The following is a 144,179-nucleotide window of genomic DNA, read 5'->3' on the forward strand; positions in this document are numbered from 1 at the left end:
GAAGAAAATTTATTGCAGGGATAGAAATGAGCATGGTGGAATAGACTTATAGTAAAGCATTAACCTTCTAACAAACTAGAATGCCAAAAATCCTATGGAAAAGACAAATCTATGTTTCCTTGTGGCAAAAAAAGGGTCTTGGCCTCAGTTCATAGTCCCAGACGGAGGAAAGGAGGCCAAGGCTCTGTTGAATTCCTTTTTGTATCTTTTTCCTATCACTGCTCAAGTTTATACAACAAACTGAAATGGAAACAACCTTTTAAATTACCAAAAGCAACCTATTCTTAACTAAGAAATAAATCTATCTAACAACAACTAATTCATAAACTGAAACAAAGCATATAAATACAAAACAAGAGGAGCTTGGCTGCTTGGATTGGGCCCTAACCCAAGAGCTTTAGCCCTCTGTGGTAACTCAATGCTAGCTCGAACAAGATCTCATCTTCATTATCAAAATAATAATAACATTACATGAAACTCTCAACAAACGTAACCTCAAAGTTGAGCGGAGCCAAGCCTCCCTACTTATACAATTGAAGCTCCCAATAGGTTCCTTGAAATTATGGAGGCTTGGATCCCAAAAATTGAGATAAACAGGAGTTATCCTCCACTTTCTTAGTTGCCTCTTCGGTGCATTGATGTGGTTGCTTGTGCTCCGATCTTCCTGAAGGAGAATTTGAAGTAGGGAGTCATAAATGAGGGGGGCAACTTCCTATAAATCCTATTCGTTGTCTTCTTCGAATATTTGCTTCCAAATGTCCATTAAATATTGGAATTTATCTCCAAAATTGACAAAAAATCTACATTAAGCACACATTAGACTCCATGGCATAATGACCAACCCAAATCACTCTATTAGCATAAATATAATAAAAAACATGCAATAAACTAATGAGAATGGTGGATTAAGCTAAGTTAGGAGGCAAAATGAGCTCATATAATTACCCATTTATGGGGCTCATCAAATATTTTCTTGGAGAGCACAATAACATCATCAAAATAAAGAAAAATTCTCTAACCTATTAGGCTTTGAAATGAAATGTCAATTACTATTTTGAAAGTCACACCTATGTTTATAAGTTGAAATGGCATTCTTTTGAAAGTGAATGTTCCCTATTTGCTCTAGAATGTAGTTTTGAATCTGTCTGGTTCCACTACTAGCACTTGATTGTAACCTAAGAACCCATATAGTAGTGAAAGAATGTCAGATCCATATACTATCTGGAGTATGTGCTCCATGGATGGCATTGGATAGTTATCCTTATTAGAAGCCTGATTAAGATTGTGAAAATCTACACATAATCTTAACTGTCGTTACTTCTTTCTGACTGGGACTATATTGGAAACCCACATGGAATGTAAATTTAAATATGATCTGAGTTTTCAATATATTTCTCAATTACTTCTATATAATGGGTTCTATTGTTAGATGAACTTTCCATAGTTTTTGTTGGAATAGTTTCAACCCTTCTTTTATAGAGATGATGTGTTAGTTAATACGAGTGTCATAAGTCCTTAAATTGTTGTATGTCTATGCAAACAAATCACAATACCTTTTGAATAAGTGGATCAACACCCATCGTTCTTGTGGAGAACAACAAGTACCGAGGTTCACATACTTCAGATCTTCTGGAGTTCCCCAATTGAATTGTTCATATGATAACTATGAACTGTGAGTCTTTATGTTGCTTGGGCTTCTGAATCGGTTCTGCAGGTCATATAATTTCTCCAAGGACATCACACCCTTGGGCGTAATTTTTCCCTTCATTACATTGCATCGATCCTTAAAAGCTCAATCATTCTCATCCTCATCTATGGAAGCATATGTCAATACGTCAGCATTAGCCTTAAAATGCAATATATTTTTGTCGTCATTGAAGACATGTAAGTTAGTGACATTGTCTGGCACATATGATTTATATATAATTTCAATAGAAAAATCACTTTTCAATGGAAACATCCTATAGAATTCATTTTCTAATGCATTTCTTTCAAGATTTATAACTCTAGGAACAAAAATGATATTGAAAGCTTTAAAATAATTGATTAAACACCATACCCCTTGTTGGTAGTTTTGAGGATGCAGTGAAACACAATGTATAGTATCTTGTACCTAACAAGTACCCACTTTTGAATGACCAATTACCTTGAGAGTTTCTACCTTCAGGTCAATACCTTTCTTTATTCTGATTATGAGTGCTTTGTATTCAACAGTGTTATTGGTGCACACAAACTCCAGGCGATATGAAAGGATATGATCCTACTTGTAGGGATATATAAGAACAAAACCTATTGTAGAACAATCTTGCATCTTTGAACTATAAAAATATAATGTCCAAGCATTATAAGCTACTATGATGCTTCTTATACTACTATTACTACTATTACAGTTATTTTTTTTCCACAGGAAAAAAGCGGTAACCTTTTATTTAAAAAATGAAAAGTTACACAAAGCATATGAATTGAAGCATTTCCAGAAGTTTCCCATTGGGCTCGTGTGCTTTCGCACACAATGCAATGTAGCGAGGCTACCATGCATTTAGAAAGAATGAGATAAAGGAAAAAAGAAAAGAGGAAAGGACAGAAAAATTGGTTCCCGAGGATGAGTAGAGGACTCACACCTCATGTTTTTCTCCCCTTCTTCTTTTCGACCTTATGCCACTCTCCTTGGGTGGGCTCGATCGAAGCTAGGACTAACTGTATTTCTACTTTCTGTGGAGCTGTATCCTTGTCTGAGTCTGAAGTGTCTGAGGGGTGATGCCATTTGATCCCTCCCATACTCAGATCCTCGCTTGTCTTCTCTGCCTGATTTGGATGGAGTTGCGAAACCTTGCTGGATGATATGTTTTCCTTTTGAGTATCCTTTCCTTGGGTATGCTCAGTATTCTCTGTGGGGGTTTCTTCCTCCTCTACTTCTGATTCATCGTCCTCTGAGTCAGGAGGGAGGAATTGCCACCCCTTCCTCTGCTTCCCTTTCTACTTCTTTTTACTATTTGCTTTCTCGGCTTCTCGGGATGTACTTTGCAAGTGTCCTGTCAGCCTACAGTTCCTGCATCTGAAAGCAGTGTCTTCATAGTCTAGTCCTTGCAGCCAGTTTTGTTGCTTGTATACCAGCCTTATGCTTTCTGGCAATCCTTTACTTAGATCTACTTCCACACAAATGCGTGCAAAAGTGTAGATGCTCTCATCAGTCCTTTCCAGATCTGTTTTGATGTATTTCCCTATGATGTTCGCAAGTCCTTCCAAAACTCGTTCACTCCAGAAGTGAAGAGGAAGGTTATATAGGCAGACCCAGACCGACATTTTGGAAACAATCATTTTGTTTGGATCAAAATCTGGAAACCATGGGGTCATAAAAAGACCAATTGTTCCCCAAAACCAAGGCCCTGTACTAATCATTGTATCTCTGACTTCCGTGGATGCGAATTTAACAATGAAAAACCCCTTGGAGAATAGATTTATATCACATTCCATGGTCCAATTGGTGAAGATCCAGTGAAATAGATCCATTGGCTTTGGCCAAAAACTGTTAAATCGGTAGATTAGGGCCTGTTTTTCATATGACTTGACAAAATCTTCAAGTCCTGTAGAATCTAAGTTCAGGCCTAGGGTTTTCCCTAGATGATCTACTATGTATGGCCTAGGTGTATATCCCCCTTGATCTGGAGGGGACTGTGTATCTCTGTTACCCTGTAAGATGTTTTTATAAGTGGAGCCTCCCTTGGGCTGATGCTGAGCTGCTGTCTTTTTCCCCTTGTCTCCTCTTGAGGAGTTTGGACCCTGGGGCAGATCACCTCCTCTCAACCTAAGGTTTAAAGCAATGGTTGTTGCTGGGCTAATTTCGTAGTTTCTCAGGGTTCTGCTGCCCTGAAGGGAGCACCCACCACTGACGAAATGTTGGATCTGAACAGGGTATCCCATCAATGCCCATATTTGTTGTTTCAACTGCATAATGGTGCTTTCTCCATGTACCCACACTAGACTGGTTTTCCCCACATGGGGTTTTATAAAAATCTGAAAACAAGTTGATGTTACATGTTGCCTGGAACCTGGCTGTGGTCCTGATCCGCCTAACTCGGTATCCCGCATATATCCCTTCTGCTATCGATCTGCCTTAGAGATCAGGTCCGTGTTCTCTGGCTGTGAGCGAGCTTCTGGATCTGACCATAAATAGGGTCGTTCTTCCATTAGTAGGTCTAGATCTATGAGCCCGAGGCTTGATCTATGCTCATTGCCATGAATCTGTGGGTATATTTCCCGATCGGGGCTCAATGGCAGATGTTTGAGCCTATGGATGTCAAGAACAACAACAAAATAATACATATATGCACTTTGATATGCAAAAAACTGGATTATTTCTTCATACCTGTGGCACGATCGATGATTTTTCATCATGGAGGCTCCGTGTTTGCTAGAGATAGAGTCTTCACAGAGCATGATCTCAGAGGCATTTACAGTTGACTTCTCTGCCTAATGTAGCACCGTATTCAACAGATCTAGCGAATAGCATAGATCATTTCTTCTTGTAAGCCCTGTCTTCTGCAGAAAACAAAAAAACCCTGCTCTTGGCACACCGAAAGCAGTTGATGCAGTTCGTGCACGTTCCAGCTTCTTGCATGCGGAGTCTCTGGTGGTTTGATCGACGCAGTTCAGACTAAGAGCCATTGTGCCAGAGCTACCTTTATTTACAAGATCTTGAGTTAAAATCTACTACTATTACAGTTATTATGCACATCTATATTACATGTTTCACTTTCACCAAGTAGATAAAAATGAAGGCGTTCTAGCTATGTATCAGGTGGAATGGGTGATGGTTGTTCGTGATAACACCGGACGTCAGTTTCAGAAAAACAATTCCCAAAAATCAAATAAACAAAAACAAGAGGCTCGTTGTGGCCCTCAAGTTGTGTCATGGGGTGTTTCATGTATGGCTCACTGTTCACTCAAATATGATTATTCCTTCCCTTATATGGAAGCCACAAATTTGACTAGTCTTTTGCAAAATATCCTTGTAATTTTCTAGACCAAACTCTGCTAAGTAGTACACCATAGGCTTTTGTATGTCCACAATTACAATATTTATAACTCGGTCATATTTTGATAATCTGACAAGCACATTCTTAAGCTAATTCATAGCTTGGAAAAGGGACCTATCCAGATGAATGATCTATGCATCATTTTTCTCCCATTTTTCATTTATTTTATTTGCTATGGATATGCCCATGGCATTCACAGATGCACCAAAATTGACTAAATAATTATGGACATTTTAATTAAATATTTCAAACATTAATAAAAATGGTGGGCAAAGAGTGATAGCTTCTAATGTTAAAGAATTTACTATAGATTCAAGAGGAAAATAAGAGTTACCTGACACCTTTTAAGAGGAGGAATCTTTATCACCTGTTGAAGGTTATGAAAAATCTTGAACAATAAGTTCACTCTCGTCTATGATCATTGCAAGCTCATAGATGGAAATTTTGTCTTGCATCTTCTTCATATCTTCCACAATGTTATAATCAATTGTTCCAACTATAGCAGGAAATGTTGAAGTGTCTGGACAAGTGGCTTTATTCAATTCTTTCAAAGTGCTAGACTTACTCTTGTTACTCGAGGAAGTTCTCTTGGACTTAGCTTCCCCTCTAGGCTTACTTTGTGCATTCTATGTAGGGTTGATAGGTGGTGAGCTTCTTCTCAACAATTTCTCCTTAAATTTGTGTCTAGTAAATTCATTTTCATATATGGGCCCTTTACAACTTAAACTCTATCAACCATTTTTCTTCTGAGGAGGGGGATCATTCTGTGTTGGTTCATCAACATCCTTCTTATTAGCATTGTAGATATATTGATATGCATTCACTCGATGTCAAATACTTTTTCATTCTTTAGCCACCATAACTTCTTCTATTTCCTTAGTTTGTTTTGTCTACTTGTCTGCCAACAGAGTATCCATGATGTGCATATAAAAGGAATTAGTGTTGTTTTTCCATTGAGGGCATGCATTTTCTGAGTGATATTCCTGATGGAAAAAAAATAATGGTGCATGCCCATGCCTTTTATTTTCATCAAAACATTTAAACTTCATGAAGAATTTCTTTGTTGATTGTTATTTTTAATATTTCTCCTTTGAAAAGGGAAGGACTTGGGTGGTTTTCTTCTAGTGGAAGTCTCATTTAACCTTTTATTTACATCTAAAATCTCAATGGTCAGCGTCTTCACCATCTTGGTCAAGCTTCCAATGTCTCATGAATAATTCTCTTTGGCCTTACTAGAAGAAGGTTGTGACTTCCTGCTAGTTTCTCTGGAACATTTGGATTATTCATCATTCATAATGATCCCAATTACATGCAAGTTCTTATTAATGGCGATCACTTCTACAAACTTTAGTGCCAATTTTGTTGTTGTAGCTTCCTTTATGAAATGGGAAATAATGTTGGGCAAGGCAATTGTGTACTAATTGATGGTAATTGAATCACGTGGTTGAGTGTCTAGGGGGAATCTGGAATCTATCTTATGAGAGAAATCGTTGATAAATAATAACTACAACCATATGAGACAATACAAGGATACACATCAAGAGAAGAAAACACATGAGACATAAATATTTAACATGGAAATTATTTCAAGAAAAGCCACCAAATCTTGTTGTTTCTTTTTTATGTAGAATAAGATCACCTTCTCTATTACATTGATATGTTTCCGAGCCACCACTCATAAGAAGAACCAACTCCCTTTGATTGTTTTCTATCAAGCACTAGCAACAAGCACCCACTCCCTCGTTTTTCAGATACCTGATCAACTTACCACAAGAACCATGTGAAGCACCAATTTCATGGATTTTTTGTAGGAACCAAATTACAGGAGGCACCAATCCCGAAGATTTCTTGATACATGCACTAGAAATGGAAGCACGAATATCATATATGTAGGCTCCATCCCACACTCAAAATATAACCTTCTTCTCACTATAAATGGTAGCCATTGTGCCTCATATCATCTACGTTCTTCTCTACCCTTGGCCCACGCAACCCACTATCCTCTTCTCACTTTGCAGTAGATCATTGTCAACTCAGAGAACATGCAACACTCTATTTTCTATGCTTGACCCTCTTCTCTCAATACATATAGTCTGCACTCTGACCCTTTTGTTCCACAGGTTCTTCTCTACCTCTTCTATTCATAGGCTCTTCTCAGCCACTCACAAAACAAAACAGGCACTCAAGGTCACTATCCACTACTTAGGTACTCTTAACATGTTCTATGCAAGAAAGGATCACTCAATCTTTCCTCAATAGTGCCTTCACGCACACAGAGCTCTCGACACAGCTCACTGGAAACTAGACTTCTTTTCCCCCAGTTGCTCAACTACAATCTTGGATTTTTTCCCACCATTCATGCTACTAAAGTGTACCTATGGATGGAACTCCTTAATTTTGTTGAGTCTAATATTTGAATTATGCTACTTCACTAAAGCAAAGAATGGGCACCAGAGTGTCCCCATGGTAAGAATTAAATCTTAGTCATCTAGCACATGTCAATGAGGCATCCAATCTTATTCATGGATCATAGAGCTTGAAAGGTACTTGGACATGGCATGTCCATTCTTCTTTTATTCCATTGTAGCTTGTAAGAAATATCAGGTATGGCATGTATTAGCTCATTGATAGACTCCATTTAAATTATCCTGCAAAATTACGGTCCATGCTCCCTTGAACCAAAAATATTTGTCTTAGCTTCCTACCTGCGATAGTCACCATTGACTCCATTGACTAACCTTACTATTAACATTTAGTCTTTAGTTGTCAGCTCCTTCATCTATCATACACATATGTGATATTATATCGAAGCACCTACATATCATAACTTTTATTAAATAGATGTTATGAAATCCTAAGATTCCTATCTTGTCCTTTAGCCCCTTCTTCTTAGCCTCCTATTGATTTCCCACCATAGGACCAGCGTTGTGACCAACAACTTCATACACCTCCGCATTGCAGTTTCAGAGCTTTAAAATATCATAAATGTTTATTAATGTGAGTTACAAAATCGCGAGTTACTGATTGGCCTTTAGCTCCCATTTCTTAGCCCCTTCTGTGTTTCACCGTATGGGGATGTGTTTTAATTGGAAACATAACAATCAGGTGCTAACACCTTAAAGGTCCCACTGGAGGTCTATCTCCTTGTGTATTTTCTCTCCATCCCGGGTTCTTTTGGCTTCCATAATCAAGCGCCATTCAACATCGGAAGCTCCCTAGTAATGGGACCTTCTAAAAAATAAATTATAGAGGAGTTACGGAATCCCCATGTCTAATATTCTGATCTTGGAGATGACATCATGCTCTTTTCATCATATCCACATGGTGTCTCTTTAGCAGTGACATGTGTCACCTAGAATTTCCCCATTAGGCCACCCCATAATTTTGAAGCTTTGTACCATGTGTCCTTCATACTGCCATGTCATGTTGACATCATCTGCCACCATCAACTATTGAGGGCCAATCACCTGTTGCCATATGTCCTATCAAAGGAGAGAGAAAGGATCCCTAGTTCTTTGGTTTTGTGAACGAATTCCTTTATAATTCTTATTCCTTGCAACCCTTAGTTCTTTCAAGGAATTAAATTAACAAGAAGTTACAAGGTTTCGACCTCCAATGTTCCAACCTCCTGAAGTTATGAAATTTTGAGAATCAGCCCCCTATCATCATAACTTTCACAGAAAGAAATTATGGCAGGGTTACAAAATCCCTAACTTGTGATGTTTTGAGGTTCTAAACCTCCGAGGGTCTGATGTTATACTTACTCCAATACTCAGCCCTGCTCTGATATTTTGAGGCTTTGACCTCCAAAATTTAGCCTTCCGATATTTCATCCTTCCGAGATTTGGCCCTTTCGACCTCTCGAAATTCAACCTCCTCTTAAGGACTTCAGGGTCCTCTGTTCGGTTGTCAATAACTTTTGATCTTAAGACCCATTCATGGACTTTCATAGGCCATTGGAAAGATATTTTCTAGAACTAACCAGCTATGGTAACTCTAAGAGTATCCGAGCTTATCTCTTTAGGTAGAATCTCCTCCAAATTCTGGGTTTGCTAACCATCATAGCCATCATTTTATGACTTCTACAATAAACTTGTTTCTATGGTAATTCTATATAGAGAACTGCAACAACCATGGGACTCCCCCACAACCATATTCATCATTTTACATCTTCTCCAATTAGCATTATACTATGGTGATTCTCTACTAGATACTACAAAAACCATGCAACTCCCTCTGAGCTTGAAACATCAAGTACGCTAACGCTAGCAACTTCTGTCGTCACAACTAGCCTAGTGGACATCAATATTGTCTTACCTAACATCATGCTAGCACATACATACATGTTGATGTGGTTCACATCAATGCCAACACACTTCCTAATTGTGAGGAAATGCCAGCTTCCCAACTTGATCTCTCATCATGACTATTAACATCAATGCCAACGCACTTACTGTAGCTCGCCAGATAGACAATGTCAACTGTCCAACAATCTCCCCCTCTGGAATTGATGGAAATGCCTCTTTTGTTATCCAAATTGATGTCCAATCCTCATACTTCTTCAAATCTCCTCGAATGAGCCACAAATGGAATTCTCTCCTTTGCATGGTCCATCACAATTTCATCAATTAGCTTCTCACCCCTTTTAACATCAATGGGAAGGGGCTTATAGGATGCTTCTTCTTCCCCATTTAATCACTGATTATCAATGGCCGAGGGTTTAGATGTTGATGTGCATTCTGGTCAACAAAATTTCCTTCAAGGGCTAATACTTGCTATGCTATAAATTGGACATATTTGATATTCTCCCCCAGAACATATGCTTCCTCTACTTTGAATGCCTCCATTTTTTGACAGCTAATGGTTTTTGACTGAATACTCTCTTTGCCAATGTATATTTTGTACCAATTAAAAAGAAATTGATACGGATTAAAATTTCTCATGGTATTTCTACTACTACAAATATCAATCATTAGTGATTCATTGACCTTTCTCTTCACTAGTGTTGCTACTTCATCCTCTATGGTTACTTCTCTTAATCATCTTAAACAGTTCTCCCATTGAGATCATTCTTCTACAATAGGGATTGTTGATTAAATAATAAAAATTTCACTAAGAAATTGATACAAATTGGATATTATACAAGGCAACATATTATAGCTCTTTCTCAAAATGAAATGTACACTTACACAAAAAGGCTGGTCCATATGAATCCAGACCATCAATTGACATAGTGATAGCAACTGAAGACTAAGGGACATTGATGTTTATACCTATTGTGCTTCATGAATGCAACATTTCTAGGCAAAATTCACAACATAAATGGAATAAGGTTATTTCACCAAATATGCAAACCTTCCATTCTCTATGCAATCTTTCTTCTACTACTATCAAAGTAGCTCCCCCTGAGCCAATGCTCTCTGATCTCCTACCTCTTCTTCCTCGTTTCTGCATGACGATTGATCCTATGGACCTGAGTTAACTATGGGGCTCTTGTCATTCCACACTTCTGCTGCAACTCATCTTCTTATTCCCAAAACATAAGATGTTGTTATGTACTCCCCCTGAAACCCTGCTCTCTTCACCCCTTTCTTCATTTGTAATGTTGATATGTTAAAAATAAACAAATTTATCACGATAATCAGCAAGGGGACTCGACCACACCTCGAAAGTTGAAATGCGCCTCTCTGGCTATTCTTTATTATTTCCAGCATCTGACTTATTCGATTTCCCTTGTGGTCACTCTCTTCCTATAGCGAAGTGAAGAAAAGGATCTACTCCTACAGAGTAGATTGTCATCTTTCTTCATCCAAGCCTTTTTTATTGAGCCTTGATAGAGGTATTACGTTCCAAATTATTATTTTCCCATGTTTGGGCTTCCTCTTGGTTGAAAATGGGTAGAGTAATCTTCTCCTTCACCTCCTATTTCATCACCCAAAACTTTTTGCTTCCTTTCTTCCTTACATAGGGGTCTGCTACAAGAGTAGGAGGATCATTCTTTGTGGTTATCTTTAGATTTCTTCATCATCTTTTCATCTTGATATTTTGACACTGTGCACTGAAAGAAAATATTTATTCTTCCACTCCACTCTTTCTTCTTGTCTTCACATCCCAAGCTGCTACATTTTCATGCATATACTGAGAAGCATGCTTTTTCTCCCCATATCTGCAACTTACTCTCTTCCGCCCAAGATTGCCACAAGTCTAACATTAATTATTTCTTAAAAATGGGGTAAAGAAGTTGCCATATATTCCAACAATTTTGTCAAATCCTTTACTATTGTCAACATAACTACTCTTAGCAAATTTTTTCATTCTTGGGTCATTTATACCTAACATATCATGTTTTATTGCATGCCATCTATAGTTTATGGATTTATATCCAAAATTATTGCAAGAAAAACAATACCCATAAACAAGATTTTTATGAACTAAGTTACCTATTCTTTGAAGGATTTATCCTTGAGGGGGAAGGACTTCCATTGGTTTTTTATGTGCCTTCCATGGTAGTTTTCATTACTGCCTTGCACTCTTTCTTTATGCTACCTAACTATCTTTTGTAGTCAACCTCATTGTTGGTGTTATCCAACAACGTATTTTCCCTTGTTTTTGTTGGAACCTCCAACTTCCCTTATTTTGATAGCTTTCCCTTCAGCATTTTCCTTATTGGAGCTTGTTTCTTCATTGAAACACAAACCAACCTTGATGAGAGGGGATATTTACTTAGCAAGCATTTAATCTAAGGCCTTCTTGCTCTACTCAAGTTTCTGATATTGAGACACTTCTTTATTTTTATTTTTTATATCATGTCTCAATGACACTACTTTAGCTTGTAGTCTCTCACTATAATATTCTCTATCATTTAGCTTATTGGTCAATATGCCATTCAACCTTCTAGCCTCTTCTTATTAAGAATTAAGATAAACTATTATTTTGATCAAATTCTCATTCTCAAGGTCATACTCATGCAAATGCTACTTTTGCTTGAGATTTTCTTCTGATAGCTCCTTGATATCTTTTAGAGCACATATCAACATCTTTCCCAAATATATCCTTTCATCTAGATCATTTTCTTTGCTATTAGAGGTATTCGATGAGCCATCACAAAGGTCTAAATCCATCGTTTTGTCCATGGAATCTTTCGCTGGTCTAAGGAGTATTCCATCTTCATAACTTCAAGTGATACCCCTATTCACTTTATGTGATATACTCTCTTCTCCTTAAGAAGATCCCTCATTTTCTATTTCTACTTAACTGGGTATATCTTCGTTACTACTACTAGATGCATGGCTATCTCTATCCTTAATTGATTCACATCATTATCTAGATAATGAATGACCTATTTCTTTACATTAAAAAGAAAGGAATATCTTAAGTTCTAAGAAACATCGCCTCTCATAAAAGTCTTCTTCTTCACCATCCTCGGATTGAAGATCAATAGTTTTCTCATAGTAATAGATATCTTCAATATTTCGAGCATCTTTCCTTTTAGATGCCTTATCCTTTTTCTTTATTTTCTCCTTATCACCATCACCCTTCACATATTCAAGCCCACTTCTTGAGAAGTAATGTTCTTTGACCTCCTCTTGAGCTATCTACCTTTCTCCTCCATATAGACATTGCAATTTGTCCAACATTTCCTTTCCTGGATCACAACACCTTACTTTATCATCATATTTCTTATACAACCCTTTCATGATTATTTACTCGGCTTCTATATTGAACTCATTCCCCTTTCCATACATAACATATAACCAAATTTCTTCATTGATTGCCATCAAGTAGGCTTCCATTTTGATCTTCCAAAGCTCGTAGTCTGATCCAATTAAAAATGGAAGTCCTTCTACTGTTAGCCAAATTTGATTAGCCATTATTTTCCTCTGACCTACTTATAGCAGTTAAGTTATTCCCAAAGGAATCTTGGCTCTAATACTAATTGTTGGAAACAATGTTAATATTGAGAGGGAGGGTGAATCAGTATTAAGGCCAGTTTTCACTTCTATGCCAATTTATCTTTAATCATTCAAATTTGGCATCCATTATATGAGCGAAATCATTGGTAAATAATAATTGTATCCATAGCAACCAATAAAATCATACATGTCATGAGCAGAGAACACATGAGACACACATGTTTAATGTTGAAACGCTTTTGGGAAAAAAACACTAAGCTTGTTGTTGTTATTGATGTAAAATAACAGATCCTACTCAATTTAATCAATTGGTTTGTGATCCACCACTCATAGGAAGCACCAACTCCCTTTTATTGTTTTCTAGCACCCACTAGTGGTTAGCACCAACTCCCTCCCTTTGTAGCCACCTAATAAACTTACAAACATCACCATCTGAAGAACTAACTTCATAGATTTCTTGCAAGCACCAACTTGCAACATCTTGGATTTATCTAAGAACCAACTTGTAGGAGGCATCTACCACCAAGCTTTCTTCGAACACCCACTAGATATGGAAGCACCAAATTCTTGTATGTAGGCTCCAACCCACACTCAAAACATACCCTTCTTCTCATTATAATTGGAAACAACTTTTCCTGATATACCCTTTATTCTTCTCTAGCCATGGCCCATGCAACACACTGTCCTCTACTCACTCTACAACATCTCATTGTTAACTCACAACCCATGTAACACTTTGTCTTATGTTCTCGACCCTCTACTCTCAACACATATAGTCAACACTTGGACCATTTTATTCCATAGTCTCTTCTCAACCTCTTTTTTTGGTAGGCTCTTCTCAGTTATTCATGCAACAACATAGACTCTCTGGGTCTCTTTCCACTGTATGGGAACTATCATCCTCTTTTATACAACAAAGGCTTACTCAACCTTTCCTCAACAACACACTTAAACCCACAACACTCTCCACACATCTAACTAGAAAGTATGCAAATTTCCCCAAGTTTCTCAACTGCAATCTTGGGTTTTGTTCCTCTCTTGCACTAGTAATGATTCTCTCTCTCTTGAGCACTATCCTGACATTCACGCTGCCTAGATTTACCTATACATGGAACTCCTTCCTACTATTACATTTGATACCTGAATTCTTTTCTTGCATTAAACCAAAGAATGGTAATGAGAGTGTCTCCATGGTGAGAATTAAATATTAGTCAACCTATACACTCCAACAAGGCTCTCCAAGATTATTCATGGCTAACATAGCTTGACAGGTACTTCAGCATGGATTCTTTGTTCTTCATTTACTACCTTGTAGCATGCATGCAAGATCAGGGATGGCATGTCTCATTTCATTGATATACACAATTTAAATTATCCTGCACAATCATGGTCATTTCTCCCTTAACGCAATAATATTTGTCTCTATCTCCTGCCTATCAAAGTTTCCATTGACTCCATCAACCCACCTTACTATGAAAACTTAATCTTTATTTGTCAACTCAATCCTTTTCCACACACCTATGTGTTGTTATATCAGATCCCCTACATATCGTAACTTTTATTAAATTGATATTACGAAATTACGAGATTTTGATCTTGAGCTTTAGTCTCTTGTAGTTAGCCTCCTATTGATTTTACACCATGGGACAAGGAGCTTTGACTAGAAACTTCCAACTCCTCTGTATTGTAGTTTCGGAGCGAGCACCTAATTGGCCTTTAGCACCTTTTTCTTAGCCCATTCCACTTTTCACCATAGGACCAGGTGCTATGATAGATGACATAGAACTTAAGTGCTAAGGCACTCAAGGTGCTGCAAGAAACCTATATCCTTGTGTATTTTCACTCTGCCCCTGAATGGTATTCCACAACCAAGCACCATTCAACATCGAAAGGTCCCTAGCATTGAGAATTTATTCAAAAATAATTATAGAGGAGTTACAAAATACCAACCTCTGATATTTGGACCTCCAAGATGAATTCATGCTCTCATCATAATCTCCACATGGTGTTTCCTTAATGGTGACACATGTCACCTAGATTATCCCCATTAGGCCACCCAATGGTGTTGAATTTTGTTGACATGTATCCTCCATACTACCACGTCATGCTGACATCATCTTCCATCGTCAACTCCCAAGGCCCAATCACCTATTTCCATCTGTCCTGTCAAAGGAGAGAGAAAGGTTACTTGGCTCTTTGGTTTTGCAAATGAATTCCTTTATAATTCTTATTCCTTGCAACCCTCAGATATGTGGCCCTACCTCAATATTATGAGGGTTTGACCTTTCATATTATGCATTTCAATATTTTGGCCTTCTGAGATTCATCCCTTCTGAGTATCTAATCTAATATCTTGAGGAAATGTCCTCCAAAGTATTGGACTCAAAACCATCATAGCCATTATTTTATGGCTTCTCCAATAAGACTTGTACTATGATGATTCTCTATAGAGAACTACAACAACTACGGGACCCCCCCATAACCATAGTCATCATTTTATAGCTTCACCAATAAGCCTACTACTATGGCAATTCTTTATCAGAGATTGGAACAACCATGGGAATCCCCCTCAACTTGACATGACAAGCACATCAATGTTAATATCTAATACCTTCACAACTAGCGTAGTAGACATCAATGTTGTCTTTCCTAACATCATGCTAGCACATAGATCCATGTTGATCTGGTTGACATCAATGCCAACACAGTTGATAACTGTCTGGAAATGCCCACTGCCCAACTTGATCTCTCATCATGATTATTGAAGTCCATGCCAACACACTTCTACTAGCCAAACAAACAATGCCAACTATCCAAGAGTCTTCTTTTCAAGATCGTACTTTGAGAGAAACTTTTCTTGATGTGTTGGCATCTTATGGAAATTGTGTGAAAGAGAAAGAGGCCATTGGGTCATCCAATCCAAATATTGGTCTGCCATGTTCTTGTCTCTGCATTCTTCCACATGATAATCTAATGAATATTCACGACCTAATTTGTCAATGAGGTCGTTATAAATAATAATTGTATCCTCCTCATACCCCTCATTAAGAGGTGGAATATGTTGTTCATGTTATGTATCATGTGCAGATTCTTCAAACTCTTCAAGGGTGGCAAATACTAAAGCTTCCATTGTAGAAAATAATACACTAGTACTCGTTATTTCTTTCTTCTTCAAAAAGTGTGGAAGATTGTAAGCTCTAGGGATTAATCTAATGGCCTTTCCATATTGAACGATCATGCATTGAATTGCTAAGATTTTCTCATAGGTGACCTCACAAGTTGATTCTAGATATGACTCAGAAGATCCTCCTCCTTCAGGAATAGGAGTCAAAGTGTTTCTCAAAATATTTCTACCTTGTCGAGAAGAGGAATGATTTGGGTGTGTGGAGTTATTAGTCATAAAAAATTGGTCACCCTCCTTCTAGTGTCGTAATGTTGATGATGTTGGATACCATCAGCTTACAAGGTATCTCCCTGATATAAATTCCCCACTAGACCTCACATATTTTGGTGTAGGAGTGCCATTTGAAATACAACCTGACAATATTTTTACTTAAACCTGTGCCTGGGCTTTAGATGTCAGCATGGGAGAGAAGCATAAGTGTCCTTTTGAAATAGAAATCTTGTACGCCTTGCAAATGTTCGGTTTTCAATGTATCAAGGTTCTTATAATGCAAAGGGAATATTAAGTGAGATTTTAAGAGAAAAGTAATAGTACTATCCTAATGGAGACACACACAAATAAGTAAGACATGTTTAACATCAAGTGAAATAGTTCACAAGGATGTGATGATCATTATAGCATAACACATTCCCAAAAAGGAGCACTGAAGTAACTAAAATAGTTCAATTAATCTAGTACTTTTGGAAGAAAATATGAACCATAAACATTTAAAGAATAATCTTAGAAACATTCACAATACATGTGTTAAAATGTGTTTCCCTAGAAGGCTTCAACATTAAGCAAAAGTCCCAAGATACGTAAATGCAATGAACACCACTAGCTCCATGAATCTTTAGTTCATACATGACTCTTTGACTTCCACTTATTTTTCTTTACAATGATTACAAAAATACATCATGATTTCCACATCATCACGTGATGAAACTTGACATGTCACTATCTTTGACGACTAAGAATAATATTGACTGATGACATGGACATTCTCTAGCGGTGACATAGATTCTAGTTTTATTTTCGTTCTTCGAGCAACTTCGATAATTGATGTCATTACCCTCTAAATGGTATTTAATTTAATGGAGTCTCTAGTGTTTCTTTTATCATCAAGATTCAATTTTATTCTTCGTTCTTTGTGAGCTTCCTTTATTTTGTATCCTTCCAAATATTCCTCATGGGTGCTTGCCATAGTGCTTCTGGGATACCTATGTTTGAAATCACTTATGTCAAGTAACTATCAACCAGAAAATATCCTATTCTACCATGATTCATGCATATTTTCTATTTAAACAATTCCGCTGTGCTCAAGAGGAACAAAATGGGTTCAAGGGCACATGGGCGCACATTGAAAGGTTAAGGGGCTAAAGAGGAGAGGCTTGGAAGCTTAGACATTTGCTCATGCACTCAAAGGAATAAGACACTCAAGACAGGGTGCATGGCACAAGTTTGAAGGATAAAGGGTGGATCTTTGGGCCTCCCAAGTGTGCTATGAAATCAAGGGGTTGATGGAGGGTGCATGGTGCACTCTTGAAGTCTAAAGGAGGAAGGATTCAGGCTTTCGAGGTGCGCTCATGGACCAAGGAAAAATTTAAGTATGGAAGTTTATCTTAAAGTTTAGAAACTCTGGTGAATCTTACTAGTCCCTAATATGAAAACTGTAAAATGTTTGACAAATATTTGTATAAAAACATTTATATTTATAATTATTTATATTTGTCCGTATACAATTTTGGCAATTTTTAAGGTAAGAAAATGTTTTAATACAAATTTTGGATGAATCATTTTAGAAACAAATGGAAATTGGCAATTTTATTTTTAGAAAAATCATGGAAAATTAGCCCACCTACGAATATTAACCCCTAAAAATTTCCTTGTCATGCGCTCAAGAGACCTAGGAGGACACAAGGCTCAATCTTGAAGGCTAAAGGCTATGGATTCATTCCTTGAGAGTGTTTTCATGTCATGAAGGAGTCAAAGAGGGCACATGGCACATCAGGGAAGGTTGAAGGGTGAAGCTTAAGGCCTTTAGACTGCACCAATATGCTCAAGTAGGGTGTGCTTATTTGAGTCAAAGGAGTGAGCTCAAGGAAGCCTTGGTCTTTTGAAGGGCACGGTTCAGAGTAAGGAAAGGGAAAGAAGGTTGAGGAGTGTCACTAGTGCCCTTGGAGGGAACATCGTGCAGTTCAAAACAATGAAGGATTCCTTGTCAAAGCTTTAGAGTCAGATCATGCACTCTTAGACTTAATGAGTTCACTTCAAACCAAAAATTTGTCCAAGTATCAGATATGGGGCGCGAGGTGAATAAGATGAGTTTAGACATAGAACCAACTATGATGTACACTGAATCATCAAGAAAATTGATAAAACTTGAACAGTGGTATATATTCATTGAAATGCCACTTTGTAGACATCCCCAAAGTATAACAAGTGATGTGTGTGCGATTGCAACCCAAAAGTGTCGTTTTACAATAACAAAGATGTTAAGACCACAAATTGCACTAAAAGATGTTTTAATCAATGTGACAACACTTGAAACAATCCAAAGACACTTGAGACACGTAATAGAATATGAAACAACACTTGATAATCAAAACGACTCTAGATACAACAATGATTGTAAGATCCAAAATTTAGTTGCGAAATTTTTTTGGACGGTGTCATAGCAATGAAAACATGACCTAATAGGGCCATTGAAGAATACAAAGAGGATTTGTTCTACTACATATAGATTTGCATTACCCACATTGATGAATGCTCATGATGAATTCCATCTTTCCTTTCTCAAAAATTATATTTCTAGTATTGATTAGGTGATTGATTGACATATTATTTAAGTGGAACTTGAATGATATTTCTAGGTACAAGAGTACAGATTTTGGATAGGATGATCAAGATCTTCCAGGATCAAGAAGTTGACATGGTAAAGGTATGATGGACCCTGCTCAATAGGAGATGAGGCTAATTGGGAGCAATAAGATGTCATGGGGGGGGGGGGGGGGGGGGGGAGTACCCTCAACTTTTTAAATGGTGATTTGTATATATATATATATATATATATATATATATATATATATATATAGATATATATATAATTCACTGAGGATGTTGCATAAAATAGGAGCTGGAGGAAAGTAATACCCCTTCTCGTTTATGATGTAAATATATATACTTGCATATTGTTGAATTTCCATGACCCTGTTGTCTAGGATAGAGTCTTAAATCTTTGACGCGACCAAACCATGAATCACAATGAAACTAGTTTGCACAATGGAATATAAACAACATTAAATCTAGTAGTGCACAAAATATAGACAATTTTTTATAATTTTCTACAATAACCCAACTTCATTATATTAATCCAACTAAATAATATAATATACTTTGACCATCTGGCTGATGTAGCATGCACTAATAGCTCCTCTCAGTCGTACCCTATACCATCCTAGTCCTTCGGCTCTCGATATACAATTCATGCCTTTATCAATTCTCTAAGTCCATATAGCCACTGAATCTCGGCTATCCAATCTGCTCGCTAGTTGATCATTCATCCATCAATGCATGAACACATCGAGAATATGATTGAGTTACTCACAACTCCATCTATGAACCACTCCCAACTTCCCATTATTGCTCCTCAACTACTTAGGTACTTCAACCCACTATGGTAATCCTTTGTTGCTCTAATGAAGACCAAAATAAGGCATAGAGGGCTGCCACCAATCACTGCAAGATGTCCATCACCCAAAATGAACATGGGCTAGGAGGACTGCCCATCATCTACTATAGAAGTCCTTCTCCACACACAAGTCTATGACTGCTCAGATACCCCTCTGGCTTATCAAACCTTGAGCTCAAATTATTCCACTCAAGAAACCACCTAAGTCCATCAAGACAATCAACACCAGGCTCCAACTTGGTCACTGCCATGTTTTCCTCCAACAGACCATAAATGCCAAATCCACATCCAAATGTGGTCCGCTCTAACACTACCCTCCGATACACAATAAGTTACCAATATTGTAGTAGCATATGCTCCTAGTTAGGGAACCCAACACCTATGGAGACCCTTCCACATGGCCGCTAACAAAATCCTCAAATATGCCTTTCAAAGGACACCATCAACCTACAAATCACATCAACTCAAGAGGACTAACATAGCTTTGTTTGGTAACCTCATGCTTCTCCACTTAACACATGTACTACCATTGATGAATTTCTCCTTGTGATGTCCACAACTATGCTAATCTAGGACTGTCATCCACCTAACTTCCAACTATTACCAAGGAGTCATCTGCAACCTCAACCTCTTATTGCATCCTTGCCTTGGGATCTATACATTCATAGGACTACTTAGGGAACACCATACAACCCTTAACCCTTGCTCCAAACCTATGTGTCATCCTCTAACTAGGTTGTAACCTTTTTTTTCCTCCTAAGCTGTCAAAACATTGTATTAGGACAGAAGGCTCCTCCTCAACGCACACTAGAGCCACCTTCTCATAACAACAAGATGAATCTCCCCCAAACTCAAGGAGAATTCATTTGTTTAGGTTTTCACTTGCCTTCAGTTGTTGTGGCTTAGTGAGGAAAGCCTCACAATCCTTCATGACCCTACAAATAGCCTCCTCACATTGTTGTACCTATAACACTCTCCTCCAACCCATACATAGATATTTAACACACTAAAATAACACAGAAAATCCTCCTCACAACCTTTGATTTGCTGTGACCTGGTCTAGGTAAGGAGATATACATATGGTACCCACAAACATCCCTTATTTTACCTACCTAGATGTTTTAGGGTTGTAGCCTATTCCACAAATCGAAACCGCACCAAATGCGTAGATACTCTCCCAAGCTCAGTAGCCCTTTACTCCATTATCTAACCTTAGACTCGCTCTCCAAATCACAGAGATAAAACATGAAGTTGAATGCACTCATTATGCCTCAAATTTCATCACACTTGACCTATATTTAGATGCATCAAGTGGCTCCAACGATTTTGTATTTGGACACAACTTTAACCTTGAGTCGACTTGCCTAATTAGACAAATTGACCCATCGTATCTTCAAAAATTCATATCTCAACATAAAAAACTCAGAATTGGATGATTCTCTATGCGTTGGATTCATCTTATCATTTAATATCATCCTTATCCATCACATGTCACAATATCATCATGATTTTGGCCTAAACATTGATGGGTATAAAACCCCAAGCTTGGTTTCTAGCCCACAAGGGCACTTGTGGAACTCATTCCTCCAAGCCCTTTATCCTAAATGCTTGGAGTACCTCCAAGCTACAAAAATTAACACTCAATTTCAGTGAGGGAGGTACTTCCAAGCCTAAGAAATAACGATCATCAATTATTGACACTAGCCCATCTCATGTCCATCACTGCAACATACACTGTAGAATGAACCCTGCAATATTGGTAGCCCCTTTGCTCAATACATCTGAACCTGAAGATTCCAAACCTCCATAAGGCTACTCCCTTTAATGCTAGACTCCCTCCAAGCCTACGTGATCTCCACTGGCTCAGTCCTGCAAGTACTCATCCTCTGAGATCAAATACTACTCATGCAAATCCATCCAATATCATATATGCAACATCACGATCTAATAAGAGTCTAGTATGCCAATATCCATTCCATCACATGAAGTCATCTCGATCAACCTCATATTTTCCAAGCTAGAGAAACCTTGGAGTTGTCCCAAACATCCAAGACAAGTCAAAGGAATTCCATGATCAATAGATTTCCCTACAAAAAACTGTTATTCATGAGGCTCACCACCAATCCACTAGAACTCCCAACCAATCCTGCTTCCAAGCCAGTCAAGATCACATCTCCACGTCTTGAGCTGAACCCTCTTCTCCCTGATCTAGACAACCATTACGCCCTCTGATTTTTTTCACGTGCACACTATGATTCATTGTCCCTCAAAGTAGCTCAAATATCCCCTAATACCATGTTTAATATCCATGACCCTAGTGTCTAGGATAGAGTCTTAAATATTTGACACTACCAAACCAAGAATCACAACGAAACTACTTTGCATAGTGGAATATAAACAACAGTGAATCTACTAGTGCAAAAAATATGGATAACTTTTTACAATTTTGTAGAGTAACCCAAATTTGTTATATTAATCCAACTAAATAATATAATAATATAGGGCTCCCGCACTAGGGATAATGACCTTCATACATCCATGTGTACAAGAATAAAAACTCGCGCTTGGTGTTAGTCCATCGACAAGCACTCTACCCTCCAAAAGATACTCTCACCATCTGGTTAATGTAACATGCACTCATAGCTCCTCTTGGTCGTACCTTATACTTGCCCGGTCCTTCAGCTCTCGATCTGCAGTTCTTCCCTTTATTAATTCTCCAAGACCATTTGGATACTAAATCTCAACTATCCAATCTGCTTGCTAGTTGATCATTCTTCCATCAACACGTCAACACATCAAGACTCATGTTGAGTTGTTCACAACTCCATTTGTGAACAAGTGACAACTACCCAATGTTGCTCCTCACCTACTCAGGGACTTTAGCCCACTATGGTCTTCCTGCATTGCTCCAATGAAGACCAACATAGGGTGTTAGGCCTAAGAATTATCCTTAAAATACATCCACTTTCACTCCATTAAACGTCCACTTTCTCTCCATTCACACATTTTCTCACCTCTATTCCACCACCATGTCATCACATTAGCTTCACTTTCATCATTATATGGGTTACCCTTGTGTTTTCCAAAACATTATTAATTCTTAGTATTTTTAAGTGAATTTGCGGTTAAACTTTAGAAAATAATCTCCTTATACTTATACCTAACAATTGGAATGAGAAATTTGACATGTGTAGGTACAAAGGAAGCTTCCAAGGCATCCTTATGTGGCACTCTATCTTCAAATTCGAATTTGAGGAGATCATGGACCTCATGAAGGATAGGGTTATGTGTCACCATTGGTTGAGAAATATGTGGATCTAAGGAGGGAATAGTGGATCATCATTATGAGTTTGTTATCTCATCATGTTCTATAAATAGGAGTGTTATCTCCTTCATTTGTAATCTTAATTTTTAGAATTTAGAAACTTAGTCCATTTGTAATGGAGATTTATAACCTTTTGGAATGTAGAAGTTGGAGCTTGTAATTGCAATTTGCAATTGATTATAAATAAAGTGGATTGGAATTTCTTCTACATTTGACTTCTTTCTAAGTGTTCTTATGGAGCTATGGAGGGCCCCCATTGCCTCACTTGCACACTTGTTTTTGTATAGTAAGATTTCATTTATGTTTTTAATTTCATTTGTTTAAAGATCTTGATGCTAGAAATATAAATGAATAGTCTCTTATAACAAAGCTTGAATATTTATTTTAATCAATTTGATTTATGTTTAAATGCCTTCATTTATTAGTTTATTGATTAATATGTTAGAAATATTAATGAACAATCTCCCATAAGGCATATTTAATATTTCTTACACTTGTCACAATGTCTTTTAATTTTTATATTTCATTTTGTTAAATGACTAAATAGATGTTGGAGATCCCAATGAAAAACCTTCCGTAAGGGAGCTTTGGAATTTCTTCACCTAACTTAGTTTAGTTTGTCTATAACTCCACCTACGGTGGATGTTCCTCAAATTTTACTTACTCGGATTGATAGTAAATGAAACTCTAATTTGCATCCGCATTTTGGACCCAACATAGGGCATGAAGGGTTTCCACCTATCACTATAAGATGTCCATCTCCCACAATGAACATCGGCTAGGATGTCCTTCTCCACACACAAGTGTATGGATTCTCAACTACCCCTATAGCTGATCATACCTTGAATTCAACTTCTTCCACTCTAGCAACCACCTAAGTCGATGAAGATGGTGCACACTCAGCTCCAACTTGGGCACTACCACGTTGTCCTCCATAGATGCCCAATCCACATCCACACTTGGTCCACTCCGAGTTAGAGTATCCAACACCTATGGAGACCCTTCCACATGGCCGCTAACAGACTCCTCAAATTTACCTTTCCAGTGACACCATCCACTTGCAAGTCACATCTACTCAAGAGGACAAACCTACCTCTATTTTGCAACATATTGCTTCTCCTCTTAACACATGTACTAATATTTATGAACTTCTCCTCAAGATGTCCACAATTGTCCTAATCTAGGACTACCATCCACCTAACATCCAACTATCACCAAGGAGACATTTGCAACCTCAAACTCCTGTTGCGTCCTTCCCTTCAGATCCATGCATTCATAGGATTGGTTACATCACAGAACACAGTCCTTAACCCTTGCTCTAAACCTATGTTTCCTCCTCCAGCTAGGTTGTCCCCTTTGTCGTCCTTCTAAGCCTTCAAAACATTGTATTAGGGCATAAGGCTCCTCCTCAACGCACCCTACAACCACCTGCTCACAAAAACAAGATGAATATGCTCCAACCTCAAGGAGAATATCTTTGTTTAGGCTACTGCCTCCCTTCAATAGTTGTGTTTCAGTGAGGATACCCTCACAATGCTTGACAACGCTACAAATAACCTACTCACAATGTTATACCTATATCACTCTCGTGTGGACCATACAGAGACATATAACACACCAAAATAACACAAAAAATCCTCCTCCCTACCTCTGATTTAATGTTGCCCGATCTAGCCAAGGAGATATAAATACATTGCCCATAAACAACCCTTATGTCACCTTCTTCATTTCTTCATGACTGCAGCCTATTCTACAATTAAAAACCGCAGCAAATGTGGAGATACTCTCCCAAAATCAACAACCCTTTACTCCTTTCTCTAGCCTCAAACTCGGACTCCAAATCACAAAGATAAACCAAGAAGGTCATTGCACTTAGGATGTCTCAAATGTCCTCACATTTAAACTATATTTATGTGCATCAAGTGTCTCCAAGGAATTTGTCTTTGGGCACCACTTTGACCCCAAGCCGACTAGCCTAATTAGACAAATTAACCCATCATTACTTCAGAAATTCGTATCTCAACAACGACAAATCATAATTAAACGATTATCAATGTGTTGGATTTGTCTCGTCATATACTATCATCCTCATCCATCACATGTCAAAGTGTCATCACTGATTTGGCCCAAGCATCGATGGGTTCAAAACCCCAAGCTTGTGTTTGAAGCCACTAAGGCCGGTGGAACTCATTCCTTCAAACCCTAGATCCTCAAGGCTTAGAGTACCTCCCAAGCTATGAAAATCAAGAGATAATAGGTTGGTGAGTTTAGTGTATATAATTATTAGGTTGATGAGCAAGATTCATTTTTGTAGACCTATGTACGTGTGTATATGCATATATGGATTTTGGAGCTATCTTTTGAGGGACATATATGTTGTTTTGGGAAAGTTGCTCGAGGGTCAATATTTTAAATGTTTTACATATTTATATATTAAAATTATAATGGATGGATGGAGCTCCCAATCCATGGAAAAGAGTATGGGGATAGTGTAACTCCATGGCGATAGGAAATGGGTATTTGTTTCAGTGTTGGGGAAAAGGGATAATGAGGTCGAAATGGCTTCATGGAGTGCCACATGGTAGAGAAAGGCCATACATATTTAAAATGTGTATATTTTCCTAAGGGAGATAGAGGGAGTGATTATGGATTTGACACTTTATTGTATCCCATTTTAGTCTAATCAACTATGGTGAAAATGGTTAGCGAGCCTTGTGCTTGGAGTTCTAGGCTAGTTGGAAGGTATTTCAATTTATGGTTGGAAAGGTGCTGAGAAGGTAGTGAGATGTCTTGCAAGCCCATGATTAGAGAGTCTCTAACTGGATGTAACACAACCCTAAAGGTGTGCCCCATTGAGAGATTAGCAAGGCATAGACAAGGGGTGTGCCACTAGTGCATGCTCTCGAGAGTGGGAGCATGTGGTTGGGGTAGTGTTTGTTGGATAGGTACGTTGTTTGATAGTATGTGTTTCTTATTTGGTTTATACACCATTGACTATGGAGTTGTAGCCTTATGGGTGAATGGTGGTTGAGATTGATGAACCCTAAGGTGTATAGTTGGGTGGAATGTGGAGAGCCTACAACCAATTTCTTATTTCATTCTAGATAATTTTTCATGTTTATCATGTGATTTTATATTCAATTAATCAATGTGTGTTGGAAACCTAATTTTCTAGATTATATGCATTGCTATGACTAATAATGCATCAATTGTTAATAGTATTCCATTGTGAAATGAGGTTTTATGGTGTATAATGGTTTGTAGATGTGAATGTTGTATTTATGAATTTTGAACATACATCATCCCCATATACTTCCATCCATCCATATGAATGTTTGGTTGTGCTAGCATTTCCCAATTGGAGATTGGGGACATAACACCCTTTTTGCAGTTCAATCTCAAACCCTAATAGTTTCTTTGTCCTACTTCTATTCTAACAATTTTAATTTGTTATCAAGCTTTGGATCTAACTCCATTTTAATTTCTACTCTCTAGTTTCTAATAGATCTATATGAACATAAAGAGTGTCTAGGGTGAGCTTGTTGAGCAAACCCTGCTAGCTTGAGGTTTTGGTATATAGTATGAAGTGCCAATAGTTGAAATATAATAGGAATTTGCATTTACATTAAAATTGAAATTTAGTAGAAAATATGGACCACATATAATAATTCTTTTTGATATTAAAATTGAAATTAAATAAAAACTAACATGAATATAAGTATAAACTAAAATTGACATGGATATTGAAACCATTGTGTTAAAAATTGACATGTATATTGAAATCAACACATTGATTTCATTGTAAATTTTTTATCATTAAACATTATTACTTTATTTGTATTCAACTTATTCCAAGTGTCAATTTTAAAGTATAATTCTTAATAATATGAAGTGTGTTCTCAACAAACTAAAAAAACTTAAAAGATTGAAAATGATTAGATTCATCAAAAATTGAGTAAATGTGTTGAGTAAATGTGTGTGTGTGTGTATGTCTATATATATATATATATATAATGTGTGGCAATGTAAACTATTCCTGAAAGTTTATACTTTAAAACCTCTTAAGAGTTTGTATTTCAACCATATAATAGATATGAGTTAATATAAATTAAATAATGAACTTGATACTTATACTTCATGTTTTGCAAAAAAAAAAATTATATAAACAAAATTGATAAATATGGTAAATGAAAGAAAAATATAAAATAAATCCTTCATATACATTAAAATATCAAAATTTAAAAGAAATAGATATCACTTAGTCATCAAAATGTTCAAAATCTAAAAGCCTCAAATCCAATAGAAAAACCATAACTAAGTGCTAAGTATAACATTGAATTTGAAAACATTTAGCTTCATCTAATATCTTTCATCCATACCCATTAGAAAACATTATTAATTCATTCAAGTGCATCTATTCCCATTGAAATACACTGTTTATTCATTCAATTGCATACATTTCTACAATACTCTTATTCAATGACCTACTGCAAGTTCATATATAAAATGACTCCAGTAACTGAAATAAGCATATAAATATATAAAATAACTCCAGTAACTGAAATAAGCATATAAATATGTCAACTATCTATTATCTGAAATCTTAGAGATATGTCAATCCTCAATTCTTTCCTAAAAATTTCAGTTAATTATTACTGTTATCAAATACATTTTTTTAACATGCGTGTGTAACAAATGACCCTATAGAAAGTGTAATGAAATGACACATTTCTTCAACAGTAGTTCTGTATAATATTCTCTCGTTCTTGATAGAAAGGAATCTATTACTATGCTATTTCCAATGAATTAAGATGAGCAACAACCAACTAGCGGATGTTCCAACTAGTTGGGAGAGAGATTGCAGTTTAAATCACAAGCGACATCAACATTGCCAAAACTCCAAACGGGATGTTCCAACCTACGGTATTTCATATCTGAACTGCAAGGATACATTCCATATATCTAAGAGATCCTATTAAAATTCGATAAAATTCATATATAGTAAAAGTGTGTTATTGGCCTGAGGATACCTTCCCTATTCCTTTTCCATAATTTTGCACAAGCAAGATATTATCACAGAGAATCTGCTACATCTTTATTGCTTTGTTTCCCTCTCCATGTACTTCACAATATTGTTCTCAAACTCTCGGCCTTCAGCCGCGGATAGCATCAGCCAACAAAGTAAAACACACGTCGTTGTTCCAGTAACAGAACACATTTCAATTCCTAGTAAAAATCAATAATCAGGTCTGTACCTCAGCTGCAACATTAGGAGTTAGAGGCCCAACTGAACCAACATTGTTGTCAAGCGTACTCGCGCTCAAAACCAGCAAAACCAGCAAAACAGTCTAGCATTGATGCTTTGTCCGTTTGCATATATAACAGCAATCTTTCCATCATTTAAAGAACAATCATTTACCAAAATATAAAGAACAAACATTTACCAAAATCAAAAGAACTTTAATCCACCCTTAACCTTGGATTCTTATCAATCACCAACATTCCATGTATTGAGTGATAGTAAATGCATATAAGCATTTCACACTTAGAAAAATATTAACAAATTTGTCTTCATCTCTCGCCATGAGTGGGTTGCCATTTGATCCCCAAGACTATGTGATCCGATAGCATTATGGGGAATCCTTATCTCCTTCAGTTTATATATATTATTTTATTTGAAGTGTTATGAATTTTTTTTCTCAAATGGACTAGAAACACGTGTGAATAAGGGCAAAACTTATCAACTTATAGAAGATAATTTGAGGAGATTGGTGGATGCCACCCATTTTATTTGAAACTTTACTATACTGAGATTAAAAACATAATTACAATTATTTGCATAGTCAAAATAATTGAATACAATATAATTTCGGGATTTTTTTTGTCAATCACCCAGCATTTCTAATCAAACTTGATTCGCAATTCATATAAGCTCATTCACCATGGGTGTTTTCATGCCAAACATCCGGTCGAAGGTGAATTATGAAAAAGCTATGGCCGAAATTATGAAAAGCACTAAGAATCACCGTGTTCATCCACAAATACATTTCGAGATCATCACGGTATGCTCTTAAAATTACGGATAAATCAGGGTATCCCAGGACTATGTGATCCATAGCATTATGGCTAATCATTATCTCCTTCAATTTATACATATTATTTTCTTTGAAGTGTTATGAACTCTCTTTATTTATCTCTTTTCAATTTATATATATATTATTTTCGTTATTAATTTATATATATTATTTTCTTTCATTCTCTGTGAAAACACTAAAGGTTGAGCCTAGTAGTAGAAGCCACAGTGCTCATCTACAAATAGGGTAGGAATTACATTGGGAACTATAAAATGCATTTAACACAACCTACAACACACATTTCCAGATCATCACGGTATGCTCTTACAATTACGGATAAATCAGGGTATCTCAGGACTATGTGATCCATAGCATTATGGCTAATCATTATCTCCTTCAATTTATACATATTATTTTCTTTGAAGTGTTATGAACTCTCTTTATTTATCTCTTTTCAATTTATATATATATTATTTTCGTTATTAATTTATATATATTATTTTCTTCCATTCTTTGTGAAAACACTAAAGGTTGAGCCTAGTAGTAGAAGCCACAGTGCTCATGTACAAATAGGGTAGGAATTACATTGGGAACTATAAAATGCATTTAACACAACCTACAAATATTAACAAATCTAGAACGGTTAAAGGACTGTCTTCATCTCTTACCATGAGTGGGTTGCCATTTGAGCAGCAGGAATATGTGATCCCATAGCATTATGGCGAAATCATTATGTCCTTCAATTTATATATATTATTTCCTTTGAAGTGTTATGAATTTTCTTTATCTCTTTTCAATTTATATATATATATATATATATTATTTTGGTTATTAATTTATGTATATTATTTTCTTTTTCTTTTTTTGTGAAAACACTAAAAGTTGAGCTTAGTAGTAGAAGCCACTATGTTCATCCACAAATAAGGTAGGAATTACATTTAGAGACCATCTATCAATCATGGCAGGGTATTACCATCACTGATAAATCAAAGTATGCTCTTACCATGGCGGATTTAAATTTAGGAATATTTAGGAATACCTCTTTTACTTACCTTATTAGCATTTGGAACAAGCTCATGAGTAGCTTTCAAGTTTTGTCCAATTCTATCTCTCTGTTTCTTGACCTCAACTAGCCCTCCCAGGTATCTTTGGAGTTCCATTAAAAGCTTTTCCACGAGTTGACCTGTCAAGATCACCCATGTCTTTCAAATGATTTCCTTACACAGCTTTTGTATCACAAGCTACCCAAGAGTGTTCTCTATTGCTGATAGCCACTAACACAAGATATGACTTAGCCCAACCACAGTGGCCCACAATTCCACTGGCCTCGGCTTTACGTGTTAGATTTTTCGGGTGGTCGCATGCGGTGAGTCAACCTGGGGTTGGCAACTATGAGCAATTAATGCCGCATTCAATTCCTCCATTGGTTCTTTGGCCAAAACTCTTTGGCTTCGAGAAGAGTTTGTTCTATTAGTCTCTTAAGTTGCTCCCAGAGTTTGTTGTGTGGTTTTTACTTTGGGGAGTATGGAAATCCCTAGTTCTTCTCAGGGTATTATTGTGGGTGAGTACAAGTCTCCCATTCCTCGTTATGAGGTTGTTAGTGGTTTTCTAGAGTGGCTCGAAACCGTTCTCGTTCTAGTGGTGTGCTCACCTGGCTCCTTTTCACAAGGTAAGATTTCTTCATCTCATTCTGCTGTTCTGCTCTAGTCTCGTCTCGTTGTAGAACGTGGTGTCTCTCTATTTTCGTATGGTTGCCTCTGCTTTAGTTTGACTTCCGTCGTCCTTAGATTGAGGCAACAAATTAGTAGGTTCTAGTGGCTCTCAAACACGTTTTGACTCCTTCCGTGATTCAATTCCGCCTTCTCATGGTATTGATGCTAACCAAAAACGCTCCTTTTGTCTCAGCTTTGTCGATTCGGTCACCGGTCTGCTCAGGTGATATATGAAACCCCCTGTTTTTGCGGTTGCTTCGGTTTGAGTTTTTTGCTGTGTCACTGTATTAACAATGCTCTGTTGTGTGTACAGGTCAATGGCTCGAACTAGGTACGCGGGTTCCTCCAGGAGTCGGTCTGCCAATGGTAGTGAACCTCTGTCACTAGGCTCTCCCACTTCAATCCGTCAATGCACTCTTAGATCTTTCACTTTTCTGTAGATTTTGTTTTGTCGTCTTTGCTTGTCGTATATAGTCATTGTCCCTGAGATGAGGATTCTGCGTGGTTGTAATTTCCTATTCTAGTTAGTGGTTCGTTTGACTGATTATTTGGGTTTCTATTCCCAAACCCTAGGCCATGGTTTGTCCACTCTTGACGCGGCACTTGTTTTCTATGTATCGGTCAATAGCAATGAGAACATGGTTTTGTGATATTTGTTTCATTTATAAAAATTATGAGGACTCGTTCAAAATTACCTTAGGTGTGGTTTGCTTCTCGAGCACTCTGTTGCGAGCTTTGTTTGCTCTCGGTCCTTTTGTTCTAACTCCCTATTTGGACTGTGCTTCAACTCGTTGGTCCTTCGCTTTGTGGTTGTACATTTAAATGAGTTTGTTGTAGTTAGTTTATTCGACGAGAACAAAAAAACAATACGACCTTACCGTGGTGTTTCACTGTTTTTCAACACTGTTCATTACAATTCGATAAATAAAAAGAAAATATAATATTATAGTAGATAGGTAATGAGTACAAATGGATAGTTTTTTGGAAATAAGATCTGTCTCTCTTTCTTTATTTCTCTGTTATGAAATTGCAAGAACCTTTATCTTGTCTTACATTGCTGCTTTTATATCTTTTTGTTACCGTTAACATGAAACTGCAGCAGTTTGTTAGTTGAACAGAAACAATTTGTTGGGTAGCTACAGTTTCGGTTGTCATTACAAGATCTGCTTTTAGATAATTTTGTCTTTCCTTTCGTAAATTGACAAATCAATTCCTAAAGTAATGTTTATTACTATTGAACCATAACAACCCTAATCGACATTTAACTTTGACATTTTTAACTTTGACCTCATAACAACTAAGAGTAAAATAAACTAAAATCCTATCTCATGACCTCATAAACTAATTAAAAAAGACAATCGAGACAATCAACAACTTTCTAACCTGGCAGAGACTTCACTTGGTCAATCGGGCAAAAAGAAATCATGGGCTCGATCCATGAGATTCTCGACTGAAATACTTGTGTGTTCGATTTGCTTGGCATCAAGCCACGAGCTGTCCTCAATAGGACGGTTCTTCCACTTGACAAGGTACTGTACATACTCCTTTCGCCGAGTTCGTTTAACCACGTGAGTGTTGAGAATGCTTTCGATCTCAGGAGGTTGAACGTAAGGCATCTGTCTCTTCCAAGCTTCTCCTTTCTCCTCTGTACTCCGTGTAGGTCACATGGTTCCATCTTCCTCCTTTTACTCCAGGTCAGCTGTGTAAGGGAACATGTCTGCTACATTAAAAATAGGTGAAATGCATATTCCGGGTGGCAACTGGATCTCGTAGGTATTCACTGAAAACTTCTGAAGGACTTTGCAAGGCCCTATCCTTTTATACTTCAATTTATTATGCATACCTTTAGGGAAGCATTCTTTGCATAAATGCACCAGGACTTCGTCCCCCACATCAAACTCTACTTCCCTTCTCTTCAAATCTGCTTGTTGTTTGTACTTAAGCTACTGTCCTATAATTTAATTTTCACATGTTCATGCAAATCTCTCATCGCCTTAGCGAAATCTTCTCTGCCTGTGCTACGCCCTTCCTGCACTCCAAGGTCCCACAGTTCATGCACTACGCGAGGATGCATGCCATACAGGATCTGAAATGGACTGAAACTTGTGTTGCGGTTAGGTGAGTCATTGTAAGAAAACTCTGCCTGTGCTAGCGCTCGATCCCACATCTGTGAATTCTGCCCGACCAAGCTTTATAACAGGTTTCCCAGACTCCTGTTTACAACCTTTGTTTTCCCGTCAGTTTGCGGGTGATATGCAAAATTATAGCTTAGCTGTGTGTCCATTTTTTTCCATAAGGTACGCCAAAAGTGTCCCATGAAATTCACATCCCTGTCCGAAAGGACATATTTAGGAAATCCATGTAACCTCACAATCTCATTGAAAAACAAGTGGGCCACATAGGTGGCATCACTGTTTTTTCTACAAGGGATAAAATGCGCCATTTTTTGAGAATCTGTCCACCACTACCATTACCGTGTCGTATCCTCGTTGTGTCTTGCGTAGACCTAAGACGAAGTCCAAATTTACTGAGTCCCATGGTCTACCTGGAACAGTTAACGTTGTATATAGTCATGTGTTTTGACTGTGACCCTTCGCTAACTGGCACACTTTGCATCTGGCCACAAACCGTTGTACATCTCTCCGCATCTTTGGCCAAAAGTAAAAATGACTAAGCTGCTCGAGGGTCTTATCCATGCCAAAATGTCTGGCCAAACCTCCACTATGCTTCTCTCAAATAATGTTCTCCCTCATCGAGCAGTCAGGTATGCACAACTGTCCTCCCTTAAACAACAACTTTTCTTGTAGATTGTAGTCCAACCAAGGACTATTATCTCTCATGAAAGGGTTCTCGCACACCTCATAGGCTTCCTCAAAATTTGTATCCATCTCGTATAAGTCCTGTAAGTGCTCAAAATCCAGCACCTACACAGTGCTTTCCTGTAGAAGTAGAGCTTTCCTACTCAGTGCATCCACTACCTTATTTGCTTGCCCGCTAATATGCTTCAATGTGAAATTCAAACTCTGCAAATACTCCACCCTTTTGGCGTGTTTGTGATTTAGCTTGTGCTGTTGCATTACATACTGTAGTGCAGAATTATCTGAAAACAACACAAATTCATTTCCCAATAGGTAATGCCTCCAGTGTTTTAATGCTTGTATAACAGCATAGAACTCCTTATCATACGATGAGTATTTCTGTCTACTCTCGTTCAACTTCTCATTGAATAACGCTATAAGCTTATCCTCCTGACTCAGTACAGCTCTGTTGTGCTCTACAACAACCCCCCCATTCCATACAATTTTTGTTTTTCAAAACTATAATATGAAATGGGTCCCTTTTCATTTAATTTGGTATCAACTTATCATTATTCAAAAGGTGTGAAATGAAATAAAACATTATAAAACCTTTTTGATAAATCACTTAATCGGTCTTATAATAAAGGATGAGTAATCTTTTATTATTGCGATAAAGCGATCACAAGATCGCATATCGCAATGACAAAGGATGCATGACCTAAAAGACCCATTGATTTTTCCCGATGCGATAATGCACAAATGTCTATCGGATATCGGGAAGGCAAGCGATCACAACAAAAGGCCCCTCTTTGCTCCGATGCGATATCGCTATCGGCGATCGAGGATGTACAATGTATGCATCTAAAGCCCTCGTTTAAAACTCCTGATGCGAATTGGCGATATCGCTATCGGCGATCGGGGATTCCGAAAGGACCCCAATATAACAACTTAAGATTTCCCCCAATCACTGATTGTGATAAAGCTAAGCACATATTTCATAAAATATTGATAAGGCTGGGATATATTATGGTTACTTAGTATTAAAGGCCTTTCTCTTCCCGATAGTGATTCACTTACGCTCAACCGCCAAAACATCAAAGCCACGCTTAAATGAATCATTCGGCCAATAAACGATATGATGAGCATTAAAGGATTGACAAGTTTAAACGACCATTTAATGAAACAGTAAGCTAAACTCTCTTAAGAGATTGTATCCGCGACCACCTTAAGTTAAATCCTCCATTATTCATTGATTAATATATCTCATTCATCTTTGGTTTGCGTTACCAATTCTCTGCATTACGTTCATTTTCTCTCCTACGCAGAGCTCTTCCGAAGCAGCAAATTCAAGCCAAATGGGGAAGAAATCTAAGAAAACTGCAAGAGCTTCGGCTTCGACAGTTATAGGTCAACACATTGCCGCTCGAGGATCAAGCAAAAAGGGATTGATATCCAACACCACATGTCTAGGACTCGGTAAAACTACTTGGCTGAGCATCTACAATCTGATTGAGGCCGAAGAGCCTGAAGTAACAACAGTGCAAGCCACAGCAGACACGACTCAGAAATCTGATGCTACTCTCAAGGATTTAGCTGACTCTTACCTTCATCGGATAGCAGCCCCAGAACAAATTCTCCCATATACAAATGTTGTGAGATGGGCAACTGAAGAAATCACAATTACAAATACAACATTTTTCACCATGGACATGAGAGTGTTCATCTCGTTTCAACGTGATGATTTGAGGAAAATGTACCATTTTCCTGGACCGGAGAAGAATTACAACAAATCATTCCTAGAAAAATTCAGAAATGAAAATGACATTGAATCAGAACCCATACGGGATTGGAGGCAAAACCAAACAAAACACAAGCATGAGCCTTCTGGTAAGTACTCTGTCGATTCCTTGTGTTCTCCTTATTGTTATGCCAGAGTAATGATGTGTAGATTGTGGGGGTTACATGATTCCGCAAACTTCACTATAGAGATGGTGCCTTTGATGGAGGCAGCATGCAATAGTGAAATAATGGATTGGGGAAATATACTGTCTCATAAGTTAGCAACCGCAATTCTTGAATTTAGAAACAAATCCTGCATTATTGAAAGGTTCATTCCCCATTTTACTATAGTGCCTACATCTTGGACACCCTGTGTTTTAATTCCGAATTTCCTATGCTTGGGTGGAGATGGACTCCAAAAGACCCCATGCCCATTCATATATACCACCAGAAGTTATGGAAAGCCCACTATAAACACCATTTATATCGAGTTTGCAATGGTTTTATGTTACCCATTCACTATGCCATTTTTGACAAACTTGCTCCTAATATTTCCTCACAAGCGGAGATTGACTTGACAGGCGTAGGGAGATGGTTCGAAGAAGAAAAATTCACCTATGTAAGAGTTTTCAGTAGCCAGGCCAAGCCTCATGTGCTCCCTTTGTATATACCCGACAAACTGTTAGCTTGAGAGGTAGCATATCAGATTACATCCGAAGGAGTTACACGGACTCTAAGGAATAAAAAGAAGCAGGTTTTGTCTTCTTTTCCTCTAAGATGTGGTGTCTACACTCTGCATGACTTTAAACATGCAGATAACAAAGTAGATAAGATTAAGGCACTGAATCTCGCTACTCTTCCTAATAGGTGATTTGATCCAAACAAAGTCGCCTACAATGCACTTGAACATGCAAAACTAACTAAATTTGACCATAAAGATGATGATTTTGATGACCTGTTCTCCTCAGCCAAGTCGCTATTCTAGGTTAAATCACTAGCCAGAATGAAATATAATGATGACGGGTTAGTTGAATTTAACAGACTTAGAGAACAGAGGTTGCAAACTCTACCTCTAGATCTGTTAGCAATGACCCCGATGACACAATCAAGCGAGCCTGAGCAGTGACTCACTAATGAACCTCTTGCTACATCAAAATTTGTTGGAGAAATCGAAACAAAAGATCAGGAGGAAGTACAGAGGAAAGAGCAGGAGCAGAGTAGCACGGACGTGAATGTAGATGCCTAGATTGACCCGAAATTGCTCCTGGAATCGTAGCAATTCGACTCAATCATAAGTAATCTTGAGAGCTCAAAGGAAGCCGATACATCAGAAGCACCTGACACACAACATACAACATCTAAATAGGTTCCAAGTGGAACCAGCGGCCTACCCCTTTCTATAGGAATAGAGATAATTCGCAAGGATCCTTCGGATCAAATCGTTTTGTAAGTGGAGGAGATACCTCCATTGGATATCTTTTACAGCCCAAAGCACAGGGCTGTAGTAAAACGATAGCGGAAAAGGAGAAGGACTGATCAACCTTCCCTATTCCCTGAACAAACAGTGACAGCCAATGTGGTATGGAAAGAGGAATTTGATCCTTCTGATGACCTTACTAAATTGTCCCAATATGCTCGAGCCTATTCGGCGGCAACCATGGACAAGGCATCAGAAGTGACTAATCTGTTAAGAGAAAAGGACCAAGCAATCGCCTTGCTACAAGTATAGTTATCGGAGGCACAACAGAAGCCAGAGCAACTTGAACAGCAGTTGTATACACAACAACAAATAAACAATCAATTGAATAAACAATTGCAGGAAGAGAAACAAAGAATTGATTCAAGTGCCATTCAAAAGCAGAAGGAGCTGTCGGAAGCGCTGGAAAAATTAAAAGCAATGCATGAACAGATGGGGAAATCTAAAGATGAGAAAATTGCTCAATTATCAGCCCAAATAGAAAAGTCCAAGAATCTTCCACAGACTACTGAGTTCAGAGTTGAAGCATTACAGGTTAACAAAGCATTGGTAACAAAGTTAAGGCTTTTATGTCAACAAATCGCTCAAGCAGAACCCTTATGTGATATAACAACATCAATAATTGATAAATCGGCTGATGCTAGAACAAAATTGGAGCAGGCCGATGAGACATTGACCAATTTTCTTTAGTGGCAAGACACTGATGAGGGGCAGGCAGCTAATTTGCCAAAAATCTTAGAATCCCATAAAGAGATCCTATTTATGGAATGGCAGTCCCAGTTAATGAAGGCAGAGAGAGCAGTTTCCAGATGCAAGTTAACCACAAGTAATTTGGTTGAATTGATTAATGATACTCTCTACTTATCTAACATGATCTCTCAATGTACCCAAGGTAAATTTTTATCGGCTAAAAAATTGGACCACTCATGTTATCAAAAGATGGAGAAAAATTGGAGATTGATCGCGGGTATTAACAGTTTGACTTGGGACACCTATTGGTTGTTCCCAGTCAAACCATACAGCGAGAGAGCCGCCCTCAAATGCCTGACAGATGCAATCGGGTGTATCATTCCGGATATACAAGATGCCACCTATGCTGCCCAACTCAATTCTCGTCTCAACCGACCTCCAGAAGTGGAACCAATGCTTTCAATATGCCAACTCAGGACGAAAGGAAAATAGCCTAAGTGATGAATCATGCTGCCGACTCCCAGATTGCTATGAGGAAGATGCTCCAAATCAAGTTGTACCAATTAAGTAGGATTTTAATTTCATAGTTAGTTAGTTTTAATCAAGTATTTATAGACCCTTTCAATGCAATGGAAAGGGTCGTAAGTTTTTGTATATGACTTAAACCTGGAGTTGCACTACTGTACTTCAGGCATATTTTTTGATAAAGACTCGGCCAATTATTCCAATTTTGATAACGAAGCTTTTATGTGGATGTGCACTACTTCCTTTATTTAAAAGTATTTCTGCGTCGAAAGAAGGAATTCAAATAGCGATTGATGTTGGGAATGATTTGCAGCTCATATGGTACTACTATCTATGTCTGAGTTCATTCTGTTTATGTGAATTGTTGTTTGATCGCTCTTGCTATTATCGAATATATGCGTGTGTTTTTAACAAAATTATTTACAATTTCCACTATTGGATGTTTACATCATGCTTTTCTTTTATCACACATGTATCGGTAATATAAAAGGATAAGTGTAACAATGTTTTGTTAATCACTTTGTTCAATTACTTGAACAAAGCAATGATTAAGTAAATGAATGTCTATGTTTATTCTGTACAGTCATCTATATGCCTATCAATGAACAGAGATCATCAAGTGTTGCACTTAAAAGAATAGGAGCCTCCCAGGATAGAATAGTCATTTATGTTTTTGCTGTTAGATTAAGTCATCCATTCATTATCATTTATTAGAAACCAATCACTCATGCATCCTCTTTTATTCGTTATTGGGAAACTGATCCCATTATATCCAGTCAAAGCCACCATCCCAAACAGAAAAGGGGTTGTATTAAGGTCTGGACCAGGTGGTTATCCCCCAATGTTGATACAACGATTTTCGGGGCATCAACATTTTTGGCACTAGAAGGAGGGCTATCTATGAATGGTGAGAAAATTCAAATCTGCATACCATTCTGAGAGTAAATCTCCCTCCACATCACCTCATACTTCCCAATTGCATGCTGGTTCTCCAGTATCCAAGCAAGAAGAAGACCAATCAACTACCATTGCTCAAATCCATAACACTCCAGAACAATTAAGTCCCGAGTCCCCTGAAGTTCAGTTACTCATCCACAAACTTCAAGGCTTCTCATATCACCACAGAAATCTGAAGTATCTCAAAGCAGTGAGACTTCACAATTCAATCTACCTCATCCTCTCACTAGACTTCAGAGCAGAAAGCTCGGTATTGAACCCACTGAGCTGCCCTTACCTAAGAGGAAAAGGGAAAAAAAGCACACTGAAGGATTTGACAGTGAGGCACTTTCATCCACATCCTCCATCTCATCTTCCCCTGTGCAAAGTCAACCATCCACTCCCTGATTACGCATTGTTGTTCATCAGGGATTAGGAGCTTCAACATCCCAACCTGCTCAATCCTCAATATCAAGTCCGTCCCAAACATCTGCAATTTCATCAGCCATCTCATCCCCTACGGGTGTTTCAATGGAAAACCCATGGAATATACCTCATGCCGTCAATATGCCTGCACCATTACATGCATTACCTGATGCTCCTGAAAAATGGCTACCCAAGTTTAACCCAGATGATGGTATACAAGCTGAGGAACATATTAATAATTTCATGTTATCAGTTAATTTGAAAGGAGTGACGGAGGAAGATGTTGTCGTTAGGATTTTCCCTTACACTTTGCAAGGATCAGCAGGATCCTGGTATTTTTCCTTGCCTTCTGGATCCATTACCAGTTGGACCACTTGCCAAGAGCAGTTTCTCACTAAGTATGGTGATGATAGATCTTTAGCCACATTAATAAATGATCTCTCCAATCTTAGGATAGAGCATAGGGAGCCGATTAAAGAATTCAATGCGCGATTCAATAAACTCTTGAATAAAATCCCAACGGCCTCCAAACCAAGTGAGCAAATCAGAAGCGAGTGGTATATAACTGCCCTACCTGCCAATATAGCTATTTTCGTAGAGAGGGCCGGAAAACCAACTTTAGTTGAAAACATGAAAGAAGTACTTGCTGTGGAGAAACATATTAATGCTCTAGAGAAGAAAGCTGCTCTTGAAGATAGAAAATCCAAAAAAGTTTCTTTTAAAGATGATTCAAAGAAGGAAACCCCTAAAGATCCCTATGATATGGAAGGTCTGCAAAAAGTCCTTAAGACTTTGTCAAATGAAATGGTTGAAATCAAAAAACAAGTAGCAGAAACCTCAACTAAAAGGCCCTTTAGAAATTTCAAGAAAACCAAATCAAAACCACCAAATGTTATATCTAATGCAGATTCAGATCCTGAAGAAGAAGAAGAAGAGGAAACAATTTCACCAACTGATGAAGAAGAGGAAGTTGTTGAATGCCATGGAATGTGGGATTTCACATTGCCTAACTCTGATACAAAAAATGAACAAGAAGCCTTTCCTTTCACCACTAGGAGTAAAGGTGCCCCTGAACCCGTCCATGCAACTTCAAAGAAAAGAAGTGCAGGTGCTACTACTACAAAGGAAAAGGTATCCACAAAGAAGCCAGCTGCAACAGTTCCACAGAACCAAACTTCAACCTCAAATATACCTTCAACATCTAAAACATTGGTAGTATCCGATTCAATGGATTACAACATGGTTGATGATATGAAGAAAGCTAAGGCAAACATTACTATGTTTGAACTTAGTAAACTAAAACATTAGCAGAAATTGCTTCTCAAAGAATTGAATGTTGTTCCTTCTTCACCTCTTCCCAGTGCTAAAGCTGTACATGGTTCAGGACAACCACCTTCTAGCAGGATTGAAGCTACTGATACGATTCTGATTGGAGACAGATCCAATTCCCATACTCCTCCTTTCCTCTTAACCTATGAGATTTATAATCGAAATCTGCACAATTGTTTGATTGACTCAGGGGCATCCTGAAATATAATTCCAGCTTCAGTTTGTTCCAAACTGAACATTAAGCCCCAAAAATTTGCAATTCACATTGTGCAGTTAGATAGAACCAAGGTACAGGTTGTAGGAGAAATTAACTCTGTAACTATCAGGTTATCGGCCGATCCATGAGTAGTTCAAAGAATTGATATCTTAATTGACGATATACCTGAATTTTATGGTTTAATCTTGAGTAGGGATTGGTGTGAGAAGCTCCATGGATATATCTCTACCGATTGGTCCCATATGTGGCTACCCTACAAGGGAAAGCCAAATCAAATAAAAATCAATCGGGAAAAACACATGACCCACACTGTTACAGAACTCGAGCAGGAAAATCAACCAATAGCATTTAATAACAATATCTTGGGGAATTATTCATCTGAATCATTCTTTGGCAACTTCACAGCCCAACCATATTCTTTCTCAATAAACAATTTTACATCTCAGATCGAAAATTATTCACAAATAGACAAGTCAAGATGTTTTAATGATACTGAGAAAGCTGTAAATAAAATTGTTGATAATTCTTTATTTTGGTCACTATATTTTGATGGCTCTAAGTCTAGCGAAGGCTCGGGGGCAAGATGTATCTTGGTTAGCCCTCATAGAGAAAAAACAATGATGTCTTGTAGGTTGGAGTTTGAATGCACAAACAATACAGCTGAGTATGAAGCCTTAGTCGAAGGACTATACAAAGTGATTGGCCTTAAGGTTCAATCTTTGAAAGTGTTTGGCGATTCAGAAATTATTATTAAACAAGTGAGAAATATGATTCATTGTCTTTCAAACCACCTAAAACATTATCAGTCGCTGGTACAAGAACTCACCTCTCAATTTTCAGCATTCAATATTTCTTCTATCCCTAGGTCTCAAAATTCAGCAGCCGACTTGCTAGCCAATGTTGCTTCCAAACTCCTACCTTTCGAAGATTATAGCCCAAATAGATTTTTAGTAGAGTTACTTTTTAGACCATCAATTCTTGACAATGTCACTAATTGGAGAGTATTTAATCACGATGAAGACATTTTACAATTTTTGACTTCCGAAAAGTCCTACGATGATTAGATCATAGAGGAAAGCGAGCATGATCTTCAGATGAGAGAAAAGCATGAGGAAAACTCAATATCGAAGCCTGTGGTGAAGCTTGAGGATCTTTATGATATTAAAGATAGGTTTAAACCTGTGACCAATACTAAGCTCCAAAGTTCCACCTTAAGGTTTGAATTGATAAATCTTGGCACTGAGCAAAATCCTCAAAACATTAATCTAGGATTAGGACTTTCTGTGGAAGAAAAAACAACATTCATTAGACTGTTAAGGAAAAATAAACATGTCTTCGCTTGGAAATATGATGATTTAAAGACATATGATACATCTATCATCCAACATACCATTCCAATGCTTGCCGAACAAAAACCAGTTCAACAAAAGCTCAGGAAAATACATCCGAACTTAGAGAGTCAAATAAAATCAGAACTCAATAAACTCTTGAAAGCTAAGATTATTTTTCCCGTTCGGCACTCAAACTGGGTCTCCAATATGGTGCCTGTTAGGAAGAAAAATGGCGATATTAGGATTTGTATAGATTTCAGAAATCTGAATAAGGCAAGCCTAAAAGATAATTTCCCATTACCTACTATGGAGCAGATACTCCATTCAGTAGCAGGCTCTGAGTTGATGTCCTTTTTAGATGGTTTTTCAGGATATAACCAAGTTTTGGTCCATCCTGATGACAGACTCAAAACTACATTCAGAACAAAATGGGGAACTTATGCTTATCAGAAAATGCCTTTCGGACTTATTAATGCAGGAGCCACGTTCCAAAGAGAAATGGATATAGCTTTCAAAGGACTGATCAACAAAACAATAGTTGTCTACTTAGATGATATTACTGTATTTTCTAAGAAGAGGTCCAATCATTTGCATGATTTAATCCAAATCTTTGAACACTACAAAAGGTACGGTATTTCACTCAATCCCAAAAAATCCTTCTTCACTCTTAATCAAGGAAAGCTCTTGGGCTTTATTGTTTCTAAATATGGCATTTATATTGATTCGGATAGGATTAAAGAAATCTTTGAAATCCCTTTTCCTCATAATAAAAAAATCCATGCAGTCATTTTTTGGCCAAATCAATTTTGTCAAAAGATTTGTTCCAGATTTTTCTCACATCATTTTACCACTACAAACTATGATTAAGAAAAATTTAGTGTTTAGATGGGGATCAACAGAAAAGGAAGCATTTGATTCAATCAAACAATCAATAATCAATGCCCCCGCTTTAAACACCTAATTTTTCTAATCATTTCACATTGTATACTATCGCATCTGATTCATCTTATGCAATAGTACTCACTTAGATTAATGATCACAACTTGGAAGCACTAATTTCATTTTATAGTTCAAACCTACAGCGTGTTGAACTGAATTACTCCGAAGTAGAAAAACAAGCCTTTGCTGTGTATAAAGTTGTCAAACATTACAGACCCTTCCTTTTAAAAGCCCATACAAAAGTTATAGTTCCTTTTCCTGCAGTAAGGCAACTATTAATCCAAAGGGAATTAGGTGAAAAAAGGGAAAATTGGGTTACAACACTTCAGAATATTACATGGAAATAAAGCCAACAAAGATTGTTAGAGGCCAAGGTTTTTGTAGGTTATTGGCAGGAGCATCCAACATTCGACAACCAGGTGATACAGAACATATCGAAGAAATCAACCAGATAAGTATTAATGATTCTGAATCACAATATGCAGACTCGATCTTTTATTTGAAAAATGGATATGCACCTCCTAACCTGTCTTATAAAAACAAAAGGACCATTAGATTAAAAGCAAGAAACTTCACAATTATTGATGATGTACTTTTTAGGCAAAATTATGATTCAATTTTATTAAGATGCCTAGAAAAACCTAAAGCACAAAAGGTTTTGCAGGAATTACATGATGGACCAGCAGGAGGACATTTTGGAGCTGATACAACAGCCCACAAAATCATTCATGCTGGATACTATTGGCCCACCCTGTTTAGAGATGCTCATGAATATGTAAGGAAATGCCGAAGTTGTCAAACTTCTAGTCGAAGACAAAGAAAGCCAGCTTTCCCTTTGCAACCAGTCAACATTGAACAACCATTTGAGCAATGGGGAATGGAAATCATTGGAGAAGTCACTCCACATTCTTCCAAACAGCATAAGTATATCCTTACTGCCACTGATTATTTTACTAAGTGGGTTGAAGAGATTCCTTTAAAGACAACAAATTCTGAGGCAATTATGGAATTCATAGATCAATTCATCATTACCAGGTTTGGTCTCCCAAATGCTCTTGTTTTTGATAATGCATCTTATTTCTCTGGGAATGCTATGTTTGATTTCGCTATTAAAAGAGGATTTAAATTGAAATATTCTGCTAATTACTATCCCCAAGGTAATGGTTTAGCAGAATCCACCAATAAAAATCTAGTTAAGATTATTAAGCGAAGTATCGAACAAAATCATAAAAACTAGCACAAATCTTTAATATTCGCACTATGGGTTGATAGGATAACACAGAAAGCTTCCATAGGTTCTTCTCCATTCAATCTTGTATATGGGAAATAAGCAGTGCTACAAACAAATCTTGTCCTTCCCTCTCTAGCCCTAGTTCAGTTTATTGAAGAAAGCCCTTCTTCTTCTATTCAACTTAGACATGATCAAATCTTAAAATTAGAAGAGGAAAGAGAAAGGGCAAAAATTACTCATGCAAAACATCAGCAAATTGTCAAGTCATCCTTTGATCTAACTTCATCCAATTCAAAACAGTTGCAAGTTGGTGATCTAGTTCTGAAATGGGACAAAGCCCATGAGGATAAAGGGAAACACACCAAGTTTCAGAAAATGCGGCTTGGACCATTTCAGATCTGTGAGAAGATAGGCCATTCAACATTCATAATACAAGATTTATCAGGTAAGAGAGATTCTCTTCCTGCTAATGGCCTCATCTTAAAGAAATTCTTCAATTGAGGAGGTAACCCCTTCTCCCTTTTTTAGTTTATTGGAATTTGTAGTTTGTAGGACCATTAGGAAATAAAGTTGTAAGGTATCTTCCATTGACCTTTGTTGTATTGAAAAGTCGCTCATAGAAGCCTTAAACAAAAGGGACAATTTCTAGGAAACTAGGTATAATTGCATTCTGAAACCACATTTCAATTTTTGTGAACTCTTCTCAAGGTTTAGAAGTATTGTAAATCATTTTATGTTTTCAAATTGGTCACAAAAAGGGTTATCAATATCAAAACAAAAACTAATCCAACTTCAGCATCTTCAACTCTTACCCTGTCATCCATTCTCTCTTAAGGAGAAAATTGTCCATCCCATTCATCAAAGTTTGTGATTACTCCGAGTGTAATTCTAAAATATTTGATATAAAAGATAAGGGGTCTTATTACAAGCCTGCTTACCATGATCATCAGGAAATAGTTTAACCGACATTACCAACACTGCATACCAAAATAGGGTAATGGCTTAGAATCATAAGACAAGGGGTCTCATCATGAGCCAGCTTGTTTGGTTAGATTACTACCAGTGAATGGCATTGTCAAAAAGCTGGCCACCAAACCAGGACAATGGATTTTTATCTTACAAAATAACAGAAAAGTAAAAAGAGATACAAAATATGAAAACATGTTTTGAATTCATTCTTTTGATCATACTCTGAAATGGATGGGATAATGGACAATAATATGGTTAAAAGGTATCCCTGTCGAAACTATGAACGTTTGCTGGAAACAGAGGCTCTACCTATGACAAAGGAGTCAATTAAAAAGCTGATTTGGAAAGGTTTTCTATTTTATCATTATCAACCAATAGAGGCCAATTTAAAACTTATAATGTATCTAATTTTAACGAGAGAAGAAATTAGCAAAGATAGTTTTTATTTTATTTGGAATGCATATATACCTAGTTATATTAGAATTTTCCTCTTTGATGAGATTCCTATTTAAAGAAAGTGTAAGTATTTCAAGTACTTCTTAGAGATAATTGTTTCTCCCAGCGAATCGCCAATTGTTGTGCTCTCCAACAACCCCCCCATTTCATACAATTTTTATTTTTCAAAACTATAATATGAAATGGGTCCCTTTTCATTTAATTTGGTATCAACTTATCATTATTCAAAAGGTCTGAAACGAAATAAAACATTATAAAACCTTTTTGATAAATCACTTAATCGGTCTTATAATAAAGGATGAGTAATCTTTTATTATTGCGATAAAGCGATCACAAGATCGCATATCGCAATGACAAAGGATGCATGACTTAAAAGACACATTGATTTTCCCCGATGCGACGATGCACAAATAGCTATCGGATATCGGGAAGGCAAGCAATCATAACAAAAGGCCCCTCTTCGCTCCGATGCGATATCGCTATCGACGATCGGGGATGTACCATGCATGCACCTAAAGCCCTCATTTAAAAATCCCGATGCAAATTGGCGATATCGCTATCGGCGATCAGGGATTCCGAAAGGACACCAATATAACAACTAAAGCTTTCCCCTGATCCTCGATTGCGATAAAGCTAAGCGCATATTTCAAAAAAGATTGATAAGGCCAGGATATATTATGGTTATTTAGTATTAAAGGCCTTTCTCTTCCCGATAGCGATTTACTTATGCTCAACCGCCAAAAGATCAAAGCCATGCTTAAATGAATCATTCGGCCAATAAACGATATGATGAGCATTTAAAGGATTGACAGGTTTAAAGGGCCATTGAATGAAACAGTAAGGCTAAAATCTCTTCAGAGATTGTATCCGCGGCCACCTTAAGTTAAATCCTCCATTATTCATTGATTAATATATCTCATTCATATTTGGTTTGCGCTACCAATTCTCCGCATTACATTCATTTTCTCTCTTGTGCAGAGCTCTTCCGAAACAGCAAATTCAAGCCAAATGGGGAAGAAATCTAAGAAAACTGCAACAACTTCCACTTCAGAAGTTACAGGTCAACACATTGCCGATCCAGGAGCAAGCAAAAAGGGACTGATATCTAACACCACATGTCTAGGACTTGGCAAAACTACTTGGCTGAGCATCTACAATCTGATTGAGGCCGAAGAGCTTGAGGTAACAACAGTGCAAGCCACAACAAACACGACTCGGAAGCATGATTCTACTCTAAAGGATTTAGCCGACTCTTACCTTCATCGGATAGTAGCCCGAGAATAAATTCTCCCATATACAGATGTGGTGAGATTGGCAATTGAAGAAATACCAATTACAAACAGAACATTTTGCACCATGGACGGGAGAGTGTTCGGCTCGTTTCAACCTGATGATTTGAGGTAAATGTACCATTTGCTTGTATCGGAGGAGAAGTACAACAAAGCATTCTTGGAGAAATTCAGAAATGAAAACAACATTGAATCAGAACCCATATGGGATTGGAGGCAAAACCCAACGAAACACAAGCATGAACCTTCGGGTAAGTACTATGTCGATTCCTTGTGTTCTCCTTATTGTTATGCCAGAGTAATGATGTGTAGATTGTGCGGGTTACATGATTCCACAAACCTCACTATAGAGATGGTGCCTTTGATGGAGGCAGCATGCAATAGTGAAATAATGGATTGGGGAAATATACTATCTGATAAGTTAGCAACCGCAGTTCTTGAATTTAGAAACAAATCCCACATTACTGAAAGGTTCATTCCCCCATTTTACTATAGTGCATACATCTTGGACACCTTGTGTTTTAGTTCCGAATTTCCTGTGCTTGGGTGGAGATGGACTCCACAAGACCCCATGCCCATTCATATATACCACCACAAGTTATGGAAAGCCCGCTATAAACACCATTTATATCAAGTTTACAATGGTTTTATGTTACCCATTCACTATGCCATTTTTGACAAACCTGCTCCTAAGATTTCCTCACAAGCGGAGATTGACTTGACAGGTGTAGGGAGATGGTTCAGAGAAGAAAAATTCACCTATGTAAGAGCTTTCGGCAGCCAGGCCAAGCCTCATGTCCTCCCTTTGTATATACCCGACAAACTGTTAGCCCGAGAGGTAGCATATCAGATTACATCCGAAGGAGTTACACAAACTCTAAGGAATAAAAAGAAGTAGGTTTGGCCTTCTTTTCCTCTAAGATGTGGTGTCTACACTCTGCATGACTTTAAACATGCAGAGAAAGAAGCAGATAAGATTAAGGCACTGAATCTTGCTACTCTTCCTAATAGGCGATTTGATCCAAACAAAGTCGCCTACAATGCACTTGAATAGGCAAAACTAACTAAATTTGACCATAAAGATGATGATTTTGATGACCTATTCTCCTCAGCTGAGTTGCTATTCTAGGTTAAATCACTAGCCATAATGAAATATAATGATGACGGGTTAGTTGAATTTAACAGACTTAGAGAACAGAGGCTGCAAACTCTGCCTCTAGATCTGTTAGCAATGACCCCGATGACACAATCAAGCGAGCCTGAGCAGCGACTCGCTAATGAACCTCCTGCTACATTAGAAATTGCTGGAGAAATCCAAACAAAAGATCAGGAGGAAGTACAGAGGAAAGAGCAAGAGGAGAGCATCACGAACGTGAATGTAGATGCCCAGATTGACCCTAAATTGCTCCAGGAATGGCAGCAATTGACTCAATCATAAGCAATCTTCAGAGATCAAAGGAAGCTGATATATCAAAAGCTGCTGACACACAGGATACAACATCTAAAGAGGTTCCAAGTGGAACCAGCGACCTACCCCTTTCTACAGGAATAGAGATAATTCGCAAGGATCCTTCGGATCAGATCGTTTTGCAAGTGGAGGAGATACCTCCATTGGATGTCTTTTACAACCCAAAGCACAGGGTTGTAGTAAAATGACAACGGAAAAGGAGAAGGACTCATCAACCTTCCCTATTCCGTGAACAAACAGTGACAACCAATGTGGTCTGGAAAGAGGAATTTGATGCTTCTGATGACCTTACTAAATTGTCCCAATATGCTGGAGCCTATTCGGCGGCCACCATGGACAAGGCATCAGAAGTGACTAATTTGTTAAGAGAAAAGGACCAAGCAATCGCCTCGCTACAAGTACAGTTATCGGAGGCACAAAAGAAGGTAGAGAAACTTGAACCACAGTTGTCTACACAGCAACAAATAAACAATCAATTGAATAAACAATTGTAGGAAGAGAAACAAAGAATTGATTCAAGTGCCATTCAAAAGCAGAAGGAGCTGTCAGATGTGCTGGAAAAATTAAAAGCAATGCATGAACACATGGGGAAATCTAAAGATGAGCAAATTGCTCAATTTTCAGCCCAAATAGAAAAGTCCAAGAATCTTCCACAGCTTGCTGAGTTTAGAGCCGAAGCATTACTGGTTAACAAAGCATTGGTAACACAGATAAGGCTCTTATGTCAACAAATCGCTAAAGAAAATCCCTTATGTGACATAACAGCATCAATAATTGATAAATCGGTTGATGCTAGAACAGACTTGGAGCAAGCCGATGAGACATTGACAAATTTTCTTGAGTGGCAAGACACTGATGAGGGGCAGGCAGCTAATTTGCCAAAAAACTTAGAATCCCATAAAGAGATCCTATTTATGGAATGGAAATCCCAGTTAATGAAGGCAGAGAGAGCAGTTTCCAAATGCAAGTTAACCACAAGAAATTTGGTTGAATTGATTAATGATACTCTCTACTTATCTAACATGATCTCTCAATGTACCCGAGGTAAATTGCTAATGGCTAAAAAATTGGACCAGTCATGTTATCAAAAGCTGGAGAAAAATGGGAGATTGATCGCGGGTATTAACAGTTTGACTTGGGACACCTATTGGTTGTTCCTAGTCAAACCATACAGCGAGAGAGCCGCGCTCAAATGCCTAACAGATGCAATCGGGTGTATCATTCCTGATATACAAGATGCCACCTATGCTGCCCAACTCAATTCTTGTCTCAATCGACCTCCAGAAGTGGAACCAATGCTTGCAATATGCCAACTCAGGATGAAAGGAAAACAACCTAAGTGATGAATCATGCTGCCGACTGCCAGATTGCTATGAGGAAGATACTCCAAATCAAGTTGTACCAATTAAGTAGGATTTTAATTTCATAGTTAGTTAGTTTTAATCAAGTATTTATAGACCCTTTCAATGCATTGGAAAGGGTCTTAAGTTTTTGTATATGACTTAAACCTGGAGTTGCACTACTGTACTTTAGGGATATTTTTTTATAAAGACTGGGCTAATTATTCCAATTTTGATAACGAAGCTTTTATGTGGATGTGCACTACTGCCTTTATTTAAAAGTATTTCTGCGTCGGAAGAAGGAATTCAAATAGCGATTGATTTTGGGAATGATTTGCAGCTCATATGGTACTATTATCTATGTCTGAGTTCATTCTATTTATGTGAATTGTTGTTTGATCGCTCTTGCTATTATCGAATATATGCGTGTGTTTTTAACAACATTCTTTACAATTTCCACTATTGGATGCTTACATCATGCTTTTCTTTTATCATACATGTATCAGTAATATAAAAGGATAAGTGTAACAATGTTTTGTTAATCACTTTGTTCAACTACTTGAACAAAGCAATCATTAAGTAAATGAATGTCTATTTTTATTGTGTAGAGTCATCTATATTCCTATCAATGAACAGAGATCATCAAGTGTTGCACTTAAAAGAATAGAAGCCTCCAAGAATAGCATAGTCATTTATGTTTTTGCTGTTAGATTATGTCATCCATTCATTATCATTTATTAGAAACCAATCACTCATCCATCCCCTTTTATTCATTATTGGGAAACTAGTCCCATTATATCCAGTCGGAGCCACCATCCCAAACAGAAAAGGAGTTGTATTGAGGTCCAGACCGGGTGGTTATCCCCCAATGTTGACACAACGATTTTCGGGGCATCAACAAGCTCCAATTGCTGTCCTACTGGCATCAAAGCGAACCTAAAATAACTTCTTGAAATATGGTAATCTTAGGATCAGCCTCTGAGTAATCTTTCTCTTTAAAAACTGTAAACTTCTCTCTGCTGCCTTTGTCCATCTAAAAGGTTGGCTGGCATTTTTGATGGTGGCTAGCATGGATGCACAAATTTCGTTGAAATTCTTTATGAATTTCCTGTAAAAAGTTGCTAATCCGTGAAAGCTACATACCTCAAATAAATTTTTCAGAGATGGCCAATTCACTATTGCTGCCAGCTTCTCCTAATACATCTTCAATTCATTCTAATATTACAAACCCCAAATAAATCAATTCCTTCTGCAGAAAAGTACATTTCTTCAAGTTTATTAGCAGTTTATTCTGTTGTAATTTCTCTAGCACATTATGCACATGTTGAAGGTGTTATTCCCTTGTCCTGCTGAAAATAAGTATGTTTTCGAGGTATACAATCCCAAACTTCCCAATGTACTCCTTCAACATCTCATTCATTAACCTCTTGAATGTACTGGGCGCATTTCTTAGCCCAAATGTCATGACCAGCCATTCGTATAGCCCCTCATTCATCTTAAAGGTTGTCTTCCATTCATCCCCCTCTCATATCTGAATCTGATGGTACCCGCTTTTCATGTCTATCTTAGAGAAATAAGCTACCCCGCTTAAGCAATCCATCATATCATACATTCGCGGCAGTGGAAACCAATACTGGATGGTGATTTTATTGATGGCCCTTGAGTTGGCGCACATCCATCATTCTCCTCCCTTCTTGGGAGCGAGGACCGTTGGAATAGAATAATGGCTTAACCTCTCCCTTATCAATCCTTTGTCCAACAATTCCTGCACCTGCTTCCTAATTTCTTCATTGTCCTTGGGGCTCACTCGGTATGCCGCTTTTTTTAGCAAACCGGCTTAGGGTATGAAGTCAATATGATGACTTATGCTCTGTTTGGGGGATAACTTTTCCGGCATGTCATCTACAACTATGTCCATAAACTCCTCCAACATTTTCTAGATGTCTGTAGGTAAATATGATACCTTTGTATGCAACAATACTATCCTTTCTTTCTTTACAACTACATAACCTATCTCACTATCCTCAACCTGTTTTGAAAATTGTTTGCCGCTGACCAAAAATGGTCTTGGTTCACTAGTCTCTACTGTCCCTTCTTCCTTGATGGGTATAAGCATATGCTTGATTCCATCCTTCACAAACTTATAACAGTTCATCAATCCATCGTGGACCACTTTCCTATCGTACTGCCAAGGCCTGCCAAGTAGTATGTGACATACATCCATTGGCATGATGTCACAAACAACTTTGTCCTTATATCTGCCTATTTTAAACCCGACCTCACTCTACTCATCCACTAGCAATTGATGACCTTTTGCAGCCTTGAAACTCTATAAGGGTTGGGATGCTTCGAGCATTTCAACTCCAATTTTTCCACCATCTCTATGGACACTAAATTATCAGTACTACCGCTGTCAATAATTAACTTACAACACTCACCTCGTGACTTAAAAATTGTCCTAAACAAAGCTTTCTACTGCGTTTGTTTGGTGACCTCCTTGACTGGTTTTAACAACACCTTATGTAGCACCAGAGCTTCCCCTGTCTCTGAAGCATTCTTTGCTTATTGGGGAGGTGTTGTTGCTTCCTCTGGTTGTTCCACATACGCACCCCACTGTCGAGCTCGATTTGCTTCTGGACATTCAAACGATCGGTGCCCCCACTTATGACACTTATAACACTGATAACCAGCCCCTCTACCTCAGCCATTTCCCCTCCCTCACTGGGATGACCTACCACCTCTCGCACTGTCACCTCTGTCTGTTGTTCCGGAAGCTTTAGAATTGCTGCCTTCCTTGTTGCTGTTAGCAGTTCAGCCCCTGCCATTGGACTGGCCTTTCCCTCTACTAGCTCCTTGTCCTCTCCGGCCATTTTTCCTTCTGGTAGTTTTATCCTCAGCCTTCGTCACACTCTGATACGCTTCCTCAGTGTTGTTCGGAGACAAGATACTGATTTCATCCAAAATATCTAGCCTTAGCGCATTAACATACCTAACCGTTCTTTCTATTGTATCCTTTGTATATCCGGATCGCAAATTCACTCGATAGAACTCCTCCGTGTACTCCCTCACAATCAATCCTTTCTGTTTCGGATTCTGCACCTGCCTGTGCAATAAAATCTGATAGTCCCTCGGCAGAAATCTGCCCTTTAACTTGGCCACCATCCTTGCCCAAGCTTTAATCGGTGCCTTGTTCAATCTCTTCCTCTCGTTTTGGACACTATCCCACCAGTGGGCTACGTGTCCTTTCAAATTCATCGCAGGGAATTTAACTCTGCGGTCTTTTCTCACTTCCTCGCACTCAAAGTACTTATCCATCTCACTAATCCAATCCAATAAAACCTCGATAGACAGGCTGCCATCATACGTCGGGAGTTCTAGCTTGGGTTTACTACTTGCCACTAAAACATATCTCAACAATCTCACTTCTGCAGGTTCACCTTCTGGTCCATCTGCTACTACTTCAACTTCCTCTTCACTGTCATCACCTATTTCTGTATCTCTTCGTCTACGTGCCTCTACTGCCTCCAAACAGGCAGTGATAATTCTGATCTCCTCTCTCAATCCTTCCTCTGCCAATCTTTGAGCACCTCTGCCACCACCTCACCTTCCTCTCCCCATTCCTCCTACTAACATAAACAACTACTCTGATACCACTCTAACACAGCCCAGCCACACTAGCCCACAAATCCATGTGTCCTCGGCTTTACAACAATTGTCAAACTTTACAACTTGTTAGATTTTTCCGGTGGTCGCATGCAAAGAGGGTCAATGAACATCGGGTTGGCAACTATGAGAAATTAATGCCACATTCAATTCTTACCTACACACCTCAGGCCTAGTTCCTCTGTTGGTTCCTTGGCCAAAACACTTTGGCTTCCTAGTCATTCGAGATTGTTCTGTTCACCTGTGAAGTTGCTGCGAGAGTTTTTCGTGTGGTTTTTTCTTTGGTGAGTATGGAAATCCCTGGGTCTTCTCTGGGTATGACTATGGGTGAGTACTGGTCTCCCAATCCTATTTATGAGGTTGTCAGTGGTTTTCTCCAGTGGCTCGAAACCGTTCTGGTTCTAGTGGTGTGCTTGGACAACTCCTTTTCACATGGTAAGATTTCTTAGTCTTGTTCTACTGTTTTGCTTTGGTCTGGTTGTAGAACATGGTGTCTCGTCTGTTAATTGCTCCTTGCTATTGTTCTAATGCCTCTTCTTTCGTATGTTCGCCTCTACTACTATTATTGGTATCTCTGGTCACTGTTCTGTGCACAAAATGGTTTAACTTCCATCGTCGTTGGATTTAGGCAACAAATTAGTAGGTTATCGTGGCTTTGAAACACGTTTTGACTCCATCCCTGATTCAATTCGGCCTTATCATGGTATTGATGCTAACCAGAAATGCTCCTTCTATCTCAGCTTTGTCGATTTGTTCATGGCTCCGCTCCTCAAACTCTGGGTCCGGCTTGCTCAGGTAATATATGAAACCCTCCTGTTTCTGTGGTTTCTTCGGTTTTGGTTCATTGTTGTGTAACTGTATTAACGGTGCTCTGTTCTGTGTATAGGTCAATGGCTCAACCTGGGTACACGGGTTCCTCTGAGAGTTGGTCTTCCAATGGTAGCGAACCTCTGCACTTCACTCTGTCAATGCACTGTTACATCTTTGGGTTTTCTGTAGATTTTGTTTTGCAATCTTTGCTTGTCGTATATAGTCGTTGTCCGTTGCGGAGATGAGGCTTCTGCCTGGTTGTGATTTCCTATTATGGTTAGTCATTCATTTGACTGATTATTTGGGTTTCTGTTCCCAAACCCTAGGCTAGGGTTTGTCCACTCTCGATGCGAAACTTGTTTTTGTTTATCAGTGAATGTAATGTATCTATGTATTTGCCAATAGCAATTAGAACATGGTTTTGTGATATCTGTTTGATTTATAAAAATTATGAGGACTCGTTCAAAATTACCTTAACTGTCGTTTGCTTATTCGACACTCCGTTGCCAGTTCTATTTGCTCTCGATCCTTTTCTGTAACACCCTATTCAAACTGTGTTTCAACTCATTGGTCCTTCGCTCTACGGTTGTACATTTAAATGAGTTTGTTGTAGTTTGTTTATTCGACAAGAACATAATAACAATATGACCTTACCTTGGTCTTTCACTGTTTATCAACATTGTTCATTACGATTCGATAAATAAAAAGAAAATATAATATTATAGTAGATAGGCAATGAATACAAATGGATAGTTTTTTGGAAATAAGATCTATCTCTCCTTCTTTATTTCTCTGTTATGAAATTGTAGAACCTTTCTCTTGTCTTACATTGCTTCTTTTATATCTTTTGGTTACAGTTAATTTGAAACTACAATTGTTTGTGCCTTGAACAAAAATAATTGGTTGGGTAACTACATTTTCGGTTGTCATTACAAGATCTGCTTTTAGATAATTTTATCTTTTCTTTCCTAAATTGACAGATCAATTCCTAAAGTGATGTTTATCACTGTTGAACCTTAGCAACCCTAACAGACATTTAACTTTGACATTTTTAACTTTGACCTCATAACAACTAAGAGTAAAATAAAGTAAAATCCTATCTCTTGACCTCATAAACTAATTAAAAAAAAAACAATCCAGACACGCAACAACCTTCCAACCTCGCAGAGACTTCCCCCAGTCATGGTGAGCTAGATGCTCGTGCATCAATATAACTTTCAAGGAAAATGTTTGTTAAGACAAAGTCAATTTGTTTTTCTGTTGAGAATATTCAACTACTTATACTAAATAGTAAACAGAAAAGTAGGTTTTAAACAAAACAATTTTTGTATTCTAAATGAAAATAAAAACGGTTATTATTCTTATCTATATAAAATATAGATGGACCTAATATTTAATTTTAAATAATAAAATAAAGATTAACCTTATTAACTAAAAAATATATATTTAAAAAATATATAACTAGTAGGCTTAGTTTCATTTATGGTTATAAAAGGGATATAATTAGTCTATTTAGTTTTATTTATTGCTATAAGAGTGGTGTGCACACGTGAAAGATTAGAAAGTAAAGTATTGTTTTATATATATATATATATATATATATATATAAAATTTATTTTTTAATATTATTTTTAAGATAGACAGTACATTGTTATGAGTTTTTTTATTTACTCACTAAGTTTTTAACCAAATAGGTATACAATCTATAATTTTGTGTTTATTGTTTATCCGGTTTGTATAATATCATGGGCAACTACCATAACTTATCAATACCATTTGCCAAAAAACCATAATTTATTTCAAAATCAAAATATTTATTTAATTTTATTTCATAATATTTTTATACTTACCTAGTTCTTGACCAAAGAGGTACACAATCTATAACTTTGTGTTTATTGTGCGTGCTAAGAAAATGAGGGTTAATATACCTCTCGGTGGGTGGATTATCCAATCAGGACTATTTGGCATTATGGTAGGAGGGAAAATTAGTAACACGGAGGCCAGGGGATCAAATCCCAACCTCACTAAAAATACACGTTGTTTGATTTTATTTTTATTACCAAAAAGGTCATGGTAGCATTCAAGTGGAGCATAGTTTGTGGGTGTCGGTTGTATTATGTTTTGGGTACGATTTGTTCATGTATTAATGGGGTGTGAGGCTTGGTTTTAACATGGGACCATCGCATGGGCAGGGCCGGCCCTCCCACTAGCTGTGGGTTCAACTCCCACCGGCCTCTTCCTTAATGCGATGTCATATATGTTTATTTGGCTATGGGCTCGGTCCACCGTAGGTGGCCTGCCCACCCCCTTAACAACTGTTTAACATATATGGAGGGTTGGTTGGGGTCCGATGGGGTCATAGTCATCGTCCCATGCATCTATATAATGTTTGGGTATGGAGGTTGGAGGTTCTAGCAGGGTCATGTTTGCGAGCCCTATAGTTTTAATAAAAATTTTGATATGTGGTTTCAGATTCTTGTGGAGGTGGCGGGGGTCATGGCCTGCCACCTATATAATATGTTATTTTTATTTTTATTTAATAATATAAATTTTTCGAATTTGTGTGATATAGGGGATATTAGACAAATTAACGATCCAACAAATTCTTCTACTTTCGAGAGCTAGGTTTCATGCCTCGAGGTCGGTCAAATTGTAGGACACTTAAACCTTGCCCACAACCCAACTTTGACCAAAACTTTGACTAGCTTGTTTTCCCTCACACGATCTCAGATTGATGAACCTTTCACACTGTTGCGATGAGGATGACAAGATCTACGCTTTGGTCTTCGTTCGAAAGCATTCCGATCACTTTGATTTTTGAGCTTCCATAAGCCCTCTTTGTCCTGTGTGTCCCTGGAGCCACTTGGATCAATCCTTCCCACTTACGAGCTTTTGGTCCTCCAAAGGCATGAAAAATAAACTACATCTTCTTTGTACCTTATCTGCATCATAGGCGCCTTGAAAAAGTTATCGCTTCCATCTCCTTCTCCTTTGTTCTTCGGAGCCTTAAGCGATGAGCCCACATATGCAATCTTTGCAACCTATAGTACATTTTTTTCTTAAATTACATGCCTAAATTTCATGACCAACTAATGTCCCAAGAATCCCATACTTTCCATGAGTTTATAACACATACTCAGTGGTCAAGTTTAGATCGAAATGGAGACAATACCCCAGCTACGAAAACAAGGCCAACATATGATTTTTGCTTCAACAAGTGATGGAAAACACATCATCACTGCAACACATGATTTATATAAATAAGGCCAAACACTATTGTTTCCTTGACAAGTGATGGAAACACAACATCACTTTCATAGTTTATCATGCAACTCAAAATAAGACCAGACATAATTGTTGCTTAACAAGTGATGGAAAACACATCATCACTTTTAGATTTTAAACTACAACAAATGATTACAAAACCACGACCATGACAAGCTAACATGTCTAGAAACCATTTTTCACTTATCTCTATGAATGGGTCATTCCCCTGTGGTGGTTTTTCTTCTCAAACAATTGTTTCACCTGGTTCATGCACCAACACTTTGTCCTTAAGGCGCTGCTCTGGATGGAGCCTCCAACATGTGGCCCTTTGATGGCCACCTTTGTTGTAATGACTACAATAAATTTTCTTCCCCGAAATCTGCTTAACATGTTTCTTTACATGTTGTTGAGAAGGTCTTTCATGCCTTCTCCTTTTGGGTGTTGCTATTCTTTTCCAATGCTTAGAAAATTTATGGTTATGTAATCCACAAAAGATACATGTTTTTCGATGCCATGTTTTATGTTCATCATTAACAACATGATTATAATTGAAATGAACATTCAAATGTCAAGAGTTTTTATACCTTTCCTTGTTGTCTTTGGTGTAAGTATGGTGATGAGATGCCTCAGTCCTTGCAATGGGCACTTCCATATGATGATGGGGATGTGTTCCCATCGTTATCTTTCCTCAACAATGTCTTAGAATAATCTGACACCTTCGGGCATTCTCCCTCGATGTATCTCAAGCCTGCAAATTGAGGTCTCTACACAACCTCTAATGGTTGAGTTATTCCTTGGTTGCTAATACCAAGTACTTTTTCCTCCTCATGCCTTGTCCTGGTAAGGAGCCTCATGTTTTTCCCTGTAATTGGGATCTCCAAATCTCCAATAGAAATCATACTATGTGAAGATGAAATTGAAAGGAAATCAACATCTTTTACCTCCTCTGTCGATTTGGGAAGAACTGATGAGGGCCTCTCATCATCTGTTGTCGGTGGTTCACTGGTTGTCTCGGTGCATTCCCCAACTTCCTTTCTGACATACCCAATTCCTGTTTGATACTGTAATTCTTCTACTTTTATGGGATTGACAATTCCTTGGTCATTAACGCCCAAGACTTTTACTTCATACCGCATTTTCTTCAATATTTTGGAGCCAATTCCTATCGTATGATTTCAAAAAACAACGAAATCATCATCACGACGCATACATGAATTCGAAGAACTACTATTTACTTCACATGGGTCACGCTGCAGCTTTTCTAAGGCCTTGTCCTTAGCTTGCACCTATCTTAGCAAACATTGTTTTTCCTCTTTCTCTTCATGTAAAAGCATCTTCATTTCAACGTTCCCCGTTTGAAGATTGTGGTTGTTGTGCTTCAGTTCCTCTAGGGCCTCTTCCATGGCTTACAATTGAAGTTGTAATCGCTCCTTTTCCTCTATCTCTTTAAGTAGAGTTTCATACATTATTTCCACCATTTGGGAAATTTTGAGCATGGTTTCGTACATCAATTTTTCATCCTCTATCACTGCACATTCCATTGTTCGTGCTTGCAATTCACATCTATGCAAAGAGCACTCTGATACCCAACTTTATCCAAGTTGACTCAACTCCCATATTTAACCAGGATCTTTTCCTTTCATCATGTGATTATAATTGCATTTAAAATAGCATATTTGAACATATCTTCATGTTGTAAAGAAGAAGGAACAGGACAATCATCAGCAACATAAAATAACAAGACATTGATAATGAAGTTTGTCGAGGATGGACTACGTGTCTAAGCTGCAATGTCAAGATGTTGTAGGCCACTACATTAAGTGTTGTCAATAGTCATGATGGACGTAAAAGGTGATTCCGCTATCATACAAGGAAAGTTCCCTAATGTGGGAGTGGCTCCAAGAGATGTTCTGCTATAGGAACTCTCAGTCAAAAAACGACTCCTATCAGTATGACCTAAAACTCATGCGTGATGATAATGAGCATCCTGCCAACATGGCATAAAATGGATCTCAATGCAAACATACATGGCAACACATGAGTGTCCCATCAACATAACAACAAAGGGATCTCAAACAATACATGAAGAATCATGAGAAAAGTAAGAAACAAGATCCCATATGAAACATCAAACTCAGATCTATGCAACACAATACATCTCATAGCAAAATGAAGTACATGAACACACTGAATATACCTAACATCCTGGGGCCATCTCAAGAAAAGGATGTCAAACTTCTCAATTTGGTTGTACCATCAATCTCGCAGCATCAAATCTCATGGAAATGACTGCTCGCACACGAATTCTCACACCTGCACTCCACTTAGAAAAGTGGTTGAAAAATTAATTGAGAAAACGGAAAATCTAAATACACCATCACATTTGTGGAGTCAAATAGGGTAAAATTGACTGTCAAATTTCTGAATTCTGAGAAAGTGAAAATCTGGGGCTTAAGGAATATTTTAGATTCCCCCTAGATTCCTTGAAGATTCCCTCCTTCGGGTCCTCTAAAATTATGATGCTCAGATCAGAAAATTGACTACACCATCAAGTTCGTGTCACTAAGAGGTGTAAGATCGACATAAAATTTGTCCAATTTGGACATTGCAAAAATTCCACCCTTCTGAGTATTTCACCCAATCATGGTTCTACCTGCCTCTTCTCAAGGCTCATGGTTCCACATGCAATAAATTAATTAAAAAGTATTGTCTCAAATTCCGTGGGCACTCCTGGCTCCTCCATCCTTGGGCACATTAAGAAAATGAGGGTTAATATACCTCTTGGTGGGTCGATTATCCAATGAGGACCATTTGGCATTGTGGTAGGAGGGAAAATTAGTAACACGGAGGTTGGGGGATCAAATCCTGACCTCACTAAAGGTGCATGTCGTTTGATTTTCTTTTTGCTACCAAAATGTGTGTCGCAGTATTGAGGTGGAGCGGAGTTTCTGGGAAACATTTGTAGTATGTTTTAGGTATGGTTTGTTGGTGCATTAATGGGGTGTGAGGATTGGTTTTAACATGGGGCTGCCGCGTGGGCAGGGCCGACCCTTCCACCGGCCGTGGGTTCAACTCCCATCAGCCTCATCCTTAATGTGAAGTCATATATGTTTGTTGAGTTTTGGTCCAGGTCCACCAAAGGTGGCCCACCTAGCCCCTTAATAATTGTTTAACGTATATGGAGGGTTGGTTAGGGTCCAGCAGGATCATAGCCGCGAGCCCATGCATTTATATAATGTTTGGGTATGGAGGTTGGAGGGTTCGGCGAGGTCATGGATGATTGCCCTATTTTTTTCATAAAAAATTTGATATGTGGCTTCTGATTCGATTCAAGGTGGCACGGCTCATGGCTCGCCACCGGTATAATATTTTTTTTATTAAATAATAGACATTTTTTGAATTTGTGTAATATAGGGGATATTAGACACATTAACAATCCAACAAATTCACCCGCTTTTGGGAGCTAGGATTCATGCCTCACGTCGGTCAAATTGAAAGACACTTAAACCTAGCCCACATCCCAACTTTGACCAAAACTTTGACTCGCTCATTCTCCCTCATACGAGCTCGGATTGACGAACCGTTCACACCATTGTGATGATGATGACAACATCTACGCTTTTGTCTTGGTTTGAAATCATTATAATCACTTTGATTTTCGAGCTTCTTTAAGCCCTCTTTGTCCTATGTGTGTCCCTAGAGCCACTTGGATCACTTTTTGGCATGGAAGTCCAAAAAATGACTAAGTGTGGCTCCCTTTATTCACTCCGTTCTTGTACTGCAAATGGAAACTTTCTTGCGTCATAAAATAGAAACATATACACAAGAATAGAGGGATATTTGAACATTACTTTAGTTTTAATCTTAAGGAATTGTTCATGAATTCTGTCATGAAGGAATTGGCTAAAATTGAAAATTACTAAGGGATTTTCTTCATTGGAGAAAATGGATAGAGAACTTAAAATGGGTTCATCTACCCATTCATCTGAATAATACCCCAGTAAACATGAGAGTAAGGAAATGATTTGATTAACTTTGTAAGGAAAAGTGGAGGAGCGATATGGTGGATTATTTTTTGGGAGGTGGATATCTTCATGTGGGAAGATTTCGAAACTCTTGGATCTCTCGGAAAAGGTCAACTTCTAATATAATTCTTTCAGGGATTCCACTGAGAAAGGAATAGTGGAATCATTTTGAGGGATCTGCAACATTTGGTTAATTGGCTCAGGGGTAATTCTGAATAGAATTTCACCATTATGGGCCACATCGGCTCTATAGTTTGGCAAGTAACAAGCTTGGCATTTGAGGACAAATTTGGGGAAGTGATGGGTTTGGGGAAACATGTAGAGGCGTACATTGGATTACGAGAGGACAATTTCATTGCTCTGGTTGAGCAATATGTCTTTGAGCTAGTTGTGTAATTCGAATAAATCAAATTCACACTTTGGCTCTTAGATTTTATAGTCTTTGTCAGCGAGGGGGAAGTGATCAAGGTAAACTGATGAGGGAATCATTGGATTTTCATTATTAGCATTGGTTTTGCTCTTGGGAGCCATGTTGGGAATTTTGAAGCAATTTGGAAAAGGCTGAAGAGTTGTGCAATTTACCCGGGAAAAGTCTTATAATGGAGGTTCATGATGATGGTGAAGGTGCTATTACTGCACCCTAGTTTTATGCTCAATGTTGATACAATTTAACTGTATTAGTTGAGATTGAGAACATAGATGTGGACATCGTGGGATCAAATTCAGCAAAGGGTGTAAGTGTAATGGATAACAAGATTTTTATGGCTAAGTAATCATTCGTTGAAGGTGCAAGACCATTAGGAGGTTCAATGGTAACTTGAAGGAAGATCAAATGCATAATGGGTAAGGGAAAATGTTAGAGAGGTGTTATGTAGGGATTAGTGGTATAGGTGCAAAAAACCGTTGGTTGGAAGGAGAGGGTTAGGTAGTTTTCATAGGGGTGGAGGGTAGTATATGGTATTAAGAGGGGGGAGGTGCGAAAGAATGAGAGGGTGACCAATAAGTTGGGGTCACGGTGAGTGAAACCACCTTTTCGGATCCCCCATCGTAAAGGACACATAGATTAGATTGGGCGCACCATTTGTCCTCTAGATGACATAACATATTTTCATTTTTGACTTTTGTTTATAGGCATGAAAAGTTGAGGACAAATCCTATAACTATTTAAAGCATGAATAATAAAGTTTTAATGTTTTTCATCCTAATTTTTGAAAGAAATGCCTATCTTCTACAAACCAAGGGTACATCTAAATGTGCGGACCCTTCTTATTTTCCTTTGAAGGAGAGATTTGTCCTAATCTAATTTCTAACCTTCAAACGTAAATTATTAATCCAACTTAAACAATTGGATCAATTTCTTCACCTATCTACCTAATTTTAACCAAGTTTAAAAAAAATTAGTTAAATTATTCTCTAGCCTAACAATAAAAATTCAAATGTGTTTGACCATGATTATATTGTATGATTCAAACAAATATGTGTGATTGTGGAATTTAAAACAAGATGCACACAATTCCTAATTTATTTTTCAAAACAAAACTATTTTTCTCCTAGTGGCATTTGAATTTGCATAACTTTCACTCTTTTTCTTTTCACGGGGTTCTTTTCATCTTTTTTTTTTAATTCTTTTATTCTATTTTTATCTTTTTATCTTTATATACCCTCTTTCCATTTTTTTATTTCTTTTTGGAAAACATTTGCAACGTGCAATATTATTCACAATTTGATATACTGAAAGAAAATATTCAATCATCATTTCATCCTATCAATCATAGGACCCTAACACAAATATTTAGGAATGACCATCCACTATTAGCTCAATTCGAACTATCGCATTAAGAAAAGGACTATAGGAGGTTGGAAATCTTACTATGGGCTTCAAAAATATTGTAAGATGATTGATCTTTGGGTTTGGAGTAAAAGAAGTTCCCCTTGGAGACTCTCGTCACCCCTATTATTTTATATGGATGTGAGGTGTGGGGTTACAATATATCTAGAGAGTCATGGAGAAATACTGAAATGATCCAAAAGAAATTCATAACCTACAACCTCAAGGTTAAAGGTAATACTATATACACTATTCTCTTAATTGAGGGTAGCCTTTCCCGTATTGAATGCATGACTATTTTTAGGTATTTGATGTATAAGAAGGAGTTGTACAACATGGAAGCGAGGAGACTCCCAAAAATTTCTTATAAATCTAGTCAAAACTAACCTTGACTCAATCAAGGGTGGCATAAGGATCCGAAGTCCTAGATCCATCATTGGGAGATAAAGGATGATATCATCTTGGGGAATAAGGATAATATTAAAAACATCATTACTTCCAAATTCAAGGATAAGTTGTGGAGTGATAAGGAGTTAGGGGAGAAAAGAAAGTTAAGATACTATAAGGAGGTTATCAACCCCACAATTGCTAACCATAATTACATTTCTGTCTTAATGAGTGCTAAGAAAAGAATGGATATTTCAAGAATTAGAACTAATTTTCATGATCTTCGGAGTAAAACGAGACGTTGTTCTATTCCCAAGATACCTTGGCACGCGAGAATATGCCTTCTTTGAAAAACTAAGAGAGTTAAATATGAAAAATACTTTCTTTTGGATTGTATGACCCTTACTCACATCCACTCTCATTTGAAAATCATTTTCCCCATGACCAACCTCCTCAACTTTTTCAGTCAACAAAACTACGATGACCTAAAAACGCTTCTTTCCCTCATTTTTTATCACATAAATACAATTTTAAACAACCCCAATTAACTGCTTCTTTCTTAAGATCTCATAGACCATATCAACCTTAGTGGACGTTAATCATCGTCGTCATACAAAACTTAGATGTAAATTAAGCATACATTAATATAATTTAAAGTACCGTAATATAAAAATTTAAGATAACAAGGTCTTCATAATATTTTGCGACAACTTTCCCCCGATCACGGTGGTTAAAATGATGAGACGGGAAGGCAATATAGGGACGCGGGGGGGGGGGCAATTATGACCCACCTTATAGTAGGAGCTCACGGCAGGTGGATGACAAGGTAGGTGGACTGGGCATCATCCTAAAAGGTAGACTAAGGAATAAACTCAAACACGGAGGTGGTGGAGCTCACGGTGGAACGGTGATGGGACAAGGACCAGGACGCACAAGGGATGGCAGAGGAGGAGTGGGCTCTTATGGTGAATACAGGCAGCAGAGAAAGGAGGTACAGCAGATCAGAAGTGGGTGGCAGGTAAGACGGAATAGATACGGGTGGAGACATAAGGGGAAGCATGCAAGGAGTGATCTCGAGGTGAACGGAGGAAGGAAAGGAAAGGTGGTAGTCGGAGTGGGTGAAATTACTCAAGATCGACCTCTCGAGCCGGGGAAAACTCAGTGCAGGAAAATTGAGGACAACATGAGGACTGCAACAGGGAAACAGGGGAGGCAGACCTGAATGAGCACAAGGCTCCAAGGCAGAACAAGGGAAAGAAGAGGAACAGACCTACGCAAACACAGAGGAAACACTTGACCCGGAATGGGATAGGCAACATCAGGTAAGGAGCAGCAATAGAGGGGAAGGGAGAATTCAGGAGAACACACGCTAGACAGCGGAGGATATAGGCGAAAGGAAAGACAAAGACCGAGAAGAGGAAGACGACATGCGTGCATGAGCCAAGGAAGTAGGTCACGGCAGCAGAGCAAGGGAATACAATGCAGGAAGAGCACGACGAGGAAGGGGCCACAAGGGGAGAAGGGGACGATGGCAAGGAGGTCGACACGATCACGGACGAATGAGGACAGCACCAACCAAACGCGGAAGGAAAACGATAAGCCATCTAGTGCAGTATGCAGAGAGGGCATACTCCAAAGACACGAATGCAGACATCAGGAGAATAATTCAACACCTGGAAGAGGAAGCGACCGAGGAGCAGTCTGAGTCTGAGATGGAGGATTGGGAGTACGTGTTACCAGACCCTAGAAACACCAGAGGTCGCATGTCTCTGTATAAACAGGCCTTACATGTGTATTGGGTCATGAAACAACTTCTAGCTAAGGCTATGGAGCAGGTAGCCATGGAGATGGCCGAACTAGCCCAAGGTATTCCTAATCTAAAGAAGGAGATAAACAAATTGCACATAACCATCATGACGCAAGATGGCAAGCTCGACGAGATACAACAGTAGTTGAAGAAGCTCAGTGAGGAGGTTAAAAAGGAGGAACATCAAGAGAGCGCAATGGAAGAATGACTTTGTCAAGATATGTCTATCTCTTCTTTAGTTAGGAACTAGAAAAGATCGCCACCCTTTGTCTAATTCTCATAATGCACCTAGTAAATAGTGGTAGTTTTTTTTAATGGATAGTTTATATAGCATGGACAAGCACACTAGCTAAATTTTGTTTTTGGATGGATATTAAAAACTATAGATGGCCAAGAGACCATGTTTCCCTACGGGGGGGTTGAGGCCACAGTATGTATGGAATGGTTTTAACCCGTTATAATAGAAATGGTTCCACCTTAGCTTACAAAAAAAAAAATTGCTACAACTTTTATCTACAACTCAATTGAGTTTATGTATTTCAAAATTTACTTTCAATTTAATTTTATGATTTTTTTTTAAATTAAAAATAAAATAAAAAAAATTGATCTCTCATATAATAGACCAAAAATAAACAGAAGGTTATAGATTGTGTACCCATTACGATGAGGAACTTAGTGAGCATAAAAATGTTATGAAATAAAATAAAATTAAAATATTTTGAATTTGAAATGACTTTTAGTTTTTGGGAAAATGGTATTGATAAGCCATGGTACTTGCCTATGGTATTTTAAGAAATGTGATTAACAATAAACACAATGTTATAGATTGTTTACCTATTTGGTGAGGAACATAATGAGTATAAAATTGTTATGAAATAAAATTAAAATAAAATATTTTGATTTTGAAATGAGTTCTAGTGTTTTTGAGAAAGGGTATTGATAAGCCATGGTATTGGGTCATGGTATTGTAACAAACTCTATTTACGAGTTAACAATATCCGTGATAAAATGGGTATAATCTAAATATTAAGTGTTAATCTTAAAAATGTTGTAAAATAAAATCAAAGTAAAACATTTATAAAATATTTTGGTTTTCATATAAGTTATGGTTTTTTGGCATGTGGTATTGATAACCATGGTATTGTCCATGTATTGTAACAAATTGCAAATTATGATGACACTTGGGGAATAAGATTTTTATTTTTTTAATTTTTTTAATATAAGTTTTATATTTTACAATTCAATTTAAAACAACATAAACACAATTCAATTTAAGACCACATAAAAATGATTTTTATTTATTTATTTCAAAATATTTTGTTCAATGTTTATTTTTTTCCAAAACATTAATAAACTTAATTTAGTTGAAAATTGGAAAACTAATTAAAAGTGAAAACTTTTTGAAAAAAAATAATAATATAGTAATATACATTTAATAAATTTAGCATTTGATAAATTGAAATTTAAGATATATATAAAATTAAAGTATAACTTTAAATTAAGACACCATTAGAGATTTTCTAATGCTTAACTTATTTTTTCAATAAAAAAAATAAATTAATTTAAAATTAATTTGTAAGTGAAATAAAATTTTAGGCATTAGTTTTAAACATGTAACTGATTACTAAGATAACTTTAAACCCATGTTTCACTTTAATGGATCTCATAGGAAAATATGATAATGGAGTGTATGAATGGTAGAGCACCAATATCATATATTTTGTTATACTTTTAAAAAAATATTTATAATTTTTTGAAAAACTATTAAAATAATTGTTAATTATGTAATTGAATTTATTTTATGGTTTTTTTTTCAAAATTTCAAAAAAATAAATTATATAATTTTAAATAAAAAAAATTATAATAGAAATATTTTTTTATTTAACAAAAAAAACTCATAAACCAGTTTAGTTTCTATCTTCCTAGTGTAATGTCAAAAAGTAAATTATATATATATATACACACACTCCTTTTGCTTCCTTCCCTTCAGATCCATGCATTCATAGGATTGGTTACATCACACAACACAGTCCTCAACAGTTGCTCTAAACCTATGTTTCCTCCTCCAGCTAGGTTGTCCCCTTTGTAACAGTTGCTCTAAACCTATGTTTCCTCCTCGAGCTAGGTTGTCCCCTTTGTGGTCCTTCTAAGCCTTCAAAACATTGTATTAGGGCATAAGGCTCCTCCTCAATGCACCCTACAACCACCTGCTCACAAAAACAAGATGAATATGCTCCAAACTCAATAGAATATCTTTGTTTAGGCTGCTGCCTCCCTTGAATAGTTGTGTTTCAGTGAGGATACCCTCACAATGCTTGACAACCGTACAAATAACCTACTCACAACATTATACCTATATCACTCTCGTGTGGACCATACAGAGACATATAACACACCAAAATAACACAAAAAATCCTCCTCCCTACCTCTGATTTAATGTTGCCTGATCTAGCCAAGGAGATATAAATACGTGGCCCATAAACAACCCTTATGTCACCTTCTTGGTTTCTTCATGACTGCGGCCTATTCTACAATTAAAAACTGCAGCAAATGTGCAGATACTCTCCCAAAACGCAACAACCCTTTACTCCTTTATCTATCCTCAAACTCTCACTCCAAATCACAAAGATAAACCAAGAAGCTCATTGCACTTAGGATGTCTCAAATGTCCTTACATTTGACCTATATTTAAGTGCATCAAGTGTCTCCAAGGAATTTGTCTTTGGGCACCACTTTGACCTCAAGGAATTTGTCTTTGGGCACCACTTTGACCTCAAGCGGACTAGCCTAATTAGACAAATTAACCCATCATTACTTCAGAAATTCGTATCTCAACAACGACAAATCATAATTAAAAGATTATCAATGTGTTGGATTTGTCTCCTCATATACTATCATCCTCATCCATCAACTAAACATGGATGGGTTCAAAACCCCAAGCTTGTGTTTGAAGCTAGTAAGGCAGGTGGAACTCATTCCTTCAAACCCTAGATCCTCAAGGCTTGGAGTACCTCCCAAGCTATGAAAATCAAGAGATAATAGGTTGGTGAGTTGGGTGTATATAATTATTAGGTTGATGAGCAAGATTCATTTTTGTAGACCTATTTATGTGTGTATATGCATATATGGATTTTGGAGCTATCTTTTGAGGGACATATATGTTGTTTATATTAAAATTATAATGGATGGATGCAGCTCCCAATCCATGGAAAAGAGTACAGGGATAGTGTAACTCCATGGCCATAGGAAATGGGTATTTGTTTGGGGAAAAGGGATCATCTGGTGGAAATGGATTCATGGAGTGCCACATGGCAGAGAAAGGCCATACATATTTAAGATGTGTATATTTTCCTAAGGGAGATAGAGGGGGTCATTATGGATTCAAAACTTTATTGTATCCCATTTTAGCCTAATCAACTATGGTGCAAAGGGTTATCCAGCCTTGTGCTTGGAGTTCTAGGCTAGTTGGGAGGTATTTCAATTTATGGTTGGAAAGGTGCTCAGAAAGTAGTGAGATGTCTTGCAAGCCCATAATTAGAGTGTCTCTAACTGGATGTAACACAACCCTAAAGGTGGGTCCCATTGAGAGATTAGCAGGGCATAGACAAGGGGCATGCCACTAGTGCATGCTTTGGAGAGTGGGAGCATGTGGTTGGGGTAGTGTTTATTGGATAGGTACGTTGTTTGATAGTATGTGTTTCTTATTTGGTTTCTACACCATTGACTGTGGAGTTGTGGAGTTGTAGCATTAAGGGTGAATGGTGGTTGAGATTGATGAACCCTAAGGTCTAAAGTTGGGTGGAATGTGGAGAGCCTACAACCAATTTCTTATTTCATTCTAGATAATTTTTCATGTTAATCATGTGATTTTATATTCAATCAATTAAAGTGTGTTGGAAACCTAATTTTCTAGATTATATGCATTGCTATCACTAATAATGCATCAATTGTTAATAGTATTCCATTGTGAAATTAGGTTTTATGGTGTATAATGGTTTGTAGATGTGAATGTTGTATTTATGAATTTTGAACATACATCATCCCCATATAGTGTGATCCAATTCTCCTTTATTCAATTACACTTTGACATTATGAGTGGTTTGGCTGTGCTAGCATTTCCCAATCTGAGATTGGGGACATAACACCCTTTTTGCAGTTCAATCTCAAACCCTAATAGCTTCTTTGTCCTACTTCTATTATAATAATTTTAATTTGTTATCAAGCTTTGGATCTAACTCCATTTTAATTTCTACCCTCTAGTTTCTAATAGATCTATATCAACATAAAGAGTGTCCAGGGTGAGCTTGTTGAGCAAACCCTTGCTAGCTTGAGGTTTTAGTATATAGTATGAAGTGCCCATAGTTGAAATATAATAGTAATTTTCATTGACATTAAAATTTAAATTAAGTAGAAAATATGGACCACATATAGTAATTCTTGTTGATATTAAAATTGAAATTAAATAAAAAGTAAAATGAATATAAGTATAAACTAAAATTGACATGGATATTGAAACCATTGTGGTAAAAATTGACATGTATATTGAAATCAACACATTGATTTCATTGTAAATTTTTTATCGTTAAACGTTATTACTTTATTTGTATTCAACTTATTCCTAGTGTCAATTTTAAAGTATAATTCTTAATAATATGAACTATGTTCTCAACAAACTAAAAAAACTTAAAATATTGAAAATGATTAGATTCATCTCAAACATACACATGTACATAATATTGATCACCTACCAAATGGTGTCACTAGAAAAATTGAGTAAATGTGTGTGTGTCTATATATATATATATATATATATATATATATATATAATGTGTGGCAATGCAAACTATTCCTGAAAGTTTATACTTTAAAATAGTTCTACACTTTCAAAAATTCAACTTCTCTTAAGAGTTTGTATTTCAACCATATAATAGAGATGAGTTAATATAAATTAAATAATGAACTTGATACTTATACTTCATGTTTTGCAAAAAAGAAATTTATATAAACAAAATTGATAAATATGGTAAGTGAAAGAAAAATATAAAATAAATCCTTCATATACATTGAAATATCAAAATTTAAAAGAAATAGATATCAGTTAGTCATCAAAATGTAATCTAAAAACCTCAAATCCAATAGAAAAACCATAACTAAGTGGTAAGTATAACATTGAATTTGAAAACATTTAGCTTCATCCAATATCTTTCATCCATACCCCATTAAAAAACACTATTAATTCATTCAAGTGCATCTATTCCCGTTGAAAAACATTGTTTATTCATTCAACTGCTTCCATTTCTGCAATACTCTTATTCAATGACCTAGTACACGTTCATATATAAAATGACTCCAGTAACTGAAATAAGCATATAAATATGTCAACTCTAAATCCTTTCCTAAAGATTTCAGTTGATTATTACTGTTATCAAATACATTTTTTTAACATGCTGTAACAAATGGCCCTATAGAAAGTGTAATCAAATGTCACATTTCTTCAACAGTAGTTCTCTATAATATTCTCTCGTTCTTGATGGAAAGGAATCTATTACTATACTATTTCCAATGAATTAAGATGAGCAACAACCAAGTTGATGTTCCAACTAGTTGGGAGAGAGATTGCAGTTTAAATCACAAGTGACATCAACATTGCCAAAACTCCAAACGGGATGTTCCAACCTACGGTATTTCATATCTGAACTGCCAGGATACATTCCATATATCTAAGAGATCCTATTAAAATTCGATAAAATTCATATATAGTAAAAGTGTGTTATTGGCCTGAGGATACCTTCCCTATTCCTTTTCCATAATTTTGCACAAGCAAGATATTATCATAGAGAATCTGCTTCATCTGACTTATCGGTGGGAACTAATTATTTTCCTTTCTTTATTGCTTTGTTTCCCTTTAAAGGTAAATCGCTGCCAGATCTAGCAGATCCCATTCCAAGAACACCTGAACGACTAGTGATAGTTTCTGCGTTTCGACCTTCATTAGATATAGAATCTGAAGCCCCAGATGATCCGAGCCCTGGGTTTCGACCTTCATTAGATATGGAATCAAAGAGAACCCTTTGCTGTGCAACTGTAATCAAACAGAGCCCTACTTTGTAAGTACTCCTTAGCTCCATTCATATCCCTCTCCATGTACTTCACAATATTGTTCTCAAACTCTCGGCCTTCAGCCGCTGATAGCATCAGCCAACAAAGTAAAACACACGTCATTGTTCCAGTAACAGAACACATTTCTGTTCCTAGTAAAAATCAATAATCAGGTCTGTACCTCAGCTGCAACATTACTGAACCAACATTACTGTCAAGCATACTCGCGCTCAAAACCAGCAGAACAGCTGAGCTTTGAGAACAAGAACTGAGCTTATCATGGGCTGCAGAAATTCAATGTTGCAAGAGATTTGGGAACAACCTTTATTTGCATCTGCAGAAGTTTGACATAATGAATTATTTCATCTATCATTGATGCTTTGTCAGTCTGCATATATAACAGCAATCTTTCCATCATTTAAAATAACAATCATTTACCAAAATATAAAGAACAAACATTTACCAAAATCAAAAGAACTTTAAACCACCCAGTACCTTGGATTCTTATCAATCACCAACATTCCATGTATTGACCCAGTACCTTGGATTCTTATCAATCACCAACATTCCATGTATTGAATGATAGTAAATGCATATAAGCATTTCACAGACAAATATTAACAAATTTGTCTTCATCTCTGGCAATGAGTGGGTTTCCATTTGATCCCCAAGACTATGTGATCCCATAGCATTATGGGGAATCCTTATCTCCTTCAATTTATATATATTATTTTACTTGCAGTGTTATGAATTTTTTTCCTCAACTGAGGAAATCAGGATTGGAATAGTTTGCAGAAATACATAGTTTTGGTCTGAATTGGACTAGAAACACGTGTGAATAAGTGCAGAACTTATCAACTTATAGATGATAATTTGAGGAGATTGGTGGATGCCATCCATTTTATTTGAAACTTTATTATACTGAGATTAAAAACATAATTACAATTATTTGCATAGTCAAAATAACTGAATACAATATAATTTTGGGATTTTTGATGTCAATCACCTAGCATTTCTAATCAAATTTGATTCTCAATTCATATAACCTCATTCACCATGGGTGTTTTCATGCCAAACATCCTGTCGAAGGTGAATTATGAAAAATCTATGGCCGAAATTATGAAACATGCCGTCACAGTGTTCATCCACAAATACATTTCGAGATCATCACTGTATGCTCTGGATAAATCAGGGTATCCCCAGGACTATGTGATCCATAACATTATGGCGAATTATTATCTCCTTGAATTTATACATATTATTTTCTTTGAAGTGTTATGAACTTTCTTTATTTATCTCTTTTCAATTTATATATATATATTATTTTCATTATTAATTTATATATATTATTTTCTTTCTTTCTTTGTGAAAACAGTAAAGGTTGACCCTAGTAGCAAAAGCCACAGTGTTCATCCACAAATATGGTAGGAACTACATTAGGAACTATAAAATGCATTTAACACAAGGGACAAATATTAACAAATATAGAAAGGTTAAAGGACTGTCTTCATCTCTGGCCATGAGTGGGTTACCATTTGATCCCCAGGACTATATGATCCCATAGCATTATGGTGAATCATTATGTCCTTCAATTTATATATATTATTTTCTTTGAAGTGTTATGAACTTTCTTTATTTCTTTTCAATTTAGATATATATTGTTTTCGTTATTAATTTATATATATTATTTTCCTTCTTTCTTTGTGAAAACAATAAAGGTTGAGCCTAGTAGTAGAAGCCACTATCTTCATCCACAAATAAGGTATGAATTACACTTGGAGACCATCTATCAATCATGGCAGGGTATTACTGATAAACCAAGGTATGCTCTTACCATCAGGGATTAGCTATTTTATTACTCCTATAAATTTAGGAATATTTAGGAATATCTCTTTTACTTACCTTATTAGCATTTGGAACAAGCTCATTGGTAGCTTTCAAGTTTTGTCCAATTCTGTCTCTCTGTTTCTTGACCTCCACCAGCCCTCCCAAGTATCTTTAGAGTTCCATTAAAATATTTTCCACCATTTGACCTGTCAACATCACCCATGTCTTGCAAATGATTTCCTTAGAGAGCTTTTGTATCACAAGCTACCCAAGACACTTCTCTATTGCTGGTAGCCACTAACACAATATATGACGTGCCCACAACTCCACATGGCCTCGGCTTTACAACACTTGCCTGACTTTACAATGTGTTAGATTTTTCGGGTGGTCGCATGCAAAGGTGGTTAGGTTGGCAACTATGAGCAATTAATGTCGCATTCAATTCTTACCTACACACCTCTAGTTCCTCTATTGGTTCTTTGGCCAAAACACTTTGGCTTCCCGATCATTCCACATTGTTCTATTCGCCTTGCTGCCAGAGTTTGTTGTGTGGTTTTTGCTTTGGCAAGTATGGAAATCCCTCGTTCTTCTCCGGGTATTATTGTGGGTGAGTACTAGTCTCCCAATCCTTGTTATGAGGTTGTGAGTGGTCTTCTCGAGTGGCTCAAAACCGTTGCTCTGTAAGTGTATTAACAATGCTCTTTTGTGTGTACACGTCAATGGCTTGAACTCAGTACTAGGGTACTGGGGTTCCTCGAGGAGTCCGTCTTCCAATGGTAGCTAAACTCTATAGGGAGGCTCTGGGACTTCAATTCGTCAATGCACATTTTTCGCTTTTCTGTAGATTTTGTTTTGCCATCTCTTCTTGTGGTATATAGTCATTCTCACTTGCGGAGATGAGGCTTTTGCCTGGTTGTAATTTTCTATTCTGGTTAGTAGTTCGTTTGACTGATTATTTGGGTTTATGTTCCCAAACCCTAGGCTAGGGTTTGTCCACTCTCCATGGGGCACTTGTTTTTGTTGATCACTGAATGTAATGTATCTATGTAGCAATGAGAACATGGTTTTATGATATCTGTTTGATTTATAAAAATTATGAGGACTGTTTCGAAATTACCTTAACTATGGTTTGCTTCTCCAACACTCTATTGAGAGTTCTATTTGCTCTTGGTCCTTTTTCTAGACTGTCATTCAACTCGTTGTTCCTTGCTCTGTGGCTATACATTTAGATGAGTTTGTTGTAGTTTGTTTATTCGACGAGAACAAAAAAACAATACGACCTTACTGTGGTCTTTCATTGTTTTTCAACACTCTTCATTACAATTCCATAAATAAAAAGGAAATATAATATTACAGTAGATAGGCAATGACTACAGATGGACAATTTTTTGGAAATAAGATCTCTCTCTCTTTCTTTATTTCTCCGTTATGAAATTGTAGAACCTTTTTCTTGTCTTACGTTGCTGCTTTTATATCTTTTGGTTACTGTTAACTTGAACCACAACTCTTTGTCAATTGAACATAAACAATTTGTTGCGTAGCTTTTATATCTTTTGGTTACAGTTAACTTGAAACGCAACTCTTTGTCAATTGAACATAAACAATTTGTTGCGTAGCTACAGTTTCGGTTGTCATTACAAGATCTCCTTTTAGATAATTTTTTCTTTTCTTTCCTAAATTGACAAATAAATTCCTAAACTCATGTTTATTACTGTTGGACCATAACAGCCCTAATCGACATTTAACTTTGGCATTTTTAACTTTTACCTCATAACAACTAAGAGTAAAATAAACTAAAATCCTATCTCATGACCTCATAAACTAATTAAAAAAGACAATCGAGACACTCAACGACCTTCCAACCTAGCAGAGACTTCACCCGGTCATGGTGAGCTAGATGCTCATATATCAGGCTCCTCGGGCAAAAAGAAATCATGGCCTCGATCCATGAGCTTCTCAAGTGAAGTACTTATCTCTTCAATTTGCCTCGCATCAAGCCACGAGCTGTCCTCAATAGGACGGTTCTTCCACTTGACCAAGTATTGTACATACTCCTTCTGCTGAGTTTATTTAACCACCAGAGTGTTGAGAATGCTTTCGATCTCGGGAGGTTGAACGTAAGGCATCTATCTCTTCCAGGCTTCTCCTTCCTCTTGGGTCCTCCGTGTACGTCACGTGGTTCTATCTTCCTCCTTTTCCTCTAGGTCAGTTGTGTAAGGGAACATGTCTGCTACGTTAAAAATAGGTGAAATGCCTATTTCGAGTGGCAACTCGATCTCGTATGTATTCGCTGAAAACTTCCGAAGGAATTTGCAAGGCCCTATCTTTTTATACTTCAATTTATTACGCGTACCTTTAGGGAAGCATTCTTTGTGTAAATGCACGAGAACTTCGTCCCCCACATCAAACTGTACTTCCCTTCTCTTTAAATCTGCTTGTTGTTTGTACTTTAAGCTGCTGTCATGTAATTTAATTTTCACCTGTTCATGCAAATCTCTCATCGCGTTAGCGAAATCTCTCCGTCTATGCTACGCCCTTCCGGAAGTCGAAGGTCCCGCAGTTCATGCACTCTGCGAGGATGCATGCCGTACAGGATCTGAAATGGACTGAAACTTGTGCTGCGGTTAGGTGAGTCGTTGTAAGTGAACTCTGCCTGTTCTAGCGCTCGATCCCACATCTGCGAATTTTGCCCGACCAAGCTTCATAACAGGTTTCCTAGACTCTTGTTTACAACCTCTATTTTCCCGTCATTTTGCGGGTGATATGCAAAAATATAGCTTAGTTGTGTGTCCATTTTTTTCCATAAGGTATGCCAAAAGTGTCCAGTGAACTTCACATCCCTGTCCGGAAGGATAGATTTAGGAAATCCATGTAACCTCACAATCTCATTGAAAAACAAGTGGGCCACGTGGGTGGCATCACTGGTTTTTCGGCAAGTAATAAAATGCGTCATTTTTTGAGAAGCTGTCCACCACTACCATTACCGAGTCGTATCCTCGCTGTGTCTTGGGTATACCTAAGACGAAGTCCAAATTTACTGAGTCCCATGGTCTGCCTGGAACAGGTAACGGTGTATACAGTCCTGTGTTTTGAGTGTGACCCTTCACTAACTAGCACACTTTGCATCTGGCCACAAACCGTTGTACATCTCTTCAAATCCCTCGCCAAAAGTAAAAATGACTAAGCTCCTCGAGGGTCTTATCCATGCCAAAATGTTTGGCCAAACCTCCACTATTCTTCTCTCGAATAATGTTCTCCCTCATCGAGTAGTCAGGTATGCACAATTGTGCTCCCTTAAACAACACCTTTTCCTGTAGATTTTAGTCCAACCAAGGACTCTTATCTCTCACTAAAGAGTTCTCACACGCCTCATATGCTTCCTCAAAATCTGTATCCATCTGGTATAAGTCCTGTAAGTGCTCAAAACACAGCACCTGCATAGTGCTTTCCTACAGAAGTAGAGCTTTCCTACTGAGTGCATCCACTACCTTATTTTCTTGCCCACTAATATGCTTCAATGGAAAATTGAAACTCTACAAATACTCCACCCATTTGGCGTGTTTGTGGTTTAGCTTGTTCTACTGCATTACATACTGTAGTGAAGAATTATCTGAAAACAACACAAATTCATTTCCCAATAGGTAATGCCTAGAGTGTTTTAATGCCTCTATAACAGTATAGAACTCCTTATCATACGATGAGTATTTCTGTCTACTCTCGTTCAGCTTCTCGCTGAACAACGCTACAGGCTTATCCTCCTCACTGAGTACATCTCCAATTGTTGTCCTGCTGGGATCACAGCGAACCTGAAATAACTTCTTGAAATCTGGTAATCTCAAGATCAGCCTCTCAGTAATGTTTCTCTTTACCAACTGGAAACTTCTCTCTGTTTCCTCTGTCCATCGAAAAGGTTGGCTGGCCTTTTTGATGCTGGCTAGCATGGATGCACAAATTTCGCTAAAATTCTTTATGAATTTCCTGTAAAAAGTTGTTAATCCGTGAAAGCTATGTAGCTCAAATAAATTTTTCGGAGATGGCCAATTCACTATCACTGCCACCTTCTCTGAATCCATCTTTAGTTCATTCTCTGCTATTACAAACCGCAAATAAATCAATTCCTTCTGTAGAAAAGTACATCTCTTTAAGTTTATTAGCAGTTTATTTTGCTATAATTTCTCTAGCACCTTACGCACATGTTGAAGGTGTTATTCCCTTGTCCTGCTGAAAATAAGTATGTTGTCCAGGTATACAATCACAAACTTCCCAATGTACTCCTTCAGCATCTCATTCATTAACCTCATGAATGTACTGGGTGCATTGCTCAGCCCAAATGGCATGACCAGCCATTCGTATAGCCCCTCATTCGTCCTAAAGGTTGTCTTCCATTCATCCCCATCTCGTATCTGAATCTAATGGTACCCGCTTTTCAAGTCTATATTAGAGAAATAAGTTGCCCCACTTAAGAAATCCATCATATCATCCATTCACGGCAGTGGAAACCAGTACTGGATGGTGATTTTATTGATGGCCCTTCAGTTGGTGCACATCTGTCATTATCCTCCCTTCTTGGGAGCGAGGACCGTTGGAATAGCACAAGGGCTTGAGCTCTCCCTTATCAATCCATTGTCCAACAATTCTTGCACCTACTTCCTAATTTCTTCATTGTCCTTGGGACTCACTCATCATGCCGCTTTTTTTGGAAAACTGGCTCCAGGTATGAAGTCAATATGATGACTTATGCTCTGTTTGGGGGGTAACTTGTGTGGCAATTCATCTACAACTATGTCCGTAAAATCCTCCAACATTTGCTAGATCTCTGTAGGTAAATCTGATACCTCTGTATGCAACAATACTATCCTTGCTTTCTTTACAACTACATAACCTATCTCACTCTCCTCAACATGTTTTAAAAGCTGTTTGCTACTGACCAAAAATGTTCTTGGTTCACTAGTCTCTACTATCCCTTCTTCCTTGATGGGTACAAGCATATGCTTGATTCCATCCTTCACAAATTTATAGCAGTTCATCAATCCATCGTGGATGAATTTCCTATCGTACTGCCAAGGAGTATGTGACATACATCCATTGGCATGATGTCACAAACAACTTTGTCCTTATATATGCCTATCTGAAATTTGACCTCACTCTGCTCATCCACCAGCAACTGATGACCTTTTTGCAGCCATGAAACTCTATAAGTGTTGGGATGCTTCCAGCGTTTCAACTCCAATTTTTCCACCATCTCTGTGGACACTAAATTATCAATACTACCGCTATCAATAATTAACTTACAACACTTACCTCGTGACTTACAAATTTTCCTAAACAAAGCTTTACGCTGCGTCTGTTTGGTGACCTCGTTGACTGGTTTTAACAACACCTTGTGTAGCAGCAGAGCTGGCCCTATCTCTAGAGCATTCTCTGCTTCTTGGGCAGGTGTTTCTGCTTCCTCTGGTTCTGCCACATATGCACCCCACTGTCGAGCTCGATCTACTTCTAGACATTCAAACGATCGGTGCCCCCACTTATGACACCTATAACACTGATAACCAACCCCTCTACCTTGGCCATTTCCCCTACCTTGTTGGGATGACCTACTGCCTCTCACACTGTCACCTCTGTCTATTATTCTGGAAGCTTTAGAACTGCTACCTTCCTTGTTGCTGTTAGAAGTTTGGCCCATGCCATAGGACTGGCCTTTCCCTTTGCTAGCTCCTTGTCCTCTCCGGGCATTCTGCCTTCTGGTACTTTTCTCCTTAGCTTTCATCGCAATCTGATACGCTTCCTCAGTGTTGTTTGGAGACAAGATATTCGTTTCTTCCAAAATATCTAGCCTTAGCCCATTAACATACCCGACTGTTCTTTCTACTGTATCCTCTGTATATCCGGCTCACAAATTCACTTGAAAGAACTCCTCCATGTACTCCCTCACCGTCAATCCTTTCTATTTCATATTCTACACCTGCGTGTGCAATATAATCTGATAGTCCCTCAGCAGAAATCTGCCCTTTAACTTGGCCACCATCCTTGCCCAAGTTTTAATCGGTGCCTTGTTCAATCTCTTCCTCTCGTTCTGGACACTATCCCACCATAGGGCTACGTGTCCTTTCAATTTCATCGCAACGAATTTAACTCTGCGGTCCTCACTCACTTCCTCGCACTCAAATTACTTATCCATCTTACTAATCCAATCTAATAAAACTTCGATAGACACGCTGCCATCATACATCGGGAGTTCTGGCTTAGGTTTACTACTTGCCACTAAAACAGATCTCAATAACCTCACTTCTGCAGGTTCACCTTTTGGTCCATCTGCTGCTACTTCAACTTCCTCTTCACTGTCGCCACCTATTTCTGGATCTCTTCATCTACCTACCTCTACTGCCTCCAAACGGGCAACAAGAATTCCAATCTCCTCTCTCAATCCTTCCTCTGCCAATATTTGAGCACCTCTACCACCACCTCACCTTCCTCTCTCCATTCCTCCTACTAACATAAACAACTACTCTCATACCACTCTGACGGAGCCCAGCCACACTGGCCCACAACTCCATGTGTCCTCGGCTTTACAACAGTTGCCAGACCTTACAACGTGTTAGATTTTTCTGGCGGTCACATGCAGAGATGGTTAGTGAACATCGGGTTGGCAACTATGAGCAATTAATGCCACATTCAATTCTTACCTACACACCTCGAGCCTATTTCCTCCATTGGTTCTTTGGCCAAAACACTTTGGCTTCCGAGTCATTTGAGATTGTTCTGTTCACCTATGAAGTTGTTGCGAGAGTTTGTTGTGTGGTTTTTGCTTTGGTGAGTATGGAAATCTCTGGTTCTTCTTCAGGTATGACGATGGGTGAGTACCGGTCTCCCAATCCTAGTTATGAGGTTGTCAGTGGTTTTCTCAAGTGGCTCAAAACCGTTCTCGTTCTGGTAGTGTGCTCGCTCAGCTCCTTTTCACATGGTAAGATTTCTTAGTCTCATTCTATTGTTCTACTCTGGTTTGGTTGTAGAACCTAGTGTCTCGTCTGTTAACTTCTCCTTGCTATTGTTCTATTGCCTCTACTTTCATATGGTCACCTATGCTACTATTATTGGTATCTCTCATCACTGTTCTGTGTGCAAAATGGTTTAACTTCCATTGTCCTTGGATTCAGGTAACAAATTAGTAGGTTATCGTGGCTCTGAAACATGTTTTGACTCCTTCCCTGATTCAATTCGGCCTTCTCATGGTATTGATGCTAACCAGAAATGCTCCTTTTGTCTCAGCTTTGTCGATTCAGTCACGGTTTTTCTCCTCAAACCCTAGGTCCGGCTTGCTTAGGTAATATATGAAACCCTCATGTTTCTGTGGTTTCTTCGATTTCGGTTCGTTGCTGTGTAATTGTATTAACGATGCTCTGTTGTGTGTATAGGTCAATGGCTCGACGTGGGTACGCGGGTTCCTCTGGGAGTCGGTCTTCCAATGGTAGCGAACCTCTTCCAGTAGGCTCTGGCACTTCAATCCATCAATGCACTGCTAGATCTTTGGGTTTTCTGTAGATTTTGTTTTCCCATCTTTGCTTGTCATATATAGTTGTTGTCCCTTGTGAAGATGAGGCTTCTGCCTCATTTTAATTTCCTATTATGGTTAGTCGTTCATTTGACTCATTATTTGGGTTTCTGTTCCCAAACCCTAGCCTAGGGTTTGTCCACTATTGACGCGAAACTTGTTTTTGTTTATCAGTGAATGTAATGTATCTATGTATCGGTCAATAGCAATGAGAACATGGTTTTGTGATATCTGTTTGATTTATGAAAATTATAAGCACTCGTCCAAAATTACCTTAACTGTGGTTTGCTTCTTCGACACTCTGTTGCGAGTTCTATTTGCTCTCAGTCCTTTTCTGTAACTCCCTATTTGGATTGTGCTTCAACTCATTGGTCCTTTGCTCTGTGGTTGTACATTTAAATGAATTTGTTGTATTTTATTTATTCGACGAGAACACAAAAACAATACGACCTTACCTTGGTCTTTCACTGTTTGTCAACACTCTTCATTAAAATTCGATAAATAAAAATATAATATAATATTACAATAGATAGGCAATGAATATAGATGGACAATTTTTTGGAAATAAGATCTATCTCTCTTTCTTTATTTCTGTGTTATGAAATTGCAGAACCTTTCTCTTGTCTTACATTGCTTCTTTTATATCTTTTGGTTACAGTTAATTTGAAACTACAATTGTTTGTGAGTGGAACAGAAACAATTGGTTGCGTAACTACAGTTTCGGTTGTCATTACAAGATCGGCTTTTAGATAATTTTGTCTTTTCTTTCCTAAATTGACAGATCAACTCCTAAACTGATGTTTATTACTGTTGAGCCATAGCAACCCTAACCGATATTTAACTTTGACCTCATAAAAACTAAGAGTAAAATAAACTAAAACCCTATCTCATGACCTCATAAACTAATTAAAAAAAGCAATCGAGACACTCAACAACCTTCCAACCTGGCAGAGACTTCACCGAGTCATGGTGAGCTAGATGCTCCTGCATCAATATAACTTTCAAGGAAAATGTTTGTTAAGACAAAGTCAATTTGTTTTTCTGTTGAGAATATTCAACTACGTATACTAAATAGTAAACAAAAAAGTAGGTTGACCAAAGAGGTACACAATCTATAACTTTGTGTTTATTGTGCACGTTAAGAAAATGAGGGTTAATATACCTCTTGGTGGGTGGATTATCCAATGAGGATTGTTTGGTGTTGTGGTAGGAGGGAAAATTAGTAACATGGAGGCCAGAGGATCAAATCCAAACCTCACTAAAAGTACACGACATTTGATTTTATTTTTATTACCAAAAAGGGCATGGTAGCATTCAAGTGGAGCATAGTTTCTGGTATGATTTATGTTTGTATTATGTTTTGGTTGTATTATGTTTATGGTTGTATTATGTTTTGGGTATGATTTGTTCGTGTATTAATGGGGTGTGAGGCTTGGTTTTAACATGGGACCGTCGTGTGGGCAGGGCTGGCCCTCCCACGAGCCGTGGGTTCAACTCCCACCGGCGTCGTCCTTAATGTGATGTCGTATATGTTTATTGGGTTGTGGGCTGGGTCCAGCGCAGGTGGCTTGCCCACCCCCTTAACCACTGTTTAACATATATGGAGGGTTGGTTGGGGTCCGATGGGGTCATGGTCGTCGTCCCATGCATTTATATAATGTTTGGGTATGGAGGTTGGAGGGTCTAGCAGGGTCATGGCTGCGAGCCCTATATTTTTAATAAAAATTTTGATGTGCTGTTTCAGATTCTGGTGGAGGTGGCACCAGTCATGGCCTACCACCTATATAATATGTTATTTTCCTTTTTATTTAATAATAGACATTTTTCGAATTTGTCTGATATAGGGGATATTAGACAAATTAATTATCCAACAAATTCGTTTACTTTCGAGAGCTAGGTTTCATGCCTCGAGGTTGGTCAAATTGTAGGACACTTAAACCTCACCCACAACCCAACTTTGACCAAAACTTTGACTCCCTTGTTTTCCCTGACACGAGCTCAAATTCATGAACCTTTCACACTGTTGCGATGAGGATGACAAGATCTACGCTTTGGTCTTGGTTTGAAAGCATTCTGATCACTTTTGATTTTCGAGCTTCCATAAGCCCTCTTTTTCCTTTGTGTCCCTGGAGCCACTTGGATCAATCCTTCCCACTTACCAGCTTTTGGTCCTCCAAAGGCATGAAAAATAATCTACAACTCCTTTGTACCTTATCTGCATCATAGGTGCCTTGAAAAAGGTCCCGGTTCCATCTCCTTCTCCTTTGTTCTTTGGAGCCTTAAGCAATGAGCCCACATCTGCAATCTTTGTAACCTGTAGTACATTTTTTTCTCAAATTACATGCTTGAATTTCATGACCAACTAATGACCCAAGTATCTCATACTTTCCATGAGTTTATAACACATACTCAGTGGTCAATTTTACATCGAAATGGAGAAAATACCCCAGCTACGAAAACAAGGCCAACATATGATTGTTGCTTCAACAAGTGATGGAAAACACATCATCACTGCAACACATGATTTATAAGAATAAGGCCAAACACTATTGTTTCCTTGACAAGTGATGGAAACACAAGATCGCTTTCACATTTTATCATGCAACTCAAAAAAAGACGAGACATCATTGTTGCTTAACAAGTGATGGAAAACACATCATCACTTTTAGATTTTAAACGGCCACAAATGATTACAAAAGCACGACCATGACAAGCTAACATGTCTAGAAACCATTTTTCACTTATCGCTATGAATGGGTCATCCCCCTGTGGTGGTTTTTCTTCTCAAACAATTATTTCACCTCGTTCATGCACCAACACTTTGTCTTTAAGGCGCTGCTCTCGATGGAGCCTCCAACATGTGGCCCTTTGATGGCCACCTTTGTTTCAATGACTACAATAAATTTTCTTCCTCTAGATCTGCTTAACATGTTTCTTTACATGTTGTTGAGAGGGTCTTTCATGCCTTCTCCTTTTAGGTGTTGCTATTTTTTCCAATGGTTAGAAAATTTATGGTTATGTAACCCACAAAAGGTACATGTTTTTCGATGCCATGTTTTATGTTCAGCATTAACAACATGATTATAATTGAAACGAACATTCAAATGTCGAGAGTTGTTATACCTTTCCTTGTCGTCTTTGGTGTAAGTATGGCGATGAGAGCTTGACTCAGTCCTTGCAATGGGCACTTCAATATGATGATGAGGATGTGTTCCCATCATTATCTTTCCTCAACAATGTCTCAGAATAATCTGACACTTCCGAGAATTCTCCCTCGATGTATCTCAAGCCTGCAAATTGAGGTCTCTACACATCCTCCAATGGTTGAGTTATTCCTTGGTTGTTAACACCAAGTACTTTTTCCTGCTCATGCCTAGTCCTAGTAAGGAGCCTCATTTTTTTCTCTACAGTTGAGATCTCCAAATCTCCAACATAAATCATACTATGTGAAGATGAAATTGAAAGGAAATCAACATCTTTTACCTCCTCTGTCGATTTGGAAAGAACTCATGAGGGACTCTCATCATCTGTTGTTGGTGGTTCACTGGTTGTCTCAGTGCATCCTCCAACTTCCTTTCTGACATACGCAATTCCTGTTTGAGAGTGCAATTCTTCTACTTTGATGGGGTTGACAATGCCTTGGTCATTAACGCCCAATACTTTTACTTCATACCCCATTTTCTTCAATATTTTGGAGCCAATTCCTGTCGTATGATTTTCAAAAATAGCGAAATCATCATCAGGATGCATACATGAATTCGAAGAACTACTTTTTACCTCACATGGGTCACGTTGCAGCTTTTCTAAGGCCTTGTTCTTAGCTTGCACCTCTCTTATCAAACCTTGTTTTTCCTCTTTCTCTTCATGTAAAAGTATCTTCAATTCAGCGTTCCCTATTTGAAGATTGTGGTTGTTGTGCTTCAATTCCTCCAGGGCCTCTTCCATGGCTTGTAATTGAAGTTGCAATCATGCCTTTTCCTCTCTCTCTTTCTGTAGAGTTTCATACATTATTTCCACCATTTGGGAAATTTTGAGCATGGTTTCATACATTGCTTTTTCATCCTCTATCACTGCACATTCCATTGTTCACGCTTGCAATTCACATCTACGCAAAGACCACTTTGATACCAAACTTTATCCAAGTTGACTTAACTCCCGGATTTAACTAAGATCTTTTCCCTTCGTGATGTGATTATAATTGAATTTAAAATAACATATTTGAACATATGTGCATGTTGTAAAGAAGAAGGAACAGGAAAATCATCAGCAACATAAAATAACAAGACATTGATAATGAAGTTCGTCGAGGATGGACTACGTGTCCGAGCTGCAATGTCAAGATGGTGTAGGCCACTGCATTAAGTGTTGTCAATAGTCATGATGTACGTAAAAGGTGATTCCGCTATCATACAAGGAAAGTTCCCTAATGTGGCAGTGGCTCCAAGAGGTGTTTTGCTATAGGAACTCTCAGTCAAAAAAGAACTCCTATTAGTATGACCTAAAACTCATGCGTGATGATAATGAGCATCGTGCCAACATGGCATAAAAGGGAACTCAATGCAAACATACATGGCAACACATGAGTATCCCATCAACATAACAACAAAGGGATCTCAAACAATACATGAAGAATCATGACAACAAGTACATCGCACAAATGATTCTACGTTACATCAATCAACAATCATGAGAAAAGTAAGAAACAAGATCCCATATGAAGCACCAAACTAGGATCTATGTAGCACAATACATCTCATAGCAAAATGAAGTACATGAACACACTGAATATACCTAATATCCTGGGGCCATCTGAAGAAAAGGATGTCAAACTTCTCAAGTTGGTTGTACCATCAATCTCGCAGCGTCGAATCTCATGGAAATGACTGCTCGCACATGAATGCTGACATGTGCACTCCACTTAGAAAAGTGGTTGAAAAACCAGTTGAGAAAATGGAAAATCTGAATACACCATCAGATTTGTGGCGTCAAATAGGGTAAAATTGACTGTCAAATTTCTGAATTCTGAGAAAGTGAAAATCTGGGGCTTAAGGAATATTTTAGATTCCCCCTAGATTCCTTGAAGATTCTCTCCTCTGTGTCCTCTGAAATTCTGATGCTTAGATCAGAAAACTGACTACGCCATCAAGTTCATGTCACTGAGAGGTGTAAGACATAAAATTTGTCCAATTTGGACATTGCAAAAATTCCACCCTTCTGAGAATTTCACCCAATCATGGTTGTGCGTCCCTCTTCTTCGGGCTCATGGTTCCACATGCAATAAATTAATTAAAAACTATTGTCTTAATTTCCGTGGGCACTCCTCGCTCCTCCATCCTTGGGCACATTAATAAAATGAGGGAAAGTATACCTCTTGGTGGGTGGATTATCCAATGAGGACCGTTTGGTGTTGTGGTAGGAGGGAAAATTAGTAACACGAAGGTTGGGGGATCAAATCCTGACCTCACTAAAGGTACATTTCGTTTGATTTTCTTTTTGTTACCAAAACGTGTGTGGTAGCATTGAGGTGGCGCGGAGTTTCTCGGCAACATTTGTACTATGTTTTAGGTATGGTTTGTTGATGCATTAATGGGGTGTGAGGGTTGGTTTTAACATGGGGCCACCGCGTGGGCGGGGCCAACCCTTCAACCGGCCATGGGTTCAACTCCCATCAGCCTCGTCTTTAATGCGAAGTCATATATGTTTGCTGGGTTTTGGTCCGGGTCCACCGAAGGTGGCCCGCCCAGCCCCTTAATAATTTTTTAACGTATATGGAGGGTTGGTTAGGGTCCAGCGGGGTCATATCCGCGAACCAATGCATTTCTATAATGTTTGGGTATTGAGGTTGGAGGGTTTGGTGAGGTCATGGGTGCTGGCCCTATTTTTTTGATAAAAAATTTGATATGTGGCTTCTGATTCCAGTCGAGGTGGCAGGGGTCATGGCTCGCCACTTGTATAATATTTTTTTTATTAAATAATAGACATTTTTCGAATTTGTGTAATATAGGGGATATTAGACAGATTAACAATCCAACAAATTCACCCACTTTCGGGAGCTAAGTTTCATGCCTCGGGTCGATCAAATTGAAATACACTTAAACCTAGCCCACATCCCAACTTTGACCAAAACTTTGACTCGCTCATTCTCCCTCATACAAGCTGAGATTAACGAACCATTCACACCATTGCGATGATGATGAAAACATCTACGCTTTGGTCTTGGTTTGAAATCATTCTAATCACTTTGATTTTCGAGCTTCCTTAAGCCATGGGTCACTTTTTGACATGGAAGTCCAGAAAATGACTAAGTGTGGCTCCCTTTGTTCACTCCGTTCTTGTACTGCAAATGGGAACTTTCTTGCTTCATAAAATAGAAACATATACACAAGAATAGAGGGATATTTGAACATTACTTTAGTTTTAATCTTAAGGAATTGTTCATGAATTCTGTCATGAAGGAATTGGCTAAAATTGAAAATTACTGAGGGATTTTCCTCATTGGAGAAAATGGATAGAAAACATAAAATGGGTTCATCTACCCATTCATTCGAATAATACGCTAGTAAACATGAGAGTAAGGAAATGATTTGATTAACTTTGTAAGGAAAAGTGGAGGAGCTATATGGTGGATTATTTTTTTGGAGGCGGACATCTTCATGTAGGAAGATTTTGAAACTCTTGGATCTCTAGGGAAAACTCAACTTCTGATATAATTCATTTAGGGATTCCATTTAGAAAGGAATAGTCGAATCATTCTGAGGGATCTGCAACATTTGGTTAATTGACTCAGGGGTGATTGTGAATAAAATTTCACCATTGTGGGCCACATTGGCTCTCTAGTTTAGCAAGTAACAAGCCTGGCATTTGAGGACAAATTCGGGGAAGTGATGGGTTTGGGGAAACATGTAGAGGGGTACATTAGATTACGAGAGGACAATTTAATTGCTTTGCTTGAGGAATATGTCTTTGACCTAGCTGCGTAATTCAAATAGATCGAATTCACACTTCGGCTCTTAGATTTTATAGTCTTTTTCAGTGAGGTGGAAGTCATCAAGGTCAACTCATTAGTGGTATAGGTGCAGAAAACCATTGGTTGGAAGGAGAGGTTTAGGTAGTTTTCAAAGGGGTGGAGTGTGATATATGGTATTAAGATGGGGGGGGGTGCAGGAGAATAAGAGGGTGACCAATAAGGTGGGGTCAGGGTGAGTGAAACCACCTGTGAGTGAAACCACCTTTTCAGATCCCCCATCGTAAATGACACACAGGTTAGATTGGGAGCACCATTTATCCTCTAGATGACATAACATATTTTCATTTTTGACCTTTTTTTATTGGCACGAAAAGTTAAGGACAAATCCTATATCTATTTAAAGCATGAATAATAAAGTTTTAATGTTTTTCATCCTAATTTTTTAAAGAAGGGCCTATCTTCTACAAACCAAGGGTACATCTAAATGTGCAGACGCTTCGTATTTTCCTTTGGAGGAGAGATTTGTCCTAATCTAATTTATAAGCTTCAAACTTAAATTATTAATCGAGCTTAAAGAATTGGATCAATTTCTTCACCTATCTACCTAATTTTAACCAAGTTTAAAACATTTGGTTAAATTATTCTCTAGCCTAACAACAAAAATCCAAATGTGTTTGACCATGATTATATTCTATGATTCAAACAAATATGTGTGATTGTGGCATTTAAAACAAGATTCACACAATTCCTAATTTATTTTTCAAAACAAAACTATTTTTCTCCTAGTCGCATTTGAATTTGCATAACTTTCACTATTTTTCTTTTCACGGGGTTATTTTCATCTTTTTTTTTAATTCTTTTATTCTATTTTTATCTTTTTATCTCTATATACCCTCTTTCCATTTTTTATTTTTATTTTTATTCGTTTCTTTTTGGAAAACATTTGCAACGTGCAATATTATTCACAATTTGATATACTGAAAGAAAATATTCAATTATCATTTCATCCTATCAATAATAGGACCCCAACCCAAATATTTAGGTATGGCCATCCACTATGAGCTCAATTCGAAATGTAGCATTAAGAAAATGACTATAGGAGGTTGGAAATCTTACTATGGGCTTCAAAAATATTGTAAGATGACTCATCTTTGGGTTTGGAGTAGAATAAGTTCCCCTTGGAGACTCTCGTCACGCCTAATATTTTATATGGATGTGAGGTGTGGGGTTGCAGTATATGTAGAGAGTCATGGAGAAATATTGAAATGATCCAAAAGCAATTCAGAACCTACAACCTCAAGATTAAAGGTAATACTGTATACCGTATTCTCTTAATTGAGGGTAACCTTTCCGGTATTGAATGTGACTATTTTTAAGTATTTGATGTATAAGAGGGAGTTGTACAACATGGAAGCCAAGAGACTCCCAAAAATTTCTTACAACTCTAGTCAAAACCAACTTTGACTCAATCAAGGGTGGGATAAGGATGCCAAGTCCTAGATCCATCATTGTGATATAAACGATGAGATCATCTTTGGGAATTAGGATAATATTAAAAACATCATTACTTCCAAATTCAAGGATAAGTTGTGGAGTGATAGGGAGTTATGGGAGAAAAGAAAGTTAAGATACTATAAGGAGGTTATCAACCCCGCAATTGCTAACCATAATTACATTGTTGTCTTAATGAGTGCTAAGAAGAGAATGGATATTTCAAGAATTAGAACTAATTTTCATGATCTTCGGAGTAAAAAGAGACGTTGTTCTATTCCCAAGATACCTTGGCACGAGAGAATATGCCTTCTTTGCAAAACTATGAGAGTTAAACATGAAAAATACTTTCTCTTGGATTGTACCACCCTTACTCACATCCACTCTCATTTGAAAATCATTTTCCCCATGACCAACCTCCTCAACTTTTTCACTCAACAAAACTACAATGAACGAAAAACGCTTCTTTCCCTCATTTTTTATCACACAAATACAATTTTAAGCAATAATTAACTGCTTCTTTCTTAAGATCTGATAGACCATATTAGCCTTAGTGGATGTTAATCATCATCATCATACAAAACTTAGATCTAAATTAAGCATACTTTAATATAATTTAAAGTACGGTAATATAAAAATTTAACATAACAAGGTCTTAGTAATATTTTGCCACAACTTTTATCTACAACTCAATTGAGTTTATGTATTTCAAAATTTACTTTCAATTTAATTTTATGATTTTTATTTTTTAAATTAAAAATAAAAATAAAAAATTGATCTCTCATATAATAGACGAACAATAAACAAAAGGTTATAGATTGTGTACCCATTTTGTGAGGAACTTAGTGAGCATAAAAATGTTATGAAATAAAATAAAATTAAAATATTTTGATTTTGAAATGAGTTTTAGTTTTTGGGAAAATGGTATTGATAAGCCATGGTACTTGCCTATGGTATTTCAAGAAATGCTATTAACAATAAACGCAATGTCATATATTGTTTACCTATCTGGTGAGGAACATAAATGAGTATAAAAATGTTATGAAATAAAATTAAAATAAAATATTTTGATTTTGAAATGAGTTCTAGTGTTTTTGCGAAATGGTATTGATAAGCCATGGTATTGGGTCATGGTATTGTAGCAAACTCTATTTACAAGTTGACAATATCCGTGATAAAATGAGGTTAATTGTTATAATCTAAATATTAAGTGTTAATCTTAAAAATGTTGTAAAATAAAATCAAAGTAAAACATTTATAAAATATTTTGATTTTCATATAAGTTATGGTTTTTTGGCATGTGGTATGGATAACCATGGTATTGTCCATGTATTGTAACAAATTGGAAATTATGATGACAATTGGTGATAAGATTTTTTTAATTTTTTATTTTTTAATATAAGTTTTATATTTTACAATTCAATTTAAAACAACATAAACACAATTCAATTTAAAACCACATAAAAATGGTTTTTATTTATTTATTTCAAGATATTTTGTTCAATGTTTATTTTTTTTCAAAACATTAATAAACTTAATTTAGTTGAAAATTGAAAAACTAATTAAAAGTGATTTTTTTTTTGAAAACTGAAAAATAATATAGTAATATACATTTAATAAATTCAGCATTTGATAAATTGAAATTTATGATATATAAATAACCACCACAGATTTTCTAATGCTTAATTTATTTTTTCAATAAAAAATATAAATTAATTTAAGATTAATTTGTAAGTCAACTAAAATTTTAGACATTAGTTTTAAACATGTAACTCAGTAACAAGATAACTTTAAACCCATGTTTCACTTTAATGGATCTCATAGGAAAATATAATAATGGAGTGTATGAATGGGTAGAGCATATTTTGTTATATTTTTAAAATAAAATTTATAATATTTTGAAAAACTATTACACAATATTAATAGACATTTGCAATATTGCAATTAAATTTTTAAAATTAATTATTTAAAATAATTGCTAGTTATGTAATTGAGTTTATTTTATGATTTTTTTTCAAAATTTCAAAAAAATCAATTATCTAATTTTAAATAAAAAAAATTATAATAGAAATATTTTTTTTATTTAAAAAAAAACTCATAAACTAATTTAGTTTCTATCTTCCCAGAGTATAATGTCAAAAGGTAAATTAATATATATATATATATATATATATATATATATTACTTTCTAATCTTTCCCTTAACAGGTCTATCTTTATTTTATTAATTAAAACAATTTTTTTTAATGCTGGACGGGGTCAATCTTCAGTTAGTATAGATAAAAATAATATTTATTTTTTATTTTAATAATAAATTTAAGAAGTATATCTTTTTTAAATATTGCTTATTTTTTTTTTTTAAAGTTAACAGGTTCAATCTTTATTTTATTAATTGAAATAAAATATTTTTTTAGGGTTGACAGGGTCAATGTTTATTTTGTATAGATAAGAATAAAAAATATTTTAATTTTAATAAATAAAAAAGTTATAATAAAACTATTTTTTTTATTAAAAAAAAAAAAAAGTCATAAACCAATTTAGTTTCTATCTTCCGAGAGTGTAATGTCAAAAGGTAAATTAATTATTTATATATAGATATATATATATATTTTACTTTCTAATCTTTCCCTTAACCGGTCTATCTTTATTTTACTAATTAAAACAATTTTTTTTTAATGCTTGACGGGGTCAATCTTCCGTTAGTATGGATAAAAATAATATTTATTTTTATTTTAATAATAAATTTAAGAAGTATATCTTTTTTAAATATTTCTTATTTTTTTTTATGGTTAACCGGTTAAATTTTTATTTTATTAATTCAAATAAAATATTTTTTTAAGGTTGACAGGGTCCATCTTTATTTTGTATAGATAAGAATAAAAATTATTTTAATTTTAATTCAAAATAGAGGAATTGTTTCCCCTGAAAGCCTACTTTCCCGTTTACTATTTGCAATAAGTAGTTGAATATTCTCAACAAACACTTGGTTTTTACCGGAAAACAGATTGACTTTGTCCTAACAAACATTTTCCTTCATTTAAAAGTGAGGATTTGTTAATGGTGACCAGCCAGTGCTATAATTTTTCCTTCATTTAAAAGTGAGGATTTGTTAAAAGTGAGGATTTAAAAGTGAGGATTTAAAAGAAGAGAACAGAAGCTCTGTGATAAGCGAACTCTCTTGGGTAGCTTGTGGTACAGAAGCTCTGTGATAAGCGCACTCTCTTGGGTATCTTTTGATGTAGAAGCTCTGTAAGAATAGAACTGTCTTTGGTAGCTTGTGATACTGAAGCTTTGTAAGAAGAGAACTGTTCCCGATAGCTTGTGATATAGAAGCTTTGTAAGTCTCTTGGGTAACTTGTGATATAGAAGCTTTGCAAGTCTATCACTGGAAACAACATATCGAAATTATTTGCAAGACATGGTTGATGTTGACAGGTCAACTGGTGGAGAAGCTTTGAATGGTGCTCCAAGGATCAGTGTAAGGGCTGGTCGAGGAATTACACTGGTCGAGGACAAGCTACGGATCCTCACAGTGTAGCTGGACGGGTGAGAAAATATTCTGAAACTCTTTCTCTGTTTCAAATCTTTTAGTCTCCAGACGGTTTTGACATTTTTTTTCTAATTATCTGGCAGGAACGGAGACAGAGAATTGGACGAAAGTGAAAGCGTTGCAAGAGCTTGTTCCAAATGCTAATAAGGTACAGTAAAAGAGGCATTCCTAAATGAGGTATTAATTTAGTGATAGTTTTTTTTATGTATTTCTGTTTTATATGAGTAATAGAATAGCAAATCCGTGATGGTAATACCCTGCTATGATTGATGGATGGTCTTCAAATGTAATTCCTACCTTATTTGTGGATGAACACTGTGGCTTCTACTATTAGGCTCAACCTTTAGTGTTTAGTGTTTTTACAAAGAAAGAAAGAATATATATATAAATTGAAGGACATATATAATGGTGGCTCGATATTTAAGGAAGGCCGAGTGTCTGAGAACAATATTGTGAAGTTCATGGAGAGGGATATGAATGGAGGTACGGAGTACTTGCAAAGTAAAGGGCTCTGTTTGATTCCAGTTGCACAGATAACCACCATATCTAATGAAGGTTCATCTTGGGTTTTAACATTGGATTATTTTCAATCATCAACATTCCATGTATTGAATTACAGTAAATGCATATAAGCATTTCACAATTTACATGACTACACAACAGACAAATATTAACAATTTTGTCTTCATCTCTGGCAATGAGTGGGTTGCCATTTGATCCCCAAGACTATGTGATCCCGTAGCATTATGGGAATCGTTATCTCCTTCCATTTATATATATTATTTTATTTAAAGTGTTATGAATTTTTTTTTCTCAACTGAAGAAATCAGGTTTGGAAGAGTTTGCAGAAATACATAGTTTTGGTCGGAATTGGACCAGAACCACGTGTAAACAAGTGCAGAACTTATCAATTTATAGATGATAATTTGAGCAGGCCATCAATTTTATTTGAAACTTTATTATACTGGGATTAAAATCATAATTACAATTATTTGCATAGTCAAATAATTTCGAAATTTTTTGTGAATCACCCAGCATTTCTAATCAAATTTGATCAATTCGGGTCGAAGGTGAATTATGAAAAAGCTATGGCCTAAATTATCAAAAGCACTAAGAGCCTAGTAGAAAGAGTCAGAGTGTTCATCCACAAATACATTCCCAGATCATCAGGGTATGCTCTTACAATTACTGATAAATCAGGGTATGCTCTTACCATCACCCATTTGCTATTCTATTAAATCAGGGTATGCTCTTACAGTTACTGATAAAACAATCACTAACTAGTGTTTCTTTTGGAATATTTAGGAATGTCTCTTTTCCTATACCTCATTTAGGAATTCCTCTTTTACTGTACCTTATTAGCATTTGGAACAAGCTCATGCAAGCTTTCAATTTTTGTCCAATTCTGTCTCTCAGTTCTTGCCTGATAATTAGCAAGAAAGGTGAAAACTGTCTCACTGGTTCAGCTACACTGTGAGGATCCATATATTGACCTACTTATCCATGGTGTTCTATTAAAAGCTTTTCCACCAGTTGGCTTTTCAACATCACCCATGTCTTTCCAATGATTTCCCATATGCTGTTTCTAGCAATAGACTTACACAGCTTCTGTATCACAAGCTACCCAAGACAGTTCTCTATTTGTAGCACTGTGGCTGGTCACCATTAACACAATTTTACTTTCAAGGAAAATGTTTGTTAAGACAAAGTCAAATTATTTTTCTGTGGAGAATATTCAACTAATTGTACTAAATAGTAAACAGAAAAGTAGACTAAATAGTAAACAGAAAAGTAGGTTTCAGCTAAACAATTCTTGTATTTTAAATTAAAATAATCTGTATAAAATAAAGATGGACCTAATCATTAATTTTAAATAATAAATTAAAGATTAATCTTATTAATGAATAAAATATATTTTAAAAAAATATAATTAGTAGGTTTAGTTTCATTTATGGTTATAAAAGGGATATAATCAGTGTATTTAGTTTTATTTATTGTTATAATGAGTGGTGTGTACAGGAGAAAGATTCAAAAGTAAAGCATTGTTTTATATATATATTTATATAATTTATTTTTTAATGTTATTTTTAAGATAGACAGTACATTGTTATTAGGTTCTTTTATTTACTCACTAAGTTCTTAACCCAATAGGCATACAATCTATAATTTTGTGTTTATTGTTTATGGTGTACAATATCATGGGCAACTACCATAACTTATCAATACTATTTGCCCAAAAACCATAATTTATTTCAAAATCAAAATATTTATTTTAATTTTATTTCATAAGATTTTTATATTTACCTAGTTCTTGACCAAATAGGTACACAATATATAACTTTGTGTTTATTGTTATCTGACTTTGTTACAATACCATGGGCCCTTACTATGACTTATCAATACCATTTCCCCAAAATCCATAACTCATTTCAAAATCAAAATAATTTATTTTAATTTTATTTCATAACATTTTTATACTAGCTAATTTGTTGACCTAATAAGTACACACTCTATAACCTTGTATTTATTGTTAGTGTATTATATTAGAAAAAATTTCTTTTAATTTAAAATAAAATTCATAAAAGTAAATTGCAACTAAAATTTTAAATATATAATTCCAATTGAATTCTAAATAAAATTTGTGATGTCCCAAAAAATTATGAAGATCTTATTATGTTAAATTTTTATATTTATTTGTAATATTACATTAATATAAATTATATTAAACTATGTTATATATATATATATATATATATATATATATATATATATATATATATATATATATATATATATATATATATATATATATATTATCAGTAAAAATATTGGTATTATTCTAAATTATCAATTTTTTTTTCACAAGACACAAGTACTAAATAGAAACACAACATATTACACTTTATTTTATTATTTAATGAAATATTATATATTACTTTAGTTACATAAAACCATTAAATATTATAGTCAAATAAATATTGTGAATTTAAATGGTTTATAAATTCAACTTCAAAATTGATATAGGTTGGTTAGTTTTTCTCTTAATTAATATTTTTGGTCATGTAAATATGTAATGCCCCACATGTTGAAGTAAAAAATGAAATCAAATTATTGTTATTCATATTTTTATTTTAAATTTTCTGTGAAAAATAAATATAAAAATGAATAGTTACAGTAGATAATAATGAATTTCTAGAGTCAAAATATAATGAAGATTCCAGGATAATCTAAAGAAAGTTTGGGAAAACAGTTGAAGGCACTTATTATTCAGTTCCTTTCTTCTAAGTCCTCCCCATAAAAAAGGCCAGGGAGGAATGAATTGGAAGTTGGCTACCATAGGGAGGAATCACCAAGAAGAAGGATACATGAAAAGTAGGAGTATTTCCAGAGTTGGTTTGGATGAGTGGAAATTTCTCAAGTGACATTGATTTCTAAGAAGATCCAGACTCGACGATGTGAGGTTTGGAAGCCTAACCTTGAAAAGTTAGATATAGTTGTGTGAAACTTTTGCTAGGGGAGGAATGTGGACGTAGGAAGGCCACACTCCTTTCATTCTAGTTCCAAACTCTTAATCATCTAAGGAATTTCAGATAAGTACATTACTCATTGTTTTTTATGATAGAATAAGTTCATAATAATGTGTGACACTCTCCACTAATTTATGAATAGAAAGAAATAAAGGTTTGGTTGTTTCTTTAGAAAAGATTTCTTGTAGTTCTTTCTTATATGGAAGTTAGCTAGCAATAAAGGTTTAATGGTTGGTACGGACCAACAATTTGTATTTGCCAGTATGTCAATCCTTGTTTAGGGAAAATTATAGACAATGTTGTTGATAATTAGATACAAAACCTATTAATGTTGGTAAAAGCATTGTTGATTTAAATGTTGTGTTACTCTTGTTAATGAAATTATTATTGAATTAAAAGCGGGGGATTGTATTTAATTTGTCCTTGAATTAAATTGTGAATTAAAATCAAATTTAGTCTTAAGAGCTACTTGGAAATAATTAATTAATTTATTTTGAAATAATTAGTTGGAGAAATTCAAGTTAGAAGTCTTTCTAAAGTCATGCAAGAGTTATCCCTTAAATTAAGGAGATAAGATTGATTTATATTTGAGTTGTAATTAGTTAACTCAGTTTAGTGAGTTAAGTCTAGTTAAATTAGTTCCAAACTATTTCAGTAACTAATAGAGAGTTAATGGTCACTTGATGCATTAATGGGTCGACTAGTGCTACTCGAGTTAACTGAAGATTCCCTCATTAGAAACTCATGCATGTCTATTCTGAGAAAGGCCGAGTTGATATTAATGTCATGGATAGTGTACTATCACTTGCATGTGTTTGCTCATGCAAAGAAATTAATGCATGCACTCAAGGATTTAAGTGTTGAGGATTGCATTGTTTTGGAGGAAGTGTTCCACTTGGTTAGAGGAGGTTTTACACTTGGTCAGAGGAGAATCATCCCAGAGGAACAACGCAAGGAAATAGGAGCTTGGAGGGCAGAGAAGAAGGGCTGAGAGAAGCCAATATTGCATGCGAGCATCTGTGAGGATTGTACTGAGATCTCGATAGCTCTGAGAGTAAGGCTTTGTATAATTCCTATGTATTTCCACCTTGTATGATAATATAGATAATGAGGTTTTTAGCTGAGGCTTTCCCCAAAGTATTTTCATGTGTATTGTGAATTGATTCTTCTTCTTCTAGTTATATTGTTCAGCTTGATATTTAAGCTTCCGCAAATTGATAGTAGAAGTAGGTTATTGTATTTTGCTTTGATTTATATTGCATTATCGGGTTAGCCAACATCAAATTTTCTACATGGTATCAGAGCTGGATTTGTAGAAATATCTACATGGTACCGGAGCTGTGAACACTATACTGAGAAGAGAATTTGAAGTTTGAAGTTCAGGGTCACAGGTGCAAATCGAATTCATATCATACTTCAAGGTTGGACAATGGAATTCTATAGCTTCAAACTTGAGTATGCCTTAGAAGGTAGCTCGAATTACATAGCATGGAAATACAGAATGGAGGTTGTATTAGAAGAAAATGGTTTGAAGGAATTCAGTGATCAAGAAATCCCAAAGCGAGCTTCAACTAATGCACAAGAGTTGGCTCAGTGGAAGAAGTGTGTGGAGAAGGCAATATGGATCATTCTTTAGGGAGTTCGAGACCATATAGTGTCGAGTCTCTATGGGAGGGATAATCCATTTTCAATGTGGAAGACATTGAAGGGCATCTACCAAAACAATAGCGACTAGAGGAAATTAGTGCTCAAGGATAAGCTTCGAAGGATCAAGATGGAGAAGGGTGATACTATTTCCACATATGTGAACAAGCTCACTAGCTACAAAGATGAGCTTGGCAGTGTGGGAATAACTATTGCAGATGATGATATGGTGAGCCTCGCTCTCCTTGGCCTTCCAAAGAGTTGGAATAGCTACAAGGACTCTATAAATGGAAGGGAGGAACTGCCACATTGGGAACAACCGTGGTGGGATCTTATGTAGGAGGAAAGGAAACGGAAGGGGAAGGATTCCCATTGCAAATCAAATTATTCTCATGGAGGGAAGAAGGGTGACATGTCTAAAGTAAGATGCTTTAATTTTCACAAGATGGGACATTATGCAACTAATTTCCCATCAAATAAGTCCAAGAAGGGATCGTTGGAAGGATCAGAAGGTGAGGCATTATCTTGCCAGTTCAAAATGGACTTTACCCTCATCGCATGCATGGTATCATCGATGATGGGTTGTGTCTAATATCTTGACAAGGAAGCCTCATTTTACATGACTCGTGATAAAAATTTATTTAGTGCCTTGGAGGAGAAAGACCTCAAGATGTGCATAGAGATGGGTGATGATGGAAGGTATATTGTTTCAACAGTGGGCACGATTGCTTTTCAAAGGGAGCATGGAGCTCGTATCACCTTGACAGATGTGAAGTATGTGCCTTGAATGAAGAAGAACTTGGTATCGGTTGCAATGTTGGCAGACAAAGGCTGCGATGTTGCCTTCACTAAAGGAAAGGCATTCCTAAGACAGAGCCACGGGTAAGACCAAGAGGATAGGGATTCGGGTGAAGAATCTCTATAAACTAGAGGTAGATGATTGTGCAACATTGAGTACGAAAGAAAAGTTGGTGAAAATCCAAGACATTGACAAGTTGTGGCATAGGAATTTTGGCCATTTGCATCATGGGGCTTTGAAGATAATGCAACAGATACCTACAGGAGTTCAACTTGAGCAAGTTGACACATGCAAAGGTTGTACCTTGGGAAACTACACCAATTCATCCTTTAATGATTGAGACAGTCGAGCAAAGGTTATCTTAGAGCGAGTTCATACTGATGTGTGTGGACCATTCTCAATGGAATCCACAACGAAGCAAATGTATTTTGTGATTTTCATTGATGATTATTCTTGTAGATGCTGGATTTATTTCAAGCAGAAGAAGCACCAAACTTTCACAAAGTTTTGTGAGTTTAAAGCTTTGGTCAAGAAATAGTCAGGGAACAAGATAAAGGCCTTGAGAAGTGACAATGGTGGAGAATATGTCTCTCAAGAGTTTAAGGACTTCTATGTAATGAAAGAAATTAAACAAAAGTCTCACAGAACCTCATAACCAATAACCGAATGGGGTGGCTGAGAGGAAGAACATAACTATTGTAGGGGCAGCACGGGAAATGTTGCATGACCGAGGCCTACCACTTCACTTGTGGGTTGAGTCATGCAACATAGGGGTCTATTTCTAGAATGGAAGCTCACATCGCATACTTGGGATGAACACACTAGAGGAAGATTTCTCCAGTAAGAGACCAAATGTCAGTCATGTCAGGACCTTTGGCTCATCGGTATATTTCCATATGAAAAAGGATGCATGGAAGAAGCTTGAGCCAACAACAGAGTTGGGGATATTTTTGGGGTACACTCATACACCTCACAACTATCAGGTGTACTTGCGTACTAGGAAGAGGATAATGGTTCACAAAGATCTCAAGTTTGATGAGGAGAAGGCCATGTAAGTTTTCCTTGAGAGGGAGATCCAACTACAGGCTGTGGAGGAACTGTTGGTTCCTTAGGAGGAGGATCCTCAGACTGATGCAGAGCAGCTGCATGCAGATGTTCCAGAAGTGGAGACATCGACTCAAGAAAAGTATTCTAGTGATGGATAGAAGTGCACAAGAGAAGCTGACAAATTGTTGGAGGATGTGATATGGAATGTGGGAGCACCATCTTCTCAACGGAGACTGAGGAGGTCACCTGAGAGGTATACTAGATACATGGCCCTTGCATCTAGAGGTACAATAGATACTTCAAGAAAAGACTGCATTTACCACTCCTTGGGGCACTTTTATGTATGCCAAAATGCCATTTGGATTCATGGATGTTGGAGCCACCTTTCGGAGAGCTATGGATATAGCATTTATGGGAGTGAAGGACAAATTTGTGCTTATCTACCTTGATGATATAATAGTTTATTCCAGCAGCCATCAAAAGCATTTGCATCATTTAAAAAAAGTGTTCTTGAAGTGCAGGAGATTTGGAATATCAGTGATTCCCAAAAAATCTCAACTTGCTTTAAATGAAGGCCAGCTGTTAGGACATATTGTGTCTGCTGCAAGTGTTCAGATTGACCCGGAAAGAGACAAAGCAATACAGACTTTGTCTATCCCTAGATCAAAGAAGGATATCCAATCCTTTTTAGGCAAAATAAATTTTGTAAGGAGGTTTATTCCCAATTTTACTGAACTATTGAAGCATATTACCTCCATGTTGAGAAAAGGGGCAGAAATCAAATGGATTGATATAGCAAGAAAATCATTTTATTCCATCAAAAAAGCTATAATGGAGGATCCCACATTAATAAGTCTAGATTACAGAAAGGAGTTCCATGTATATTCATTTTCCTCTGAAGACACCATTGCAATAGTTTTATTGCAGCAAGATGAAGAAGGTTTAGAACATCCAGTGGCATTTTTCAGCAAGAATTTGAGGGACGCTGAACTAAGGTATGATATTATTGAGAAACATGCATATGCTCTTACCAAATCCTTAAAAGCCTTTAGAGTTAATGGCAGAAGTGTCCTCAGACACCTAATTTTATTAATTGGAAACACTCCACTCATTCTCTCACATTACACTTGCTATCTCTCCAAACTTATCACTCCAAAATAATTTTACAATTTTAAAAAACATACCTTATCTCTCCATTAAAATAATTTATGATCACTCTTTAAAAAGTGCCGTTACATACTTCCCATTAAAAAATAATTATGAAAACTTTATGAAATCACTTGAGCTCACGTTTATGGAAATGCACTTTTTCACACAAAAACCTTTATTATGCATTATACCCATTCAATCTTGAATACCAATCTGCAATACGCAATTGTTGAATAGCAATCTTCAATACGCAATATTGAATACCAACAGCTGTGACTTACCAACAGCGGAATCACCAATCATAAACACCTGCGCGTGATTGCCCCAGTCACCGAAACAAAAACGAAATTACCATAGTGTGCAGAAAATAAGTTAATCTTCAAATCATTTTTGCCGTCAAACAAAACGAAATTACCATAGTGCGCAGAAAATAAGTTAATCTTCAAATCATTTTTGCCGTCAAACAAAACGAAATTACCATCGCCTAAAAGCCACAAACACCTTACATTTCCGTCGCTGCCTACTCATTCTGCCTTGAAACAATGTCTGAATCTCTCAAAAAGCGCTCTTCGGATTGCCCTGCGCTCTCCTCCGCGAAGAGAAAGAAGACAGCGCGTGAAGCTTCCTCCGAGCAGCACAATCTGAAACTTCCGATCAAGAAATCTGAAACTTCTAGGCAACGCAACGGATCATGGGGTTCAGCAGAAAGCCAGGCTAGAATTTTCGATGCAGCTGGTATTCCTCTGTCCAAAGGAGTTTCCACGTTTCCTCTTACACGGATCTCAGCAATATCAACTGAAAGCCTGTGTGATTGCCGTCGACCTTGATGAAATAGTGGAGCTTAAACGGCTAGCGTTGGATGTTGAAGGCATGAGCGATCAATGATTTGCTGGTCACAGTCTTCAAGCAACAGAATTACTTGCACAATTTTGTTCAAGCAACTTTCGATGCACTGTCAGTGGAGAAAATAAAAGGTTCCAGAATTGTTGTCTCTGGTGATGGCCGCTACTTTTCGGAAGAGGTTATTCAGATAATAATAAAAATAACAGAGGCAATTTTTATAAAAAAATTAATTTTAGATTTTAAAAAATCTAAAATCAATGATAAAACTTATTTCCTTTTAAATAAAACTGTACAATTTCATACCAATGATTTGTTGATCAACTGAATGGAGTTTTCCAGGACTTTGTTGAGTTGGAATCTCCTCAAATCCACTGCAACATTACTGGAGCTCTGATACCACAATAATGGCAGAAGTGTCCTCAGACACCTAATTTTATTAATCAGAAAAAAACAATTACATAATTGATTTGCAAGAGTTTACACCCGAACAACCAAACACTCTTGCAATGAGCTATTTATAAGCTCCATGTCCTAACTACCTCTAATTATGGATCACTTACAAGTGTCCATTTACAATAAATGCTATTCAAACCAACTAGCTAACTAATCTCCTATAATAGAGCCTAAGATACGACACATTTGGATAGTCATATCTAGTTACAACAATATGCTAATTCTAAAAATCTCCATTAAATAATTAAACATTCTAGAATACTAATTATTAATTTAATATCTTAAATTAATAATTATTTTATTCTAATTTTATAACCTATGATAAAAATTGTATTTTTGGACCATCTAACAAGAGTTTATATCCTTCATTCAAAAATAATTGCATATGTACCCTCTGCTGCAATAAAAGATGTCTTAACACAACCTAATGCTGATGGAAGGAGGGCAAGATGGATTGCAAAAATGATTAGATTCAATATAGAGTTGAAGCCCACCAAGCCGGTCAGAGGTCAGGGTCTTGCCAAATTATTAGCTGAAGAAAATTGCGGTTCTTTAGATATTGATTTCCTGTGCGCTATTGCAGAAAATGGTCAGGTAGAAGAAGAGGAAACAACTGAAATAGAGAGAAAGCAGTTAGTGGCTATGAATCTAGCTTCATGTAATTGGTATTCTGCAATAATTAATTTCTTGCTAAAGCTAGAAATCCCTTGAGGCTTAAGCACAAGGAAAGCCAGAACTTTGAAACTTAGGGTAGAAAAGTATTACATCAATGAAAATATGCTCTACTCGAGGGATCCATGTAGAATACTTTTGAGGTGTCTCGACAAAGAACAGTTAAAAGAAGTTATGTAGTAGTTTCATAACAGCATGTGTGGAGGGAACCATTATTCTAAAACTACAGCCCATAAAATTCTTAGAGTTGGGTATTATTGGCCTGCTTTATTTTCTGATATATTTTCTTTTGTTAAATATTGTGACAGGTGCCAAATATTTGAAGGAAAACGACAGTTTAAATCCCTGCCCCTAAAACCAATAATTGCGAAAGGACCTTTTCAGCAGTGGGGCTTGGATTTTATTGGAGAAATCAATCCACATTCTAGTGGCCATCATAGATGGATATTAGTAGCCATTCATTATTTTACCAACTGGATTGAAGTGGTCCCTACCAGGAAGGCTGATCATAATGTGGTCATGAAGTTTTTAATTGAAAATATCTTCAGCAGATTTGGTTGTCCACATAAATTAATTACAGATAATGCAACAGCCTTCAGGGCAAAAGAGCTGGTGGAAATGTGTGCTTAAATGGGTATTAAAATTATTCATTCCACCTCATACTATCCACAGGGAAATGGTCTAGCAGAATCCTCTAATAAAAGTCTGATTAGGATAATTAAAAAGATGTTAGAGGACAATAAAAAGAATTGGGATTCAAAGCTCAAGTATGCACTATGGGCTGACAGGGTGACCATTAAAAAATCCACAGGAAATTCTCCTTTCAAGCTGGTATATGGCACTGAGGCCGTATTCCCAATTCAATTAACTCTCCCTGTGGAAAAATTCCTTCAAGAAGAGCAGGATGAAGAAGAAGATATGGTAAAGAGAATCACTGATTTAGCAGAAATACATTAGATTAGAGAACAATTGGTTGAAAAGGCTACTGCACATCAGAGAAAGGTTAAGGAAGCCTTTGACAAAAAGGAAACAACAGATAATTTTCAGATTGGTGACTTGCTCTTGAAATGGGATGCACTAAAGGAGAAGAAAGGCAATCATGGGAAATTTGATGCTTTCTGGATAGGGCCTTTCATCACTTCACAAATTCAAGGGAAGAACACCTTCATACTGAAAAGTATGGGAGGAGACACAGTTTTTGATGGCCCAGTTGATGGGTAGTTTTTGAAAGTTTATGTTGTTTAAGGTCTTTGGCCTTAAAGGTTGTAAATATTGTGTTTTTATCAGTTTTAGTATAGATGCAGTAGACTCCATGCCCAATGGAACACTAGGAATTTTGGTTAATTTCCTTTCAGCTAGAAAGGCATTGATTTGCAGGTTCTTGAGACCCCACAGGGAGGATCTCATCCCGAGAAGGAGCTAGTGTTAGTTCTACTATGCATTTGTGTGTTTGGAGGACCAAATGACTACCATGGCCATGTATCTTTTCAAGGATGGAGGTAATAGCAGTTCATTTCATCCATACACCTTTGTTTGCATTTATACCCTTGTAACCCCGTAATCTCTATTTTCTTCCTAAACCTTATGTAAACCCATATTTACTCAAACTCTGCTTGCACCCTTATGGATCCCCATTCCTCTGTTTCCTGCTTAATCTCTTCACAAAACCTGTTTAAACCCCATATATAAACCTACTATTCATTTTACCCCGGCACTATAGTCCTAACCCTTTATAATGCACGCATATAATAAAAATCATAATCGGGTCCGCCCCTCACCTGTCACATCACCCCAAAACGTATGCATTCACCCACAGCCATCCAATCCTCCACTTGATGATCCAATGACATGTGCAGCCCCCGCTCATGTAAATTGCACGATCGATAGCCCGCAAGGAACCAGTTTCCCGCCAGCCATGTGTCTTAATTCTATTGTGTCATGAGTTCATGTACGTAAACCACCATTCCCAAAGAGCGGTGCAGGGAAACTTCTTACCGACCTTCTAGTATGGTTCCCTGCTTGTTAACCCGTGCCCACCTCCACCTCCCGTCAGCCATCCAATCGTCCGTCCTACGATCGGACGCCCCACGATCCTCCTTTTCGCCTATCCACCTGATAGCCTCTCAGGTCGAATCTCCACTATTCATTTAAGTGATCTGACGACTGATATTGTCTTGGTGTTGTCTATGCCTCCTGTCAACAGATCTTGATCGTCCGTGTAATCCATCTAACGGCCAGCGTTCTTTCTCAGTGTATTTTGTAATGTTTTTGACCTGTTTTATGCACACTAAGAACGAAGAGATGATCCAGTACTTAGCGTGTTAAATCCTCAGCTACCAACATTCATGTAACAACACGGCCATGGATGAGAAGGATGATCCTTGAGTAGTTCAAGGACTGCAACAGTTATTGAAATTCATGCAAATAATATTTCACTTGTTCAAGAAGGACATCAAAGTACCAAAAGCCCTATTTTGTTATTTTAAAACACTCAGCATGCAGTACAAACCCATATCTAATTGTAAATGCGATTGGTGGCTAGTTATGACCCCTCCACGCATAGGTTCGTAGAGATTTTTTGTAAACAAATTCCATATATACCAAAAAACATAATGTAATGAGGTTGATGAGTGTTATCTCGCTGTAAGGCTCAACTTCTGGAGACTATAACTACTGTGATACCTGCAGCGTCTGGTCTTAATTTTCAGCTAATGAAAGCTTCTTTTGCTATTAATTTCTCAATGTCCAATTCCTCTTCTTTGTTCTAGGTTGTGCCTGTTATGCATTTATTCATGTCCTGTAGATGCTTAGAATTAGAGGGGCTGCCATCCCACCTCTATGTTTGAATCTAGCGTGTATCATTGAATTTGCATGCAGGTTTCTGTTATTCTAATGCCAGAGAGCCATCGTCCTATCTATGTATTAGGAAGCAGATTTACAGACCTCTTAACTGGTCGCAGCCGGCCATCACACGGTCCTATGCATCTGCTGGTCTGGTCAGTCTTCTCCATCATCACATTTTATTTAAAACTGTGAGTAATTGTTGGTCTAAAGCCTTGTAGTTTGGGGGTGTTCGCCCATGTCTAGGGTTAAGCATAGTAGAAGTGGTTATTTGGCTTGAATATGCAGCATTTCTTTCATTCATCCACCATTTATCCAACATTTTGTTGAGTTTGTAATGTTCCCGAGCATCTCTGATATACAACCTAGGAGAGTTTCTTGGGGTGATAACACTCCCATCCTGAAAGATATTGTTTAGGATTATATATTTGGTAGCCAACTTATGTAGGTCATGACCCTCTATGGTATGAATCAGTTTGAACTGTAGATGATACTCTTGAAGACAGGTCATCTTATCAGCCCTTTTCTCACCAAAGTCTTTTTGCACAAAAAATGTTCACACTACTGGATGGGGTAAAACTATGAATGTGTGAGCTTTCAATATGTAGGTTATGATGTACTTAACTACCTTGTATAATTCATATGCTTGTTTGTCGATGTTAGGATAATTTGACTCAGGCCTTCCAAGACTAGTGCTCATAAGGGATAATGGTCATTCATTTTCTTCCATAAATTTCTGACTCAACAAGGCCACAATTGACAAGTACAAAGCATAAGCATAGAGAAAGAAATGTTTGCCATAATCTAGACTTAAAAGTGCAGGTGAATCGATAACGGATTTCTTAATCTAGGAAAAATCATCCTTTTCCCATTTATTTCATTTGTATATTACATGTTTCTTGATCATCTCCTATATGGGCTTGACTATCTAAGCATAGTGAGAGATGTATTTTTTCAATAAATTATTTCCTCCTAAGAAATATTGCATGGCTTTCATATTCACCACGAACGAGATATGCATTATGGAGTTGACCCTCTCAAGATCAATGTTAATTATGATCTTTTCCAAGATATGTCCCAACAAGATTTCTTAGGACATGCCAAAGATGCTCTTCTTGGGATTAAGGCAAATCCTATATTTTTGACACAAATCGGAAATATGTTTTATATGAAGTATGTGATCTAATATTGGTGAGCACCAATATTGTAGAAATAATGCTACAACTCCTGGGCTTCATTATCTACTTTTATCAACCCGGTAGTTCATAACAAACTTGGAAGCGACAGTGATGTATGCATAAGTACTAGTTATTACTGCAAGCTGTCACTTGGTCAACTGGCACAAGATCACTAGGAGCACAATCCAACTTCTATGAATTCCAGAAGAAGATTTATATGTGATGAAAGAAAGGAAATCTTACTCTACAGAGGCCACTCTACTTGCAGAAATGAAACTAAGGCTAAAATGTGAAGTAAACCTAGCAAACCCTAATCAACCAACTAATTCTACTTTTGCAGAAAGAGAGATGAAAAACCATAAAATGAATGCCATTACCTACTTAGGAAGTAAAAAACATCTACTCAAGCTATTTCTCGAAGGGAATAAGAAAAAAAACATATTTTTGGATTTTGATGTATTTTTAGGTGAAATTGTCATGTATGTAATTTATATGTTTGTGAACGTGGCAGTGATTAGGTGGTGATGAAGGGTGACTTTCGAGTTTGCAGAGGTATGAAAAGGTGTGGATGGGTCCTAGGAGGTCCCAAGTGGCCTTTTGGAGGCTTTTCCTACAATCAGAGTTCAAAAGGACACCTATAGGAGGTCTACAGGAGGTCTATAGGAGGATGCCGAGAGTAGTTTTGGAGGTTTTGAAGGTAGGAAAGTGGGTGGAAAGGGTAGCTGAAGGCTAGAGTGATGTGTTAAGGTGTCTAGGGTTCATCAAGAAGGATCAGGAAAGAGAAATATGGTTGGACATGTTCAAGAAAAGAGAGGAAAGTTCATGATAAAAGTGTAGAAAACTAGGGCAGATTTGTGAGGGACTTGGGTGAGGTACGCAACATAGATCAAAGAGGAATGGTCATGGCTAATTGGCTGACTTATTATGAGAAGAGGATTACGGCAAGAGAACTGAAACTCACATCATGATATTAATCAAGCAAGGAAACAAGCTACATCAAAAAAAAAAAAACTTTGCATCAAGCTAGTCTAAATTCTAATCTAGGAAAGTAAATGTTGAAAAGTGCTACATGGAAAGAAAGCATGGAAGAAAATTTATTGCAAGGATAGAAATGTGCATGGTGGAATAGATCTATAGTAAAGCATTAACCTTCTAAGAAACTACAATCCGAGAAATCCTATGGAAAAGACAAATCTATGTTTTCTTGTGGCAACAAGAGGGTCTTGGCCTCAGTTCATAGTCCCAGATGGAGGAAAGGAGGCCAAGGCTCTGTTGAATGCCTTTTTGTATCTTTTTCCTATCACTTCTCAACTTGCTACAACAAACTAAAATGGAAACAACCTTTTAAATTACCAAAATCAACCTATTCTTAACTAAGAAATAAATCTATATAACAGCAACTAATTCATAAACTGAAACAAAGCATATAAATACAAAGCAAGAGGAGCTTGGCTGCTTGGATTGGGCCCTAACCCAAGAGCTTTAGACCTCTGAGGTAACTCAATGCTAGCTCAAACAAGATCTCATATTCATTATCAAAATAATAATAAGATTACATGAAACTCTCAACAAAAGTAACCTCAAAGTTGAGTGGAGCCAAGCCTCCCTACTTATACAGCTGAAGCTCCCAATAGGTTCCTTAAAGTTAGGGAGGCTTGGATCCCAAAACTTGAGATAAACAAGAGTTATCCTCCACTTGCTTAGTTGCCTCTTCGGTGCATTGATGTGGTTGCTTGTGCTCTGATCTTCCTGAAGGAGAATTTGAAGTAGGGAGTCATAAATGAAGGGGCCAACTTCCTATAAATCATATTCGTTGTCTTCTTTGAATATTTGCTACCAATGTCCATTAAATATTGAAATTTATCTCCAAAATTGACAAAAAATCTACATTAAGCACACATTAGACTCCATGGCATAATGACCAACCCAAATCACTCTATTAGCATAAATATAATAAAAAACATGCAATAAACTAATGAGAATGGTGGATTAAGCTAAGTTAGGAGGCAAAATGAGCTCATATAATTACCCATTTATGGGGCTCATCAAATATTTTCTTGGAGAGCACAATAACGTCATCCAAATAAAGAAAAATTCTCTAACCTATTAGGCTTTGAAATGAAATGTCAATTACTATTTTGAAAGTCACACCTATGTTTATAAGTTGAAATGGCATTCTTTTGAAAGTGAATGTTCCCTATTTGTTCTAGAATGTAGTTTTGAATCTGTCTGGTTCCACTACTAGCACTTGATTGTAACCTAAGAACCCATATAGTAGTGAAAGAATTTTAGATCCATATACTATCTTGAGTATGTGCTCCATGGATGGCATTGGATAGTTATCCTTATAGAAGCCTGATTAAGATTGTGAAAATCTACACATAATCTTAACTTTCCGTACTTCTTTGTGAATGGGACTAGATTGGAAACCCACATGGAATGTAAAAATTTAAATATGATCTGAGTTTTCAATATATTTCTCAATTACTTCTATATAATGGGTTCTATTGTTAGATGAACTTTCGATAGTTTTTGTTGGAATAGTTTCAACCCTTCTTTTATAGAGATGATGCGTTAGTTAATACGAGTGTCATAAGTCTTTAAATTGTTGTATGTCTATGAAAACACATCACAATACCTTTTGAATAAGTGGATCAACACCCATCGTTCTTGTGGAGAACAACAAGTACCGAGGTTCACATACTTCAGATCTTCTGGAGTTCCCAAATTGGATTGTTCATATGATAACTATGAACTGTGAGTCTTTATGTTGCTTGGGCCTCTGAATTGGTTCTGCAAGTCATATAATTTCTCCAAGGACATCACACCCTTGGGCATAATTTTTCCCTTCATTACATTGCATCGATCCTTAAAATCTCAATCATTCTCATCCTCATCTATGGAAGCATATGTCAATATGTCAGCATTAGCCTTAAAATGCAATATATTTTTGTCGTCATTGAAGACGTGTAAGTTAGTGGCATTATCTGGCACATATGGTTTATATATAATTTCAATAGAAAAATTACTTTTCAATGGAAACATCATATAGAATTAATTTTCTAATGCATTTCTTTCAACATTTCTAACTCTAGGAACAAAAATGATATTGAAAGCTTTGAAATAATTGATTAAACACCATACCCCCTGTTGGTAGTTTTTAAGATGCAGTGAAACACAATGTATAGTATCTTGTACCTGACAAGTACTCACTTTTGAATGACCAATTACCTTGAGAATTTCTACCTTCAGGTCAATAGCTTTCTTTATTCTGATTATGAGTGCTTTGTATTCAACAGTGTTATTGGTGCACACAAACTCCAGGCGATATGAAAGGATATGATTCTACTTGTAGCGATCTATAAGAATACAACTTACTGTAGAACCATCTTGCATCTTTGAACTATAAAATTATAATGTCCAAGAATTATAAGCTATATGATGCTTCTTATACTACTATTACTACTATTACAGTTATTTTTTTTCCATAGGAAAAAAGCGGTAAGCTTCTATTTAAAAAATGAAAAGTTACACAAAGCATATGCATTGAAGCATTTCCAGAAGTTTCCCATTGGGCTTGTGTGCTTTCACACACAATTCAACATAGCGAGGCTACCATGCATTTATAAAGAATGAGATAAAGGAAAAAAGAAAGGAGGAAAGAACAGAAAAACTGGTTCCCGGGGATGAGTAGAGGACTCACACCTCAAGTTTTTCTCCCCTTCTTCTTTTCGACCTTGCGCCACCCTCCTTGGGTGGGCTCGATCGAAGCTAGGACTAACTGTATTTCTGCTTTCTATGGAGGTGTATCCTTGTCTGAGTCTGAAGTGTCTGAGGGGTGATGCGTTTGATCCCTCCCATACTCACATCCTCGCTTGTCTTCTCTGCCTGATTTGGATGGAGTTGTGAAACCTTGTTGGATGATATGTTTTCCTTTTGAGTCTGCTTTCCTTGGGTATGCTCAGTATTCTATGTGGGGGTTTCTTCCTCCTCTGCTTCTGATTCATCATCCTTTGAGTCAGGAGGGAGGAATTTCCACCGTTTCCTCTCCTTCCCTTTCTGCTTATTTTTACTATTTTCTTTCTTGGCCTCTGGGCATGTACTTTGCAAGTGTCCTGTCAGCCTACAGTTCCTGCATCTGAAAGCAGTGTTTTCGTAGTCTAGTCCTTGCAGCCAGTTTTGTTGCTTGTATACCAGCCTTATGATTTTTGACAATCCTTTACTTAGATCTAATTCCACAAAAATGCGTGCAAAAGTGTAGATGTTGTTGAGCCTCAAACCTGCACCTTCCTATACACCCTCTCAGCCTTCTTTTTCCACTTACTTCATCCACCCAGCTATTAAATCATTGCATTATAGTATAAAAAGAACTTTTTACATGGTTTTCTGACTATGCTTATGACTGCTGTTTGGTTTAGTTTTTTTTCATGCAGCTGTGGAAACTTGTCAGTTTCCGCAGCCAGCACAGGTTTCCACAACCAGCATAGGATTTCGCAGCTATTTTGTTAAAAGTTATGCTACAGGTGTCCTATGAAGAAACGAGCCACATGGGCAAGCTACATGTGACAGGTACATGGAACGTGTCCCTTCAAATCAGCCAAATTAGCCATGGAAGGTCACGTCAACAAGGGTCAAAGGCAAAGCCAACCAAGGAATTCAGTGGTGGCACGTCTCTATTTTGAGCATGTGAACGTTTACGTGGCACAGTCCTCAGCCCACGAAGACTCTGGCACACCTGGAGATCATCCCCGTAACCTGAATCCAACAGCTACCACTCCGAATATTTAATAGACGTGATGACAGTTATGCTAGATCTCGGCTGAGGAGATCTATGTGTCTTTGGCAACACAGTCAATGGCGTAGGATTCAGTTAGTTAGTTTCAGCACTTTCTTTCATTATAAATAACGCATTGATGAATGTTGTGGAAGAGCTTTTTGAGATGTAATTTCTGAACTGTTGTCGTTATTACCCCACTGTACTTTGCTTTATATATGTTTTTGCTGTAATACATGAGAGGACTACTTTGTTGAGCTTGTTCTTGTGACTGTTCATTGACTGGCTGAGGTGGTAGAGGGCCCTTGCACACTAAAGCCATGTATATTTGTTATTTGATTTCCTTACGTTTCTGTTTTCATAATCATTAGTCTGTACATAATACACTGTTTTGATGCTTCTTAATTCACTGCTATTTATATTTTCACTTCTGTTTTCTTGTAGCTGTCAGCTGATCAATGTTTTTCTGCAGGTTTTCTTAGGCAGCTCGGGCAAATTTTCATCTTTTTGATAACTATTGGCATATGAGATCATCTTGTCCTTCCTGCTAACTTTCATTTTCTGAAGTTTAATTCCAGCACTGTCCTTTTTCAAGTTGTGATTTGTTTCTTCGTTATTTAGAGATCATACTACTCATTAGTTTATGGTTTCTTTCTATAGTCAAGTGACTCTATTAGTAAGAAATCATAATATTACTTATTGTTGTGTGATTTAGTTATCATATTGCTTAAACTTATTCATGATTGCTTCCCACAAGGTAGATTGAGCTGAAGGGCATAGGATTAGAAGAGTTGAAGTAGTGTGACTAGTTTCTTTTCTGCAATTGAATTTCTTGCCATTTAGATATCATATTGCTTGACTTGTTCATGATTGCTTCCCACAAGGTAGATTGAGCTGAAGGGTAAAGGATCAGAAAAGTTAAAGTAGTGAGAATTAGTTGCTTTACTTTGAGTTGCTTTAAGTTCAGTTTTTACTTTATCTTCATTCAGCAGCAAGGATACTGGGCCATTGTCATTAGTTCACTATTTTTCTTAAGAATTGATTTCATTACAGTTGTTTTAAAGCTTTCTTTTTGAGCACTTTTAAGTTTTGAAAAATCACTGTAGAAATCACCATCACCATCCATCCATATTTCATACTTAACTTTCATTTTTGGCATCACACATTAGGAAAAGATAAATCCATAAACAACCAACAAGAACTCAAAAAGGACAAAAGACTAAGGAAATGGTTATCTAGTACATATAGTACACTTCACTTCATCAGTTTACGAACCCTGGATTGACATTTTAAATAGCAATTTAGAATACACTAAATTGACCAAACATTTTGGCGTCGTTGTCACGAAAGTGAAATTAGGTAGCCAATTTCTTTAAAAAAAAACAAGAAAATTTCAAGGAAGGGAAATTGATAACCTCTCAAAGTATGCTCTCCTCTTGCACTTAGTGTGATCCGGAGGATCAGAAAAGAGAAAGTTATTGGTTTAATAGTTTCTTGAGTATGCTCTCTTCTTGCACCTAGAGTGACCTGGAAGATCAGAAAGAGAATTATTAGCCCGACTTGAAGAAAAATAAAAAAAATGACATGCAAATCCATCTACTTCAAGGAATCGACAAGAGACACCTCCATCATCTCCAACCTACACTCCTAGCCCTATGATTCCTGGAATTCAAGAGGCAATAGTTGACTCTCCCACACCATCCATTGAATCTGAATTAGGAAGAGATCCTTTCCTTCCTTCTACAGGGAGACAAATTGTAATTGAAGAAGTAGAATCACCTGAAGAGGAAGAGGGAGAAATTCCTTCTCATTCGCCCTTAGTAGAGGAAACAGAGGACTCTGAAGTCTCCAGGGAAACTACCATGACAGAAGAAGGAGTAAACGGATTTTGTAGAGGTAGAGGAGGAGGAGGAAATAATGGAGGAGGTAGAGGTAACAATGGGGGAAATAGGGATGGAAATAACTCATTTGGATTTCCTATAGTCGATGAGGATTCTCGAGCAACAATGAAAAATATTTCACCATCTGTCCTCCCAAACTTTCATGGGTTAAGAAATGAGGATCCTGAAACATTTCTATTTGAGTTTGAGGTCGTGTGTCGAACCTATGATTATCTGGAAGACTCTCAAAAACTCAAACTGTTTCCTTCAACATTGAAACGAGCAGCTTTGAAATGGTTCATGGGATTACTCACTCAATCCATTAGGACTTGGAATGATATGAAAAAAAAAAATTGGATAGGTATCTGGACTATTGTATGCCCACCAATCCCAAGGATGAGGTATTCAAAATGGTACAAAAAGAAGACGAAAACTTGGAGGATTTACTTGAAAGATTTCAATACAATCTAAAAAGAGCAAAAATGAGTAACTTAGATGAGGAAACCTTGAAAGCCCTTTTATTAAAAGCCATTAGAGATGAATGGATAGATATTTTGAACATGATGGGAAAAGGAGACATATCTCAACTTCCACTTCATGATATTGCAGAACTCTGTGTCCATCTCTCAAGGGGGAAATCTAAAACTCAAAAAGAGCCTAGAGATCCTTCTCTCATCAGAGCAAACAAATATGCAACTGGATAAGTAAGTAGGGCTGAGATTGGCAACATGCTTGATGAATTCAAAATTGATATCTTAGGGAGTCTTAGTGAGCAACTAGACACTCTTAAGATCCACAATAAACAGAAAGCAGAAGCTAAAGCTTTAGCCATCTTTTGCCCAAAATGTAGAAAAAAACATGCTCTCAGGGAATGTCCCTTGAATGCAAAAGTTGTAGAAACTTGTGTGATCTGTTCAGATAATCATGGGACCAAGGATTGTCCTTCAATTCCTGGGCTCAAAGCTATCTTTCAAGAAGATCCAAATACAATTGAGTCTCTATGTTTTGTTGCAAGGAGACCTTGGCAGGGACAACAAAATCAAGGGTTTAACAACTCTATGAATTTTCAACCCCCACCAAATTGGAATCCTTGGCAACAACCTTGGTCCCAACCTCAAAATCCTTTTCAGTCATGGGTAGAAGCTATGCAAAATCCTTATGGGATATTTGCTCAATTTTATCAATATCCTCCATCTTTTCAAAATCAAAAAGCTCCACAACTTCCAAATCAAAATCCACAATTATCATTGCCATTTCCACAACAACAACAACCTTCTCAATAGAATCCGAATTCTCAACTCTTGCTCCCATTCCAACAAAAGTCAAATAAACTTCCTTCTCAGCCATTACCAAACCCCAATAATAAAAACCCTCAAAATGCTTACATGATATAAGGTGAACAATTTCCTGCCTATATGATTGTTCCTCTCAATGATGTACAACTCAAATCTGGTAGAGTTTTAGATAAACCTTCTATAGATGCCCAAAATCAAAGCATTTCTGAGGAAGAATCTCTTGAAGCCAATAAGGGTTCTGAAGCATCTCTTCAAAACCCAAACAGTTAGAGAGAAAAAGAAAAAGAACTAACCCCCACAACTCCTATAGTTGAGAAACTTGCATCTTCATCCACACCTCCTTTTCCTCAAATATTACAAATTGACAAAGGGGTGGAAAAACAAATCTTGTTGCCCGACTATGATTTTGTAGATGAATTGAAGAATGTCTGTATCAAGATTCCCTTGTTACAAGCCATTAAAGAGATTCCTATTCTAGCAAAAACAATAAAGGAGTTGAGTCTTAAAAGACCAGGAAGGAAACCTAGAGATACAAGGAGAATCCACCTGGTAGGGAAAATTGCAGACATCATGATGGGAAAAATTACTATGCAGAAGTATGTAGATCCCGGTAGTCCAATTGTCAAAACACATATCAATGGGGTAGAAATTCCAAATACTTTGATTGATTTAGGGGCTGCTGTCAACATTATGAGTAGACAGACTATGGAACAGTTGAAACTTCCTAACCTTCTCTTTACACCTACTTTACTGCAACTTGCAGATCGATCAATTATTAAACCAGATGGTGTATTAGAAGATATTTCAGTCTCCTTAGTCTGTTGCAAATATCCAGTAGATTTCATGATTTTAACTCCCAAGAGTAATTTAGGAGGACACCCTCTCATCTTAGGAAGACCTTGGCTAGCCACAGCTGATGCTTTTATCAGCTGTAGGTCTGGCGATATGTATATTTCTGATAGTAATTCGACAAAGAAATTAAATCTGTATCCTCCAGCAAAAGCAATTACAGAAATAGGAGATAATGAGTGGGTTGATGATGAAGATACTATACAACCGGTCTTTACCATTTCTGAAGTTAGTGAAGATAGTCAAATCCTGAACACATTAGAAAATTTTGAAACATCTTCAGAATATGACCACACACAATTTCAGTTAGATTCTGAAATTTAGTATCTATCATATAGACAAATGTCTCTTTTCTCTATGGAAGAGTTTGGTAGTTCCGCCATTGAGAACTTTCCAGGTAAAACATTGAATATCAACAAAAACTTGGAAAGATCACAACAAGAAGAGCTAACCAAAATCTTGCAAAAACATTCTACTGCATTTGCGTGGGAGTATACTGATATGAACGGTATTGACCCTAAGACTTGCATTCACCACATCTACATTGAGGAAAAGAGTAGACCAATGAGACAACCTCAAAGAAGGATGAATCCAAACCTTAGGGAGATAGTGAAAGAAGAGCTCCAAAAGTTACTTGATGTGAACTTCATTTATCCAATTTCAGATAGCCGATGGGTTTCTCCTTTGGTTATAGTACCTAAAAAGAATGGTAAATGGAGGGTATGCATTGATTACAGGGAATTGAACAAAGAAACTTTGAAGGATCACTTTCCTTTACCCTTTATCGATCACGTATTAGATACTTTAGCAGGCAAAAAGTATTTTTCATTTTTGGATGGTTTTAGTGGTTACAATCAGATTCAAGTAGCACCTGAAGATCAGGACAAGACCACATTTACCTATCCATGGGGAACTTTTGCTTACCGAGTACTTCCTTTTGGGTTATGTAATGCACCCGCAACATTTCAAAGAACAATACTATGAATCTTTTCTGATCTAATCCATGATTGTGTAGAGGTTTATATGGATGATTTTACAGTTTATGGTAATTCGTTTGAAGAGGCATTGGAAAATTTGGAAAAATTCCTTATAAGATGTAAAGAAACAGACCTATCATTAAGTCATGAAAAATTCTTTATGATGTTTACTGAAGGGATTGTTTTAGGACATCATATTTCAGGAGATGGGATTAAAGTTTATAGATCAAAAGTTGAGGTCATCTCCAAGTTGCCTATTCCAAATTGTCAAAAAGATGTTAGAAGTTTTCTTGGATTTACTGGATACTATAGAATATTTATTGAAAACTTCACCAAAATAGCATCTCCACTCTTCAAATTACTTACAAAATACTGTGAACTCAAATGGGATCTTGATTGTCAATCTGCATTTGAAACTTTGAAAACAAGAATATCTGAAGCACCCATTTTGAGAGGGCCAAATTAGAAACTTCCTTTCCATATTTCTACAGATGCTTCAGATAAAACTCTAGGAGCCGTGTTCGGTCAAAAGGATTTAGTTCCTTATGCCATTTACTACACCAGTAAAACTTTGACTCCCACTGAATTAAACTATACTGTGACTGAGAAAGAGTTCTTAGCTGTTCTTCATGCAATCAACAAGTTTAGACATTATATAACAGGCTATGAAACTTTTGTCCATACTGATCATTCTGCAATTAGATATCTCATGAACAAACCTATTACTAATGGCAGAGTTACAACATGGCTTTTACTTTTACAATAATTCAATATTACTGTGTTGGATAGGCCAGGGAAACAAAATACAGTAGCTGATTTCTTGTCTAGAATCCAAAATACTAACGAAGATTCTCCTATAGAGAATAAGTTTCCAGATGAATATTTGTTTGCAGTAACTACTAAGACTCCTTGGTATGCAAATATTGCTAACTATTTGGTTACACGGAAGCTACCTCCACATTTATTTCCTAATGAAAAGAGAAAAATTATTCAGGAGAGTTCAAGTTATTCATGGATTTCTAATGAATTGTTTAAAACTGGGCTAGATTGTGTGATCAGAAGATGTGTTCGGGAAGATGAAATGCCTGACATCCTCAAGGCATGTCATGATGAACCATGCAGTGGACACTATGCTGACAAGAGGACGGCCTATAAAGTCCTTTCTTTAGGATATTATTGGCCTTCTCTCTTCAAAGATGCAAAACAATATGTCAGAAGGTGTGACAGCTGCGAGAGAGTTGGGAGACAGACTCTTTCAAATGAAATGCCATTACAACCACACGTACTCATTGAACCCTTTGAAAAATGGGCTTTAGATTTCATTGGACCCATTAATCCACCATCTAGACAAAAGAAATATATATTGGTTTGCACTGATTATGTCACTAAATGGGTAGAAGCCAAAGCATTGCCTTCTGCCACTGAAAATTCAGTTGTTCAATTTCATTTTAAGGATATTTTTACTCGTTTTGGTGTCCCAAGAGAAATTGTGACAGATTAGGGAAGTCAATTTACATCTAATTTGATGGAGAAGCTGATGGAAGAATACAAAATCAAGCACAGAAAATCTACTCCTTACCATCCGCAAGAAAATGGCCAAGTAGAATCTACAAACAAAGTTCTTGAGAACATCATCACCAAAACTGTTCATCTACACAGAAGAGATTGGGCAGAAAGGCTTCCTGAAGCCTTATGGGCCTACAGAACTACATGGAGGAACAAAACAGGACATTCTCCCTATGAGCTTGTTTATAGGAAAGAAGTCCTGCTCCCCATTGAGTTTCAAGTCAAGACTTTCAAGATGGCAGTTCAGTTGGGAATGAATCTATTAGAAGCCCAAAAGCACAGAATGGAGCAGCTGAATGAGCTAGATGAGATCAGACAAGATGCAATTTTAAGGACTCATCTAGTTCAACATCAAAGAGTTAAGTGGCATGACATATATATCAAAGAAAGAAATTTTCAAGAGGGAGATTGGGTTTTACTATTTGATTCCAAGTTTAAAGACATCAAAGGAAAATTTCAGACTCATTGGCTTGGGCCATATGAGATTGACAAAGTCTTTAACAATGGAGCGGTAAGAATCAAGACCATTGATGAATTTCAGACTCCTCTTATTGTGAATGGCCACCGATTGAAAATTTATCATAAGCCACTTTCAAAAGAGGAGTTTGTCAAAATGTTCCAAGAGAATTCTGCAATCAGGCTGGTGGAGAAGAATCCTTCTCCCCCACCAGCCTAATCTTTGTTTCTTTTAGTTTTTGAAAAAAAAATTTTGTACAAGCCCGAAAACCAATCATAAATTGGTGATCTTATACAGAAAATATAGAGTGAAAATCAGGGACACCTGACACTCTATATTTTCCAAAAAATATCTCCTCTCCTTCTCTTTTCATCTTCACTTCATCTCACTTACCATTTCACTTCACCTCCATCTCATCTCATTTCCATTTCACTTCACTCCACTTCACTTTCATTTCACTCCATTCATTCCATTTCACTCCATCATTAAAAGTCCCCTTCAGGACTATTTTCATTCAGTTGGTTTTCCTCTAACTATCTTTGTGCAGTTAAGGGGGTGCTGTCTCAGTTTCCGCAGCTGGAGACCGTTTCCGCAGCCAGAAACAGTTTCCGCAGCCAGAAACGATTTCTACAGTCGACATCACTCTGTTTTAAAAATTTACAATCAACTGTTAGTGCCATAATCATATAATGCAGGTGTAATTGAGCTAAAAACATGGGGCATCTCCAAGACAACAAAGGAGAGCAATTGGTTAGAAGCCTTGAGAAAGAAATGACAAAATTTACAAAGGTATGATCAAAAGTCTTTATCAAATAACAATTCAAGTCATAATTACGTATAGTCATTAAACCATAACAAGTTCTACTATGTGCAATGATTTGATACGATAGCTCCACTACCACTCCTATTCCACGATACCACTCCACACACCTCGCATTCATTTCCCTAACGGTCTCATGATTATTTCGAGTTTAAACTCAAGATTGACTGCACTTCCATTTATTACCCATACTCTTGAGACGTGACCTATTGTGTTATGACTCTTCTTAGCCATAATTTCCACACCCGTCTGTTGAGACTTGTAAAATTTCATACACAGTAATCCGATTCGAAGAATTCCACCGTTACTCCACTCGTTTATCAACTCCACTTATACCATACTCCTCGCATGCATCCACATTTTATTTTAAACTTGTTCACTGTTGCTCACCCTATGTTCCTCCGGTAATTTGGATACTTCCATCCCCTGTTATCCATTTCTAACTGCAGTCACTACAGTTCGTTCTAAACCCTGACTGCAGTCATTACAGTCATCCTAAACCCCGCTTGCAGTCACTACAGTCTATCCTAAACCCTATAACAGAGCTATTTTTTTTCCCTTAACCCTCACACGCAGAAAAACTCTCAGTTGGAATTTAAAACAGAGGATGGGAAAATTACTAAGAGCTGAGCCAGAAGGACCGAAATACTTGGAGGGTTATCATCAAACTAAGGAATTGCTGAAGAAAGTGAGATGGCTACGATTCATCCAGAAGTTTAAAGGCCATAACAAAGAGGTGACCAAAGCTTTTGCGAGGTCTTTTGATGGACAAACAATGGAGATTGGAGACTTGAAATTCATAGTGACCGAGCCCACTATAGCAGCTGCCACGGGCCTACCTCAAGAAGGTGAAAGGTGGTTTAAAAATAGAAGTGTGGACGATCAAATATGGAGAATCATGTTACAAAACCAAGGTATGGATACCACCGTATTTACAAGAGGCATCCCTGTTCATGCACTAAAATAATAATGGTCTAGTCTACTATTAGTCATCCAGAAATTTATCACGTGTGAAGGTTGTTTTGGCTCTATGTATATGTATCATGTTAGACTGATGATCAATTTCATAGATGGTCACACTCTTAATTTTCCTAATTTTCTTCTATTAAGTTTGAAAAAGATGAGTTTTACAATTCAAAAACACGTATGCAATATTGAACCTCATCTCTACCATCATGGGCTCATAAAAATTCTTATTGAGGGCCAGTTAAAGAAAACTAAGAATAATTCTTGACAAGAAACTACTTCCAAGAGCTGTCTGAGGCCTCTGGAAGCAGTCCACCAAAGATGCCAAGGAAAAGTAGGAGGAAACAAAATAACATTATAGTCCAAGATTCCCCTACAATAGAAATTCAAGAAACTGTCCAAAAAGAAGAAGAAGATAGAGCTAAAAGTAAGAAACAAAGGAAAGAAAAAGGAAAAAGAACCATCCAAGAAGTTTATCCATCCCCTGAACAATCCATAGAAGAGGATTATCAACCTCTGTCAGAAAGATTAATCGATCTTCATACTGCTGCTATAGCCAAGAAAAAGCAAAAAGGAAAATAGAGTGCACAAGAGAAGAGTACTAGTTCATACTTAAGAAGGAGCAATAGGCTAAAAGGGAAGGGGAATAAAACCAAAGAAAAACAGTCTCACATTATTGATTTAGGTGAAGAGACACTTGAGAAATCTCCAGCTCAGCCAAGCATTGAATCAAGTCCTCCATGTGAGGAAATCCCTTTTCGGCCGGAAAGAGAGAGCAGTCTTCCTCCTCCACCATATTTTGAGCCTAGTCCGAGAAAGACACCTGAGGTAGATCCTAATCAGAAATAGTCATATAAGTACCTGGAATCCTTAGAAAAATCACCTGCAGGACAGAGTACCACTCTGCCACTTGATGCACAAGTTCAGTCTTTGAAACAGGAGGTATTTCAGTTAGAAGTCCTAAATAGGCATATCAAACAGGAAAATGAAGCACTCAAAGAGCAGAGTAAGGTAGACAAGATTTTCCATGATAACACTATGCTTCATTTAGGACTATGGCAAAATAAAAACAAAAAACTGAAGAAGAAGTGCAAAAATTTAAGCAGAGCATTGATTAACCTCAAGTTCAAATGTCTAGTCAAGAAACCAAGGATGATGATGTTAGCATCAAAGAAGAGGAAAAGAGGGATAGATGTCCTTGCAGAAGCCTCAAAACATGTGGATTAGAGGGAAATAACTCAATTTTGGTTGCATGAGGACATGCAACATCTTCAGAATGGGGTTATGTTAAGCCTCAAACCTGCACCTTCCTATACACCCTCTCAGCCTTCTTTTTCCACTTACTTCATCCACCCATCTGTTAAATCATTGCATTATAGTCTAAAAAGAACTTTTTACATGGTTTTTTGACTATGCTTATGACTATGGTTTGGTTTAGTTTTTTTTCATGCAGTCGCGGAAACTTGTCAGTTTCTGCAGCTAGCACAGGATTCCGCATCTATTTTGTTAAAATTTGTGCTACAGGTGTCCTATGAAGAAACTAGCCACATGGGCAAGCTACAGGTGACGGGTACATGGAATGTGTCCCTTCAAATCAGCCATGGAAGGTCACGGTCAACAATGGTCAAAGGCAAAGTCAACCAAGGAATTCAACGGTGGCACGTCTCTGTTTTGAGCATGCGAACATTTACGTGGCACAATCCTCAGCCCACGAAGACACCGGCACACCTGGAGATCATCCCCGTAACCTGAATCCAACAGCTACCACTCCGAAGATTTAATAGACGTGATGACAATTATGCTAGATCTCGGCTGAGGAGATCTATGTGTCTTTCGCAACACAGTCAATGGCGTAGGATTCAGTTAGTTAGTTTCAGCACTTTTTTTCATTATAAATAACGCGTTGATGAACGTTGTGGAAGAGATTTTTGAGATGTAATGTCCGAACTTTTGTCATTATTACCCCACTGTACTTTGCTTTATATATGTTGCTGCTGTAATACATGAGAAGACTACTTTGCTGAGATCGTTCTTGTGACTGTCATTGACTCGCTGAGGTGGTAGAGGGCCCCTGCACACTAAAGCACTGTATAGTTGTTATTTGATTTCCTTACGTTTCTATTTTCATAATCATTAGTCTGTACATAATACGATGTTTTGATGCTTCTTAATTCACTGTTATTTATATTTTCACTTCTGCTTTCTTGTAGCTGTCAGCTGATCAATGTTTTTCTGCAGGTTTTCTTAGGCAGCCTAGGCAAATTTTCATCTTTTTGATAACTATTGGAATATGAGATCATCTTGTCCTTCCTGCTAACTTTCATTTTCTGAAGTTTAATTCCAGCACTGTCCTTTCTCAAGTTGTGATTTGTTTCTTTGTTATTTAGACATCATACTACTCATTAGTTTATGGTTTCTTTCTATAGTCAAGTGACTCTATTAGTAAGAAATCAAAATATTACTTATTGTAGTGTGATTTAGTTATCATATTGCTTAAACTTATTCATGATTGCTTCCCACAAGGTAGATTGAGCTGAAGGGTAAAGGATCAAAAGAGTTAAAGTAGTGTGATTAGTTTCCTTTCTGCAATTTAATTTCTTGCAATTTAGTTATCATATTGCTTAAACTTATTCATGATTACTTCCCACAAGGTAGATTGAGCTGAAGGGTAAAGAATTAGAAGAGTTGAAGTAGTGTGACTAGTTTCTTTTCTGCAATTTAATTTCTTGCCATTTAGATATCATATTGCTTGACTTGTTCATGATTGCTTCCCACAAGGTAGATTGAGCTGAAGGGTAAAGGATTAGAAAAGTTAAAGTAGTGTGAATTAGTTTCTTTACTTTGAGTTACTTTAAGTTCAGTTTTTACTTTCTTTTCATTCAGTAGCAAGGATACTGGGCCATTGTCATTAGTTCACTGTTTTTCTTAAGAATTGATTTCATTACAGTTGTTTTAAAACTTTCTTTTTGAGCACTTTTAAGTTTTGGAAAATCACTGTAGAAATCACCATCACCATCCATCCTTATTTCATACTTAACTTTCATTTTTGCCGTCACACATTAGGAAAAGATAAATCCATAAACAACCAAAAAGAACTCAAAAATGACAAAAGACTAAGGAAATGGTTATCTAGTACATATAGTACACTTCACTTCGTCAGTTTACGAACCCTAGATTGACATTTTAAATAGCAATTTAGAACACACTAAATTGACCAAACAGATGCTCTCATCAGTCCTTTCCAGATCTGTTTTGATGTATTTCCCTATGATGTTCCCAATTCCTTCCAAAACTCGTTCACTCCAAAAGTGAAGAGGAAGGTTATATAGGCAGACCCAGACCGACATTTTGGAAACAGTCATTTTTTTTGGATCAAAATCTGGAAACCATGGGGTCATAAAAAATCCAGCTGTTCCCCAAAACCAAGGCCCTGTACTGATCATTGTATCTCTGACGTCTGTGGATGCGAATTTAACAATGAAAAACCCCTTAGAGCATAGATGTATATCACATTCCATGGTCCAGTTGGTGAAGATCCAGTGAAATAGATCCATTGGCTTTGGCCAAAAACTGTTAAATCGGCATATTAGGGCCTGTGTTTCATATGACTTGACAAAATATTCATGTCCTGTAGAATCTAAGTTTAGGCCTGGGGTTTTCCCTAGCTGATCTACTATGTATGGCCTAGGTGTATATCCCCCTTGATCTAGAGGGGACCATGGGTCTGTGCTACCCTGTAAGATGTTTTTGTAAGTGGAGCCTCCCTTGGGCTGATGCTGAGCTGCTGCCTTTTTCCCCTTGTCTCCTCCTGAGGAGTTTGGACCCTGGGGCAGATCACCTCCTCTCAGCCTAAGGTTTAAAGCAATGGTTCTTTTTGGGCTAATGTCGTAGTTTCTCAGGGTTCTGTTGTCCTAAAGGGAGCACCTACCACTGACCAAATGTTGGATCTGAACATGGTATCCCATCAATGCCCATATTTGCTGTTTCAACTGCATAATGGTGCTTTCTCCATGTACCCACACTAGACTGGTTTTCCCCACAGAGGGTTTTATAAAAATCTGAAAACAAGTTGATGTTACCTGTTGCCTGGGTTCTGGCTGTGATCTTGATTCGCCTAACCTGGTATCCCGCATATATCCCTTCTGCTATCGATATGCCTTAGAGATCAGGTCTATGTTCTCTGGCTGTGAGCCAGCTTCTGGATCTGACCATAAATAGTGTCGTTCTTCCATTAGTAGCTCTATATCTATGAGCCTGAGGCTTGATCTATGCTCATTGCCATGAATCTATTGGTATATTGCCCGATCAGGCTCAATGGCGGATGTTTGAGCCTATAGATGTCGAGAACAGTAACAAAATAATACAGATCTACGCTTTGATATGCAAAAAACCGGATTATTTCTTCATAACTGTGGCAGGATCGATGATTTTTCATCCTGGGGGCTCCGTGTTTGCTAGAGATAGAATCTTCACAGAGCATGATCTCAGAGGCATTTACAATTGTCTTCTCCGCCTAATGTAGCACCGTATTCAACAAATCTAGCCAATAGCACAGATCCTTTCTTCTTGTAAGCCATGTCTTATGAAGAAAACAAAAAAACCCTGCTCTTGGCACACCAAAAGCAGTTGATGCAGTTCGTGCACGTTCCAACTTCTTTCTTGGGGAGTCTCTGGTGGTTTGGTCGACGCAGTTTAGACTAAGAGATATTGTGCCAGAGCTACCTTTATTTACAAGATCTTGAGTTAAAATCTACTACTGTTACAATTATTATGCACATCTATATTACGTGTTTCACTTGCACTAAGTAGATAAAAATGAAGGAGTTCTAGCTATGTATCAGGTGGAATGGGTGATGGTTGTTCGTGATAACACAGGACGTCAGTTTCAGAAAAACAATTCCCAAAAATGAAATAAACAAAAACAAGAGGCTCGTTGTGGCCCTCAAGTTGTGTCATGGGGTGTTTCGTGTATGGCTCATTGTTCACTCAAATATGATTATTCCTTCCCTTATATGGAAGCCACAAATTTGACTAGTCTTTTGCAAAATATCCTTGTAATTTTCTAGACCAAACTCTGCTAAGTAGTACACCATAGGCTTTTGTTGTCCACAATTACAATATTTATACATTGGTGAACTCGGTCATATTTTGATAATATCACAAGCACATTCTTAAGCTAATTCATAGCTTGGAAAAGGGACCTATCCAGATGAATGATCTATGCATCATTTTTCTCCCATTTTTCATTTATTTTATTTGCTATGGATATGCCCATGGCATTCACAGATGCACCAAAATTGACTAAACAATTATGGACATTTTAATTAAATATTTCAAACATTAATAAAAATGGTGGGCAAAGAGTGATAGCTTCTAATGTTAAAGCATTTACTATAGATTCAAGAGGAAAATAAGATTTACCTGACACCTTTTAAGAGGAGGAATCTTTATCACCTGTTAAAAGTTATGAAAAAGCTTGAACAATAAGTTCACGCTGGTCTATGATCATTGCAAGCTCATAGATGGAAATTTTGGCTTGCATCTTCTTCATATCTTCCACAATGTTATAATCAATTGTTCCACCTATAGCAGGAAATGTTGAAGTGTCTGGACAAGTGGCTTTATTCAATTCTTTCAAAGTGCTAGACTTACTCTTGTTACTGAGGAAGTTATCTTGGACTTACCTTCCCCTCTAGGCTTACTTTGTGCATTCTATGTAGGGTTGATAGGTGGTGAGCTTCTTCTCAACAATTTCTCCATAAATTTGTGTCTAGTAAATTCATTTTCATATATAGGCCCTTTACAACTTAAACTGTATCAACCATTTTTATTCTAAGGAGGGGGATCATTCTGTGTTGGTTCGTCAACATCCTTCTTATTAGCGTTGTAGATATATTGATATGCATTCACTGGATGTCCAATACTTTTTCATTCTTTAGCCACCATAACTTCTTCTATTTCGTTAGTTTGTTTTGTCTACTTGTCTGCCAATAGAGTATCCATGATGTGCATAGAAAAGGCATTAGTGTTGTGGTTCCATTGAGGGCATGTATTTTCTGAGTGATATTCGTGATGGAAAAAAAAAAAATTGTGCATGCCCATGCCTTTTATTTTCATCAAAACATTTCAGCTTCATGAAGAATTTCTTTGTTGATTGTTATTTTTACTATTTCTCCTTCGTAAAGGGAAGGACTTGGGTGGTTTTCTTCTAGTGGAAGTCTCATTTAACCTTTTATTTACTTCTAAAATCTCAATGGTCAGCGTCTTCACCATCTTGTTCAAGCTTCCAATGTCTCATGAATAATTCTCTTTGGCCTTACTAGAAGAAGGTTGTGACTTCCTACTAGTTTCTCTGGAACATTTGGATTGTTCATCATTCATAACGATTCCAAATACATGCAAGTTCTTCTTAATGGTGATCACTTCTACAAACTTTAGTGCCAATGTTGTTGTTGTAACTTCCTTTATGAAATGGGAAATAATGTTGGGCAAGGCAATTGTGTACTAATTGAAGGTAATTGAATCACGTGGTTGAGTGTCTAGGGGGAATTTGGAATCTATTTTATGAGAGAAATCGTTGATAACTAATAATTGCAACCATATGAACGAATACAAGGATACACATCATGAGAAGAAAACACATGAGACACAAATATTTAACATGGAAATTATTTCAGGAAAAGCCACCAAATCTTGTCGTTTCTTTTTTATGTAAAATAAGATCACCTTCTCTATTACATTAATATGTTTCCGAGCCACCACTCATAAGAAGAACCAACTCCCTTTGATTATTTTCTATCAAGCACTAGCAAGAAGCACCAACTCCCTCCTTTTTCAGATACCTCATCAACTTACCACAAGAACCATGTGAAGCACCAATTTCATGGATTTGTTGTAGGAACCAAATTACAGGAGGCACCAATCCCCAAGATTTCTTGATACATGCACTAGAGATGGAAGCATGAATATCATATATGTAGGCTCCAACCCACACTCAAAATATAACCTTATTCTCACTATAAATGGTAGCCTTTGTGCCTCATATCATCTATGTTCTTCTCTGCCCTTGGCCCACGCTACCCACTATCCTCTGCTCACTTTGCAGTAGCTCATTGTCAACTCAGAGAACATGCAACACTTTGTCTTCTATTCTTGACCCTCTTCTCTCAATACATATAGTCTGCACTCTGACCCTTTTGTTCCACAGGTTCTTCTCTACCTCTTCTATTCATAGGCTCTTCTCAGCCACTCACAAAACAAAACAAGCACTCAAGGTCACTATCCACTACTTAGGCACTATTAACATGTTCTATGCAAGAAAGGATCACTCAGTCTTTCCTCAATAGTTCCTTCACACACACAGAGCTCTCGACACAGCTCACTGGAAACTAGACTTCTTTCCCCCCAGTTGCTCAACGACAATCTTGGATTTTTTCCCACCATTCACGCTACTAAAGTGTACCTATGGATGGAACCCTTAATTTTTTTGAATATAATACTTGAATTATGCTACTTCACTGAACCAAAGAATGGGCACCAGAGTGTTCCCATGGTAAGAATTAAATCTTAGTCATCTAGCACATGCCAATGAGGCATCCAATCTTATTCATGGATCATAGAGCTTGAAAGGTACTTGGACATGGCTTTTCCATTCTTCTTTTATTCCCCTGTAGCTTGTAAGAAATATCAGGGATGGCATGTATTAGCTCACTGATAGACTCCATTTAAATTATCCTGCAAAATTACAGTCCATGCTCCCTTGAACCAAAAATCTTTGTCTTAGATTCCTGCCTACGATAGTCACAATTGACTCCATTAACTAACCTTACTATTAACATTTAGTCTTTATTTGTCAGCTCCTTCATCTATCATACACATATGTGATATTATATCGAAGCACCTACATATCATAACTTTTATTAAATAGATGTTATGAAATCCTAAGATTCCTATCTTGTCCTTTAGCCCCTTCTGCTTAGCCTCCTATTGATTTCCCACCATAGGACCATTGTTGTGACCAACAACTTCATACACCTCCGTATTGCAGTTTTAGAGCTTTAAAATATCATAAATGTTTATTAATGTGAGTTACAAAATCACGAGTTATTGATTGGCCTTTAGCTCCCATTTCTCAGCCCCTTCTGCATTTCACTGTATGGGGATGTGTTTTGGTTGGCAACATAACAATCAGGTGCTAACACCTTCAAGATCCCACTGGAGGTCTATCTCCTTATGTATTTTCTCTCCATCCTTGGTTCTTTAGGCTTCCATAATCAAGCGCCATTCAACATCGGAAGCTCCCTAGTAATGGGACCTTCTAAAAAATAAATTATAGAGGAGTTACGAAATCCCCATGTTTGATATTTTGATCTTGAATATGAAATCATGCTCTTGTCATCATATCCACATGGCGTCTCTTTAGCAGTGACATGTGTCAGCTAGAATTTCCCCATTAGGCCACCCCATAATTTTGAAGCTTTGTACCATGTGTCCTTCATACTGCCATGTCATGTTGACATCATCCCCACCATCAACTATTGAGGGCCAATCACCTATTGCCATATGTCCTATCAAAGGAGAGAGAAAGGATCCCTAGTTCTTTGGTTTTGTGGACGAATTCCTTTATAATTCTTATTCCTTGCAACCCTTAGTTCTTTCAAAGAATTAAATTAACAAGAAGTTACAAGGTTTTGACCTCCAATGTTCCAACCTCCCGAAGTTATGAAATTTTTAGAATCAGCCCCCTATCATCATAACTTTCACAGAAAGAAATTATGGCAGGGTTACAAAATCCCTAACTTGTGATGTTTTGAGGTTCTAAACCTTCGAGGGTCTGATGTTATACTTACTCCAATACTCAGCCCTTCTATGATATTTTGAGGCTTCGACCTCCAAAATTTTGCCTTCCGATATTTCATCCTTCCGGGATTTAGCCCTTTCGACGTCCCAAAATTCAGCCTCCTCTTAAGGACTTCAGGGTCCTTACTTTGGTTGTCAATAACTTTTGATCTTAAGACCCATTCATGGAATTTCACAGGCCATTGGAAAGATATTTTCTAGAACTAACCAACTATGGTAACTCTAAGAGTACCCGAGCTTATCTCTTTAGGTAGAATCTCCTCCAAATTTTGGGTTTCGTAACCATCATAGCCATCATTTTATGACTTCTACAATAAACTTGCTTCTATGGTAATTTTATATAGAGAACTACAACAAGCATGGAACTCCCCCACAACCATATTCATCATTTCACATCTTCTCCAATTAGTATTATACTATGGTGATTCTCTACTAGAGACTACAAAAACCATGCAACTCCCTCTAAGCTTGAAACATCAAGTACGCTAATGCTAGCAACTTTTTCCATCACAACTAGCCTTGTGGACATCAAAATTTTCTTACCTAACATCATGCTAGCACATACATACATGTTGATGTGGTTCACATCAATGCCAACATTTCCTAATTGTGAGGAAATGCTAACTTCCCAACTTGATCTCTCATCATGACTATTAACATCAATGCCAATGCACTTACTGCAGCTAGCCAGATAGACAATGTCAACTGTCCAACAATCTCCCCCTCTGGAATTGATGGAAATGCCTCTTTCGTTATCCAAAATTATGTCCAATCCTCATACTTCTTCACATCTCCTGGAATGAGCCACAAATGGAATTCTCTCCTTTGCATGGTCCATCACATTTCATTAATTAGCTTCTCACCCCTTTTAACATCAATGGGAAGGGGCTTATGGGATGCTTCTTCTTCCCCATTTAATCACTAATTATCAATGGCTGAGGGTCTAGATGTTGATGTGCATTCTGCTCAACAAAATTTCCTTCAAGGGCTAATACTTGCTATGCTATAAATTGGACATATTTGATATTCTCCCCCAGAACATATGCTTCCTCTACTTTGAATTCCTCCATTTTTTGACAACTAATGGTTTTTTACTGAATACTCTCTTTGCCAATGTATATTTTGTACCAATTAAAAAGAAATTGATATGGACTAAAATTTCTCATGGTATTTCTACTACTACAAATATCAATCATTAGTGATTCATTGACCTTTCTATTCACTGGTGTTGTTGCTTCATCCTCTATGGTTACTTCTGTTAATAATCTTAAACAGTTCTCCCATTGAGATCATTCTTCTACAATAGGGACTGTTGATTAAATAACAAAAATTTCACTAAGAAATTGATACAAATTGGATATTATACCAGGCAACATATTATAGCTCTTTCTCAAAATGAAATGTACACTTACACAAAAAGGCTAGTCCATATGAACCCAGACCATCAATTGACATAGTGATAGCAACTGAATACTAAGGGACATTGAATGTTTATACCTATTGTGCTTCATGAATGCAACATTTCTAGGCAAAATTCACAACATAAATGAAATAAGGTTATTTCACAAAATATGCAAACCTTTCATTCTCTATGCAAAATTTCTTCCTAAGGCTGATAATTGTTTCCTTCTACTACTATCAAAGTAGCTCCCCCTGAGCCAATGCTCTCTGATCTCCTACCTCTTCTTCCTCGTTTCTGCATGACGATTGATCCTATGGACCTATGTTAACAATGGGGCTCTTTTCATTCCACACTTCTGCTGCAACTCATCTTCTTATTCCCAAAACATAAGATGTTGTTATGTACTCCCCCTGAAACCCTACTCTCTTCACCCCTTTCTTCGTTTGTAATGCTGATACATTAAAAATAAATAAATTTATCACTATAATCAGCAAGGGGACTCGACCACACCTCCAAAGTTGAAATGCACCTCTCTGGCTATTCTTTATTATTTCCAACATCTAACTTATTCGATTTCCCTTGTGGTCACTCTCTTACTATAGCGAAGTGAAGAATAGGATCTACTCCCACAGAGTAGATTGTCATCTTTCTTCATCCAAGCCTTTTTTATTGAGCCTTGATAGAGGAATTACATTCCAAATTATTATTTTCCCATGTTTGGGATTCCTCTTGGTTGAACATGGGTAGAATAATCTTCTCCTTCACCTCCTATTTCTTCACCCAAAACTTTTTGCTTCCTTTCTTCCTTACATATGGGTCTGCTACAAGAGTAGAAGGATCATTCTTTGTGGTTATCTTTAGATTTCTTCCTCATCTTTTCATCTTGATATTTTGACATTGTGCACTGAAGGAAAATATTTATTCTTCTATTCCACTCTTTCTTCTTGTCTTCACATCCCAAGCTGCTACATTTTCATGCATATACTGAGAAGCATGCTTTTTCTCCCCATATCTGCAACTTACTCTCTTGTGCCCAAGATTGCCACAAGTCTAACATTAAATATTTCTTAAAAATGGGGTAAAGAAGTTGCCATATATTCCAACAATTTTGTCAAATCCTTTACTATTGTCAACATAACTACTCTTAGCTAATTTTTTCATTCTTGGGTCATTTATACCTAACATATCATGTTTTCTTGCATGCCATCTATAGTCTAAGGATTTATATCCAAAATTATTGCAAGAAAAAAAATACCTATAAACGAAATTTTGATGAACTAAGTTAACTATTCTTTGAAGGATTTATCCTTGAGGGGGAAGGACTTCCATTGGTTTTTTATGTGCCTTCCATGGTAGTTTGCATTACTGCCTTGCACTCTTTCTTTCTGCTACCTAACTCTCTTTTGTAGTCAACCTCATTGTTGGTGCTATCCAACAACGTATTTTCCCTTGTTTTTGTTGGAACCTTCAACTTCCCTTATTTGGATAGCTTTCCCTTTATCATTTTCCTTATTGGAGCTTGTTTCTTCTTTGAAACACAAACCAACCTTGATGAGAGGGGATATTTACTTAGCAAGCATTTCATCTAAGGCCTTCTTGCTCTACTCAAGTTTCTGATATTGAGACACTTCTTTATTTTTATTTTCTATATCATGTCTCAATGACACTACCTCAGCTTGTAGTCTCTCACCGTAATATTCTCTATCATTTAGCTTATTGGTCAATATGCCATTCAACCTTCTAGCCTCTTCTTGTTAAGAATTAAAATAAAATATTATTTTGATCAAATTCGCATTCTCAAGATCATACTCGTGCAAATGCTACTTTTGCTTGATATTTCTTCTAATAGCTCCTTGATATCTTTTAGAGCACATATCAACTTCTTTCCCAAATATATCCTTTCATCTAGATCATTTTCTTTGCTATTAGAGGTATTCGATGAGCCATCACAAAGGTCTAAATCCATCGTTTTGTCCATGGAATCTTCCGCTACTCTAAGGAGTATTCCATCTTCATAACTTCAAGTGATACCCCTATTCGCTTTATGTGATATACTCTCTTCTCCTTAAGAAGATCCCTCATTTTCTATTGCTACTTAACTGGGTATATCTTCATTACTACTACTAGATGCATGGCTATCTCTATCCTTAATTGATTCACATCATTAACTAGATAATGAATGACCTATTTCTTTACATTAAAAAGAAAGAAATATCTTAACTTCTAAGAAAAATGGCCTCTCATCAAAGTCTTCTTCTTCACCATCCTTGGATTGAAGATCAACAGTTTTCTCATAGTAATAGATATCTTCAATATTTCGAGCATCTTTCCTTTTAGATGCCTTCTCCTTTTTCTTTATTTTCTTCTTATCACCAACACCCTTCACATATTCAAGCCCACTTCTTGAGAAGTAATGTTCTTTGACCTCCTACTGAGCTATCTATCTTTCTCCTCCATATAGACATTGCAATTTGTCCGACATTTCCTTTCCTGGATCACAACATCTTACTTTATCATCATATTTGTTATACAACCCTTTCATGATTATTTACTCGGCTTCTATATTGAATTCATTCCCCTCTCCATATATAACATATAACCAAATTTATTCATTGACTGCCATCAAGTAGGCTTCCATTTTGATCTTCCAAAGCTCGTAGTCTGATCCAATTAAAAATGGAAGTCCTTCTACTATTAGCCAAATTTGATTAGCTATTATTTTCCTCTGACCTACTTATAGCAGTTAAGTTATTCCCAAAGGAATCTTGGCTCTAATACTAATTGTTGGAAACAATGTTAATATTGATAGGGAGGGTGAATCAGTATTAAGGCTACTTTTCACTTCTTTGCCAATTTATCTTTAATCATTCAAACTTGGCATCCATTATATGAGCGAAATCATTGGTAAATAATAACTATATCCATAGCAACCAATAAAATCATACATGTCATGAGCAGAGAACACATGAGACATAAATGTTTAATGTTGAACCCTTTTGGGAAAAAACCATTAAGCGTGTTGTTGTTATTGATGTAAAGTAACATAACCTACTCAATTTAATAAATTGGTTTGTGATCCACCACTCATAGGAAGCACCAACTCCCTTTTATTGTTTTCTACCACCCACCAGTGGTTAGCACCAACTCCCTCCCTTTGTAGACACCTGATAAACTTACAAAAATCACCATATGAAGAACTAACTTCATAGATTTCTTGCAAGCACCAACTTGCAACATCTTGTATTTATCCAAGAACCAACTTGTAGGAGGCATCTACCACCAGGCTTTCTTCGAACACCCACTAGATATGGAAGCACCAAATTGTTGTATGTAGGCTCCAACGCACACTCAAAACATACCCTTCTTCTCATTATAATTGGAAACAACTTTTCCTGATATACCCTTTATTCTTCTCTAGCCATGGCCCATGCAACACACTGTCCTCTACTCACTCTACAACATCTCATTGTTAACTCACAACCCATGTAACACTTTGTCTTATGTTCTCCACCCTCTACTCTCAACACATATAGTCAGCACTTGGCCCATTTTATTCCATAGTCTCTTATCAACCTCCTTTTTTGGTAGGCTCTTCTCAGTTATTCACGCAACAACATAGACCCTCTCGGTCTCTTTCCACTGTATGGGAACTGTCATCCTCTTTTATACAACAAAGGCTTACTCAGCCTTTCCTCAACAACACACTTAAACCCACAACACTCTCCACACATCTAACTAGAAACTATGAAAATTTCCCCAAGTTTCTCAACTGCAATCTTGGGTTTTGTTCCTCTCTTGCAATAGGAATGATGCTCTCTCTCTTGACCACTATCTTGACATTCACGCTGCCCAGCTGTACCTCTACATGGAACTCCTTCCTGCTATTACATTTGATACCTGAATTCTTCTGTTGCATTAAACCAAAGAATGGTAATGAGAGTGTCTCCATGGTGAGAATTAGGTATTAGTCAACCTACACACTCCAACAAGGCTCTCCATGATTATTCATGGCTAGCATAGCTTGAAAAGTACTTTAGCATGGCTACTTTTTTCTTCATTTATTACCTTGTAGCATGCATGCAAGATCAGGGATGGCATGTCTCATTTCATTGATATACACAATTTAAATTATCCTGCACAATCATGGTCATTTCTCCCTTAGCGCAACAATCTCTGTCTATATCTCCTTCCTATCAAATTTTCCATTGAATCCATTGACCCACCTTACTATGAAAACATAATCTTTATTTGTCAACTCAATCCTTTTCCACACACCTATGTGTTGTTATATCAGATCCCCTACATATCGTAACTTTTATTAAATTGATATTATGAAATTAAGAGATTTTGATCTTGACCTTTAGCCTCTTGTAGTTAGCCTCCTATTGATTTTACACCATGGGACAAGGAGCTTTGACTGTAAACCTCCAACTCCTCTGTATTGTAGTTTCGAAGAGAGCACCTAATTGGCCTTTAGCACCTTTTTCTTAGCCCATTCCACTTTTCACCATAATAAAAGGTGCTATGATAGATGACATAGAACTTAAGTGCTAAGGCACTCAAGGTGCCGCAAGGAACCTATATCCTTGTGTATTTTCACTCTGCCCCTGGTTACATGGTATTCCACAACCAAGCGCCATTCAACATCGAAAGGTCCCTAGCATTGATAATTTATTCAAAAATAATTAAAGAGGAGTTACAAAATACCAACCTATGATATTTGGACCTCCAAGATGAATTCATGCTCTCATCATAATCTCCACATGGTGTTTCCTTAATGGTGACACATGTCACCTAGATTATCCCCATTAGGCCACCCAATGGTGTTGAATTTTCTTGACACGTATCCTCCATACTACCATGTCATGTTGACATCATCTGCCATCGTCAACTCCCAAGGCCCAATCACCTATTTCCATGTGTCCTATCAAAGGAGAGAGAAAGGTTACTTGGCTCTTTGGTTTTGGAAATGAATTCCTTTATAATTCTTGGTCCTTGCAACCCTCAGATATGTGGCCCTACCTCAATATTATGAGGCTTTGACCTTTCATATTATGCATTTCAATATTTTGGCCTTCTGAGATTCATCCCTTCTGAGTATCTAATCTAATATCTTGAGGCAATGTCCTCCAAAGTATTGGACTCAAAACTATCATAACCATTATTTTATGGCTTCTCCAATAAGCCTTGTACTATGATGATTCTCTATAGAGAACTACAACAACTACGGGACCCCCCCACAACCATAGTCATCATTTTATAGCTTCACCAATAAGCCTACTACTATGGCAATTCTTTATCAGTGATTGGAACAACCATGGGAATCCCCCTCAACTTGACATGACAAGCACATCAATGTTAATATCTACTACCTTCATAACTATCGTAGTAGACATCAATGTTGTCTTTCCTAACATCATGCTAGCACATAGATCCATGTTGATCTAGTTGACATCAATGCCAACAAAGTTGATAACTGTCAGGAAATGCCCACTGCCCAACTTGATCTCTCATCATGACTATTGAAGTCCATGCCAAAAAACTTACTTCCACTCGCCAAACAAAAAATGTCAACTGTCCAAGAGTCTTCTTTTCAAGATCATACTTTGAGAGAAACTTTTCTTGATGCGTTGGCATCTTATGGAAATTGTCTGAAAGAGAAAGAGGCCATTGGGTCATCCAATCCAGATATTGGTCTGCCATGTTCTTGTCTCTGCATTCTTCCACATGATAATCTAATGAATATTCACGACCTAATTTGTCAATGAGGTTGTTATAAATAATAATTGTATCCTCCTCATACCCCTCAATAAGAGGTGGAATATGTTGTTCATGTTATGTATCATGTGCAGATTCTTCAACTCTTCAAGGGTGGAAAATACTAAAGCTTCCATTGTAGAAACTAATACATTAGTATTTGTTGTTTCTTTCTTCTTCAAAAAGTGTGGAAGATTCTACACTCTAGGGATTAATCTAATGGACCTTCCGTATTGACAAGTTATGCATTGAATTGCCCAGATTTTCTCATAAGTGACCTCACAAGTTGATTCTAGACATGACTCAGAAGATCCTCCTCCTTCAGGAATAGGATTCAATGTGTTTCTAAAAATATTTCTATCTTGTCTGGAAGAGGAATGATTTGGGTGTGTGCAGTTATTAGTCATAAAAAATTGGTCACCCTCCTTCTAGTGTCGTAATGTTGATGATGTTGGATACCATCAGCTTACAGGGTATCTCCCTGATATAAATTCCCCACTAGACCTCACATATTTTGGTGTAGGAGTGCCATCCGAAATACAACCTGACAATATTTTTACTTAAACCTATGCTTGGGCTTTAGATGTCAGCATGGGAGAGAAGCGTAAGTGTCCTTTTGAAATAGAAATCTTGTACGCTTTACAAATGTTCACTTTTCAATGTGTCAAGGTTCTTATAATGCAAAGGGAATATTAAGTGAGATTTTAAGAGAAAAGTAATAGTACTATCCTAATGGAGACACACACAAATAAGTAAGACATGTTTAACATCAAGTGAAATAGTTCACAAGGATGTGATAATCATTATAGCATAACACATTCCCAAAAAGAAGCACTGAAGTAACTAAAATAGTTCAATTAATCTAGTACTTTTGGAAGAAAATATAAACCATAAACATTTAAAGAATAATCTTAGAAACATTCACAATACATGTGTTAAAATGTGTTTCCGTAGAAGGCTTCAACATTAAGCAAAAGTCCCAAGATACATAAATGCAATGAACACCACTAGCTCCATGAATCCTTAGTTCATACATGACTCTTGGACTTCCACTTATTTTTCTTTACAATGATTAAAAAAATACATAATGATTTCCACATCATCACGTGATGAAACTTGACATGTCACTATCTTTGACGACTCAGACTAATATTGACTGATGACATGGACATTCTCTAGTGGTGACATAGATTCTAGTTTTATTTTCGTTCTTCGAGCAACTTCGATAATTGATGTCATTACCCTCTAAATGGTATTTAATTTAATGGAGTCTCTAGTGTTTCTTTTATCATCAAGATTCAATTTTATTCTTCGTTCTTTCCGAGCTTCCTTTATTTTGTATCCTTCCAAATATTCCTCGTGGGTGCTTGCCACAGTGTTTCTGGGATACCTATGTTTGAAATCACTTATGTCAAGTAACTATCAACCAGAAAATATCCTATTCTACCATGATTCATGCATATTTTCTATTTAAACAATTCTGATGTGCTCAAGAGGAACAAAATGGGTTCAAGGGCACATGGGCGCACATTGAAAGGTTAAAGGGCTAAAGAGGAGAGGCTTGGAAGCTTAGACATGTGCTCATGCACTCAAAGGAATAAGACACTCAAGACAGGGTGCATGGCACAGGTTTGAAGGATAAAGGGTGGATCTTTGGGCCTCCCAAGTGTGCTATGAAATCAAGGGGTTGATGGAGGGTGCATGGTGCACTCTTGAAGTCTAAAGGAGGAAGGATTCAGGCTTTCGAGGTGCACTCATGGACCAAGGAAAAATTTAAGTATGGAAGTTTATCTTAAAGTTTAGACACTCTGGTGAATCTTACTAGTCCCTAATATGAAAACTGTAAAATGTTTGACAAATATTTGTATAAAAATATTTATATTTATAATTATTTTATATTTGTCTGTATACAATTTTGGCAATTTTAAAGGTAAGAAAATGTTTTAATACAATTTTTGGGTGAATCGTTTTAGAAACAAATGGAAATTGGCAATTTTATTTTTGGAAAAATCATGGAAAATTAGCCCACCTACGAATATTAACCCCTAAAATCTTCCTTGCCCTGCGCTCAAGAGACCCAGGAGGACACAAGGCTCAATATTGAAGGCTAAAGGCTATGGATTAATTCCTTGAGAGTGTTTTCATGTCATGAAGGAGTCAAAGAGGGCACATGGCACATCAGGGAAGGTTGAAGGGTGAAGATTAAGGCCTTTAGACTGCACCAATATGCTCAATTAGTTGTGCTTATTTGAGTCAATGGAGTGCGCTCAAGGAAGCCTTGGTCTTTTGAAGGGCGCAGTTCAGAGTAAGGAAAGGGAAAGAGGGTTGAGGATTGTCCCTAGTGCCCTTGGAGGGAACATCGTGCAGTTCAAAACAATGAAGGATTCCTTGTCAAAGCTTTAGAGTCAGATCATGCACTCTTAGACTTAATGAGTTCACTTCAAACCAAAAATTTGTCCAAGTATCGGATATGGGGCGCAGGGTGAATAATATGAGTTTAGACATAGAACCGACTATGATGTACACTGAATCATCAAGAAAAATTGGAAAAACTTGAATAGTGGTAAATATTCATTGAAATGCCACTTTGTAGACATTCCCAAAGTATAACAAGTGATGTGTGTGCGATTGCAACCCAAAAGTGTCGTTTTACAATAACAAAGATGTTAAGACCACAAATTGCACTAAAATATGTTTTAATCAATGTGACAACACTTGAAACAATCCAAAGACACTTGAGACACGTAGTATAATAGGAAACAACACTTGATAATCAAAACGACTCTAGATACAACAATGATGGTAAGATCCAAAATTTAGTTGCGGAAAAATTTTGGACGGTGTCATAGCAATGAAAACAGGACCTAATAGGGCCATTGAAGAATACAAAGAGGATTTGTTCTACTACATATAGATTTGCATTACCCACATTGATGAATGCTCATGATGAATTCCATCTTTCTTTTCTCAAAAATTATATTTCTAGTATTGATTATGTGATTGATTGACATATTATTAAAGTGGAACTTGAATGATATTTCTAGGTACACTGAGTACATATTTTGGATAGGATGATCAAGATCTTCTAGGATCAGGAAGTTGACATGGTAAAGGTACAATGGACCCTTCTCAATAGACATGAGGCTGATTGGGAGCAATAAGATGTCATGGGGGTGGAGTACCCTCAACATTTTAAATGATGAGTTGTATATCTATATATATATATATATATATATATATATATATATATATATATATATATATATATATATATATATATATATATATATATATATAATTCACTGAGGATGTTGCATAAAATACGAGCTGGAGGAAGGTAATACCCCTTCTCGTTTATGATGTAAATATATATACTTGCATATTGTTGAATTTCCATGACCCTGTTGTCTAGGATAGAGTCTTAAATCTTTGACGCGACCAAACCATGAATCACAATGAAACTAGTTTGCACAATGGAATATAAACAACATTAAATCTAGTAGTGCACAAAATATAAACAATTTTTTATAGTTTTCTACAATAACCCAACTTCATTATATTAATCCAACTAAAAAATGTAATATACTTTGACCATTTAGCTGATGTACCATGCACTAATATCTCCTCTCAGTCGTACCCTATACCATCCTAGTCCTTCGGCTCTCAATATACAATTCATGCCTTTATCAATTCTCTAAGTCCATATAGCCACTGAATCTCGGCTATCCAATCTGCTCGCTAGTTGATCATTCATCCATCAATGCATGAACACATCGAGAATATGATTGAGTTACTCACAACTCCATCTGTGAACAACTCCCAACATCCCATTATTGCTCCTCAACTACTTAGGTACTTCAACCCACTATGGTAATCCTTTGTTGCTCTAATGAAGACCAAAATAAGGCATAGAGGGCTGCCACCTATCGTTGCAAGATGTCCATCACCCAAAATGAACATGGGCTAGGAGGACTGCCCATCATCTACTATAGAAGTCATTCTCCACACACAAGTCTATGACTGCTCAGATACCCCTCTGGCTTATCAAACCTTGAGCTCAACTTATTCCACTCAAGAAACCACCTAAGTCCATCAAGACAATCAACACCAGGCTCCAACTTGGTCACTACCATGTTTTCCTCCAACAGACCATAAATGCCCAATCCACGTCCAAATGTGGTCCACTCTAACACTACCCTCTAATACACAATAAGTTACCAATATTGTAGTAGCATATGCTCCTATTTAGGGAACCCAACACCTATGGAGACCCTTCCACATGGCCGCTAACAAAATCCTCAAATATGCCTTTCAAAGGACACCATCAACCTACAAATCACATCAACTCAAGAGGACTAACATAGCTTTATTCGGTAACCTCATGCTTCTCCACTTAACACATGTACTACCATTGATGAATTTCTCCTCGTGATGTCCACAACTATGCTAATCTAGGACTGTCATCCACCTAACTTCCAACTATTACCAAGGAGTCATCTGCAACCACAACCTCTTATTGCATCCTTGCCTTGGGATCTATACATTCATAGGACTACTTAGGGAACACCATACAACCCTTAAACCTTGCTCCAAACATGTGTGTCATCCTCTAACTAGGTTGTAACCTTTTTTTTCCTCCTAAGCTGTCAAAACATTGTATTAGGACAGAAGGCTCCTCCTCAATGCACACTAGAGCCACCTTCTCATAACAACAAGATGAATCTCCCCCAAACTCAAGGAGAATTCCTTTGTTTAGGTTTTCACTTTCCTTCAGTTGTTGTGGCTTAGTGAGGAAAGCCTCACAATCCTTCATGACCCTACAAATAACCTCCTCACATTGTTGTACCTATAACACTCTCCTCCAACCCATACATAGATATTTAACACACTAAAATAACACAGAAAATCCTCCTCGCAACCTTTGATTTGCTGTGACCTGGTCTAGGTAAGGAGATATACATATGGTACCCACAAGCATCCCTTATTTTACCTACCTAGATGTTTTAGGGTTGTAGCCTATTCCACAAATAGAAACCACACCAAATGCGTAGATACTCTCCCAAGCTCAGCAACCCTTTACTCCATTATCTAACCTTAGACTCACTCTCCAAATCACAGAGATAAAACATGAAGTTGAATGCACTTATTATGCCTCAAATTTCATCACACTTGACCTATATTTAGATGCATCAAGTCGCTCCAACGATTTTGTATTTGGGCACAACTTTAACCTTGAGTCGACTTGCATAATTAGACAAATTGACCCATCATATCTTCAAAAATTCATATCTCAACATAAAAAGCTCAGAATTGGATGATTCTCTATGCGTTGGATTCATCTTATCATTTAATATCATCCTTATCCATCACAAGTCACAATATCATCATGATTTTGGCCTAAACATTGATGGGTATAAAACCCCAAGCTTGGTTTCTAGCCCACAAGGCCACTTGTGGAACTCATTCCTCCAAACCCTTTATCCTAAATGCTTGGAGTACCTCCAAGCTACAAAAATTAACACTCCATTTTAGTGAGGGAGGTACTTCCAAGGCTAAGAAATAACCATCATCAATTATTGACACTAGCCCATCTCATGTCCATCACTGCAACATACACTGTAGAATGAACCCTGCAATATTGGTAGCCCCTTTGCTCAATACATCTCAACCTGAAGATTCCAAACCTCCATAAGGCTACTCCCTTTAATGCTAGACTCCCTCCAAGCCTACGTGATCTCCACTCGCTCAGTCCTGCAAGTACTCATCCTCTGAGATCAAATACTACTCATGCAAATCCATCCAATATCATATATGCACCATCACGATCTAATAAGAGTCTAGTATGCCAATATCCATTCCATCACATGAAGTCATCTCGATCAACCTCATATTTTCCAAGCTAGAGAAACCTTGGAGTTGTCCCAAACATCCAAGACAAGTCAAAGGAATTCCATGATCAATAGATTTCCCTACAAAAAACTATTATTCATGAGGCTCACCACCAATCCACTAGAACTCCCAACCAATCCTGCTTCCAAGCTAGTCAAGATCACATCTCCACATCTTGAGCTGAACCCTCTTCTCCTTGATCTAGACAACCATTACGCCCTCTGTTTTTTTTCACGTGCACACTATGATTCATTGTCCCTCAAAGTAGCTCAAATATCTGCTAATACCATGTTTAATATCCATGACCCTAGTGTCTAGGATAGAGTCTTTGCATAGTGGAATATAAACAACAGTGAATCTACTAGTGCAAAAAATATGGATAACTTTTTACAATTTTGTAGAGTAACCCAAATTTGTTATATTAATCCAACTAAATAATACAATAATATAGGGCAAGAATAAAAACTCGCGCTTGGTGTTAGTCCATCGACAAGCACTCTACCCTCCAAAAGATACTCTCACCATCTCGTTAATGTAACATGCACTCATAGCTCCTCTTGGTCGTACCTTATACTTGCCCGGTCCTTCAGGTCTCGATCTGCAGTTCTTCCCTTTATTAATTCTCAAAGACCATTTGGATACTAAATCTCAGCTATCCAATCTGCTCGCTAGTTGATCATTCTTACATCAACACGTCAACACATCAAGACTCATGTTGAGTTGTTCACAACTCCATTTGTGAACAAGTGACAACTACCCAATGTTGCTCCTCACCTACTGAGGGACTTTAGCCCACTATGGTCTTCGTGCATTGCTCCAATGAAGACCAACATAGGGTGTTAGGCCTAAGAATTATCCTTAAAATACATCCACTTTCACTCCATTAAACGTCAACTTTCTCTCCATTCACACATTTTCTCACCTCTATTCCACCACCATGTCATCACATTAACTTCACTTTCATCATTATATGGGTTACCCTTGTGTTTTCCAAAACATTATTAATTCTTAGTATTTTTAAGTGAATTTGCGATTAAACTTTAGAAAATAATCTCCTTATACTTATACCTAACAATTGGAATGAGAAATTTGACATGTGTAGGTACAAAGGAAGCTTCCAAGGCATCCTTATGTGGCACTCTATCTTCAAAT

This window comes from Pinus tabuliformis, chromosome 4_1 (genome assembly GCF_031772625.1).
Source record: "Pinus tabuliformis cultivar Carrire ecotype Pingquan chromosome 4_1, CPIR1, whole genome shotgun sequence".
Taxonomy (NCBI): domain Eukaryota; kingdom Viridiplantae; phylum Streptophyta; class Pinopsida; order Pinales; family Pinaceae; genus Pinus; species Pinus tabuliformis.